Here is a 133,225-nt window from a genome sequence, read left to right on the forward strand (position 1 = left end):
CGGGTTCTTGTTTGCTATGTCGTACCCTTTTATATCGCCGTTAGATGACGGCTGCACCTTATTTGATGCGATTAGTTTGGGAAGTTAGCGGTGACTAATACTGGTGTCACTCGAATACTTTTGATTCATATCGACAGGTCTGTCGCTGCTGCGCCGGATCGAGTTTGGCGCAGAAAGTGCCCGTGTGACACCGGTATGATCGCACGTGCGATTGCTCAAACATGCTCGCTCTTGTGATTTCTAGCTTCTTGGCTGCTGGTTGCGTCAGTTGACGAGCATGCAAGAAAAACAGTTTACTACATCAACAAAGCTGATCTATCAAAATTATGCAGAACAGGTGCATCATACTTGGTAGCTAGGTCTGTAATAATTGGACGTCCGCAAATAAGCACATGTACACAGATGGACTGAAAGCTGAACCAGTTGGTGACAGTGCTTTAACATATTTTAAAGTTTTCCTGCGTGTTATTTTTTAATCAATACGATGTGATGTTTACTTCACTATCAGATTAGCACATTTGTCCCCGCTTAGTAGTCAGTGAACGATACAAGCTTTTGGTCATCGTTGGTGCGTGTGCGCAATATTAAATAGCATCAAGTTACATTTCTCGGCTCCTTTATAATATAGATACCTTCACTTCTTGGGATAGCCACAATGATAAAGTAATTTGGTTCTTGTATTGAATGAAATTTCTGATAATTTTGTTGAGCCTTGTAAAAGACAAGACCACTTGTCAAAACGTCGTCTCCAGCAACACCCCCCGTTTACAAAGTTTTCATGGCTACCCATTGTGTAATTTTTACTAATAAATACTAATAAAACTCTATCTAGCAAAACCATCTTACTAAGTTTCTAATGTAACGAAGAATTTCCATTCACTAGCGAAAATCTGTAGAATGTAACCTTGTCTTCAGACCAATTTTAAAGTTTTTTTAAAACGACTATGTAAAAAAGCAGTGATCTTTAAAATAATTTTGTTGCAACAGATTTGAGTATGCGCTCTGACACTACCACATTGAAGCATTTATGTGGCCTCGCTTTACTTTTATGGAGCTGCATGTCGTAAGCCTGTGCAGAAGAACAATGAATGCAGCCTTTGGTAGTGCTCTTACGTTCCAGATGGTGGCACAGGTGACGATGGTTGCTTTTGTTACTTCATGGCTTATGCGACAGAAGGCACTGGTCCCTCCTAGCCTTTTTTTAGCTTGGAATGCTCACACAATCACTGCATTCATTCTCCTTGTCATTGCATATCGGTAACTTGCATATCATAGTCTCATGTCTTCTAGTCTGCATCACCCACACAGGGTGTCCCTCTTCTATGTCAAATTTGCCTCTACGCATTTTTAAGACACAAAAGTCAGGCTAGAAGTGCTCTTTGCTATTCTAATCAGTCCATGTTCTTGTAGAAGCCACAAAGATATGGCTGTTTTAATGACAAAATAATGAGAAAGGGGGTCTAGGGGAGCTCAAAGTTTCGACAGTTTATTCATCATATCCTGCATCGAAAATTATAGGCACACATGTGTGGAGTAAGCTAGGCTCACATTTAGAGCATACGAACTAATCACAATCTGTGAACTTGATCTCTACATACCAGAAAGACAAAGTATGACTGATACCTAATGAACCTCGTGGTTTTATATAGAATGCATCCATGCATTCTCGGGTAGTTGTGTCACTGATTCTGCCAATAATCCAAACCTTAAACCTTATCCAAGTACGGCTCGATTGATTAGATTGATTGATTTGTGGGGTTTAACGTCCCAAAACCACTGTTTGATTATGAATCCAAGTACGGCTCGCATTTATGAGAATCGCAATGTGTTAGAAAATGTGCCCCATCTTTATCTTTTAACCAAAGTTCCTGTTTTTGTGCTTGCTCATTCGCGCATAATCTTGCCCGGGCAATGTTCATCTTTTGCCGTAGGATAGTGGAAATTCATAAACGACCACGTTGACACATTTTGTGTATGATTGGCGTGCCTCTTACCGTAACCACCTTTGTTGCTTCCATCAGATAGTATACATGAGAAAGCTGAGATTATTTTCGTGGCGCAGAAAAAAGAATCGGCATGCCATCTCTGTTTGCAACCATTTTTAGGTCATGTGCAGCTCGATGCATACACGGTACAACCTCAGGTCTCGCTGTTCTGCGCTCTTGCTCTACCCCAGTACCGTGGTGTTCTCTCTTGATAGTCTGGTGGAGCAACTCAGCTACAGCATTAAGGAGCATGCGAAGGAAACCAACCACAGACAGCCTGTCCAATTTATTTTGAAAAGTCTTCTGCATAACGTGGGAGCACGATCCCGCACATGCATACTCTGGGCATTGTTCAGCTATGGCCCTTTTTACAGTTTTGGATTGCGTTAACTCGTATGGAAGCTATTTTTCAGCACACCTAGACAAAAAAGCCAACAGCCGTGAATACTCTGCAAGGTAATGCGCTAAGCCAAAAACTGCAAAAAACCACAAGCCTTGAACTCATGTGTAAACGCCAATTCTTTTTCAGTCTGCGTAAGCCTGCTAGATCATTGTTAACAATGGGCTGATATGTGACGGTCGTTATTTGCTTTAAAATAATAAAAATTATCATCATACGCAAGAACTTCCAAAGCCTCCCACTAATTAAAATGTTGGTGGAACGTAATAAAAGCGGTTACGGTCAAACATAAGAAATTGCACAACACAGGAGCAACATATGAGCTACCTTTAACATAAAACTTGAGAAGGGCCATAAAAGCTTATACTGCCATGCCCGCGGCATTCCTGAAGGCAACCACACCACTCTCGTCTGTGCAACTTCTTATGTAGAAAAACGATTCACCGTGCAGGACAGAATAAAATGAGTCCTCGACATCTACCAAGAACAAGTGCCCATCGAAGAATTTTTTTTTGAAGAAAGGAGATGATGCATGGGAAATTCCGAGTTTAAAATGGGTCTCTCATGACATCCTAGTCTAGCCGCTTCATTAAAAACTGACTAATCATGTTCTGCTAGATACCTCAATAACTCACAATTGTCCTGAATGAAACACCCGGCTTATGCGCCTTGGCCGTAAAAAACACAGAAAGGGTGTTGTTTTTGCTAGCTGCAGTATGCAATAAACTCTGCTAGTTGTGCAAGTTCCAAATCCTTACTCAGAGCCACTGCCTTGCTTTTCAAAACTCTTGTTTTGATGACACTTAACTTGATGAAGTTCATGTAGGCTGCTTGTCTTGCCTTGAAGTTACACAAATCTACATGCATTACTACAAATGGTTGCACTTGAAGAATGACAACACGCACCAACGTATCCTCCTGATGAAGAGGGTTTTTCCCCTGTTCTTACTAGAGCTTAGACATTGTTTTGTAAGCAATAGTCTCTAACTGTGACATCGACTTTTGCCGCAACTCGTCGGTGCAATGCCAGTAATTCGTGAGCCAGCAACAGAGGTTCGTGGCTAAATTTTGGGCCTTTGTTGAGTACATAGCGTACACTTTCTGCAATGTGAGCATTTCCCAGTCCAGTGAGGCCTTCCCAGGTCGTGCGTGCAAGCTTCTTCTGTATGAAACAGCGGGCATGCTTCATCTTCAGGTTCCAGTTTGACTCAGTGATGTGCGCTGCTGAACGCTTGGCATTGCGAAACTTCTTCAGTACCAGCCACTCCAGGTCCAAACTGAAGCAAAGTGCACAAAGCAGGTAAAGAAAGTACAGCTGCTGCCACAAATTATGATTTCACATACTTTCGTAACATGACCAAATGTAGGTGTGATTTCCCCGAAAAGAGCACTCACTTCTTGTGGAACATGACTTTTTGGGGAAGTAATGCCTTCATTCGGTTGTGTTAGCAAGTACGTAAAATTTAAAAATCCGCATTGTGGTGGCAGGCGCGCTTTTTTTTACCTGCTTCATGCGATGTGCTTTAGTTTCTGGAGTGGTTGGGGCTAAAGAAGTTTTGCAATGTCAACCATATCATACATGACCAGGCACATTAACAAGTGCCTAGTCAGGCATGTGTTATCAGTCGAAACACATCATCTCTCAGAATGCACGTGCTGAAAGCGCCCTGTAGAATCATGCATCTACGGTTAAACCGGCACACCTTTCAACATGGCCACTCATGTGCAAAGCAGCCCAGCATGTCTGTTTGGTAACGCGTGCTCCTGGGCACACCGCGTCGGAGCCCACAACTTCCGCAAGGTACCACGGATTAAGCCTGGCTGCAGATGCACTATACAGACTCGGGGACATGGCTGTACATGGTTCTGCTAAATGTTCCAGATATGTTTCAATGTTGCTAGAAACCTGTCGAAAAGCAGTTGGTAGAACAACTACAATACGTAAGCAGTAGCACTGTGATGTGAGTTGAATAACTTGTTGGTACTGAAACCAACAAGTTATGCGCCTTGTTTAGTTGTTAGCGTGCATATATTTTTTACTTGCATATTTTTGTTATCGCAATAGAATTGCGATACTTTGGTGTGTTGTGTCTATTACTGTAAATTTCTACAGCATGCATATCTGCCATCTGCTGCTGACGTTTGAATTGGGCTGACGGGCCTGTCAAGCTGCTTGTGTGCAGCTTTTGTCGTCAGCCTTTCAATGTATTCACGATAAATAAATAAAGAATACCTCACCTAAAAAAAAACCTGCGATGTGCAACACCTCAATAACACATGCTCTTCTTGTATATCAGCCTTTTTTTATGTCCAATTCTGTACAAAGGCTTTAGCCCCAGTTACCTACATTTTTCCCAACCCTGTGCAAGCTTATTCGATCTTAAGCGTGCAAATGCCATCTAGCCTTCTGCCTTTCTCAGCTATTTTTCCCATCTTTTCGTAGCCACACAATCTCTCTAACTGGTCATTTGTCTCTCCCTCACATTGCTTGACCTGCCCAGGTCCACCTTTTTTTTCTCAATGTCATCTAGCCCTGTTTGTTCTCTATCGAGCTCTGCTTTTTTAATCTATATGTTATGCTAACCATTTACTGTTTCTATTTTGCATAGTTCTTGATCTGTTCTGGACTTCTTTTTCTTTTCTTCTTTTTTTTACTATCATTCCAGTTTTTTCACCATATGTTAGTACTCGCAGCATACAATAGTTGACCACTTTCTGCTTTAGGGACAGTTGTAAATTGCTTTTTATGATTTGGGAATGTCTGCCATTAAAGCTTTAGCCCGTCCATATTGTTTGGTGAATTTCCTTTTCATGAATTGTGGGTCCTGTGAATATCTGACTTAAGTACATATATATATCGTAAGGATTCTAGTGTGCCGTTGCGAACTCTTGCTCTTTTGTTTGGCCTCCGAACACTAGATCCTTGCCTTTTACTTATTTATCTGTAACCCTACTTGAACACTTTCTCGATTTAGACCCTCAGTTCATTGTAGTTCAACGGCACCACTGCTGAAAAGTAAAACGTCATTCGCAAAGCATAAGTACCGAGATATTCTTTGTAAATGTTTATTCGTGTTTCTTTTCAACATGGTGGCTCAAATACTTCTTGTAAGCATGCTGTAAATATTGCTCAGATTTCGTCTCGTTGCCAGATCCACTTCACGAATAAAATTTTTCTGCTCTGTGACAGCTCCTCCCACATAAAGGGACTTTTCTAGTCACCCCTCAAGACCTTAATAAAGTTCATTGTCTGTCTGTCTGTCTGTCTGCTGTGGACTCTTTGTAGATGTTGGCTAGGGTATTGATGCATGCATTATGCACTAGCTACTCTAAGACTGCTGGTATCATTACCGAGTCGAATGCCTTTATTAGTCTCTGCAAGCTAAGTAAATGGATCTGTTCTGTTTCGCGGATTTGTCAGTTTGACAGCACATGACTATGATCCACAGTGGCACATCTGTTGATCTGTGCATAATTCTTCAAATCTTTTATCTCTATTTTTCTTTATTTGTTTGGTATTCGCATTTTTACAGGTCGGTTGTACATTTGATTCGCCAGTACGTGAGGCATTGTGCAGAAAGTGTCACAAGCTTGTTAAACACGAGATCTCTATCTTTGATCGGGTCAACAATTTCGCTGCATGATTTTACATTGGTCATGTTTTGTAGGGCTCTACTCCATTCTCTCAGGGTAGGCTATCCAAGGAGATTCGTTCCAGGTTAAGCTTCTGATTTTATATTTCTTTCTAACTTTGTTTATATTTAATCATGATGTTTAAGTGTTTTGTTAAACTTTGGCTTTTTTCTCTGTTAGGTGGCTTATTCGTGAGCTGTAGTAAAAGTCTTCTGCCACCTTACTATAGATGTTGAGACTGCTGATTATGTTACTCTATCTGTTGGAGTGTGCATTCGTAGTTAGTTTCCTGTTGTCATGCTTGGTCCTTTCTTTGAATTCTTCATCTAATTCTTTGTTGCAATAAATCACCATGTCGGCAGTTTTCTTTTTGTTAATCAGCCCTTTTAGCTCAGTTATTTCAAGTTTAGATCTCGAGTGGGTAGTTTTTGTAGATTGTTCTCTTTTTCGTTTTTTTTTGTGATTTGGGAGAGTTTGCTTACTTCTTCCCCTAGTGCTTTGACCTAACTGCACTTGCGTTTTAGGAATCAATGTAATTATGGTTTTGTTCTATTCCTCTATATCATAGTTTTTTTTTGTTCTAAGGCCTCGTATACCAGTGTTCTAAGGCAGTGCTGAGAATGCGCGTGACTGTAGCTCTGCTCCATTTTCAGAGGAACCTTGCAATTTCTCTGCAAGTTATAATAATAATAATAATAATAATAATAATAATAATAATAATAATAATAATAATAATAATAATAATAATAATAATAATAATAATAATAATAATAATAATAATAATAATAATAATAATAATAATAATAATAATAATAATGGCATTTTTGGGTGCCTTGAAGTTCCGCATTCAATTTTGGCGGGCTTACTGATGATGATGACAACGGAATTCAAGCATGTGAAGAGATTGTTTTCGTCAAACATTTAAAATGAAAGATTAAAAACAAAAACGTATTAAGCACGAATCCTCGGTCATCGCTGCTGTATTTGAGGTGGTAACTGCGTTGAAGTTTGCTCGCAACAACTTAGGCTTACGTTGGGTCGTTGGCACTGTGTCTCTTTTCTGTGAGGAAAAGTGCCATGGTGGCTTCCGGTTTTGTCGTTGGACCAGCGCGAAGTTCAAGCTACGTGATTATTGGCGGCAAGCACTCTTCCTCGCGATAAATCTACTCTTGAGTGACGACAGTGATGAACACAAATGTTCACAGCTTCATAGTGCACCTCGTGTCAAGGACGGGTAAGCTGTCAACTTCTAACTAACCTCCGGGTGAACACGATTTCGCGCCATTAATTTCGTGGCAGTGATGGTAATACCGTTCTGTGTTAATGTACCACAATTCAAAAACGTTCTCGCTGCGCAAGTTGCTCGATTCGTACAGTAGCCTGATGAGATTATTGTAAAGGCTAATACAGATCTTGACAATAAAAACAAGACTTCATTGTTTACCGCACTTCCGCCGTACGCGTTGCGTACTTCTCTTGTTGCGATACGTGTACTCATAATGTCCATTTATTGTGTATGTAATTTAAACACGTTCCTGGTTTTAGGATCACGTGTCACTCTTCTGCTGTGCCCGATCTGCAGCGGGAGCGTTTCAACCAGGTAAAATCGGCTGCACTGACACTGAGTGACGGACGAGTCAGCTGCTCAGTGCTGCATAACAAATTACATTTTGTTATGCTATTTGAGTTAATGAACCACCGAAAAAAATTGCAGATGAGCGTCGGCGGGAGGGGGGCGGGGGTAAAATGTTTTTCACTTTCGCCCAAGAATGAACTCTTCATTGTTTAGCCAGCACTCATGCCTCCGGCACTTGACATGCTAGAAATAAAATAAAAAGACGCAATTACTAAATATCCTCACTTCGGTGCTACAGTGTAAAAACAGCACTCTTTTTTGTTTTTTTTTATTTTCAGTCTTAGTAAAGTACGCACTAGGCAAGTTGCATACGCACGATGGCAGGAAATAAGCGATGAAGAGCAATTGTTGGTTCATAACTCAGTCAAATGATTGCTCAAAAGAAACCAAGACAATGGGTGCATTGAAAATCTACCAAAATACAGACAAAACTGAGCTATTGTTACGAATAAATATAGCACCTGGCACTATATAAACTCTTTATTTAGGGCGAACTTGTGCCCGTAAACTCAAAACTAAAAATGGTCAGCCAAAATGCCTCTTGCTCGCTGACTCGAACTTCGTCGGTCTCTTCATCTGCCCCCCGAGTATCGTGCCGGTCCCGTGGTGTAGCATCGTGGCGCGTGCAGGACGGCGTTCCATGGCGCGGCTCTCTTGCTACTTGTGTGGCGGCTTTTACGAACGCGAATTGTGGCACGCGTCTTCTGCGATGGTCGATCTGTGGCATTAGTCCCCCTCCTAGCACGCATCGCCCAGATGCGTAGAGCCGGCTGACAGTTTCTAAACAATAGGACTTGTCCTTGTGTTAGACGACGTGAGTCAGTTCACTTGTTCAGTTCCTGTCGTAGCACGGTTTCATTCATACTACATGTACAACTTCCGGGAGATTCCGGCGTCGTATTGTGCATACTTGACCTTCAGGGATCACTTCGTAGTTTAATGGGCCTAGCTGACGAAGAAACTGGTAAGGGCCAAAATAGCGCCGCATAAGCTTTTCTGAAAGACCACGTGCACGTACAGGCGTCCAGCCTGCACTTGGTCTCCAGGAGAATACTGAACGTCCCTTCGTCTTAGATTGTAACGGTGCGCGTCGACGTCCTGCTGTTGAATGATGCGGTACCGTGCTAGTTGTCGCGCCTCTTCTGCCCTTTCTACATATTCGCTGATGTCAGGGTCCTCTTCATTCGTGCTGTTGACAGGCAGCATCGCGTCTAATGTCGTCATTCCTGTTCGACCGTAAACAAGTTTAAAAGGCGGGAAGTGGGTTGTCTCTTGTATTGCGGTATTGTATGCAAATGTAGCATACGGTAATATGGTGTCCCAAGTCCGATGCTCGACGTCCACATACATCGCGATCATGTCAGCAAGCGTCCTGTTCAGCCTTCCAGTTAACCCGTTAGTTTGCGGATTGTACGCGGTAGTTCTTCTGTGGTCGGTGTGCGTTAGTTTCATGACGGACTGTACTAGCCTGGCAGTGAACGCAGTTCCTTTGTCAGTTATAATGACTTTAGGTGCGCCATGTCGCAGCACTATTTGGGTCACAAAAAACTAAGCCACTTCAATTGCCGTTCCTTTTTTGAGAGATGACGTCTCGGCATACCGGGTCATGTAGTCGGTTGCTACAACTATCCAGCGCTTCCCGAACGATGACATAGGAAATGGTCCTAGCAAATTCATTCCGGCCTGCTCAAACGGTACTTTCAGTGGCTCTATCGGTTTAAAAAGACCTGCCGGCTTTAGAAATGGTACTTTGCGTCTTTGGCATTCTCGGCATGATCTTACATAATGCTGCACTGAATCCATCAATTTTGGCCAGTAATATCTCTGGCGAATTCTTGCCAAAGTCCTACTAATGCCCAAGTGACCTGCCGATGGGTCACCATGACAAGCTTCTAAAATTTCCGCTCGCAGTGATGATGGTATCAGCAGTAGGTACGTTTCACCGGTGTGTTGAAAGTTTCTCTTGTACAGAACGTTGTTGCGGAGGACGTAGGAACGTAGTCCACGGATGAAAACTCGCGGTACTTAGACTTGCTGCCCCTCTAAGTATTGAATGAGCAGAAGTAATTCTGGGTCCATTCGCTGATCATGAGCCATCTCCGACATATTCACAGCTCCAAGAAATGCGGCGTCTTGTTCATGCTCAGAAGACGAGGACTGGACTGGTTCCCGTGACAAGCAATCCGCGTCATTGTGCTTGTGGCCAGACTTGTAGACTACGGTGACGTCATATTCTTGTAGACGCAGGCTCCATCTAGCAAGTCTTCCAGAAGGATCCTTAAAGTTCGCAAGCCAGCACAATGAATGATGGTCACTGATGGCTCGGAATGGTCTACCGTATAAATATGGACGGAACTTACTGATGGCCCATATAACTGCGAGACATTCCTTTTCTGTAGCTGAAAAATTAGACTAAGCTTTCGACAGAGTGCGGCTTGCATAAGCAATAACTTTTTCTTCCCCGTTCTGCCACTGAACAAGAATAGCACCGAGGCCAACGTTGCTGGCGTCCGTATAAATGTCTGTTTTGGCATCTTCATCAAAATGAACGAGTATGGGAGGTGACTGCAAACGCCGTCGTAATTCAGAAAAGGCGTCTTCTTGCTCTTGGTGCCAGATGAATGGCACACCTTCCTTTGTAAGCCGTGTCAGTTGTTCCGCAATCTTGGAGAAGTTTTCAACGAAGCGCCTATAGTAGGCACAAAGCCCCAGAAAACGTCGCATAGCTTTTTTGTCTCTTGGCCTTGGGAAATTTTGAACCGCAGTGATCTTATCCGGGTCTGGGCGCACACCATGAGAACTGACAATGTGCCCGAGGAACCGGAGCTCCCGGAATCCAAAGTGGCACTTTTCGGGTTTGATCGTAAGTGCAGCCATGCGAATAGCGTCCAGTGCCGTTCTAAATCTCCGCCCGTGCTGCTCGAACGTAGTGGAAAAAATTACTACGTAATCAAGATAGACAAGGCATGACTGCCATTTGAGGCTGGAGAGCACAGTGTCCATCATCCTCTGGAAGGTAGCGGGAGCAGAACACAAACCAAATGGGAATACTTTGAACTCTTAGAGTCCGTCGGGTGTCACAAATGCCGTCTTCTCACGATCTCGTTCGTCGACTTCTATTTGCCAGTACCCACCTCTTTAGGTCCAACGATGCAAAAAAGTGAGCATTGCGCAGTTTATCCAACGTATCGTCGACTCGTGGGAGGGGGTACACGTCCCGCTTCGTGACGAGGTTGAGTTTTCTGTAATCAACACAGAACCGCATGGTGTTGTCCTTCTTTTTCACAAGTACTACCGGCGATGCCCATGGGCTCTTGGAGGGCTGTATGACATCGTCGTCGAGCATCTCCTGTACTTGCTTCTTTATCGCCTCCCTTTCTTTCGGAGCTACTCGGTATGGATGCTGACATACTGGTCTAACATGCCCTTCGATTACAATGCGGTGCTTTGCTACAGGAGTACGTCCGACTTTCGATGAAGAGGAAAAATATTCTGCGAATTCCTTGATCAACTCCACAATCTGGTCATTTTGCAGAGATAAAAGCTCTCGGTCAATATCTATTTTCTCGAGGACACTGTCCACTGTTGAGGGCGTTGTTGGTACTTTTTCTATAATGCAAACATCTGAGACTTGCACGTAGTCATGAAGTGATGCTATGGCTGCTCCCTTCGCCACATGCTGTACCTCGTCGATAAAGTTAGTCAATAGCACATCAGTATATCCGTTCCGCAGGTTCACTAGACCTCTTGCCACGCGTATCCCCTTTGTGAGTAGCAGTTCGATATTTCCATCAGATAGTCCGGCACATTCACGAAAAACGTCGCTTTTCACAGAAACTGTCACGCTACTACGTGGCGGTACTGTCACACCTTCATCCACAATACGAAGAGACAAAACAATTGGTTGCTCCGCATGACACACGGCAACAGCGTTCTCTGTAGAGAAAGAAACTTGGGATTTCTGCAAGTCGATGATGGCACTGTTTGCTTGCAGGAAGTTCATGCCCAGAATTGCCCCACGGGAACATTCGGGGAGAACAATAAAACTGCAGACGTACACATGGCCTCTTATTCCCACTCTCGCTGTGCACAATCCTACGGGTCTGACTAAGTGCCCTCCGGTGGTGCGTATCTGCGGTCCGGTCCAATGAGTGAGCGCTTGCTTCAGCTTCTTTGCGAGCATGCTACTTATCACTGAGTAGTCTGCACCTGTGTCTATTAACGCTATGGTTTTGACGTCGTCGATTCTGACTTGTAGCTCGGATGTCGCGTCACCATTACTGCACTTGTCCGTCATTGTGTCAGTGTCGTCGTCTGATCCGGTTAACGATGGAGGATTTTCAGTTTTCCGAAAATCAGTGGCCCTGCCTCCACAGGTCGCTAGTTCTAGTTTTCCCGTCGCGGGCTTGGTGAACGACGCCTCGGGAAAGTAGATGATGGGTGTGGACTCGGCGACCTATTGCGCATTGGTGCAATCGACCGCGATTCATGTCGCTGAGTGTTCGGAGAGGCGTAGCGCGAAGATAAATATTCTTCAATTTCATAAGGGCGCTCACCGTTACGAGGGCAGGGTGCATTCACTGGGAAGCCACGCAGCCCGACCCGATGGTAGTGGCATGTCCGATAAAGATGACCTGCCTCCCCACAGTGGTAGCAGAGGGGCCGCCGGTCTGCCATGCGCCATACATCACTTTTGCGGGGTCTCGCTTCTGGCATCGGCGGTGGCGTACTGCGAGAAAAGGTCGGTCGCATAACGGGAGCTTGTGCAAAGTTCGGGCGTCTGATGTCTTGCTGTACTTCTTGCGCGTACGGCAGCTGTGGCTGAGGTTCCGGTTGCGCGTGGTAGGGCACCTGAGGCTGTGGTTGAATAAGTGCTTGCCGCACTTCTTCACGTACAACGTCCGTGATTGAGGGCATCGCTGGAGGACTTTGGGGGAGTTGCAGTTTCTGGAGCTTCTCCTTAACGATAGCCCTCACCATTTCCCGAAGGACGTCAACGTTGTTGGGGAGGGCTGTTGACTCCGCCCTGACTGAAGAGATGCTGAAGTCTCTGTTGTACAGTCGCGCACGTTGTTGTAGTGTCCTTTCCATGGTCGTTGCCTCGGACCGGAACTCCGCCACTGTTCGCGGTGGATTACGCACCAGGCCTGCAAAAATTGCTTCTTTTACTCCGCGCATTAAGTGGCGCAACTTCTTCTCCTCGGCCATGTTTTAGTCGGCTAGGCGGAAAAGCCGCGACATGTCTTCTATGTACATGGCCACGCTCTCGTTGTTCCGTTGGTTCCACGCCTGAAGAGCAGCCTCTGCCTTCTCTTTGCGGTCCGTGTTCGGATAGGTTGCGATTAGCTCTCGTCGGAAGTCGTCCCATGACAGCAAGGACGCTTCGTGGTTCTCAAACCACGTACGTGCCGAATCTTGCAGGGCGACGTAAACGTAACGAAGTTTTCGGGCTTCGTCCCAACCATTCAAACGTGCAACACGCTCGAAGCCTTCAAACCAGTCCTCAGCGTCTTCAAAGGTCTCACCGTGGAAGACCTCTGGTGTACGTGGTGAATCCACAATGAGGTGAGATGGAGATGGCATCGACTGGGTGGCCATCGCAGTGACGCTTGTGCTTGAGGTCTCGACAGGTCTTGATGGGTCAATTAGGGGGCCAAACTCGGGCTGCTCACCACGTAGCCGGTGACTCGTGCGTTGGTGCACAGGTGTTAATTCTGCGGGCTCCAATCTTCTAGGATCTGGGCTTCTCTCCCTTGCCAGTGGTGGGCTTGGAATTATACCCAGCACCTCCACCAGATTGTAACGAATAAATATAGCAGCTGGCACTATATCAACTCTTTATTTAGGGCGAACTTGTGCCCGTAAACTCAAAACTAAAAATGGTCAGCCAAAATGTATCTTGCTCGTTGACTCGAACTTCGTCGGTCTCTTCATCTGCCCCCCGAGTCTCGTGCCGGTCCCGTGGCGTAGCATCGTGGCGCGTGCAGGACGGCGTTCGATGGCGCGGCTTTCTTGCTACTTGTGTGGCGGCTTTTACGAACGCGAATTATGGCACGCGTCTTTTGCGATGGTCTAGCTGTGGCACTATTATTAACACATTAACACAGATTATACAAGGCATTCCCATTTTTTTTAATCAGAAGTGTCATGTTATGAAACCAAAAAAAGAAACAGGAGTTGAGAGGAAGACATGCTTTAAGAGATGAAATATTTGTGAACACGGGTTGTCGCTAGAGCCATCATCTCAACATGCAGACTTCTTCAAGGCTGCAACTGCCGACCTATCTGAATTGTGTAGGGCAGATTTATCAAGACAAAGAGAACTCACATACACAGGTGCTAAAAATCAGCAAATGATCACAAAACATTTCACATATGTTGTACCAACAAGGCCAAAATTCATCCCTTGCCTAACTTAGTGCATTTTGTATATTCTTCATACCCTCTCCTCCAACCTAAATAAAGCAGGGAAGGTCACTTGCGAAAACGGGGAGGTGGAAACGAGGAGTTGGCATGCTGAATTGGGTGAGCTAAAAGCCGATCCACCATGATGGGTTGCGCCAGGGTAAAAGGGGCAATCGATCAAAAGCCCATGAAACAGAAAGAAATGAGGGGCAGGAGGGAACATTGGTTTCGCATGGATGTGTATAAACCCTTCGGATGGGTAGAAAAGGAGAAGACATTTTGCTGAATTATCTTTGCCTCGAGGAACCACCACCTGACAATCGGGATAATAAGCCAAAGAAATTTCGTGAAGAATGGCTTATTTTTTATAGGTTTTCTTTGTGTATGTGCCATGTCAAATTGGTTCAAGTGCCCCCTTTGAAACATTTATACTTGTTGGCTGGAATGTATTAAACTTGTGAATAAGGTGCGGCATTTTTTTCACGAAAAGCTGGTTATAGTATTTTTATTTATTTATTTCTAAATATATTTGGCTGTTATGGCCGTAACAGGGTGGGTAGAGTAAACATAAAACAAAAACAAGTACAATGTATTGTATAAAAGACAGAATTTTTTTAATACACAAAGGAAAAATATTTGAACACTGTCAATAAAAACGTACATACATATATTGTGATGGTGGTATAGTATGCAATATGAAGTAACGACGCGATGCATTTTTGAACAACATGGCCATATAGGTACAATAATGCCACGTTCCTGCTGCTGTAATTAGACTTTCCCTTTACCGGGCACAGGTTCGCCCAAATAAACAGTTAAATCCCAACACGAAGTTTTCTGTCTTTGGCCACGTCACGACCCCGTGACAATACTATAGCAACACTCACTGTTCACGACATATTTTTCTTCGAATTGAGTACCGGTACTGGCAACTGATTGCACTTTTTATCGTTCGTGAAAAAAGGGAATACGCATACTCATCAAGATTGCATTTAGGAACCGAATACACAAATTGATTGCATCATTTGACATTGCTGGAAGGCCTGGGAACAAGATAGGGTTCAGTTTCAATAATAAGGTGTCCTTTTGATAACAAAAAAAAAAAACAGAAATTTAGGTCGACCGACTTTCCGGCGATGAGCCAGCGTAGGCAATTCAAGCTACAGAAGCATTTCAGAAACGGAGTCACTTCCTAAATAACGCGATAAAATTAGCTTTGCGGCTTTTCACTGTATCTTTTCATTAGATTTATTAACCCCGACTGGAAGGGGTCCCACACTGCCCTGGCGTATTCTAGCGTTGGCCTTACGTAGGTCAAGTATGCAAGGAGCTCAACGGATGTGTTTAGTCTGCGACGGAGGAACCATAACTTTTTTCTGCAGCTGCAAAAATGCTGTTCACGTGAGATTTCCAACTTAAGTCATTTGAAATGATTAAGCCTAGGTATTTTATCGAGTCAGCTTCGTTTAGAGTTGTTGAATTTATCTCATATTGACATTTATTTGCATGTTTTTTTTTGTTCGTAACTCTGAGCATAACTGATTTGGATTCATTGATATTCATTTGCCATTTAGTGGCCCATCTTTTTACGGCTCTAAGAGCTTGCTTAAGTGACGCCTGATCATTCTTATTATTGATTTCACGGTAGATTAGGCAACCATCTGTGAACAATCTGACGGTTATGTCGTCACTTACGTCATTAGCAATATCATTTATGTAAATAAAAAAAGCAGGGGTCCCAAAACGGATCCCTGTGGTACGCCTGAAGTTATGTTTAGCAGATCCAATTTGTTGCCATTTATTTCGAAGTATTGCGTCCAACCTGTGAGGTATGAGCGGATTGACGCTACAACTTCATAATTTATATTCATTCCATTAGCTTATTTATTAAGTTGGTGTGCACAACGCGGTCAAAAGCCTTCGATAAATCTAAACATATAGCGTCGATCTGCTTTCTGTTATATAGTGCAGTCGAAAAGTCATTAATTGTTTCTACCAATTGTGTAACAGTGGATAGGTTCCATCGAAAGCCGTGCTGATTAGAAAAAAAAAACGTCTTCTTGTTTTCAAGATAACCGTAGATTGATTTTAATATTATGTGCTCCAGAAACTTGCAGCACACGCACGTCAATGAAATGGGCTGGTAGTTTCCTATGTCTTGATTTCCACCTGCTTTGTGTACTCGAACAACTTTTTCAACTAACCAATCATCTGGGATTCGTTTCTGTACTAGTGTTACAAGCTGCCACTCAAGCGTCGCCAGCGCGAAGTCGGCGACGGGAATGACAGCAGGTTGGTTCGTTCCGCACGCAAGCAGAGACAGTGAAGAGATCAGAGACGTGAGAAAACAAAACAACTTTACTCTAGTGATATTGCAGCACACGGGATCTAATACAACACTTCAATACAACTAACAAAATACATCGACACTTGATACAACTAAAGAAATATATAACAGAAACAATGAGTCAGCTTACGAGAGAGAACTATTACAAACTACACAAACTAACAAGAATAGAACGATGGAGGAGAAAGTTCGAAGATATAAACAGGTGAAGGCATACGTGTGATGACCGGCAGCGTTGTGTCCCCGACGATCGGATGCGAGAAGTCGAAGAGAGTTCTGGCACGACTGCGATGTCGGCGGTGTTGCAACGCTGGTGGCTCCGGGAGGCTAGTGCTTGCAGGTGACTTCGAGCAGGTTGAGCTAACTGGAGGCGAAGTCCCGATGTCTACGTTGCAGACGTTAATATCGCGTCACAACCAGACGAACGGCTAAGTTTAGGTGGCCAGCCGATACAGAGCCACACTAAAAACTTCTAGAAGAGATGCTTGTTGATCTGTTTCTACACCATGTTGGTCAGCGACTAGTCTGCCTAGCAGGGCAAAATCCTGCGCTTAAATCCCCCTCGTGTCTCCTCACTCTCTTCCTTGGGGACAAGAGACCTCTACATGGGTCCAATCATGTGCGTCTAATTGATGGAAACTCCGCCCAAAAAATATTTTGACCCCACCCCTTTTCAATTGGGAGAGGGCCCTCAACTAGCGAGAGTGACAACCTGTCGGGTTGTTGTCATACGGCTTGGCCACCAGAGCGTTTCCCATGCTTTTCCCCGTGGGAACGGTCAACCGTTTGGCTCTCAGCCGGTGCGTCTCGTAGTCTAATCCTTGTTCGGGGTATACTGCGGCCTTCGACGACCTTGAAGACGCCGCTGCAGTTACAAAAGGATCAAACGTCGGTGGCGACGTTCTAAGAAGAGCACCCCATTCTGCACTTCTTGGCTCCCTTTCATGCGGTCGCCGTTCTCACGGTCAGTGGGGGAGTACGGCGCCCGTTAATTGCCGTGACGCGGTGTCGCCAAAAATGGCCGTCCGTGACAACTAGCGATGCCTTAAATATAATCTTAAGATAGCGGCCTACCCATTCTGAATACCTGCGTAAAAACGCATTTGGTATACCATCGGGAGCTCTGGATTTCTTATCTTTAATGTTAAGCAAAAGTGCTACAATGCCTTCATATGACATCTCTATCTCAGACATTGTTGAAATGCATGGGGATTGTAGCGCAAAGGGTGAAAAATTATTTGCAGAACTATCAGTAAACACAGATTGGAAAAAGCCATTAAAACAAGTTTCAATACGAGCGAATTCCGTCACGAGCTCACCATTAACGACAATGTCTCTAGGACCCTCCTTATCGTGTGACAAATGGCGCCAAAAACAGTGTGGGTCATCCTACATAAAACCAGTCAATGTAACATCATAGAAGGTTTTCTTAGCAGCAGTCAGCTTCATGCGCAAGGCAGTGCTTAGTGCGGAAATTTTACTGTGATCTTTTTTTAACTTTTTTTTCGTTCACGGCTAATTTTTCGTTTTAAATGTATGATTTCACGTGTTATCAATGGGTTCTGTTTATTATTGTTTTTCTTTTTTATTGGCATAAACCTACCAATGCGGTGAAATACTATACTTCTAAATTCAGCCCACATGGCATTGACGTCATTCGTCTGGCTGAAGCTATCTAAATATAGCGAACGGTGATCAATAATGCTTGTTTCATCGGCTCTGAGAAAATTTGAAACATGCGTATTTGTGCTGTCAGTCCTTGAGCACAAGGTGGTATGCTTTATTTCCAGATAAACTAACTTAAGATCTGAAATGCCAGCTTCTATTAACACCTCAAGTTCTTCAAAACGCCCGTCCAGGAACACTAGATTCAAAATCGATCCCGATTTCCAAATTACGTGCGTGCACTCTTGAACTGCCTGTTGTAAATCATGACTGAAGGCTATCTCTACGAGCAGTTCACAATTATTTTTTTTTCGCGAGGCTCCGTGCCAAGCTCAGGCCAGTCGATGCCTGGCAAGTTGAAGTCGCCAGAAATAATTCGAGAGCTGCGGATCTTCAGGCCTTCTAAGTAAAGCTGCATATTTTCGAGATACGAAATAGGGGAGTTAGGTGGTCTATAAACTGCACCAAGAATATCGTTGTTTTATCTACTTTAATTTGGCACCAAACACATTCTTGTGTTGGGATGCCAGCCATTTGTAGACAGTATATATTAGCCATGATCACTACAGCAACTCCGCCCCCCCCCCGCGCATTGCGGTCCCTGCGAGTGATTTTATAGTTTGGTGGCACAAGCTCTTGGTCTTTTATTTCAGGCCGCAGCCACGTTTCGGTAATTGTGATGACGTGAGGATCATAGTTAGCCTGGATGTATTCCAGGTCACCAACCTTGTTAGCCAGACTTCTTGCAATCAAATTGATCAAGCGTAATGTGCTCGGATAACATTCTTTTTCCCGTCAGTCATAAATAACAGAAGCAGCATGTGTTTTCGGACGCTGAACATTCATGCGGCTGTTCTTTGACTTATCCAACGTGTACACGTCCGAGTCTACGTGCAGCTTGTCATAATTCAAGCGTACATAGCGCCCACTATCCCTTTCCTGTTTCACAGAATCCCGGAGCATTTTACGCCTTGCCGATGTTTCCTTCGAAAAGTTGTCCGATATAGAGATGCTGCTGCTTTTCAGCTTTCTACACTGCTTGTAAACTTCGGCATTTTCCCTGTAGTCATACAACTTGAGAATGACAGGTCAAGTCCTAGAGCTTTTCTTCCCTATCCTGTGTATTCGTTCCACGGTACTCAAGTTCTCACAAATCCATTTCTCGAATATGTTTACGAGCACCTTCGCTTCAAGGTCGGCAGCAGATTCCTTGTCGGTTTCCAGTACTCCGCACACCATTAGGTTATTCCTTCTACTTCTGTCCTCGAAGCTCTCTATTCTTTCCTGCTGCTTACGAAGAGTAGTCTCTAATTCCTTAACTGTTTTTGACAATTAAGCTATTGTACTCGCTTGTTCTTTAATCGCTTTAAGGCTGATTTCTACTACCTTCATTCGCTAGCTCAAGATTTCTACATCAGCTTGTTTCGCCTTTTGCCCATCAAAAAATTTTTTCAGCATTGTTTGCGTTTCTGGCCCAGGGTTCATTTTTACATTGCCGGAAAGCAATAGACACAATGATGCAAGGCCAAAAAAAATCACTTTGGGGCACGGCAGCACAACAATAAAGCGATCATCATTCTTGTAGCCATAATAACAGTAATAACTAACCAGTTCAAGGAACAGAAGGCGATTAGGCGACATTGCATAAGCTGTGGCTACTGAGGCCATAGGCTGAAGCTGGCTGATTTATAGGGTCATCCATGATCCGTGTTGCTTGCCGTTGATCACAGTGCCCGAGATATCAGTCGATAGCGTGGTCCCATTGAGCGCCGATCGTGTCCACACACGGCCAGATGGCGCACTGGTTGTTTTGTTTGCTTGTTTTGTTTGCTGCCAAGATGGTAGAGTTTGTTTACGTTTACGCTGGCTGTCCTGCGTTCGATTTTGCGACCTTCGGGCTGTCGCCAGGCGGACGCCTAGCCAGCTTACGTCTTTTCCTATCAGAACCAGATGCAGCGCTAGCTTTCGGGGAGCCCGCGGGCAGCCCGCGGGTCTCCAGAACCAACCCAGGAATCCGAAAATCGAAGAGCGCCACTAAATTGTCCTGGAAGCGTCCGGCGACCCTCGGGCTCCCCGCGGGTTGCCAGAGCGTCCAACCATGGAGGAAAAAAAGGTGGTCCAACCCGAGAAAAACGAACGCCAACCGGAAGTGCGTAGAGGGGGCGGGAAGGCGAGGGGAGACGGAGCAGCCCAAGAAAAACGAGCACGCTTTGGCTGGCTCTGGCAGCCCACGGGTAGACAGAAGTCGAAAATCAAAGAGCCCAACTGTGATTGGTGAAATTGTCCGCATTAAAAGGGGTATAGGCGTGCTTGCCGATAGGGGGGGGGGAGGAGGGGGCGAAGGTTTATTGCAGGGTGCCTCCTTCTTATTAAATCAGTGTATGAGGCAGATTTTACGACCTCTTTTAGATGACTAAGAGAGTGCCCCGCTGCCTAGTTAGTGCATAGAAGAGATTTAGCACCCCCCTCCCAGGTGGGCAGCCCCCTTTGCCCCCCTCGTGCGGACGTCTAGGGTACGCCTTTCGGAGAAGCTCTTCGCATTTGTAGACTTCCTTGATATCACCTCTTCAAAGTGTTTTAGCTACAACGAGCTTCACAGTGACAGCTTAGAAGAGCTTGCTTCCTGCTTAGTAAAAAAAGTCAAAGGTGACACTGGGCTGCATACAACATGGTCCGAGCCTCAGCAATCAAGTGACCAAGTTTTTTTCTGCTCACCCTGTTACATGTGTTTATAATGGATAGGCAGGCGGTAGGGACTACCGTGAACAGTAGGCCATCAGGTCCGCGAAGAACACGAGAACGTCTTGAGCCCTGTGCCCAGTACAAACCGTCTTTATTGTTTCCAAAACGGCCACACCTCCCCCCCCCCCCCCGCTGTGCCAGGCTTGCACAGCTCAACACAACTATTACCGCCGTGTGGGGACGCTGCATTTGAGCCAACATTGTAACACTTCTCCCCTCTTAGAAGGAAGACTACGGGGAGTACCCATTCACCGGTTTCCTAGTCCTCGTGCCACGTCGTAACTTCGGCGTGCTAGACGTAGGCATGACAGAGTCACTGTTCACATGCACACCACTGTTGAGCGCAGTCCCGTCACTCTTCGTGGCACAGCTACTCCCAGAGAAGCTAGTTCCAGGTAGCTGTTCCTGATGAGACACTTCTGGAACAGCTGGCGCATGAAGAAGCGGCGGCTCCAACTGCGGTGGAGCTGCAGCTATAGCAGTTTCAGGAGAGGCAAACGTTTCTGTCTGCACAAGGCGCAAGTGGTCGCTGTATCGGTTTTTCAAGGTGCCATCTTCAAAACGGACACTGGCTGATTCCGGAGTGACGTCCACAACACTGGCAGGCACCTGGGTATACCACTGCGAACGTTTCGTGCGTACACATCATCACCTGGCTGCAGTGATGGAGCCTGCCGGGACCCTCTGTCAGCATACAACTCCTGTTTGAGTTGTTTTAGCAATACAGATGCCTGCAGGTTTGACCTGAGGACATCCAACGGAGTCTTGAACAATCTTCCTGTCAAGAGTTCACATGGTGGCCGACCTGTCGCTTCATGTGGTGTGGTCCTATAGTGGAACAGAAACCTGGAGATCTGCGTTTAGAAGTTACCATAACCAGACTTCTTGAGTTTGTTCTTCACAGTTTGTACAACTCGTTCAGCTGCACCATTTGAGGCAAGATGATACGGCGGTACAAGCATGCGGCGTATTCCATTTCGAGTTAAGAACTCAAGTTATTGGGCACTTGTGAGGGCACGACCGTTGTCGGAAACTATGACATCAGGCAGGCCATGCTGAGCAAATGCAATTCTCAGTGCAGAAATGGTAGCTTCTGCAGATGTGGAAGACAAAGGGAAGGCTTCTATCCACTTTGAGAACGCATTCACAGTAACCAAGAATGTGTGACTTAGGAATGGTCCCCCAAAATCAATGTGAAGCCTTGACCAGGGTCGCTGTGGAAAAGGCCACGGCGTCTGCTGAACCGGCTGTGCAGGTCGATGTTGAGTCTGGCACGTAGTGCAGCTCTTCACGCTGTTGGCATTGTAATTGTCAATGCCTTACCACCAAACATGGCTCCTGGCAATCATCTTGCTCTTCTCGATACCCGGGTGGCTGGTATGAAGAACACCAAGACCTTGGGCCTGCAATGTTTTGGGGATCACTACTCTTGATCCCCAGAGTAGACAACCCTAATGGAGACTGAGTTCTGAGCTTCTGGTATCGAAAGGGTTCCACTCTGGTCCTACTGAGAGGCTTTCAGAACAGCAAGAACAACAAGGCCCAGAACTGGGTCATTTTTTGTGGCTTGGGCCACAACAACTGGTGAAAGGAGTCTCGAATATGCCTCCTCGAGCAAGAAGATTTCAGCAGGTCGTGGTAATGCAGTAGTGTCAGTTGGGAGAGGCAGTCTACTAAGAGCGTCAGCGTCGCCGAGCTCTTTGCCAGGCTTGTATACAAGTTCGTACTTGTAAGTAGACAGCTTCAGAGCCCGACTGACCACTCGAAGCGAAGCTTGCACGGAAACGGGCTCATTGGCACCTAGTAGTCCAAGAAGTGGCTTGTGGTCAGTGTGTGCTTCGAATGAGATGCCCCACAAGTACTGGTGGAACCGATCCACACCAAACACTAAAACCAGTGCCTCCTTGTCGAGTTGGCTGTAGTTTTGTTCTGCTTTTGACAAGCTCTTCAAGGCAAAGGCAATGTGATGTTTCCCGCCATCAGCATCTTTGTGTGCCAGAACTGCACCTATACCATAAGGCGATGCGGCAAAGCTGAGGCAAACAGGCCTGGCAGGGTTGAAATGCACAAGAACTGGAGCTTATGCCACCAAGTGCTTGCAGGCATTGAATGCATCTTGTTGTTCATGTATCTACTCCCACTTCTTCCCTTCACAAAGAAGCAAGTGCAGTGGACGAAGGAGTGACGAAAGATTGGGTAAGAAGCACCTGTAGAAGTTTACAAGTCCCAAGAAACTCCAAAGTTCCCTGACATCCTGAGGCACAGGTGCATGCACAATGGCTGCTACCTTGTCAACATTCGGGGAAAGGCCTTCCTTGCTGATGATGTGCCCGAGATACTCAACTTGTGGCGCGAAGAAACGGCATTTTTCAAGTTTCAGTTTGAGGCCAGATTCCTGAAGTTTGCTAAGTACAGCACGAAGGTTGCCAAGGTGCTCAGCATCATTTGCACCAGTCACAAGAACGTCGTCAAAATAGACTGCTACATGGAGCAGTCCCCTGAACAAGTTCTCCGTCGCGCGATGAAATATGGCAGGAGCAGATGAGACGCCAAAAGGCAACCGGGTGTACTGAAATAACCCTATATGCGTCGAAATAGTGACGTACTCCCTAGATGCCTCGTTAACGACAACTTGCTGGTATGCATCTCGCAAATCCGATTTTGTGAACTTCTCACCTCCAGCAAACACAGTCCACAGGTCCTCGATCCTTGGAATGGGGTACTGCTCCACTGTTCCCACTGGGTTTATGGCGACACCAAAGTCTCCACAGATTCTGATGCATCCATCCCTTTTCGTCACAGGAACAATAGGTGCAGCCCACTTTGCTGTCTTGATTGGAACAAGAATGGAATCTCTTCTTAGTCTATGGACTTCTTGAGTTACTCCATCTGTCAAGGCGTACGGCAGTGGACGTGGCTTGAAGAACCGAGGCGGAGCATCTGAAGAAACATGTTGAGAAGCTTTCTCACCCTTGAATGTACCCAGGCCTTTTTCAAACACTTCGGCGTAGTCTTGGACGAGGTGTTTGACGTCGGAAAGTGCGTGGGTGTTCACTTCAACGTCTGAGACGCCGATGCCCAGATCACGCATCCAGTTGCGTCCAAGAAGAGTGTGCGATCCGTCTCCGATCAGAAAAATAGGTAGGTCGGCCTCCCTGCCATTAATAGAATGGTAAGAGCGCACTGAATACGAATACACAAAAAAGACACACACACACACACACACACACACACACACACACACACACACACACACACACACACACACACAGCGCTACTTTCAACCATTTATTTTTGTGATCACAACACTACTTATAGGGCACAACGATGAGTACAACTCCTGCACAGAAGTAACCGCAACATTACTACGCATCATAACGGACACCTTGCTGCCATGAAGTTTCACGCTGACGTCAGCTTTGCCCTGAACCTTTTTTAGTTCCCCGGAATAGCTTCGCGGAAGCACTTGCGACGGCTGCACAGGAACCGGAGGCAAAAGCTGAAGAAGACGCGACTTAGCCATGACAGAGACACTTGCCCCCGTGTCCACTTCCAAGTGGAGCGGCTTGCCGCAAACGTCAACAGTGACGGTGAAAGGCGGAGGCGGCGTGGTGTAATCGACCAGCCACATGTCAAAAACTTCGTAAGATGAAGTGGTAGCGGCGTCCTGCTTGCGTACAGTATTAACACAATGACGGTTACTCGACGACGGTGAACTGCAAGCCGAGAACGAATGTGCCTTGGTTGGGCTGTTGCTTTGGGCTTGGCTGTCCCTTCGTCTCCATTGCACACCTTCGCCAAATGGCCTCGTTTGTGGCAGTAATTGCAGATTATCTTCACATGCTTGCATTTTGATGCAAGCTGTCCATCCCCGCAGTGGTAGCAGGTGACGCCCCCAGAACCTGACGAGACACGGTAAGTCGAGAAAGCGCTGCTTGTGTTCGCTTGCGCTATCTCACCTGCGTCCCTTTTTGCTGCTTTCATTGCCAGGGCGGTCTGCACGGCGTCGTCGAAGGTGAGGTCCGGTTTTTCCGGAAGTCTTGTCTGGACATTCACGTTGTTTATGCCACACACGACGTGTTCGCGGGGCATGTTTTCGAGTTCAGCCCCGAAGTTGCAGTGCTAGGACAGGCTTTTCAGTGCTGCGATAAAATTGCTGACGGATATCCCTTCTGCACGAACGTGCGAGTTGAAACGAAAATGCTGCACGACGGCAGAGGGCTTCGGACAATAATAGCTTCCAAGAACTTGAAGAATCTCGTCCAGCGTCTTGTCACTGGGCTTGGCGGGCTGGACTGAATTGCGGAGCAAAGCATACGTTTTCTGCCCGCAGCAGCTGATGAACACGGCAGTACGCTTGTCTGGGGCGACATCATTCGCCAGGAAAAATGCTTGCAGCCGGTCCACGTAACAGGGCCAGTCGTCTCCTCCCTTCTCGAACGGCTCAAGGTTGCTGAAACTTGGCTTGGTGAGCAGATGGCAGCGCGGTGCGGGAATGAAGACTTACATGAAACTTTCTTTCACCCTCGTCGCCAGTTGTTACATGTGTAGAATAACGGATGACCAGGCGGTAGTGACTGCCGTGAACAGTAGGCCATCAGGCCCGCGAAGAACATGAGAACATCTGGAGCCCTTTGCCACATAGAGTTTCCTACTATACACTAGAGGGAACACTGGCGCTAGTGTCTATGGGAGCTGCAACACACGGCGCTTCAGCGAGCATGGGAATGACGGGTAGTACCAAGGTTTTCTCTAACCTCCTTGGGTAGTACACACATTTGTCTCATTTTCGTACTTCTGGCCTGCTTCTGGCTCCGTGTGTGTTCGTGTGGCTTGGATTTGTTTTTTCACGAAAACACAAAGTAGCAAATGTTCATCGTTTGCGCTTCACAACCTTATTCTTTTAAACTTACCATTTTGAATCAGGTCACTACGTTCAAAAGGGTTCGTTCTTTCTTTCAGAACAAAACCGTAACCAGCAATAAACGAAGCCGCGAGTACGATTCGGCCCCCGCAAGTACGAAGACTTGGCAAGTGTGTACTTTCCATCATTCCCATGGTCGCTGAACGATCGCAGCGCCAGAGTGCCCTCTAGTTAATTTTGGGAAACTCTATGCTTTGCCCAGAACGAACTGTCTTTAAAACAGCCCCCCCCCCCCCCCGGCTTGCCAGGCTTGCACAGCTCAACACAACTATTAGCGCCGTGTGGGGGCGCTGCATTTGAGTCAACATTGTAACACACCCATTTGCCTTTTTACACAAAGGTACTCCACAAAGAGCGAGCATCTTCCCATGAAAAGAAGTACCTTAAGCTCAGGCGCATCACCAGGCTTGCAGCCCAATGTTCTGTAAGGCGCTTGTGAATTATAAAACTTTTTTCTTGGGAATAAAAAAAGGACTCGCGACCAATTATTAAGAATGCATTGTTGTAAACAGATAGCGAGTCACTACTCGGAAATGCGTTGTATGACCTGTGTGCAGAAAATAAAAGTTCTTCATCCAGATACCCCTCGTGATTCTCGTCTATGAGTATGACGTTATGAATGATGGGGCTTTATTTACAGATTAGTGCTTGAGGAAATGATGGTTTGCCGTGGAAGGTATGGCAAGCAATGGCTCACAGTTGAGTTTACTGTTACACTCTTCTACCATTCGACATCGATAAAATATTTCAGTGCCGTGACGCACTCACATTCGGCGTCCTATCGACCTGATGATATTTAAGTTCAGTCGCGCACCCGCATAGGCATCCTGTTTTCCAGAAGCTAATTAAAATATTTTCTCGGTTGCAATTTGAGGCCATGCACGAGCAAAAAAATACATTTTAAAAGTTTCACATTGCCCGCGCGCATTGTTGATTCCCGTCTCTGCGCAGTGCATCGCTGCCTTGGGTGACGTAAGGATGGATAGATGGATGAATGTGGCTGTACCCTTTAGATCGGGCGGCGGCTACCGCCACCTAGCCGTAATACTTAGTGAACTAACCATTATATTTATCTTTTTTTTCCTTTAAATAGTGAGGTTGAGGATTCGTACTTTGCAGTGAAGGGTTTAATTTTCACTCGTGCCTTGACTTTAGCCACCAATTAGATAACCTCCTTCTAGTTAGGTCTACCCGCTTAAAGTCTATTTTGCCCTCCCTGTCCCTAAACCCATGTGTTTTGAAAAGCTATGCGCCATCATCCTGAACTAGAGGGTGAAGCCCTTTACAGAACATTATCAAGTGTTCGGCAGTTTCTTCTTCCTCTCCACAGGCACTGCATACCGTGTCTACCCCTTCGTATTTGGCCAGATATGCCTTTGTTCGCAATACTACCGTCCTGGCCTCAAACAGTAGAGAACTACCCCGAATATTATCACAGATCTTTTCCCTGGCCATTTCCTGCTTAAAAGATCGATATATCTCTAGTGCGGACTTCTTAATCATGCCCATTCTCCACATATCGGTCTCAGCTTCCTTCACCTTCTTCTTAACCGATAATTCTTTTTGGTTTGGCCCCCTGCTGTTCTCAAGGTATTTACAAGTCAATTTTCTGGTTCGCTTCCGCCATTTTGTATCGACATTCTTCATGTACAAGTAGCTGAATACCTTCCTAGCCCAACGCTCCTACCCCATTTCTCTCAATCGCTTCTCAAATTTTATCTTGCTGCCAGCTGCCCTGCCCTCAAATGATGTCCATCCCATATCACCTCTTGTACTCCCTGATTTGGTGTATTCCCGTGAGCTCGTAAGGCAAGCCTACGTATTCCACGTTGCTTAATTTCTGACCTTGCTTGAACTTCTGATCTCACGCACAAGACCCCATTGCCGAACGTCAGACCATGAACCCTTTCCATATTCTTCTCACAACATCATACCTATTGTAATTCCACAGTGCCCTATTTTTCATCACCGCTGCATTCCTGTTACTTTTAGTCGTCACGTATATTTCGTGTTCCCTTAGGTACTTGGTTCCATTGCTTATCCATACGCCCAGATATTTGTATTTATCTGTTGTCTCTAGCGTGACTTTCTGTATTTTAAGCCCATTACCTTCGTTATCATTGAAAATCATGACTGCTGATTTTTCCTTACTTAATTTAAAATCTAACCTATATCCCTCATTACCGAAGATGTCTATCAATCTCTGCAAATCTTTCTTGTTGTCGGCCATTAGCACTATATCATCTGCGTACATTAATGCTGGTAGTGCCTGATCAATGAGTTTTCCTTGTTTGACAAAAGAGAGGTTGAAGCCAAGTCCACTTCCCTGTAGTTTTGCCTCTAATCCTTGTAGGTACATCATGATTAATAAGGGTGACAGGGGGCACCCCTGCCTAAGCCCCCGTTTTACCTCTGCAGGCTTGGATACCCGTTTTTCCCACTTTATAACTACCATGTTACCTTTATAGATATCCTTTAAAAGATTAGTGACTACATATACCACGCCTAGTGTGTCCCGTATTCCCCTCAATTCCTCTTGAACCACGCTATCGTACGCTCCATTGATATACAAGAATGCTAGCCACAGGGGCCTGTGTTCCTTTTCTGATATTTCGATGCACTGCGTCAGTGAGAACAGATTGTCCTCCAACCTCCTGTGTTTCCGAAACCCATTCTGCAGTTCCCCCGGCACCCCGTCATCCTCTATCCATGCCTGCACTCTTTCCTTTATAATCTGCATCGCCAGCCTGTAGACCACTGATGTCACTGTTATAGGGCGGTAGTTGTTTATCTCAGCTTTGTCCCCCTTTCCTTTACAGATCATGCTCATCCTGCTAAGTTCCCATCCATCGGGAACTTCACCATCGATTATTAGTTCGCTCACCGCCTCTCTCAAAGCCTGCTTAGATTTCGGACGTAATGTCTTCATCAGCATAACTGGAATGCCATCTGGGCATGTTGATGTACTACTAGGAACCCTTTTTTCAGCCCTTTCCCACTCTCATTGTGTAAATGGAGGCATTGCACCACTTGATGGATGGATGGATGGATGGATGGATGGATGGATGGATGGATGGATGGATGGATGGATGGACGGACGGACGGACGGACGGACGGACGGACGGACGGATGGATGGATGGATGGATGGATGGATGGATGGATGGATGGATGGATGGATGGATGGATGGATGGATGGATGGATGGATGGATAGATATGGCTGTACCCTTTAGATCGGGCGGTGGCTAGCGCTACCAAGCCGTAATGCTTAATGAACCAAAAACTAGATTTTTTTAAGTGAGTTTGAGGATTCGTGCTTTGCAGTGAAGAGTTTAATTTTCACTCGTTCCTTGACTTAAGCCCATATTGCATTGACGTCATTCGTCTGACCGAAGCTATCTAAATATAGCGAACGGTGATCAATAATGCTTGTGTTATCGGCTCTGACAAAATTTGGAACATGCGTATTTGTGCTGTCAGTCCTTGAGCACAAGGTGGTATGCTTTATTTCCAGATAAACTAACTTATGATTTGAAATGCCAGCTTCTATTAATACCTCAAGTTCTTCAAAACGCCCGTCCAGGAACACTAGATCCAAAATCGATCCCGATTTCCAAATTACGCGCGCGCACTCTTGAACTACCTGTTGTAAATCATGACTGAAGGCTATCTCTACGAGCAGTTCACAATGGTTTTTTTTTCGCGAAGCTCCGTGCCAAGCTGAGGCCAGTCGATGCCTGGCAAGTTGAAGTCACCAGAAATAATAATTCGAGAGCTGCGGATCTTCAGGCCTTCTAAGTAAAGCTGCATATTTTCGAGATACGAAATAGGGGAGTTAGGTGGTCTATATACTGCACCAAGAAATATCGTTATTTTATCTACTTTAATTTGGCACCAAACACATTCTTGTGTTGGAATGCCAGCCATTTGTAGACAGTATATATCAGCCATGATCACTACAGCAACTCCGCCCCCCTCCCACCCCCGCGCATCGCGGTCCCTGCGAGTGCTTTTATAGTTTGGTGGCACAAGCTCTTGGTCTTTTATTTCAGGCCGCAGCCACGTTTCGGTAATTGTGATGACGTGAGGATCATAGTTAGCCTGGATGCATTCCAGGTATCCAACCTTGTTAGCCAGACTTCTTGCAATCAAATTGATCAAGCGTAATGTGCTCGGATCACATTCTTTTTCCCGTCAGTCATAAATAACAGAAGCAGCATGTGTTTTCGGACGCTGAACAATCATGCGGCTGTTCTTTGACTGATCCAACGTGTACACGTCCGAGTTTACGTGCAGCTTGTCATATTTCAAGCGTACATGGCGCCCACTATCCCTTTCCTGTTTCACAGAATCCCGGAGCATTTTACGCCTTGCCGATGTTTCCTTCGAAAAGTTATCCGATATAGAGATGCTGCTGCATTTCAGCTTTCTACACTGCTTGTAAACTTCAGCTTTTTCCCTGTAGTCATACAACTTGAGAATGACAAGTTGAGTCCTAGAGCTTTTCTTCCCTATCCTGTGTATTCGTTCCACGGTACTCAAGTTGACACCAAGCCTTGTCTCAAATATGTTTACGAGCACCTTCGCTTCAAGGTCGGCAGCAGATTCCTTGTCGGTGTCCAGTACTCCGCATACCATTAGGTTATTCCTACTACTTCTGTCCTCGAAGCTCTCTATTCTTTCCTGCTGCTTACGAAGACTAGTCTCTAATTCCTTAACTGTTTTTGACAATTAGGCTATTGTACTCGCTTGTTCTTTAATCGCTTTAAGGCTGATTTCTACTACCTTCATTCGCTTGCTCAAGCTTTCTACATCAGCTTGTTTCGCCTTTTGCCCATCACAAAATTCTTTCAGCATTATTTGCGTTTCTGGCCCAGGGTTCATTTTTACATTGCCGGAAAGCAATAGACACAATGATGCAAGGCCAGAAAAAAAATCACTTTGGGGCACGGCAGCACAACAATAAAGCGATCATCATTCTTGTAGCCATAATAACAGTAATAACTAACCAGTTCAAGGAACAGAAGGCGATTAGGCGACATTGGATACGCTGTGCCTACTGAGGCCATAGGCTGAAACTGGCTTATTTATAGGGTCAGCCATGATCCGTGTTTCTTGCCGTTGATCACAGTGCCCGAGATATCAGTCGATAGCGTGGTCCCATTGAGTGCTGATCGTGTCCACACACGGCCAGATGGCACACTGGTTGTTTTGCTTGCTTGTTTTGTTTGCTGCCAAGATGGTAGAGTTTGTTTACATTTACGCTGGCTGTCCTGCGTTTATTTTGCGACCTTCGGGCTGTCGCCAGGCGGGCGCCTAGCCAGCTTACGTCTTTTCCTATCAGAACCGGATGCAGCGGTAGCTTTCGGGGAGCCCGCGGGCAGCCCGCGGGTCTCCAGAACCAACCCAGGAATCCGAAAATCGAAGAGCGCCACTAAATTGTCCTGCAAGCGTCAGGCGACCCTCGGGCTCCCCGCGGGTTGGCAGAGCGTCCAACCCATGGAAGAAGTAAAGGTGGTCGAACCCGAGAAAAACGAAAGCCAACCGGAAGTGCGCAGCGGGGGCGGGGGGTGTGGTGAGACGGAGCAGCCCGAGAAAAACGAGCACGCTTTGGCTGGCTCTGGCAGCCCACGGGTAGACAGAAGTCGAAAATCAAAGAGCCAAACTGTGATTGGCGAAATAATCCGCATTGAAAGGGGTATATGCGTGCTTGTCGATAGGGGGGGAGGAGGGGGCGAAGGTTTATTGCAGGGTGCCTCCTTCTTATTAAATCAGTGTATGCGGCAGATTTTACGACCTTTTTTAGATGACTAAAAGAGTGCCCCGCTGCCTAGTTAGTGTATAGAAGAGATTTAGCAACCCCCTTCCAGGTAGGCAGCCCCCTTTGCCCCCCTCGTGCGGACGTCTAGGATAGGTCTTTCGGAGAAGCTCTTCGCATTTGTAGACTCCCTTGAAATCACCTCTTCAAAGTGTTTTAGCTACAACGAGCTTCACAGTGACAGCTTAGAAGAGCTTGTTTCCTGCGTAGTAAAAAAAAGTCAAAGGTGACACTGGGCTGCATACAACATGGTCCGAGCCTCAGCAATCAAGTGACCAAGTTTTTTTCTGCTCACCCTGTTACATGTGTATATTGCCACGTTCCATTTCCCAAGCTTTTGTTATCGTCCCAAAACACCACACTATTCTCAGCGCAAACCGCGCCAGCAGTTTTCGAGAGGGTTCCGGACTGTAGTAGATCATTTCGATAAGATCACGCCCACTGTGCGAATGGTACAGATTGTTCTGGAACGTACGCCGCCGCCAGCGGTAGCGCTAGAACATTCGACGGCGGGAGTATAAATGCCGACGCGCTTCGCCGCTTGTCAGTTGTTGATCGAAGGCCGACGCTCCGTTCGCCGCTATCAGTCCGAGACTGCTATCTGTGCGAGACTGCTGCTGTAATTGGACTTTCCGTTTACCGGGCACAGGTTCGCCCAAATAAACAGTTAAATCCCAACACGAAGTCTCCTGTCTTCGGCCACGTCACGATCCCTTGACATCTGGTGGAGGCGCTGCTTCGTTCATGTACCGCACGCCCCCGTCAAGCCGTGAACCCAGCCCACGTCGCGGAGAAGACACCGACGCCAACCAGGAGCAGCGAACAAGCCGCCGACAGCAAGGGCTACCACCGGAGTACGGGATTCTAGACGACAAGGCGCGGAAGACCAAGGCCATGACCGCGACTGCAGCGACAATGACAACCGCCGCATCCCTGCCCACGATGGTCATGCGTCAACCCAGGGAACCACCAATTTTTCATGGGTCATCGTTCGAAGACCCGGAGTCCTGGTTAGAAACATACGACCGTGTGGCCGCCCTCAACCACTGGGACAACGAAGAAAAGCTCTGGCGTGTGTACTTCTACCTGGAAGACACCGCAAGGACCTGGCTAGAGAATCGTGAGTCCACGCTCCGAACGTGGGATGTCTTCTGCGGCGCATTTCTGCAAACCTTCGCGAGCGTCGCTCGCAAAGAAAGGGCCGCTGCTCAACTAGAGACCCGGGTTCAGCTACCGAATGAGAAGGTTGGAATTTTCACAGAGGAGATGACCCGCCTATTTCGTCACGCTGACCCAGACATGCCTGAGGAGAAGAAAGTTCGTTTCCTCATGCGAGGGGTCAAACAGGAGCTCTTCGCGGGACTAATGAGGAATCCACCGAACACCGTCCAAGAATTTGTATCCGAGGCGACCACCATCGAAAAAACCCTTGACATGCGCACCAGACAGTATAATCGTCGCCTGACTCCAGAATGCGCTGCTGCTCAAGCCAGTGACTCCGAAAACCTGCGTGAAACGATCCGAGCGATCGTGCGGGAAGAGCTGCGCAAACTGTTGCCTTCGGCGCAACCTCAAGTGGATTCAATCGCCGACATTGTGCGAGAAGAAGTTCGGCAATCACTTCGAATCCCCCATACACCGCTGCCCGAGCCAGAAACTATGAGCTACGCCACTGCAGTGCGCCACAACGCTCCTCCCCGTCCACGCCAAAACGCCGCCCCGTCGCACTTCCGTCGCCAGACACCACCGCCGCCACCACCCCCACCGACGACCTACCGTTCACCAGCGGGCCAGCGCAGTGCGCCGAGGAAAACCGACGTTTGGCGCACCCCTGACCACCGCCCACTGTGCTACCACTGCGGCGAGGCCGGGCACACTTACCGCCGTTGCCAGTACCGACAGATGGGACTGCGTGGCTTCGCCGCCGATGCACCACGTCCGCAGCCAGGAGAACGACCACGTGACATCGCCGACTACCTGACAGGAACTCGGTGGACACCACGAAGCCCTTCGCGTTACCCGTCGCCCAGCCGCCGCACGTCACCGCACCACCGAAAGTACTCTGGCCCAACGCGGGGCCGGTCTCCTAGCCCGTATCCGGGAAACTAAGGGCAGCAACCGGTGGAGGTGCGGTTGCTGTGCGACGAACTACCGAAGATCCTCCGACGACGACGACGCCGCGACGGAGCTTTCCGAACACAACGCCAACCAGGCAAAGCCCTGACGGCGAAAGCTCACTTACTGAAGGTGGCCTGACGACGCAACATGGAAGCAGCGGAACAAGCCGACGCAGCCGTGACCCGACGCCACGCCCTAACTGTAATGCGAGACGGCGAACTAGCGACCTCGACGTTCTTATCGACGGCCACAGTGTGACCGCTCTCGTCGATACTGGAGCCGACTATTCTGTCATCAGTGGGTCGTTCGCCGCGAAGTTAAAGAAAGTTAGGACAGCTTGGAAAGGCCCTGAAATCCGCACAGCCGGAGGTCATCTCGTAACGCCTGCAGGAATCTGCACAGCAAGAGTCACCATTAGCGGCCGTATTTATCCTACAGACTTCATAGTCCTACAGCGTTGCTCGAGAGATGTCATCCTTGGCATGGACTTCTTATGCCTCCATGGTGCTGTCATCAACCTAAAAACAAAGTCGATAACGTTATCCACAGAAGAAGCACTACCGCCGCGCACGCCGTCTGGACACCATGCCTTGAATGTGCTGGAAGAACAAGTCACCATTCCACCTCGCTCAAGCGTCATTATTTCAGTCGGCGCTCCTGAATCACCTGACTTCAAAGGCGTCGTTGAAGGCAGTCCGCATCTGTTGGTCACCCGAAATATTTGCGTCGCAAGAGGAATTGCAGAGCTGCGGGGAGGCAAAGCAACGGTTATGCTCACGAATTTCAGCAATGAGTACAAACATGTTAACAAAGGAACTACGGTCGCATACATCGAAGAAATTGTCGAAGCCACCAGTGCTTTCGCCCTCGCCGATTCTGCGGAACCTGCTCAGAGGAACCAAGCCCCTCCCACAGCTTTCGACGTCAATCCCAGACTTTCGAACGATAAGCAAGAACAGCTCAAGGCCCTGCTCCTGCAATACGAAGATTGCTTTTCGTCGTCATCGAAAATTCGGCAGACCCCAATCACGAAACATCGCATCATAACCGAAGAAAATGCGAGACCACTCCGTCAGAGTCCGTACAGGGTTTCGACGCGAGAACGTGAGGCCATGAAGAGACAGGTTGATGAAATGCTGCGGGATGACATTATCCAGCCGTCCAAGAGCCCATGGGCATCCCCCGTGGTGTTAGTGAAGAAAAAGGACGGGACCCTACGTTTCTGCGTCAATTATCGCCGCCTGAACAAAATCACAAGAAGGGACGTGTATCCTCTCCCACGAATAGACGACGCACTTGATCGGCTCCATAACGCCAAGTACTTTTCGTCAATGGACCTCAAGACTGGCTATTGGCAAATCGAAGTCGACGAAAGAGACCGAGAGAAGACGGCGTTTATAACACCGGACGGCCTCTTCGAGTTTAAGGTGATGCCCTTCGGCCTTTGCTCAGCACCTGCAACTTTTCAACGCGTTATGGATACAGTACTGGCAGGATTGAAGTGGCAGACTTGCCTTGTGTACTTGGACGACGTCGTCGTGTTTTCCTCGAGTTTCGACGAGCATCTTCGGCGCCTTGAAGCTGTACTTCAAGCCATCAAGACTTCCGGACTCACGCTGAAGCCAGAAAAGTGCAGATTTGCGTATGAAGAGCTCTTGTTTCTGGGGCACGTTATCAGCAAGTCTGGAGTTCGTCCTGATCCACGGAAAACAGCCGCCATCGCCGACTTCCCGCCGCCCACTGACAAGAAAGCCGTGCGCCGATTTCTGGGCCTGTGCGCCTATTATAGGCGGTTCGTAAAAAACTTCGCCCGCATCGCCGATCCTCTCACTAACCTTACCAAGGCCGACGTGGAGTTCAAGTGGGAAACGCCACAGGAACACGCTTTCCAGGAGCTTAAACATCGCCTCCAGACGCCTCCGTTACTTGCCCATTTCGACGAATTCGCCGAGACAGAAATACATACTGACGCAAGCAGCGTAGGTCTTGGCGCCGTTCTTGTGCAGAGGGCTGACGGACTTGAAAGGGTTATTAGTTACGCCAGCCGATCGCTATCCAAAGCAGAAGCAAATTATTCCACAACAGAAAAGGAGTGCCTCGCCATCATCTGGGCTACGTCGAAATTTCGCCCATACCTCTACGGCAGGCCCTTCAAAGTTGTGAGCGACCACCACGCCTTGTGTTGGCTAGCCACTTTGAAGGACCCTTCAGGTCGCCTCGCACGATGGAGCCTGAGACTTCAAGAATATGACATTACTGTCATTTACAAGTCCGGCAAAAAACACTCCGACGCCGACTGTCTCTCTCGTGCGCCTGTCGACCAACCGCTACCCGACGACCCGGATGACGACCTCTTCTTGGGAACGATCACTACCGACGACTTCGCTGAACGACAGCGGGCCGACCCGGAACTTAAGGCCCTAATAGAATACCTCGAAGGCAGGACCGCCGAAGTCCCGAAGGTATTCAAGCGCGCACTTGCGTCGTTTTTTCTACGAAAGGGTCTTCTACAAAAGAAAAACTTTTCACCGCTTCGGGCTAAGTACCTCCTTGTGGTGCCTTCAGCTCTGCGACCAGAACTCCTGTGGGCCCTGCACGACGATCCGACGGCAGGGCACCTCGGTGTTTCTCGCACGCTCGCGAGGATACAAGAAAGGTACTACTGGCCGCGTCTTACCACCGACGTCACTCGTTATGTGAGGACATGCCGGGACTGTCAGCGACGCAAGACACCGCCGACAAGGCCAGCGGGACTTCTGCAGCCAATAGATCCACCTTGCCGACCTTTCCAGCAGATTGGTATGGACCTACTGGGGCCGTTCCCGATGTCGGCTTTCGGAAACAAATGGATCGTGGTAGCTACCGACTACCTCACCCGCTACGCCGAGACAAAAGCCCTGCCAAAAGGCAGTGCATCCGAGGTAGCTAAGTTTTTCGTCGAAAATGTCGTCTTGCGTCACGGCGCCCCGGAGGTCCTTATCACCGACAGAGGAACGGCATTCACTGCCGACTTAACTCAAGCGATCTTGGCATACAGCCAAACAAACCACCGCCGGACGACAGCGTACCACCCACAGACCAACGGCCTCACCGAGCGGCTTAACAAGACGATCGCCGACATGCTGTCAATGTACGTCGATGTCGAACACAAGACGTGGGACGCCATTCTTCCGTATGTGACCTTCGCATACAACACGGCGGTGCAGGAGACGACGCAGATATCTCCATACAAATTGGTCTACGGAAGGAGTCCGACAACGACGCTCGATGCCATGTTACCCAACGTCACCGACGAAGAAAACATCGATGTGAGCGAGTATATTCATCGCGCCGAAGAAGCCCGACAACTTGCGCGGCTCCGTATCAAGAATCAACAGACGACCGACAGCCACCGTTACAACCTTCGACGACGCTTCGTGGAATACCAGCCCGGTGAACGTGTTTGGGTGTGGACGCCGATACGCCGGCGTGGACTAAGTGAAAAGCTTCTGCGACGGTACTTCGGACCGTACAAGGTGGTTCGACGTCTCGGCCCACTTGATTACGAGGTTGTCCTCGACGGCATCACGAACTCTCAACGACGCCGATCGCGACCTGAAGTCGTCCATGTCGCACGCCTAAAGCCGTTTCATGCGTGTTAACGAACTGAAACAGTGTTTTTTTGTATTATTGTTGTATTGTAATTTATTCATTGTACTTTCTTGCATTATTATTGTACCTTCACCTTTAGTTAAAGCATCGAGACGATGCCTTTTTCAGAGGAGGGCAATGCCACGTTCCATTTCCCAAGCTTTTGTTATCGTCCCAAAACACCGCACGATTCTCAGCGCAAACCGCGCCAGCAGTTTTCGAGAGGGTTCCGGACTGTAGTAGATCATTTCGATAAGATCACGCCCACTGTGCGAATGGTACAGATTGTTCTGGAACGTACGCCGCCGCCAGCGGTAGCGCTAGAACATTCGACGGCGGGAGTATAAATGCCAACGCGCTTCGCCGCTTGTCAGTTGTTGATCGAAGGCCGACGCTCCGTTCGCCGCTATCAGTCCGAGACTGCTATCTGTGCGAGACTGCTGCTGTAATTGGACTTTCCGTTTACCGGGCACAGGTTCGCCCAAATAAACAGTTAAATCCCAACACGAAGTCTCCTGTCTTCGGCCACGTCACGATCCCGTGACAATATAATGGATTGGCAGGCGGTAGGGACTACCGTGAACAGTAGGCCATCAGGTCCGCGAAGAACACGAGAACATCTTGAGCCCTGTGCCCAGCACAAACCGTCTTTATTGTTTCCAAAACGGCCACACCTCCCCCCCCCCCACTGTGCCAGGCTTGCACATCTCAACACAACTATTAGCGCCGTGTGGGGACGCTGCATTTGAGCCAACATTGTAACACTCCTCCCCTCTTAGGAGGAAGACTACGGGGAGTACCTATTCACCGGTTTCCTAGTCCTCGTGCCACGTCGTAACTTCGGCGTGCTAGGCGTAGGCATGACAGAGTCACTGTTCACATGCACACCACTGTTGAGCGCAGTCCCGTCACTCTTCGTGGCACAGCTACTCCCAGAGAAGCTAGTTCCAGGTAGCTGTTCCTGATGAGACACTTCTGGAACAGCTGGCGCATGAAGAAGCGGCGGCTCCAACTGCGGTGGAGCTGCAGCTATTGCAGTTTCAGGAGAGGCAAACGTTTCTGTCTGCACAAGGCGTAAGTGGTCGCTGTATCAGTTTTTCAAGGTGCCATCTTCAAAACGGACACTGGCTGATTCCAGAGTGACGTCCACAACACTGGCAGGCACCCTGGATATACCACTGCGAAAGTTTCGCGCGTACACATCATCACCTGGCTGCAGTGATGGAGCCTGCCGGGACCCTCTGTCAGCATACAACTCCTGTTTGAGTTGTTTTAGGAATACGGATGCTTGCAGGTTTGACCTGAGGACATCCAACGGAGTCTTGAACATTCTTCCTGTCAAGAGTTCACATGGTGGCCGACCTGTCGCTTCATGTGGTGTGGTCCTATAGTGGAACAGAAACCGGGAGATCTGCGTTTAGAAGTTACCAGAACCAGACTTCTTGAGTTTGTTCTTCACAGTTTGTACAACTCGTTCAGCTGCACCATTTGAGGCAAGATGATACGGCGGTACAAGCATGCGGCTTATTCCATTTCGAGTTAAGAACTCAAGGTATTGGGCACTTGTGAAGGCACGACCGTTTTCGGAAACTTTGACATCAGGCAGGCCATGCTGAGCAAATGCAATTCTCAATGCAGAAATGGTAGCTTCTGCAGATGTGGAAGACAAAGGGAAGGCTTCTATTCAGTTTGAGAACGCATCCACAGTAACCAAGAATGTGTGACTTAGGAATGGTCCCCCAAAATCAATGTGATGCCTTGACCAGGGTCACTGTGGAAAGGCCACGGCGTCTGCTGAACCGGCTGTGCAGCTTGATGTTGAGTCTGACACCTAGTGCAGCTCTTCACGCTGTTGACAATGTCATTGTCAATGCCTTACCACCAAACATGGCTTCTGGCAATCGATCATATTGCTCTTCTCGATACCCGGGTGGCTGGTATGAAGAACACCAAGACCTTGGGCCTGCAATGTTTTGGGGATCGCTACTCTTGATCCCCAGAGTAGACAACCCTAATTGAGACTGAGTTCTGAGCTTCTGGTATCGAAAGGGTTCCACTCTGGTCCTACTGAGAGGCTTTCAGAACAGCAAGAATAACGTGGCCCAGACTGGGTCATTTCGTGTGGCTTGGGCCACCACAACTGGTGAAAGGAGTCTCGGATATACCTCCTCGAGCAAGACGATTTCAGCAGGTCGTGGTAATGCAGTAGTGTCAGTTGGGAGAGGCAGTCTACTAAGAGCATCAGCGTCGCCGAGCTCTTTGCCAGGCTTGTATACAAGTTCGTACTTGTAAGTAGACAGCTTCAGAGCCCACCTGACCACTCGAGGCGAAGCTTGCACGGAAACAGGCTCGTTGGCACCTAGCAGTCCAAGAAGTGGCTTGTGGTCAGTGTGTGCTTCGAATGAGATGCCCCACAAGTACTGGTGGAACCGATTCACACCAAACACTAAAGCCAGTGCCTCCTTGTAGAGTTGACTGTAGTTTTGTTCTGCTTTTGACAAGCTCCTCGAGGCAAAGGCAATGCGATGTTCCCCGCCATCAGCATCTTTGTGTGCCAGAATTGCACCTATACCATAAGGCGATGCGTCAAAGCTGAGGCAAACAGGCCTGGCAGGGTTGAAATGCACAAGAACTGGAGCTTATGTCACCAAGTGCTTGCAGGCATTTAATGCATCTTGTTGTTTATGTATCTACTCCCACTTCTTCCCTTCACAAAGAAGCAAGTGCAGCGGACGAATGAGTGACGAAAGATTGGGTAAGAAGCGCCTGTAGAAGTTTACAAGTCCCAAGAAACTCTGAAGTTCTCTGACATCCTGAGGCACAGGTGCATGCACAATGGCTGCTACCTTGTCAACATTCGGGGAAAGGCCTTCCTTGCAGATGATGTGCCCGAGATACTCAACTTGTGGCGCGAAGAAACGGCATTTTTCAAGTTTCAATTTGAGGCCAGATTCCTGAAATTTGCTAAGTACAGCACGAAGGTTGCGAAGGTGCTCAGCATCATTTGCACCAGTCATAAGAATGTCGTCAAAATAGACTGCTACATGGAGAAATCCCCTGAACAAGTTCTCCATCACGCGCTGAAATATGGCAGGAGCAGATGAGACGCCAAAAGGCAACCGGGTGTACTGAAATAACCCCATATTCGTCGAAATAGTGACGTACTCCCCAGATGCCTCGTTAAGGACAACTTGCTGGTATGCATCTCGAAAATCCGATTTTGTGAACTTCTCACCTCCAGCAAGAACAGTCCACAGGCCCTCGATCCTTGGAATGGGGTACTGCTCCAATGTTTCCACTGGGTTTATGGCTACACCAAAGTCTCCACAGATACTGAGGCGTCCATCCCTTTTCGTCACAGGAACAATAGGTGCAGCCCACTTTGCTGTCTTGATTGGAACAAGAATAAAATCTCTTCTTAGTCTATGGACTTCTTGAGTTACACCATCTGTCAAGGTGTACGGCACTGGACGTGGCTTGAAGAACCGAGGCGGAACATCTGAAGAAACATGTAGAGAAGCTTTCTCACCCTTGAATGTAGCCAGGCCTTCTTCAAACACTTCGCCGTAGTCTGGGACGAGGTTTGACGATAGTTATAGCACGAGAACAAAACGACGACTGTATGGCATGACGCTATAACTATCGTCATGCCATACCAACTAGCACATGCTGCCACACTTGGACGAGGAATTTGACGTCGGAAAGTGCGTGGATGTTCACTTCAACGTCTGAGACGCCGATGCCCAGATCACGCATCCAGTTGCGTCCAAGAAGAGTGTGCGATCCGTCTCCGATCAGAAAAATAGGTAGGTCGGCCTCCCTGCTATGAATAGAAGGGTAAGAGCACACTGAATACGAATACACAAAGAAAAGACACACACGCACGCGCGCACACACACACACACACACACACACACACACACACACACACACACACACACACACACACACACACACACACACACACACACACACACACACACACACACACACACACACACACATACACACACATACACACACACACACACACATAGCGCTAGGGCTGCAGCGCGAGCACGAATGTGCTAGAAGAAACAGACAAAGTCGAGGTACGGAAGGCAAAAGAGGACAACACGAGCGCTGCAGCCCTCGTGTTGTCCTCTTTAGGTAGGCTAGCCTTAGGAGCTTACGGGAATACACCAAATCAGGGAGTACAAGGTGATGTGGGATGGACATCATTTGAGGGCAGGGCAGCTAGCAGCAAGATAAAATTTGAGAAGCGATTGAGAGAAATAGGGGAGGAGCGTTGGGCTAGGAAGGTATTCAGCTACTTGTACATGAAGAATGTCGATACAAAATGGCGGAAGCGAACCGGAAAATTGACTGGTAAATACCTTGAAAACAGCAGGGGGCCAAACCAAAAAGAATTATCGGTTAAGAAGAGAGTGAAGGAAGCTGAGACCGATATGTGGAGAATTGGCATGATTAAGAAGTTCGCACTCGAGATCTATCGAACATTTAAGCAGGAAATTGCCAAGGAAAGGATCTATGATAATACTCAGGGTAGTTCTCAATACTGTTTGAGGCCAGGACGGGAGTACTGCGAACCAAGACATATCGGGCCAAATACGAAGGGGTAGACACGGTATTCAATGCATGTGGAGAAGAAGAAGAAACTGCCGAACACTTGATAATGTTCTGTAAAGGGCTTCACCCTGTAGTTAAGGTTGATGGCGCAGAGTTTTTCAAAGCACTGGGATTTAGGGACAGTGAGGGCAAAAAAACTCTAAGCGGGTAGAATTAACTAGAAGTAGGTTATCTGATTGGTGGCTAAAGTCAAGGCACGAGCGAAAATTGAACCCTTCGCTGCAAAGTACGAATCCTCAACCTCACTATTTAAGGGAAAAAATATAATTCTAGTTTTTGGTTCATTAAGTATTACGGTTTGGTGGCGCTAGCCACCGCCTAATCTAATGAGTACAGCTATATCCATCCATCCACCCACCCATCCATCCATCCATCCATTCCTACTCTAGCCACTGTAGCCCTGTCATCACCTTTCCTTCCTCCGTGCCTGTCATCAATAAATGCTCTTTATTCGTCTCGTCCACCTTGCCCCTCATTCCGCCCTCGCCTCATTCCTCACAGTGTAGCCGTGCTGTTTACGCGTTTTCACGAATTTGTCGGATGAATTTTCCTGACATATGGCTTCCAAATGCCTTGTCGAGTTTCGTGACAAGAAAGTCGTTGTGAATTTCGACGGATCATTGACGCGGCAGCAGCTTTTCGACAACCTACGGGCATCCGGCGTTATAGTGAACGTCGATACAGCGCGGCTGAGACTTCGGGTAAGTGTATCGTGCAGTTGCACATTATTTGTTATATTGTATATTTATTCTTTTCGCCTTACGATTCGCATTCGTTGTGGATTCTCGTCCTTAGTTTATACCCCCTGCCGAGTCCCAAATGTATGTATGCTGTCCCAAGTAGCACAAATACGTTATAATAATGTTACTTTTACATTCAGCTTCAATGTTGAAACAATATTGTTAATGTCATCGAAACTAAATGTTCTGCTAACGTTCTGAATAAAAGTAGCGATAACGTTATCCTGAACATGAAGTAAACATTGATAAAACGTTATGATAATGTTTGCATAACGTTAAGCTAAACGCAAGAGTGACGTTACAAGTTATACTCCCGTAACATTTATAAAATATTAAAAATTATTGTAAATTATGCTCATGCAACGCCGAAAACATTCCCAATGACAAAAGTCTTTTTAACTGAAAAGACAAACTTGCGAATCATAGCTGGAGCATGTCTTCAACATGCAGTAGGGTATTATAAAGTACATTAAATTATTGATGGAACGCATGTGTGTTAGCAGCTTGTTTGTATATGCATGGACTGAACCAGATCGATTCTAAGCACTCTAATCAGCAGTTTTAAAGACTTTCTACATCTTGCAGCTGTTTGGCAGCATTACTCAGCTTAACTGCATGTCTTGATTGCAAATATACTTTATTGCATGATGCCCGTCTATAGTTTATTCCTCGATGCTCATCCGAGGCTTGGCTGTGATCAATAAGCAGGCCGCGGCACTTTGTTCTGCAAAAACAAGGAATATTCAGAAGTTACTGCATATAATAAACAAACGAAGTAGCTTCAGTAGTAGCATAAACATTGCAAATGCTTTTGATAAGACAATGAAAACCATTCACCACCACTGCACAATTAATGCACGTAGATAGATAGATAGATAGATAGATAGATAGATAGATAGATAGATAGATAGATAGATAGATAGATAGATAGATAGATAGATAAGTGGGGTTTAATGTCCCAAAACCACCATATGACTATGAGAGACGTCGTAGTGGAGGGCTCCGGAAATTTCGACCACCTGTGGTTCTTCAACATGCACCCAAATCTGAGCACACGGGCCTACAACATTTCCGCCTCCATCGGAAATGCAGCCGCTGCAGCCGGGATGCGAACCCGCGACCTGCGGGTCAGCAGCCGAGTACTTTAGCCACTAGACCGCCACGGCAGGGCAAAATTAATGCACGTAGCCTTGTAAGTGCTCTGTATAGTACTTGTTCGCAGCAGCTGTTTTTAAAAACACGAATTTCGTCCAACCACCAATAGTGATCACTGTCAGCACTGCCTTGCAATAGTGCTACCTGCCTGGTCCACATCACGTTTGATAGTGCCATTGTGGTCCCTCGATGGTATATGTTGTCACTTGCTGCCTGCTTGCTCATGATTGCACTTCAAAATTTAAAGCTTTTGACCCCAATATCACTGAACGGAATCGGATACCTTGCAGCGCTGCCGGAGCTGCGCGGAGTACACTGGCAGTAGACTCGTGCAATATATATAATGTAGTTCCGGGCATAACTGTTTCATTAAGCATATACAAGGGTTTTAGCTGTGCTTCTTCCATGGCACGCTACACCTATAAGGAGTACGTTTGGCATGTACTTCGCAAACTCTGAATTACTGTAGCCATTACCAGCTGGTAATCGCAATAGCCTCCCTAACAAAGATGACCCACAGCAGCATGGCAGCCCCCATACAACCGAGACCATCTGCTTTCATCCAAATTCGTGCTTTTTACTGGTGCTCTACCCAGACAGCAAGAAATAAATGATATAACCTGGCATCACTTAGTCACATCTAAACCTGAGATTTGAGTGCACGTTAAAGAACCCCAGGTGGTCAAAATTTCCAGAGTCCTCCACTACGGCGTTTCTCATAATCAAATGGTAGTTTTGGAACGTTAAACCCCACAAATCAATCAATCAAGATCTAAACCTGAAGACTGGCATCGAGTTTTTTTGGCGTGGGAAAAATACAGTTATCTAACAACCCAGGGATCCAGCTGTACATAATAAACAAAGCTGGTGTAGCCAACGTGCCTAGTAAGACCCCTATGTGCACATAACTACTGCACTGACCAAAACACATCTACCCACCTTTTACGTTTATTTAAAGCAAAAAAATGCAGCACAACCACTCGTAGACTGTTTCGCATAAAACTGATTACCACAAGCTGTTATGTACTGCATTTTTTTCCCTCTCTTGATTCAAAAATAAAACATAACGGAGCTTGTAAAATATATATATATATATATATATATATATATATATATATATATTGTGTGAATCTCCTTGGCATTACTGTCTGTTATATCTCATTAATATTGTGTTAAAACACGGAAATACGAGCCCTTAGGTATACACTTCTCTCCCTTATTTTATATATATATATATATATATTTATATATATATATACTTACATTCTAAGTAAGATTAACTATAAGAAAAGCGTAAGTACAAACATTACCACTTTCTCTATCTTACAAAAGAACACAGGAAGGCTTGTAAAAAAGTTATGCCATAAACCTAAAGGTGGCAAGGACAAAAAGAGTGATAGCTCGGCTGTATGATGGAAAATAATAAACATTAAGTTTTTGCTTGGACACAGTAAGCCTTGCATTGGCAAAGCGTAACCAATCGCCAATCATGTGGCTGATCTCAGCATCTGTTGCCTTGCGTGTTGTACGTGCAGCAGCTGGAAATAATATGCATAGCAACGAGGACCATTATCTTTTTTTTTTCACAAACGATAATAAGTACACCAGGACATGAAAAATTTGCGTCCCCTTACCAAATACAAGACAAACAATGTTGAGCTCCGCTGCCCGTCATTTGCCTTTTCTTCCAGTATAGCTGTACAGTACCACTACACTGTCATGAAGAAGCCTCTTCATTACTCTTTTCGTGGTCGTGCTTATGTCACAACCTCCAATTTGGCCCAGTTCTTTCATCTTGAATGAAAAGATGTTGAAAGAGATTTACACAATACTCTTGTGGTCCTGGAGAAATGTCAGTAATTTTGAGGCAACACATTATGTTATTGTTGAACCAGCTAGCAGCACCTGCAATGAACAGCAACACTTACCAGTACAGCAAAAATGACGCTGTTTTCGAGGCTAGCTTTAAATGCCCTCAATTCTTCTTCAGTTATAGCAGGGTAGAGGGGCATTTCATTTACATCCATGGCATTTTCAACTGTGGTGCCTTGATTTAGCTGATGCTCAATTTTTGTTAGAACTGCACTTTGTGCAACTAGCTACAATAATAAATGGTCAACATGCGTGAGCACTTTTGCAAAAACTGATATAAAGAAAAATGTACAATATTATTGCACTGTCATGTCATTTTTTTAACAAAAGAAAGGCACGGCATATTACCACAGAAAAAGAAGGAAAATAAACTTTGACAGATGGGCTGCTGATGTTTGCACTTGAATAAACGGTGAATGATATAATTGGCTCTTGATTAGACTAGATTAAAGTAAACTATTATACAAAACAAAAGAATAAGTGAAATTAACTGCTATACTAAGCAACAACTTTTCTTGGCACTGCACGGAAAGCTACGGACGTGGAGTGTCTGCACATGTAGCATTACGCGAAGCAGTCCGTTTTGGCATGCGTCTCTTAACGCTATTGAAAGTGTCGGGGGCGCACCATCAGCGATTCATGTATAGACGCAGACGTCGCTTAGCGTTTGAGGTGCACGTAAAGTGGTGGGATTTCTTTGCGCGCTCAGAAATGCGAAGTCACAATGAATAAATTAAATACAATGATCCTAATGGTGGGAACTATGACCAGTCTCAAATTGCTCCATGTAGAAAATAAAGGGGGAACTTGTATTGTGGTAAAGCCTTTGAACAGTGGGTCGTCCTCTGCAGCGCCTTCTAGTGGGTCGCCCTTTCCATAAGAAGAAGAGCAGCTCGCGCAGAGAGTCGATCCCCGCTTTGACTGTCGCTGTCGTGAATCATCGCTGAGTGTCGGCCAATAAACCACTTGTGGTAAAGCCTTTGAACAGTGGGTCGTCCTCTGCAGCGCCTTCTAGTGGGTCGCCCGTTCCATTGCGGTACAGCACGCGGATGTCATAGTCTTGCAGGCGAAGTGCCCACCGGGCGAGACGGCCTGAGGGATCTTTCAATGACGACAACCAGCATAGTGCGTGGTGGTCGGTGAAGACATCAAATGGGCGACCATACAAATAAGGTCGGAACTTTGCAAGGGCCCAGACGATTGCCAAACATTCTTTCTCGGTGACTGTGTAATTAGTCTCGGCTTTCGTAAGCGTACGGCTCACGTACGCCACGACATATTCCGGGAACCCTGGTTTGCGCTGCGCAAGGACAGCGCCGAGGCCGACACCACTGGCATCAGTGTGTACCTCTGTAGGGGCCGTAGGGTCGTAGTGGCGGAGGCGACGTCAACAAACGACGAAGTGTTCTGAAAGCGTCGTCGCACTGTGATGACCACGAATGGAGAGGCCCGTTACTTCCGAGAAGCTTCGTCAGCGGCGATATGATAGTCGCAAAGTTTCGAATGAAGCGCCGAAAGTAGGAACACAGTCCTACGAAACTGCGCAGTTCCTTGACGGATGTTGGCTTGGGGAACTCGGTCACGGCTCGAAGCTTGGCTGGATCAGGGAGAATTTCGTCCTTGGACACGACGTGGCCGAGTATTGTCAGCTGCCGAGCTGCAAATTGGCACTTCTTTAGGTTCAGTTGCAGACTGGCGTTGCTCAGATGCGTTAAAACATGCCGAAGGCGTTGAAGATGCGTTGAGAAGTCAGGAGCGAAAACAACGACGTCATCGAGGTAGCACAGGCACGTGTGCCATTTCAGGTCACGCAGAACTGTATCCATCATGCGCTTAAAGGTGGCGGGCGCATTGCACAGCCCAAACGGCATAACGTTGAACTCGTACAAGCCTTCGGGGGTGACAAAAGCGGTCTTCGGTCGAGCGTCCTCAGCCATAGGTACTTGCCAGTACCCTGAGCGCAAATCGAGGGATGAAAAGAATTCTGCTCCTTGCAGGCTGTCAATCGCGTCGTCTACCCGCGGTAGTGGATACACGTCCTTACGAGTGATCTTGTTGAGGCGTCGGTAGTCCACACAGAACCGCACAGAACCGTCCTTCTTCGTGACGAGAACGACAGGAGACGCCCAGGGGCTGCTAAAGGGGCGAATAACATCGCGGCGAAGCATGTCGTCGACTTGCTCATTGATTACACGGTGTTTTGTGGGAGATACGCGATATGGACGTTGCCGCAGCGGTGGCTGTGCGCCTGTGTCGATGCGATGCGTAACGGTGGATGTGCGGCCGAGAGAAGGTTGAGCGACATCGAAAGAAGAGCGGAATTCTTCCAACAGGCTCAAAAGCTGGGAACGCTGGCCCTGCGTAAGGTCGTCGGGTAAGCAGGGACCGAATATATCATCGGATGATGAAGCAGATGTGGAAACAGCACCAAGCGTACAGGAACTTGAGCAGTGCATGTCATCGGGTTGATCCATAACTTGCGCGTCTTCGATGGGTTCCACGATGCCGAGACATTCCCCTCGCACCAACGTAACGCTGTACGGAGTTGAGTTCACGACGAAAATAGTGGTGCTGCCGTGAGTGAGTTGCACGGTCGCGAAAGGAACCAGCAAGCTTTTTCTTATGAAAACACGATGAGATGGCGAGAGGAGTGCAGCGGTGTCAGAAAGGCTTGCGCAGTAGAGCGACACCGCAACGGACGAGTTTGCAGGCACTTGAGTGTCGTCTCTGACGAGTACCTTGCTTGCAGCGGATGGACTGTCGGCCGGCGTCAAAGAAGAGAATGGCGTGAGTTCTATTTCTGCTGGTGCGCAATGAATGACGGCGTCGTGGCGGGAGAGAAAATTCCATCCTAGGATGACGTCGTGAGAGCATGAAGAAATTATGATGAATTCGACCGCATACATCACGTCCTGAATCATAAGGCGGGCTGTGCACATCGCTGTAGGGTGAATACTTTGGGCGCTGGCTGTACGGAGGGAGAGCCCACGAAGCGGCGTGGTCACTTTGCGCAGTAATCGGCTAAGTTTTTCGTCCATCACGGATACGGCGGCTCCAGTATCTACAAGGGCAGATGCACGAACGCCATCCACAAGCACGTCTATCACGTTCGACGGGCTTTCCTGAGGGCTTCCGCAGTTCGACAGCGTCGCAGCCCTTGCTTCGTGGACTGCGACGACTAGTTTTCCTGGTCGCCCTCGAGTGGACGTGGCCGCATTGGCGACAGTGAGCGACGTCGTGGAGATGGTGAACGGCGGGTAGACGGAACGGGGCGGGACACGGTGACATAGGCGGCGGTTGGTCATAAGAGCGGCTTGACTGGCTGGGAAAGTTGGAGGCGACCTGCGGTTGCTGCACACGATTGCAATAGCGTGCTACATGACCGACGCAACCACAAGCAAAGCAGATGGGGCGATTGTCAGCAGTGCGCCATTGGTTTGCGGGTCGCATCCATGTCGCAGAACGCGATTGACGAGCCGGCTGCTGATATGAGTGCATGGTAGGCGGCACTCGGGGCACGTGGGTGACTCAGGCGTATGTAGGCGAGACAGTTTCTCCAAAGGCCTGGGGCCTCGCGACGGGTTCGGTGTAATTTAGGGGAACAGTCGCAGAAATCGGTGGGGGCGGCCTGGCAACAACTTGGGCGTAGCTGAGTGGCACAGATGCAGGAGGCGGCTGGTGGTATTCAGGGACGACCTCCGCGATTTCCTGCTGAATGGCTCGGCGGAGCGGAGGTAGAAGTGTACTTGATGGCTGTTGAGCATGTTGTGGGGAAGCAAAAGCCAGTAGAGGGACCTGGCGGGCAACTTCCTCACGCACGAACGACTTGATTTCGGCGAGCAAGGTTGCGTGGTCAGGAACTGCTGACAAGGCCGAGAGATCAGCATCACGTGGTGGCGGTCGACGGGTCATCAAGCGCTGCCGCCGCAGCTCGTCGTAACTTTGGCATAACATGATGACTTCTGCCACAGTGCGGGGGTTCTTCGCCAGGAGCATGGTGAAGGCATCGTCGGCGATGCCTTTTAGAACATGCGTGATTTTGTCAGCCTCTGACATGTTCTGGTCGACTTTCTTGCACAAGTCAAGGATGTCCTCGATATAACTTGTGAAGGTCTCTCCGGTCTGCTGGGCTCGTTCACGTAAACGCTGTTCAGCTTGCAGCTTACGAACGGCCGGGCGGCCGAACACGTCGACGACAGCGGTTTTAAAAGCGGACCATGTCGGGAAATCAGATGCGTGGTTGTTGTACCACATGCTGGCCACACCCGCGAGATAGAAAAACAGGTTGCCCAGTTTACCTGCCTCGTCCCAATGGTTTGGGACGCTCACGCGTTCGTACATGGCCAGCCAGTCCTCGACGTCGGTGCCATCCGCTCCGGTGAAGACAGGAGGGTCGCGGATGCACTACTGGCTTTTCACCTTTCTTTTTATTATATGGAAGGCACCCGTCACACACCATCGACACTATACTTCCGTACAAGCCAGATCCGTCCGAGTGGGCGCCTATTTCTGCTACAGCCAAGCTTGCTGAAGAGTGTCGAGAGCTTGCAAGGACATTTACAGCGCATGATCAAGAGCGGCAAAAAGCCATTCGCGCTGACGCCAGCACTACTGCGCCCACGTTCCTCCCTGGAGCGCTCGTCTGGCTCTCCATCCCTACTACTGCAACTGGCCTATCTTCAAAACTATTGCCCAAATACGAAGGCCCCTACCGTGTCGTCAAATGCACTTCCCCTGTCAACTACTTGATTGAACCCATCGAACCATCTTCGGACATGCGTCGTCGAGGACGCGACATTGTTAACGTGGAGCGCCTCAAGGCCTACCATGACCCGCTCATTGTAACCAGCTGTTAGGTCGCCAGGCGGCTCCCTTTTCGTACCCGGGGTAGTTGTGGTAAAGCCTTTGAACAGTGGGTCGTCCTCTGCAGCGCCTTCTAGTGGGTCGCCCTTTCCATAAGAAGAAGAGCAGCTCGCGCAGAGAGTCGATCCCCGCTTTGACTGTCGCTGTCGTGAATCATCGCTGAGTGTCGGCCAATAAACCACTTAACAGTATCTATATTTCACGATGAAAATACGGGCGCTATTGTGGAACTACATTCAACGGCGGTAGGATGCCTGTAATTTTGGCTCTGTAGCTTTTGCTCTAATGCCAAGACAAGTTGTCAATGAATATAGCACATCTATAAACTTTTTAACTTCAGTATTTTTAAAAAGACCGAGTATGATAGAAATAAGCTTATGCATGTGGCAGACAGCAGATGTGAAAATTCCAGAAACACCAGCTATGAAAATGGTTCTAACAAGGGCTGTTGCGTTTGGTTGTGTAGTTATTCCTTTGTGACCCGGACTATGATAGGCTGTCTATAATTGCGAGAAAATTATATAATTTGATGCCAATGTTCTGGAGACCAAATATAAGTAAGCACAAGTGTTAGAATAAGCTGACATATTTTACAAAAACTTCTTATAATTATAACTAATCATGTAATTATACATGAGTCAGTTATGCTATGTTTTTTCATAAAACGTATTGAACGACCCACTCAAATCACATGCAATGGTCATCTGGTGAGAGTGACCAGTCTAAAAATGTAAAAGTATTTTGAATTCCTGCTGGGACACACTCTGCCTGTCTCCAACACAGTAGTGCCGTCACAAACCAATCGTGTGCAGCAAAATATTTCAACAAGAGGTGGTATGAATAAACTTTAAACAACAAGAATATTTCATTTACCATCATTTCAGTGTTTGTGGTCTATTTTTTCTAACAGTCCACAGAAATGGCACAAGAAAGTCACGTGTCTAAAGAGGGCACTGTGTTACAAATGGTTATACATGCAGACATGACAAAAAGAGAAGAGAAAATCAACAACACAAACGTAAAATGGTAACTACCAAATAGTTAATTTGATTGATATGTGGGGTTTAACGTCCCAAAACCACCATATGATTATGAGAGATGTCGTAGTGGAGGGCTCCGGAAATTTTGACCACCTGGGGTTTTTAACGTGTGCCCAAATCTGAGCACACGGGCCTACAACGCTTCCGCCTCCATCGGAAACGCAGCCGCCGCAGCCGGGATTTGATCCCGCGAATTGCGGGTCAGCAGCCGAGTACCTTAGCCACTAGACCACCGTGGCGGGGCAACTACCAAATAGTTGGCTTTTGTGTTGTTTTTTCGACTTCTTTATTTAATTGAACAGATGCCTAACTTCTATGAAGAACCCATACAAACCAGCTCAACTTGCACTTATTCTCACAATATGTCCTTGCGGTTTATAATCAATAGATTACATTTCACTCATTCGTTTATGTCAAACTTTACTCGCCATTTCCACAGTGATGTCACTGAGAAGCTCCTGTATTTGCCTTTTTTTGTAAATTCTTCAATGATGGGAGGTCACGACCTGCACAATAGGATCTAAAAAATCCATAGGTTCAGTTTGAAAACTTTAAATCAGTCGAGCTTATCAAGAAATACACATTAGAAACAGCTCGCACAACAAGCCCTTGCTCTTTCAGAGTATTTGTTTTAGAGTTACCGCCAGCCTGAGAGCAGGGTGTCGGAGCTGGGTCTTCGTAACTTGGAGCTGGTGAGACTTCAACCCCACAACTCTGTTGCGTTAACATGAAAGAGTCCTGTCTTCGTCCTGAAGTTGTACGTCTTGGTGTGCCACTAATGAACTCATTTCATTCATCTATGGGCCTTGGAGGACGTCGAATTCACTTCTTAGGCCGCCCCTCATCTTCCGTTGTCAGTCCGTATAGCTGGTTCTCAGCCTTGGCTTCCCGCCTCCTCGCAGCCTCGTAACTTTCTGAGAAAGAATATAAACTATGTGCAGCTGCTCTACATCCCATCTTTCCTTCATAACTCGTGCACAACACCCAGAAAAGGGCAAAAGATCAAGGATGCGGAGAAGGATATATTCACATCATGTTGGCACACAGCAGAAGGGACCAGCTTATGTTAAATGAAGAGGAACTTTAACATGTAAGAGAATGACAAAAACATGAACGGCGATAATAGATGGTTGCGCAGGCTAAAGGCATGGACAAAAGAAGGCACATTCAAAACACCACAGTGCTTATAGGGCTGTGGTGTCTTGAATGTACCTTCTTTTGTCCATGTCTTTAGCCTGCACTCAATCATCATGCTATAATACCAACAAGCCTAAATCGCCACCCCCGTGAAGGGCAATGATGAAGGCAATAAATTTGTGACACCGGTAACCTAATAGCAGCTATTTACAACAATGGCTTATAGAGGCAACCATTTATATGGTCAATAAAAATTTTCAACTGGCATTGCTATCTAAATTTATTGCACAAAACTCATGCTTTCTGAGCTATAGCACTGACCACCTCCCAACAGTGCCAATGTACCAGCCAGTATAGCGGAACAAAATTTACCTGTTGTTGACAAAACAGCACCGGAATACTGAGTCCAGTAGGCTTCCGGTTCAACTTTGTTTTTGATAGCCGACGTCACTTTTGTTGCATTTTTGTACGGAGGCCAAAATACCTTGTTGCCCTGAACCCAACATGATGGCACTGCAGCAACGTCTCCACTTTCTTTGAAGTGAATGACTGAATATATCTGGGAACATTAAGTAACATAAGGTCAGTAAGCCCACATGAACTTGCCCTAAAGTAACAATAACTCAAGAAGCCTAATGAGATTAGGTTGCAGTCTTATAAGTAGCACCGAGCCCTGTGTAAACACTGCAAAAAAAAAATTGGCCCCGTATCTGCATGCTACACTACAAATGTTGTCAAAAAACAATAGTCTTGCATCTGGAGAGAGTGAACGAAATGTTTATTTTATGTTCAGCGCAAGAAAATTGGTGAATGGCATTCTGGAGGCGCTGTGTTGAAGTGCCTCGAGCGTGCAGCGGAGGTGAACGAGCGCATAAAGTCATGTCACACGTCAGACATGAGCGCTATCTGGCAGTTATCTCGGAAAATGAAGTGCACGGTGTGCGCGCTCGTCTCGCAGGTGATAAAGTGTAGAACGCAAGACGACGGGTAGGTGCCACCACCGTGTCGTCTTAGCAAAGCGTTGGAAACACTTGCCTTTTCGTGCAAGCGTTGCATGGTCAGTGCAATGTGATAAATGCTACAGTCCTTACAATTACTTATGTATGCCTTTTCTAGTAAAAGACACATACAGAATATTGACGTGTTGTTATGGTGCCTGAGATGTGCACAATAATTTCTTTTTAATTGACAACTGCACAAGTATGAACGCCGAATCTTGAGCAGTATTGGTGGGTGCTGCGGATAGGGTTGGCCGTTTGGGATATCGTCTGGTGCCTTTTAGGGTCCTGTTAAAAGCGGGCAGACAAATGTAGAGACAGACAGACCAAAATTTTTTTTCGTCGAAGGTCCCCAAGAAAGTCCATCATCTTTAAAAGTTGCTACTACCATCTGCTCAAGCTAACTCAGCATTTGGCAGCTTTATATCAGATACTAATTCGCTCCATATCAATAAAACCAGCGCAGGATTGCGCTTCTGTGGATGATGAGCTTTTTACAGCTATAAATATATTAAACTTAAAGGGTTGATTTTTCAGGTGAGCTTATGGTTTATTTTAACATGAATGCATTAAAAAAAAAAGCAACTAGCTCGAAGGGAGAATTAGGCGCAGACAGAGCACAGACTGAGAATTTACTGAAAGACAGTCATATATGTAAGGTACGATCATCTCCTGCAGGAAAAAAAAAAAAAAACATGGAGAGAGGTATACAAAAAATCAAATGGGCTCTTTAAAACCAAGCTTTATGCAATGGTGTTCTTCCATGTAATCTGATTCCATAGCATGACACGCGACAAAAGTTTCACAAGGCCTGCTGAACTCAGTTCATTAAATAAAAAGACCCCTCTGACCTTGGGCCCCACCTTGTTTTCGTATCAGGAGAGCACTCTTGTTGGATCCAGCAAACATTGGTGTACAAGTTGATTGGTTGGTTTATTGGGTTCAACATCCCATAGTGACCAGGTTTACGCCATAGTGAAGGGCTTAATTTCGTCCCCTTGGAAGTCCTCAAAGGGATCATGAATTACCTCTTGTGCTAGTAAAAGAAAACATGCAGACAAAAGCAGCCACTCTATGCTGTGGACAGCTCTGCCAAATCTTGCCGTCATGTTTGGCAAGCAGAGTTAATAAGTAGAATGCAATGTTTCCACTTTCTTAAGCACCCTCTTATCACAGAGGACTGCACTCAGCTCTTCGTAGGGCTGTCATAAAACAGATCTTTCCTCACACAACAGACTGCTGCTATTGGTCGATAGCTGGCATAAACCATAAGTGGAGTTTGAATCAGATGCGCCTCTTGCCACAGTCTGCTAAAGCAAATTATATAGTTCATGGCCGTTTGTTGTCGTGTGGTCCAAAAAAGAGATGCTTGTAGGTGGCGGGGCAAGCTGGAAAGCATTAATAAGGCGTTGATGACTGCTGTCAGGGTGTATCTCCTGCTCATGGGTCAGTCACCCAGCCGGAGTACAAGAACGGTAGAATGCCTTGAGGTCGTTGCCTAGTTTGCCGGACCTGACGTCCTGCCGAGAACCGTCTGTCATTTACCTCTGCGCTACCTCGAACCATCGCATGCACACCGCGGCACGCGTCGCACACTTCGTTGTTCATGGCCCCCACACGGCAACCACTTAATTGTTTTTCGCACCTGTATCATGACAGTGGCACAAATCAGAAAAATAACCTCCACGTTGGTAGCCACTATTTTAGAGCCCGATGGACTCTCCACTCACATGAAAACTCATCGCATTCTTTTGCCAACTTCTCCTCCCATCTGTCGCTCACTGTGATTGCACATTCAGAGAAATACCGAGGGGCCTTGGTGGCTGCTTTATATGGCGGCTAGAGTGGAGGAGGGCAAGGATTGTTACTGGCGATCCCAACAAGTCGCAACACTGATGTGCTCTGAAACCACATCTTGAAAGAGCATGTTAGCTTCGGTCGCGGGACCGAATCCCGGCTGCGGCGGCTGCATTTTCGATGGAGGCATAAAAGTTGTAGGCCCGTGTGCTCAGATTTGGGTGCACGTTAAAGAACACCAGGTGGTCAAAATTGCCGGAGCCCTCCACTACAACGTCACTCATAATCATATAGTAGTTTTGGGATGTTAAACCCCACAAATCAATAAATCAATCATGTTAGCTTCGCCGGCATCCTTGAAGCACCCGAGACGTTGCATAAAGGGAAGAATTTACTTAACTTTCAAGAAAACACAAGCCACACAGGCTACTAACGCCACGCAGGCGAAACAGCACAAGCGTCACTCAGTCACGTCGATGTCTTCTTTCACTATGAAAAGGGGCATGTGCATTTCTAACAAGCAATTGTACTTCGTGACGTGCACTCAATGTCATGCAAATGACCTAGCTTCTTTTTCACAAGTCATCCCTTCCTGTGTAGCTTCCAGTGCGCTCGTCAGGACAAAACAAGAGAGAAATAACAGCACACAATAAATTCCCGCAACTCAACTCAATCTTGACAGATATGAAAAATTGCTGCGGCAATCGTGAATGACAATGAACTTTGATACTAAGGCCAATAGATGATTGCTTGGAAAAGTAGTTCAGGATTTCTTTCGCACGCACTGACATCGCACAGAGCACCTGTAGTGATGCACAGCTACATTGCCAAAAGAGTAAACTGGTTGCAAACAGCCATGTTTTCCATTAAAATCTTCTTCATCCATGAAATATTATAAGCAGCATGAAACTTTTCAAACGAGGCTGTGGTGACATCAGCCACTGTGTAAAAGTGGCAGTACAACAAAACCTTTTTTACCAGGTAAGCAGCAGCACCTTGACTTGATCTCCTTAATTGACCATACTTCATTGACTGCTGAAAGGCCCGAAGCCTGGTAAGCATGGAGCTCAGTTATCCCCACAATACCAGCATGAAAGTTAGTCAGTTGCTTGAAAAATCTAGCAGATATCTTTACATCAACACTATCTGATAAAATATTTGTTGCAATCACAAAGTTCCAAGCTTTCATAAGAAGACATGAGTCACTAGTGTTGGTTTCAATAACTACATCTGAAAAAGCTATGCAGTGAAACTCTTGTCCCTGAAAACCTGGAAGAGTAGGCCCAGAATCATGTGGCTTCTTCAAAGTTACTTGCTTTTCTGGGAGTGCTGTTTTGAACACGTCGCTCTGACTGCCCTCACACAAGCGCTTCACGACTTTGAGACGTCCCCACTACGCCACCGATCGCCAAAGAGAGGGAAGACCCCTCATCCCCCTTTTTATCTGGTTCCCTCTTGGCTACGTGTCTCAATCACTTTCCACATACAGGGATTCGTGCTGGGGCCGGGAAGTAAGAGACGTCACGATCTTTTCTTAATCATTGACGCATTTAATTCAATAGCAAGTGCAAATGGCGTACACACATACTGTCCGTGAACGGCATCTCTGTTACACGAAATTGTAACACATCAGCAAATACTCGCGACACGCGAAACAGGATACATAAGCACAGTAACGTTGACAATACAAGGCTGCCTCAATACAGAGTAAACACACGACGACACAAATGATAAAGTCATTAATTAATAAAATCGCACAATGTCTCAATATGCCGCATCCCTTCCCGCAAAGCTCGTTTAAGTAAGGGAGGTGAAGTTCGTCTCACAGAATGTCCATGTAGTCGGGGCCTCGGAGTTGGCTGCTCGAGTCGGGGCCGAAGGTTGGTCCTTGGCGTCGAGGTCTGATCTGTCCCCTTCCGTCGCTGTGTACTTCTTTTTCTCCCCTCGGAATGACTTTCCTCGCCTCTCCCCTTCCTTGACCCGTGGCCGCTTTTCTCGGGTTCCGACTCCGCCCTACCGGGGCACCAAACCAATCGCCACTATCGACGCGGCATGTTATCTTGTCAGTCTGAGTGTATCATCTTCGACGGTCGCCCCCGCGTGCCACACCAGTAGAAAACCCTCTCCCAAACAAAGCCAAGCAAGTAACAATGTACAAACTCAAGCCTCAGAGAGAGAGATGGGCGAGCTGTCCCAAGATGTTTAATTATGGGCGAACAATGGTCTCGATGCTTCCGACAAAGTCCGGAGTTTGCAGTGTTGTGCCGAAATGTTTTCGGTCGAACCAATTGCCCCGGTTTCTGGTACTTGATGAGCCGATGTCCAAACCGAGGCTCAACGTCTCCATGCAGCTCAGCGTCTCCCGCGAAATTCTCCGTAGCCGCCGCTTCTTCGTCATTCAACGCCGCGGGTGGCCATTTGCGCAGAACGTAGTAATGAGCCCTGGAGCCACGGAGGCTGACGGAAAGTCAGGCCGGACCCGGCACAGGTGCTGCAGCAGGGTCGCATTCCCCGAACCAACAAAAGGTGCTCTGCTGCTCCCTCATGCCACAAATCTGAAGGGTGCGCGCGGATTATTGCCACTGTACACTGTCACACTGTCTGTAGACAACAAGGCGCCACACGGTCCTTGTGTTTGTACAGGGGGGGGGGGGGGGGGCGCGAGAACTGTAGAAATAATCCTTCCAGGTACTCCACTCCGGAATGCCCATTCGTTACACCGAAAGTTTTCTTTTCCTTTTTTTTTAATGCATGGGTTTAAGAAACGAGCGTAAACATCTTGAAAGGACCGGGGTTCAGTCCGTGTTTGCGGGGACGTCACAATCTCTTCATCTTGCAGAAGAATTTTCCCAGCGGGGAAACTCAAACACGAGAAATACGGGCGCATAGCGCCTTCGGGTTGCACAGCGAAATTGAGACATTGCGGCAATCTTAGGAATACGGTATGCGAACACAGCACACTTGTGATTCAGCCCTGACGGCAGCGCGTCACTGAGAGGAACCAATCTGTGATTGTCGCTGAATCATCACCCACCACGAAGCATTTTGATTCCGTGTTTCTACCACGCACAACACACTTGAAACCTTGAGTATCTCCGCAGAAACTCGTGGATGACGCGTGGTCAAAGCGCACACTGGTCACAGCTGCTCGTCGGATGGTTTGGTACGCAACGTTCAGTCATGTGTGCGGAAGGTTCACTACCACGCGAGCACATCACACACTTCGCCTGCAGTGTCCACTCTCGGCACAACCGAACACAGGATACACGCATTTCAATATGCTTTCATTCCACACATGCACAAAATTTTAAGATTTTATCGAACATCTCAACCCAAACGAAAATCGGGACGGCGGGAGAACATAGGTCATACAGGCAGCAATACTTAATTACCCTCGTGTACCATCTCCTGCCCGGCCTCTGCTGCACCTGTCGGTGAGGGAAAGCGACCTCTAACGCGAATTGCGTGTTCGGATTAGCTGAGAAAGGAGCGTATATGCTGTCCTATGCAACTGTGACATTGGACGTTGTACATCAATACAGATCACAACCCCCCCTGCCTTCTAACGAGGCGCGACACTTCCGTGCGGGGAGACGCCGTGAAACCATTTCAATTTGAACTTTCACCTCGCCTCGTCGATACCCGGGCTGCTTCATCTCTTCCCACAAGCCAGCCCTCCCCGCCTCCTAACGAGGCACGACACTATTGTGTAGGAAAAACGCTGTAGCTTGTCTGTTATCTTTACTTGTCTCATCTCATCACCTGTTGTGCAGTGTCTATTTAGGTATCTCGACCAACCACCTCGCATAATCTGCCTAGCTTGGGCCACAGAGGCCAGTCACATATCTTGTCTATCTAAACCTCACCGTTTCCCAGACCAGTCCCCCTCGCACCCTCTCTCCGACCCGCGGCGAGGTCTAGGTAACCTCACATTCACTAACTCTATGTTCCTCCCCTATGCCATAGGTGAAATCGATTCCAGGCACATCATTCGCTCAGAGGCCAACATCAGATATTGCGAGCAACACAAAGCCACAATAATCAAATGAACTACATGCCCTCTTCAAAATCCAATCTTTGAAACGAAACAGGTCTATAAGCAAAAAAAAATCCACGAGGGGCGAAAAACTTCAACACAGTGCTCACACAAAAGTAATGAAAGTAGGACATGGGTGAAAACATAGGGATCAAAATAACAAGCACCATGAACATTTATGACCCCAACACGGCAGGTGGCCCAAGATCCTGGCTCGCCTCTTGCCTACCTGTTCGTCCGCTGTATGGGTGGGCCATACAGTTGTCTCTTAAACTAAGGTGGATCGGGGACAGGACCATGGCTTCTAAGGGCGTATCTAGGACTCGTGTCCACTGCTGGACATACGGGTCGCTGCGGCTGCTCTTGTAGTATTAACGTATTAACTCCAGCAGCAGTTCCGGAGGTATGTTAGGCATGTTCGCGTTACCCGCCCCGACGGCTAGACTGCCGAGTGACCATGCCGAGGACTCTGGTCGGCTACTTTGCTCAAGTTCGGCACGTCCCGAGGGATCTGCTCGTCGCAGCCTGTTTGGGTTGATGACCTTGCTTTCGCGCGTTTTGATGTTACGCACGCGCATGGTGACGAACGAAAGACGCTCAATGATGCGATACGGTCCAACCCATTTGGCGGCTAGCTTCCTGGCCAGTCCTCGCACGACCGCGCTGACCCTGGTATAAACACTCTCTCCAACTTTAAATTTCGGGTCCCTGCGGGAAGGTCCAAGCCTCTTTTCACGCAACTCTGCCGCAGAATGGAGCGTGGACGAAGCCATGTTGTGAGCTCGCTGAAGCCTCTGTGTTAGCTCCGCGCGGTAGTCATCGAGTGTGCCGTAGTGCCCCTTTGGTTCACAGAAAGCCACCCCGGGCACGACGGGGTCCCTGCCAAAGAGAAGGTAGTAAGGGCTGTCTTTTGTGCCTTCGTGGACGGCGGTATTATAGGCGAAAGTCGCGAACGGGAGCCACTTATCCCAATCCCGCTGGGCCTCGCTCACGTAGTGGGACATGATCCTAACGAGTGTTTGGTTTAGGCATTCGACAGCTCCGTTACACTGCGGGTGGTAGGCAGTCATTCGTAACCTCTTCACACCAAGCACGTCGCATACCTCCCTCATGAGTTTACCACTGAAGTTGGTGCCCTGGTCTGTGAGGAGTTGCAACGGGGCGCCATAACGCAACACTACGCCCTCGACGATTGCCTTAGCGATCGTGTCCGCCTTCTGGTCTGGGAGTGTGAATGTTTCCGCAAATCGAGTCAGGTGATCAACAAAGACCAAGATGTACCCATTTCCGGATGTCGTACATGACAGCGGTCCCACAATATCCATTGCAGTTCTCTGAAACGGCTCGTGTACATCAGAGAATATTTGAAGTGGAGCCTGTTTTCGACCCTTCGGTACCTTCCGGAGAATACACGACTTGCATCTGCTACAGTATTTGACCACGTCTGCTTTCATCCCTAACCAAAAAAATACCTTCTTCAATCGCAACAGGGTTTTCCTTATTTCCAGGTGTCCGGCTCAAGGTAAATCATGGTGTACTCTCATCAGTTGCCGACCATCGATCTCGGTACGACAATTTTTCCGACGTCTGCGGTACTTCCTTCCTTTAGTTTCAATAGTCCGGCGCTGTCTAGCCGATACCTCTCACAGGTGTTGTCTGTGGAGTTTTTGCATTGCTGGATCACCTGTTGAAGTGCCTGATCCCTACCCTGTTCCTCACGGAAATGAGCCTCATCAGACGATGGCGTGAAATCGACCACACCTGCCACACCCACACGGCTTAGCGCATCGGCGTTTTGGTTCCGCTTTCCTGGGCGATCTACGATGTCGAAGCGGTACTCCTGAAGGAGTAAGTTCCAGCGCACCAGTCTCGAGCTAGGGTCCCTCACGTTCATGAGCCACCTGAGAGGCTGACAGTCATTAACAATTCGGAAACTCCTACCGTACAAGTAACACCTAAAGTGACGCACTGCCCTAACGATGGCCAAACACTCTTGTTCAGTCGCGCCATACTTCTGCTCCGCCGAATTAAGCTGGCGGCTTGCGTAGGCCACTGTGTGTTCAAGTTCGTCATGGACTTGAGATAGCACCACTCCGACAGCGTATTTTGACACATCCGTCGTCAAAATAAATGGTTTTGAGAAGTCTGGAAACCGCAGGATAGGTGCCATTACAAGCAGCGTTTTCAGTTGCTCGAATGCCGCCTGGGTGCCTGCATTCCATTCGAATGGGCTCTTGCTGGTGAGGTGGGTAACTGGTTTCGCTACTTCCACAAATGAAGGAACGTGCCTCTTGTAATAGGACAAGATTCCCAAGAAGTGTCTCACCTCGGTCTTGTTTTCAGGTGGTGGGAAATCTCTTACGCACTGTACCTTCAACGGGTCCGGACGAACGCCCTCTGCGGACACGATGTGTCCCAAGTATTTAACCTCCGGCTTTAGAAACTGGCACTTAGCTTGTTTCATTTTCAAGCCAGCCGTTCGCCCTCTCGAAAACACCTCTCCGAGGTCCCGCAGATGGTCCTCGAACGTCTCGCTGTATACTATGATGTCGTCTAAATAGACGTTGCAAGGTTTGCCGAGTAGGCCTGCGAGGATCACATCTGCGGTTCTCTGCCAGATGGCCGCACTGTTTACAAGCCCCATGGGCATTCGGTTCCACTCGTAATGACCGGAGGGGCTGTTGAAGGCTGTTTGTTCTCTATCACCAGGCTCCATCTCAATTTGCCAGTACCCGCTGGCCATATTCAGGACCGTGAAATATTTCGCCGTCCCTAGTTGGGCGAGTGTTTCGTGGACATTGGGATATGGGTCAATGCGGGTAACTTTGTTGAGGTCCCTGTAATCGTCGACAAATCGGTATGACCCGTCCAGCTTCTCGACCAGCAGTACGGGTGCTCCCCAGGGGGAGGTTGAGTGCTAAATTATTTCGGCTCCCAGTAAGGAGTCTATCTGTCTTTCCATTTCTTCCCTGCGCGCGAAAGGGATCCTGTATGCCCGACGATATACAGGTGCCGTCCCTCCGGTGTGAATGCTATGCTTGATAGCTTCGCATCGCCCCAAGTCTGTTGTTCCTGTTGAGAATATTGACTGATTCTGCACTATCATGCTCTCCATCATTTGTCTCTCCTTTCCGTCGACGTGCGACAGATCGAACATCTTCAAGAGATCTCCTTCATCAACGGGGCCTCCCCCTGCTCCCTCAATCATCGCGGCCGCGTGGTAGGCTTCCTTGTCAACTAAGAAGCCGACCACTTTATTCTTAGGGAGGTGGATCTCCTTCAATGTTAGGTTTGCCACCCTTACTGGCAATACGCCGTCTTCCCGTGTGGTGGTCAAGGTAGGTACTGCAGTTAATCCGTTTGTTTCTAGGCCACTAACTTCGACAACCTTGGTTTCGCCTGGGGGCACCGGGGTGCGAGCTCGACCTGCCAGCACGCACTCGCATAGTGGTGGGAGAGTAGCCTTTTCGATCAGGGAGACAAGATTAACATTACGCGACCTCAGTGTACTGTGGTTCATTTCGCCGGAACTAGATTTTTCGGCTGGCCTGGGCTTTTCAACCCAATTGGTAAATGGGACAGGTTCGTTGCCTATTCTCAGGCACCCCTCACTCAGCAGGAGGTCGGCATCTTGTTCTACTAGAATGTATTTGCCAATTATACTATCTGCCCGTAATGACAGTCCGTCTCCACAAATGAAAAATTTTGCCTCAAACGTGTTTTTTTTTCCATTTTTACGGGTACTCTAAAACGGCCGAAGGTGTGTATAGGGTCACCAGTTATGCCAACGAGGGACATTTCACTATCCTCTTTCTGCAATGTCTCCTGCCACCTCTCATCTATTTCTCCCAGTGCGCAGCTCTTCACAAGGCTTACCTTTGATCCCGTATCTACCGGCAGCCTCAGCGTACCCTTCCCCACAGCACACTCAACGACCGGATTCGTCTCCCTGCAAAAGTTTACCACTGCTATTGACCTCCGCCTGTCGTGGTTACCAGAAGAGGCCGCACCTAGTTTTCCTGAGCCGTCGACTTCGGCAGCGTCTCCTTGCTGCCACGGTTTTTCGACGTACGGCGATCACCATGCGTGTTCCACGGTCGGCGTCGGCGGTACCGGTCGAATCTCGCCAGAAATGGCCAAAGCCATCGCAGTTAAAACATCGACCGGAAAAAGGGGGCCGCCTTGCGTTTCTTTGCCCATCCTCTCCGACGGGGTCGCGTGACCTCAAACTCTCCTCTAAGAGTTTTTCCAGGCGGTCGAGGCGGCTGGGCATTTCGTGCGCATTCGCGTTTTCGTCGACATGCCGAACGGGTACCGAGGAGCTCTGTGAAAGTTTTTCGTTACGTTCTTCCTTAGCTGCTACGTCGATGGCCTCATCGAACGATTTGCGGTCGCGAGACAAAACAAATCTGCGGATCGGATCCCTTAGGCCAGTTAGGAACTGCGATAGCATTTGCTCGGCCAGAATTTCGCAGCGCAGCTGAGTTTTCACCGGCTCTTCGCCAGGGTGGCACTCCCGAGCAATCGTACGCAATTTGCGAATGAGCGCGCTTCTTCTCTGGCATTTTGTCTCGCGTTCCTAAACCTCTCCACCTTGCTGCTAAGGGGTTCCGTGTCGAACCGCTCGAGAGCCAAAGCTCTGAACTCAGAAAAGGTTGACGCTGCGGTGACACTATCGTCTCTCTACGCAAAATCATGTGCGGCGTAGAACATCTTACATTGCGCAATGCCAATGAGTTGGCTGTCTTGCCATCCCCCCATTCTACCAACCTGTTCTAAAATTTGCAGGAAGTCCCTAATGTTCGGACGTGCAGTGTCTCCCGTGAACGAGGGCACCATGTTTCCTAACATCAAAGCGCTCGTTCCTAGCGCACTCCCCTGAACCACCTGCGTAGCCTGTTCATTCATCGTGCCTTCTCTCCTTCCCTAATACGAGGGTGAAATCTCGCGCCGTTACCCCAGCAGTAATCCCACCGCTGCCACCACTTCAGACGTCCCCACTACGCCACCGATCGCCAATGAGAGGGAAGACCCCTAAACCCCCTTTTTATCCGGTTCCCTCTTGCCTAAGTGTCTCAATCACTTTCCACATACAGGGATTCGTGCTGGGGCCGGGAAGTAAGAGACGTCACGATCTTTTCTTAATCATGGACGCATTTAATTCAATAGCAAGTGCAAATGGCGTACACACATACTGTCCGTGAACGACATCTCTGTTACACGAAATTGTAAGACATCAGCAAATACTCGCAACACACGAAACAGGATATATAAGCAAAGTAACGTTGACAATACAAGGGTGCCTCAATACAGAGTAAACACACGACGACACAAATGATAAAGTCATTAATTAATAAAACCGCGCAATGTCTCAATATGCCGCATCCGTTCCCGCAAAGCTCGTTTAAGTAAGGGAGGTGAAGTTCGTCTCACAGAATGTCCATGTAGTCGGGGCCTCGGAGTTGGCTGCTCGAGTCGGGACCGAAGGTTGGTCCTTGGCGTCGAGGTCTGATCTGTCCCCTTCCGTCGCCGTGTACTTCTTTTTCTCCCCTCGGAATGACTTTCCTCGCCTCTCCCCTTCCTTGACCTGTGGCCGCTTTTCTCTGGTTCAGACTCCGCCCTACCGGGGCACCAAACCAATCGCCACTATCGACGCGGCATGTTTTCTTGTCAGTCGGAGTGTATCATTTTCGACGGCCGCCCCCGGGGCCCACACCAGTAGAAAAACCCTCTCCCAAACAAAACCGAGCAAGTAACAATGTACAAACTCAAGCCTCAGAGAGAGAGATGGGCGAGCTGTCCCAAGACACTTTAATTACGAGGGAACAATGGTTTCGATGCTTCCGACAAAGTCCGGAGTTTGCAGTGTTGTGCCGAAATGTTTTCGGCCGAACCAAATGCCCCGGTTGGTAATACTTGATGAGCCGATGTCCAGACAGAGTCTCAACGTTTCCATGCAGCTCGGCGTCTCCCGCGAAATTCTCCGTAGCCGCCGCTTCTTCGTCATTCAACGCCGCGGATGGCCATTCGCGCAGAACGCAGTAATGAACCCTGGGGCCACGGAGGCTGACGGAAAGTCAGGCCGGACCCGGCACATGCGCTGCAGCAGGGTCGCATTTCCCGAACCAACAAAAGGTGCTCTGCTGCTCCCCCATGCCACAAATCTGAAAGGTGCGCGCGGATGATTGCCACCGTACACTGTCACGCTGTCTGTAGACAACAAGGCGCCGCCCGGTCCTCGTGTTTGCGCGGGGGGGGGGGGGGGGGGCCTGCGAGAACAGTAGAAATAATCCTTCCAGGTACTCCACTCTGGAACGCCCATTCGTTACACCGAAGGTTTCCTTTTCCTTTTTTTTTAATGCGTTGGTTTAAGAAAAGAGCGTAAACATTTTGAAAGGACCGCGGTTCAGTCCGTGTTTGCGGGGACGTCACAACTTGCTAAAGCGGTCGATTTGGAGATTTCGAGTTACGCTTCAATTGACCCAAAAAGTTCTCACACGGGAATGCTGAAAATGAGTCAAGAAATGGCCAAACTTCTGCACATCATCAGGAAGGTGCACAAGTGCATGTACATTGCACACGTAAACACCCTCCCCATAAAGACGTCCAGCATCAGTGACAAACCCTCGGAGAAGATTTTTGGCATAGTTTAAGTGCAGGTGGCAAAGCTCAGGGCTTGCGAGGATAGACAATGCCACACTCAGCTTCATGAAATGCTGGTAATAACACTTTTCAATTCGCCCTGATATCACCACAGGTCCAAAGTAGAATAAAAAGCTTCGAAACTCTGTGGCCTTCCATCTTTCCAGTTCGCAAAGACTTCGGGGCTTATGGGCCATTTCCCAAGGTGTGTGCTTCTGCAAATCTGTTAGCATCTCTGATATTTCATTCTGCACACGTACTAGAACCTTTGACCTATGAGGTACTCCACGGACCCAGTAGTCAAGCAGTTTCCTCACAACACCTAGGCACACAAGGTGCATGTAATCCAGTGGAAAATCGCTAACCATGCCAATTTTTAACTCGGTCAATAATGAGTGTCCACGATGGCGCTCTTCCTGATCTTGGTTCAGAAATGCTTCATCAGTTCGCAGTGGATTATTGAGCTCTGGAAGGATTACTTTCCGAGAGCTTTTAGAATAGACTCCTTCTTGAGTGCATCTCTTGCAACTGTAATAGCCCCTATGGCTCTTGATGCACTTCAAGAATGCCCCTGCAGGTGCATCACAGACAAATGCACGTACTTAAACTGTAAACTTTTTGTCACCTTGAGTGAAGCCTTCCATTTCCAGCATGCTCACTTCTGCAATAAAATCACTCAAGTAGTCCTGGAGGTTGTCAGGTTTTGTGTTTCTAACAAACAAGGCAATGACAAATGGCTTGACAACACTGGACTCTTCAACAGATGCCAATATTGGCCAGAACTGTTTGCTTGAACTCTTTGCAATGGGAAGCCCATCAATATTTATCAGAAGTGCAATGGTATCACTTGTGATGCTGCCTGCTTGTATCATTTGTTCTAGTGTTGATTTAATACCAAAGTAGTGGTATGAACCAGATGTCCCCATTTTTCTTAACGCGCAAGACCTCGGTGTCCCCATTAGGGTTTGTGAGTCACTGGGTAACTTCAGGTGGTGCTTCTTCAATATTTTCAGCAGCAGCGTTAGATGAGATGCACAAGCTTTAGTTTCACAGGCCCAAGCTGCCAGCTCGCTGGCCAAGCTCGGCTGTTCATCATAAGTTCTTTCAAACTCAATTTCTGCCACATTGCTGGCCAATCTTGGCTATTCTACAGCTGACCTGCTTGCAAAAGCATTTGTAGGGTTGACATGCTCTTGATTTGAAGCCTCCGTGACATCACTGCTTCTGTTGTCTACTTCATCATTTGCGAAATTCTTATCCTGTTCAGAAAAAGATGAAGTTGCAATGTCTGCAAAGTGTTCGTGCATACATTCAGCAACTCTTCTTTTTCTCTACCAGTCGCCGACATCTTGTAAATGTCTCCGGTACCGTTTCATATCTGCATATGATATAGCGAGTGTTTTCAATTTAAGTTGACACACAAAGAAAGCTAATAACTACTGCAGTAACACGAGCTAAAAAGGTGATAATATGGCATGCCATAGAGAAGGGGGTGCTCAGGATTAATTTTGGCCAGCTGGGAATCTTTTATGTGGATTGAAATGTATAGCTTTGCTTGTACTTAGCCTCTTTGCGATGCGGCGGCCGTGGCCTCGACTTTAGCAGCATGACAGCTGATATACAGCCATGGAGGGTAAAGGGAGAAGTTCAGGGGAAAATGGAAGCTTGAAGACATGAAAAATTTGCGAGCACGGGGTGTCGTTGGAGCGAGCGTTTCGAGAAGCGACTTTGTTTCAGCCTGGCAAAACCTTTCAAAATGTTGGCTCCAACAACACCCCGTGTGCAATTATTTCTGCTCTTCACAAACTTAAAGGTTATGCAAATGTCACAAAAGTACTTCTGGTCACAATCGAGCCCGATCATTTCTCGATCGCAAAAACGGTAACACAAGAGCGCTTTTGATCGCAAACAATTGGCCAATGCATCGCATTACAGCCTGATCCGAATCGAGTTTGGCGCAGGCATCGCACAAATAGCGATTGGACCTGATCGCGATTAAAACTGACTGTACCCGTGTCGCACGAGCAGTTACTATCGCAAAAAGGGCCGATCTGGATGAGGCTTAAGCCGGATTAGGTGCTGCTACTTTGACACCTCCAATTGTGATCAGCCCCTATCGCAACGCGATCCAACTTTCAGATTGTGCTGTGCCAAACTCGATCCGCGGATTGGTTTTTGTATCATCATGGTTTCGACGTACAGGGTTGGTCAAAAGTTCTTAGTCCACTATCCCATGTATTCCTATGGCAGCGTGGCCTGGGAACTGTTCACCCCTCCTGTACTTTTGTGTCAGCCACGGCGTGGTACCGCGTGACGTTGGTATTACATGCATGCAGTAGTTTCACTTCATCGAGAGTAGCAGCTTTAAAGTGGAATGAACTCATTTATGCTTACCTTCATATACTATCTTCACAAGCATGAACGAAAAGTGCGCCGGTCTCGTCGTCATGATCGTCTACGCTCGCCAAGGAAACAGGAGGAAACACGAGCCAAAAAGAAAGACGCTTTCATGGTTGCCAACTCGAGCCAACACATAGAAAAATTAAGTGCTGCATCTGATTAAGACTGCTAGTGCTGCAGCAAAAAAAAAAGCATTTACAAAACAAAACAGATCATTGTTCAATATAGGAAGCTTTTGTTATCTAAATAAGATATGTTTATTTTTGTAAAATATTAGTAAATTTTCACTAGCACCACCATCTCAGTTGAGCAAAAACAGAGGTAAAAACGGGGCTGCACCTGTGAAGTGGCTTAAATTGTAAAAAACTAGGTTACAATCAATGTCTTGTTACAGTAGGTAGAACCGTAAAGCAAGATGTGCTAGAGCTGCAATGACCCATTGGCGAAATTAGCATCGTAAAAGATCGTAATGATAACAAATTTCGATTTCGATGTGGGGCATCGTCTCGAATCGTATGGAGTGTGTGTGCATCATCTGCAAAACTGTAGGGTTCGTGTTGCGACATGTATATACACCGGACGCTGACATTCGTCGCACAGTTTGCCTTCACAGATCTTGAGACTCTCAGCGCTCGCCTACTGTGCTTTTGATTTGATCGCGGAAGGTGGTTGGTGCGTTGATCGATGCCAACCTGTCCCACCTTACGGCATGTTGCCTGGAATGTGCTAGCTGTGTTCAGCGTGTTACCAATTAGGTTCAGTTCGTGGTGCGGCCCAGCAAGGGTAGGTAGCCCAGCTGCACACTGCCTTTGCGCGCTGTCTTCATGCCTTGCATTCATGATTCACTGAAGCGGCGAAGACAAGAATGTGCCCGTTGACCATATTTTGTTGGTTGCGATTTCATGTCCGTGCACGGATTGACTTTCGGCAGGACATTTCATGAATAGTGTTCAGCTATTTTTTTGACCAAGTGGCCGACTGCATGCAGTAGTACAGCCTACGAGGTGTGTTACTCGCACACTTGTGTTACGTCTCACATATGTAGCTTCCCTGTTGCTGTTCTGGCTAAGGAGTTACATTAGCGTAATGCTTTTCACGGGACGTCTCATTTTTGGCCAAATTCATTCGGGCTGTGCTCCAGATGAAATGTAGAAACTAACCTCATCCTATTAACGCAGTGCCTACAATCCTGACCAAGTTGCTATATCTTCATTAATTTGACACAATTTCAAGGTGCACATGACAGAGACGGTGTGAAATCTGGTATTGGCTCTTACAAGAGCAGACTGCAAACAGAGAACGTACATGACTGCTCATGTTGAATGTTCTTACTGCTCTGTTTTCTTTTATGCACTGAAATTTGAACAGCCAGACTACTTTCACTGTCATGTCCTTATGTTTGGCTTTGTACCAGACTACTTTCACTGTCATGTCCTTATGTTTGGCTTTGTATAGTTTTAATAATAATATTATCGGGGCATTTACATGCAAAAACCGCAGTATGAATATGAATGCACGGTGGCAGGGAGCTTTAGGAATTTTTAGGAACTATCTGGTGTTCTTAAACGACATTGCACTACAATTGTTGGAAAGCTTAGCTCGAACGCTCCGCAGCGTATCTTGGACTGGTTTGACTGAGGCCAGCCGCGAAACACTGGGCACTGTTGCCAAGATAATAGCTCGGTAAGCTTGGATTGTATGTCGGCATGCATGCATAACACCTCGGCAACAAAACTCAAAGCTGCGTGGTGCTGGTGTCAACCAAACTGCTTCAGGACATGTTGTGGAGCATTCGAGCTAAGCTTACTGACGACTGTACGTGGGCCTCTGGCATTCTGCTTCTGTCAAAATGAGCTGTAGCTTTGGCTGCTGATGTTGAGACGGTGAATAAAAACAAGCCAGAATGAGGAGCATTCTTTACATTCTCACGCTACCATACTTGTTAGGAACAGTAATTCTTACTCAGATCAGAAATGTTTTGACATGTTAATTATAAAAGCTCCATAAATTACCTCAGATTCTGGTGGCTGCGGAAACTATAAACAATATTTATATTGCTTCTAATGCAGTGACATACAAGAATTGGCAAAGCTTGTACTAAGCCCCTTAAGGCTTGAAACAGCAAAACTGGACGATTGTGAAAACTTATCTGGTTGCTTCTAGGCTTTAGCTAGGTGATGCTAGGTTGTTTTTACGTTGATTCTTAGATCAGAGAAGCCCATAGACAGTCACAGGCACGACACGGTTATTCAAATTCCAGAGACAAAAACTCGCCCTGAAACTGAGCGTCCACACCTCTTATAGATCGACAGGCACGTCTTTAGCACAGGCCTTCCGTTGCTTCGGGGGTCTTCTCGCCGCTGCTGTTGCCTTTCTCATTTTCTAGTATTTTCTCATAGGGGCTCAGGGGTCTTCGGTTTGCTGTGCTTTGAAGCAATTTGTTGGGCTAACTGTTGCCTTCATCATTATTAGTGGACCAGAGGCGAGTAGTGAGATTTTCCCAATTTCTGTCACACATACCCGTTTATGATGATGACAGTTTTCTGGTAGGCTGCACAGAGGCACATACCTGTTACAATAATAGTTTTCTGCCACCGACTCGCAATTTCCTAAACAGCTTCGATGATAGGAGTCTAAAGGATCGCAAAAGCCTGGTGAGGTCATGCTACGATGTAGTCTCTCAATTATGTTAAGTGTCTTGTTTTTTTTTAAATTACCAGAATCTAAACGTCTTCTGAAGTAAAATAGCTAACAATACCCACAAAGCTTCTGGCTATTTTCATTATAACTTGCATTTTGCCCCTCCATGAGTCAAATTTTTTAGATTACAAAATATGAATTGGCTCAAAATTATAGTAATTATCTGCAGTTTGAACACAGCCCAAATGAAGTCTATGGAGCTTGACCTAAACCGTGAAGTTATATTAATCTGTTCCAATTACTCTACTGTTACTCGTACTGTAGCAGCTAGTGTTGCTTAGATAAGGATTAACCCAGGCATGCATAATGTATACCTGCAATGCACAATCACTAGAATGTACTTGTAGTACCGAATGCATACATTTCAATATAACTTCCAAACTGCTCATCATACTTCAGCCCACACACATTACCAGAAGGCTGTCGACCTACCTCTTGTTTGCACCACGACCCACTGTTGCTCCTTTGCTAGACCACCCAGGACTGGAACGGTCTTTCCAAGAGCATCAGCATCATTCAAACTTAGATAGCTTTAGCAAAGTCTTAGAATCTTTGTTTTATTTACAATAATTGTTTGACTCACTCCCGCATGTAAAGCATTGGGACCTCAATAAAGAAATTGCATTACTGTTTTGACAACCTTTTGTGAGTCACCAGTGTTTTTGAAAATCAGTAGGGCCATGCAAATTTAAAGCATCATTTGCCCAAGTCACACCAGCACTCCCCCACCGCAATGCACCCCCCCCCCCCCCCCCACTAAGACTTTACTCATTCATGCCGACGTCAATGGTAGTTTGGCTATTAAAGTACATACCACAGTGATGTGTGAAAAACTTGAAAGCTACTACAAATACATGACCATAAGACAGCTGTGCATGACATTTCAAGCAGTAAAACCAGTTCGTAAGCATGCATAGAATAGTTGCAATATCAATTGAAGAATAGCCACAGATTCACTGTACTATATGTTATTCTAACTATCATTATCTGGTGTCACTTAGCAAAAACCAATTTTATTTCTTAAATGAAGTAGTGTTTTCTCAGTATGTTTTCTCTGTACATCATGAAATATTTCTCTGCAGCTAAATTTCTTGGTTAATGGGCATTTTTGGTTAATAATGATGGTAAAATATTACATGAACATTAATGGAATGTTTACCTGTTATGTTGATTTTTTGTGCAATTTTAACATTTCTTTAATGTTTGAAATATAACATTCAATGTTCAATGTTTTGTTTGAATGTGGCACTAATGTTCCATATTCAACGTTATTTTAACAGTGTATTTCTAATATATATTTAACGTTTTACATACAACAAAGAATGTTATACGTTTCATGTAAAACGTTCAGACAATGTTGTTTAAAACATAAAACGTTTCTTCATTCGCAACAAAAATACAATGTTACTTTAATGTATTGTGCTACCTGGGGTATAAAAAGCTACTCCAAAATAAGTGTCTTTGTTCAGTAACTGTCAGTTAAAACAATTAGAACAATATCTTTCACATGTCACAATGATTATGACAATCAGCTTGAGACGTGTGATAGAAGTTTAAAGCAATTATACAGCTTGAAGACATTATATAGTAACGGTAAATTGACCTGACTACTTGTTATGAGTGGACAAAATTGGCGCGCGAAATTTTTTATAGTGAAGTTTTCATTTTCTTGGCATTTCTACCTTGCTACAGTCCGTATGATATGTGGTCTAGTGCTAAAAGTAAGGTACGTAGCACAGTATCGGCTCGCTTTGCATAGCATTTAGTTTTTTGTTTTGTTTTTTCGCACTGAAATGCCGCTCTTCCAACATATAGTATCGAGATCTCGCATTTTCTTGTTTTTTTTTCGCTAAGTAGATATTCAGTTTTCTTCTGTCGTTTATATGTTTTTTTAGTATTTTATGTAATGAACTTATGAGAGCGATTCTACGAGTACCTGAACGAACGCACTGCCAGCACGAATATGTATTTCAGGTGGTGCAGTGGCCTTTTGTGTTATTTATTTGTCATTATTTACTTATTCTTCAAAGGTGGTTGTTTTGTTTTTCTCGGTCAGATCACTGTACACAACATTTGTTCTCGGTGGCCTTATTCTGAATATCGTGTGTCAATATTCACAAAATCGGAAAACATACGTGACGGTTTAAACCGCGTCGTTTTTATATTACACCTTATATATTATACAGACGCGTCAGTGTGTCTACGTTTTGTGAGTGCCTCGTATTGCGGCGATACGACGTCTAATAATAAACATGCGATCACCGGTGTCCTCTGCGATTCCAGGAGGCGTCATTTCCAGTCTGGCAAAATAAAATTGTAACAAAAGCGCAAATCTGCCGTGGACTTGGATTTTATATAGCCGAGGTGGCAAATACAGCCATGCAGTCTTTCATTCATAGCAGAAAGGTTGTTGATTCACCGCGGTAGCTCGGCCAACTTCGCTATCAGCTCTAGCAAACTTTATTCTAGGCACGAAAAAAAGAGAAAATTGCGCCACTCAACTGAAGCCACGCCTCCATGCGCCATTGCACCTGCGCAGGCATGCGCCGATGGTGGCTCACGCTACGCTTCGCCACCTCCCCCCCTTTCCCCTATTCTCGTGCCTTCTGTTCACCATCCTACCCTGTCTAACTTCTTGTATGCCTTTGAATGCAATATACGCTGCATTTTAACCAGTTTTTGGCAGTTATTTAATAACAGTAATTGAATTACATTTTTCGTTTTGAGGATCAGAAATGAATTACTTCAATTGAGTGATCTAAACAAGCTCATTACTTTCTCATAAACTTCTTTTTAAATGTGATGACCAATTATCTTTGAACAAATTGCACCAGGAAAGAAAAGAAAATAACAAGGACAGGTATGATAACCCTTTATAACTGCCTATCTCAAGCAGTACTTGTCACACGTGTTTGTACCAATATCACCAATGCTAAGTGACACTTGTTAGGCCTGATATTTTGCTCCTTCTATCACTAAATTGTTGTTAATTGCCTTGCTTGCAATTTTCCACTCTAGATGATGTTAGTTGTCTCTCAAGTATCGCATTTCATGCCTTTAGGGACTGTTTCAAGTATAGCAACAGTCACTTCATAATCCTGCTTCGCAAGAAGAATATTGTTGGTGGCAGTGACGCTCCAAGAAAAAGAGGTGCTTCTTGAAGCAGCACAGTAACCAGCCTTAGTGACGACATGGAATTGGTGTCTTGAACGTTGTCTTTACCCCAGATATTGCTTCAAGTGACAATAGAGTTTTTGTGTGACACCATATGCATATACGCTTCGAAATCTATCGCACAAACAGCGACATTTAATCATGAAAGCATTTATTACGACAAAGCAACGTCTAGTTGTGCTCTTTTCAGTGTGTCACCATGCACTTAATCAAACAATTACTTAGGTTTTCAAAGCATTTTGACTTTTTGTTACCATAATACATATTGAAGGAAAACCACCTTTATTGTGGCAGTCCTTTTCTGCTTTAAAATGATCTGTCAATAGTAAAAAGAAATAATGATGTAATATATTTTCAGAAACAGAATTGCATGAGAAAGATTGACTGCCTAAAGAAATTGGAAATATTAATACGTTTTTCGGAAGTTAACTTGGCGCTAAAGAGTTAACGTAAGTGGCTCAGGCATTGCATCGAACGAGGCCATGCCACAGAGAACAGGAATAGCATCTGAACCCAAATTTAAGCCTTGAAATTTGTTGAAAGACGACAGCCTTCGAAGCTCCAGACGAACTATTGTCAATGCGATTTCATTACTTTTCGGAATTGATGTGACATGCCTAGTTCATAGGTGTAACAGTTCAATCATAACAAGGCACAAGACAGAGTGCGGACTTTAACTAACTGGTTAATTGAAGTCAGCATTGCCATTTGTCTTGTACTCGGGTCATTACACATACGAACTAAACATCACCAACTAGTATTGCTGTAGATGTTACAAAAATGACATATCATTATTTCATTCAGCTTTGATATAGCAATTTAAATTAATTTTAATAATTTCAGCATCATAACTTGTAATGTCATTGAATTACTCATTAGGATTAAATCTGTCATGTCTAGTTGAAACAGTTACTGCTGCTTTTTTCATTGTGCAATCCTAAGTAAAAGTTGTACACATGCTTCATATGTAACACTTACAATGCTTATATTTTTACAGGTGTATGATGAGGACTTCAGTACATTTGTTGATGTCACAGACGACTTTGTGATTAAAGACAAGTTTAAGGTACAGCTAGATGAAGTGAGTGAATACTGGTGAGTCCATCATCAATAAATTACAGCATGATATATTCAACGAATTTTTGCCAGCTATTGTGCCAGTTTTGCTACTAAGATTTCATGCATTAGTAAGCTTGAGGACATGAGCTTAATTTCTTATCATGATAGCTGCATTTAAGAAGAAGTAAAATGCATAAACGACCATGTCGGAATAGACGCTGTATTTTTTTCGTTCAATTAAACTATAGCGGCCAGAGCTTTTTAGGACTTCTTTGTATCTTCTTTTTTAAAAAAACCCGAAGAGTGGGTTTTTCTCTCTGTCTATCACGCTTTTCATGTGCTTGGTTATTTGCTCTAGTGTCATGAGTGTTTTTCTGTATGCAGTGTAGGCGGTTGCTCGTTTTCTGGCTTATATACACACTTTCTTTATGTGCCATTGCTTAGATCTGCTACAACGTGGCATCATTATTCTTGAAGGCACATATCGAGTGCATAATTTGAGAAGTTTTACTTTAAATATGTTTCATAATTCATGTGCATTTTTTGTTTCCACTAATTTTCTAAAAGATCATAACCAGAGGTTAACCAAAGATTTGAGATGCAAAATGAGCAAGGTAGAGCTGTCTTCTTTATATATTTACTCATTATTTTTCTTTGAACCATGTGTATTTGCTAAGTTATATTTGCGTTTGAGCAAGTGCTCCCAGAGATTGTCATTTTTGTGGATTCTATAGGCACAGTAATAAAATGCATTGGTAACGGAATAGTACTGTGGCATTAGTAACTATACAAAACATCTTGTAAGTATACACATTTCTGACATATGTTCTGTTGTAAAATATTCACCATATTTAATTGGGTGCCATAAGACAGCCGATCTGTGTTCTAGTTTTAAAGTGGAGGATGCAAACAGCTTTATTTCTGAAGCATAACCTGCATTGCCAAGTTTATGGCTCTGCAGGTCAACTTTAGAGCATTTGGCAGTCCTCTGTATCAATATGTTTCATCCTCACACGAAAAATCAGTGTTGCTGGGTCTGATGAATTAATATGAATGAAGGAGATTGTGTTGTGAGCACCTTTTTTCCCTTTCATGTTTTAGCAATGCTCTGCAGCATAGTATGAAACCAAACACTTGATCAGTCAAATCTTGCTAATGTTTTCTTGCTTTCAGCATATCATTTATAAAACATGCCCTCAGCCCCCCAAGAAAAATAATGGGCTGTTCTTGATTCTTGTATGTAAACCCTCTTCTGAAAAGTTAATATTACTGTTAATTTCTCCCCGTCTTATTAAACTCAGAAAATTTTTAACTATGATTTTGCTGTTTTACCATTGTTATACAACCTACTTTTTTAGGGTTGCTGATGTTCTGGACATGGTAGAAGTGGCACGACTGCCACCACAAATAGGCCCTGTATCTGTTATGTACACACTCCCACCTGTGCCACTGGACATTCAAATGGCAGTAGAGACACACCAACGAGGAATGCACCTTGAAAAGAGAAGGCGGGTGATTGAGTGGCTGTTTCGTGACCTCTGCTCTTATGGAATGTGAGACACAATTTCATGTGTACTTGTGTGCATGTTTTTCACACTAGCATTGTTATATTATAATGCAAAGTGGACTGTGGCACTGAATAACAAGGCCAGTGTCCTGTTGGGCAGTCTTTAGTCTGAATGCTGTGTGCTTTTATCATGCATATATGTGTGGAAAGTTCTGCACCTGTAAGCCTGCGGTGGTGTTCATTCAGCTGTGGCCAGAGTGGATCGTTATAGCTCTGGTGGCTTTCTCTAAAACCTAAATTAAGGTTAATCAATTCTGGAAAATTAGTTTTGCTGTTGGATGGTGACTGCTATGATATACAAGCTAAAAAGTTGGTTAAGAAAGTCAACAGTAGACTTAATTGAGATAAGGCACATTTTGCTGCATTTGGATTTTTGTAGCCATGAGGAAGCCTCGAGGTACTCATCCTTGAGTTTTACTATAAAAAGCATGAGCACTCAGCGCAATACTACTGAGAAATGCTACTCTATTGGGTGCAGTGCTTCAGCATATCAACAAGGTCACAAGGTTCATTCAGTGGTCACTTTTTCCTTTTGTAAGAAGACAAGGCACTCAAAACAAGAGCGGCTGGTTTTAGGTTTGTGAGCTCAAATCAGAAAGCGATAATTGTACAGTTTTACGGGTAATAGCAATTTTTCATATTTGTAAGCTGGCATGTGGCTTTAATAAAGGCCACTTCAACTTTTTTTTATTATTTAAGTCAACCTGCTAGACTTACTATTTTAGATTTAAACTAAATATTTTTAATGAATCTGCTGTTTCTAAACATATTTACATCATTACCTCCACCAATGTGTTATTCGTTACCATCAGCACCTCCACCACTTTGTTAAGGCATTTATTAGCCGGCAACCAGCGATCATACGCTACGGTGACAGTCACAGCCAAGCACGGACTCCCAGCGTGAGCGGCGTCCTTGTTGGGTAGCCCTACTAAAAGGTACTCAAAAGTTCGACCCATTTCAGAGTTCGAAGGCTTCGCTACAGCATTTTCAATATGTACAACTAACTCATTGAAAGAGCAATAAAGCAGCTGGGTTATGTAAAACAAAACAGAAAAAATTAGGTTACTTTTAAGGTTGTAACGTGGTTTCACAAAACAATAAACTAATAATTGCTTCATTTGTACCCCACTCTCTCCCTCCATTGCTATCAATTTTGATAGTACGCCTTTGGAATAACAGTTAATCGAAGCCCTCATGCAGGGTATGATATCATGGTGCTTTTATGTACTTATGTTATTTATGCACTTGCTGTTTAACCCTCTCAGACGCCACATATGAAGAACCGTCTCTAAATGTGTCAAATCACTACATTACTTCAAGGCACTCAATATTGCATTGAAACAAGAATAATGAGCTAATTGAATCTATGTTACTATATATACTTGGCTTAATTAATTTGTAAATTCATATGTTTACTCTGAAGTAATTAATAAATACTTTTGTCATAAACAAAACCGAATCTCAGCCTAGGAATATTACATAGTTCAAATTAATTTTTGGTCATGGCCATTTGGAGCAAAAAAAATTCTGCTTTCATATTGGGCTTGCAGAAAGTGGCATGTTGCACAACTTGTTGAATGTTCTTGCCTTCACAAAAGTGATCTTGTGCTACAGTACACTGCAAAATGATATTTAATGATGACAAATTTATTATGCGGGAGGTTTAATTCATCTGAAGTACTATATATATCTTGCTCTTTCTTAGCCTCTACTTGATGCAAGTAGCAAAAACTAGTGGTTTACACAATTGTGTACATAGCGTCTCATAGGGTTAAGCACTCTCTTGATAAAAAAGTAGGACGTCCTAAGAGAGCACTGATATAAGGTTTTGCATCTCATTTTTTTTTTTGTCTAACAAATAGCTAACGACCTACTTATCACGGCTGTAAATGGTGTTTGCTTGAACTTGCAATGCCTATTTATTAAAAGAACGTTTTATAGTGCCGAGTTTTTACTTCAGTTTCAGAGAATGCCGAGTGAGGAGGAACCCAGAGTGGTTTTCATGTAAACATAGCTGTCTATGTAAGCACACAAAACTGTGCTCATATGAGCACTGCATCGATAACACTTTTTAACGAAGGCTTCCTGTATGCTGCTATAATCTTCAAGATAAATAAGTGTCACTACCCCCCCACCCCAAAAAATAAATATGCATCACTACCCCCCCCCCCTAAAAAAAAATAATAAATGCACTGCCGTGGCAGCCTTTGTATGCCTGTGCAAGTCTACCCTTTCTTTCTGTTGTAGAGGTCTGCTTGGAAAGACTGCTCACAAGGATTGTGGCGACAACACAAATGCTGTCATGACTTGGCGTAACGCAGGCAACAACACATAAGAAATAAAAAAAAAGAGAGCAAATGAGAAACACAAAAGGAGAAAGGAAGAAAATCTAAAATAAAGAGAAAGAAAAAATGAAATAAGAAATTAAAAAGAAAACTGAAAAGAAATAAAATAGGCTGCCCAGCTTCGCACTTTTGTCAGGCTTGGTACCACTAATGGGAAGCTTTAATTTTTAGAAAGTAAATTGAGTCCATGGAAAACTTAGACAGCTTGGCATCAGGAAAAGCCGGTCATTTACAAATACCAAGTGAGTTCCTGAAAGTGCTAAGTGGCTTGGGCTGACTGGACTTAAACTTGGGGATGACTGCAGAGATATAGAGCAGGGACCTAATTTCATGTTCGGGAGTACTACATGTGAACATGCATGCGTGCATAAAGGAATTTCGTTTGACGTGTGTTGCAGCTTCTATGGCTTTGAGTCAAATATTTGCATATGAAGATCTAAGGCAAGTAACTGCTCCAAATGGTTGTTATGCACTGCTCCAAAGATTCTAGTTAATCCAGGAGCTATGGCAAAATGGCTCTGGCCAATCCCACCACTGATTAGGTGAAAAATGCAATCAAAATTTTTCTTATGAAATCGCTTTATAGTGCTGGTAAACAAAGTAGTGTATTATATTGGTGTTGTTTTCCGCTATCTCAAATAACCGAAACATTTGTGCGACTTTCTGCATGTGCATGTGAAGGCCACTTGCTGTATCTGTACAGTACACTGGATTTCAAGTCTAGTTATATTCTGAGTGCCTTCCTTGTAATTTGCAGTAATGCTATATTTAGAGCATCTACAGAATACAATGTGAAAAAAAAAAAAGGTGAATTGTTTCAGGCACATGTTCATTTTTCTAGACACAACCTAATGAGTACAACAGACAAGTAAACCAAGGAAAGCACAGGGGACATCATTTGTTTCTTTTGTAGCAGTAGTGTATTGATTATATGAGAAATTGAAGCTAATAGATGTGGTAAAAAAAAAAAACATCTTTGTCCTTTGTGGGACCCTAAGCCACAACCTCTGAATAATGGGTCTAATGTTCTGCCAATTGATAGATCTTCGAGCCCATAATTAAAAGGTTATGGATTTTAGTCCTAATAACGTCAAAGACGTTTTTCTGTTCACTTTAAGTGATTAGAATGGCACTATATTTATATACTGCTGGTTTCAAAACAACAGTAATATTTCTTGCCTTACTTGTCTGTTGTATTTGTGAGGTTGTGTCCAACTGTACAACAAAGTGCCATTTCCTTTTTTTTTTCTTATTGTTCTGTATTTGAGCTCTTGTTTCTTTCTAGCTGCTGAGCATTCCTCCAAAATGTTCTTTTTTAGGCATCCTGGGAAGCTGTATGAAGAAGCAGCCAAAGCACTCGTGCGAAAATTCCCAAACTTGGCTGACTGCACCGGAACAGGATATGTAAGTTAAAGGAATTTATTCCTATTCGTTCATTGTAATATTTTCTTGTTTATATCAGAGGAATGACTATTTATATAAACTATTGCACTCTTAGTAGAACTTGGCATGGATATACGAAGAGTCATTATTACATTGCTTCACTGTTTCAGTTAGTGATGAAAAACTAAATTTATTTCAAAATTTACGGCTTAGTGATTGCTCTGTACGAGCATTTTGTTGCATAGATTTGTACCCTGGCCATAAAAATTACAACATTGGAAATTCCAATTCCATAAGGACTAAAATTTTTTTTTTCTAATATATATATGAAACTAGGGAGAACGCCCTTGTTTGAACAAAGCAGCCATAGACCTAGCTATTGTGGTACATCACACTAGTGCAGGCAATGCCATGTTAGAAAGAGCATAGTTTAATATATGTCAGTACAGTATGGTAAATGAGGGCATGCATTGTAGCAGAAGGAAATTGAAAATGGCTGGGGGCATATAGGGGAGTAAGCCCTGTGTGGTGGCAGTTGTAATGGGTTAGCGTGCAGGCTTTCATGAACATGCAGCTAGTCATCAGCACATGTAAATTCTGGCCAACTCAAGATGGTCGGTCAGCTTTTTGTATGCGAAAATTCTCAGTTGCTTAGTGTTTGGCAATCATAATAATGTTCTGAAGGCATTGAAGACAGAGGCACTGCGATCAATGCAACATTTTTAAAGGATGTCTGTATGAACGACATACAGCATTATGAACAACTGCTCTCAGAGCTAATCTTTCTGGCAGTTCTTTCCTACTAGTACATACTATGCCAGAGCCAGGACTTTGATATTTCAAAATAATCAATGTCCTGTTGTACTGCATTTAGAAGAGTGTGAATCCTCTGCAATAACTGTGTGGTTGCTGGTGCTGCAAGCACATGCATTTTTAGATTAGCTAGCAAATATACAGGTGCCTAACTTTGGTTGTAGTGATGTTGGTGATGCATGTCAAGGGATAACTTGAGTTCATGTATTTGAATGTGATGGTTCTGTAGCATATTGTGCTTGTGCACTAGCTTTGGTTTTGTTTCACAAAAAATGAAACATATTTATAATTAAGGTGCAGAAAGCAGTGCAGTGCATGTCTCTAAATATTTATACATTTAGTCTTATTGATCTAAAATGTTTAAACTTGAGGCTATTCAAAGTGTCAGATTTATCAGCTTCTAGCTTTCATGAAATTTAAAATCAGCATGGCATTCTTATTTTGTGGTATAATAAACTGTCAAATTTTTAAACAATTCCAGGATTCTTGGAGAGAGGCCTTGCGCTTCAAAGGAAAATATGAGCGAAGAAAGATGAGGATCCACCGCGGGGAAATAGTGCCTACCAAAAAGCATCGCTCAGATGGCACGATGACAATTCATGAGCCAGTTCTAAAAAGGGTGACAAGACCAACCACTGTAAGCTCTAAATGCCTGACTTTGTCGTGTATCAAGTTATTTTACTGAAAAAAATGATTGGCTAAATGATTTATTCCTCTTATAGGTTACTGAAGTGTGGGGCGGTGAAGATGAAAGCGGTGTTGAGAGCCACATTGCATCGATGAAAACAGAACTTGCAAAAACTAAGCCGGACCTTTCTTATGTCACTGACCGCATGTTACGGACATTTGTTGCTAGAAGAAACTGGATAGAAAATGGGTGCCCATCCATACAGGCTATCACGGATGAATATCCAGCTCTGAAATTGAGCTCCATGGTAATTATTAGTGACATCTTTCTTTATTGGGGTTTTGGGGTATTCTTGCTTAGCATATACATTTTCCTCCTCATAGCATAATGCTGAATTGTTCTGATAGTGGGCCCTATTAATGCTCAGTACATGTTACCTTTCCATCTGTTGTTGAAGTTTTGATAGGGTGCAGCATTGTTTGAAATGCACTCAGTTGTCAACCAGGGAAGGCTAAAACCTGAATTTGCATGTACACTAGAAAGAAAATTTAGAAGTTCAAAGTTCTTAGGATCTGAAGACTACAGTATTAGCTAATGCTGTTTTAAAAGTTTGCCCTCTTCAATTACAGCGATAGTTCAGGGAGGGCAGCTCTAGTCCTGGGATGTGCACAGAATAAAACTATTGGAACAGTAATTGGTACGACAAGAAATCATTCCAAATTTGTGCTAGTGGCCTTGAAGTGACCTTGATGCACACATGTGCATCAAGGTCACAGTGTGCTTTGATAGCTTCAATGGTATTTAGACTGAAATCTTAGCATTCATTATGCTTTCAGCAGTATGTGCATTTGTGCAGTTCGTGGTGTTTCCTTAAGCTGTCGTTCCTTTTGCATTTCTTGTCAACAAACCAGCCAAAATAGTGATACAGTTGGCTGGAAGGTGAGTGAATGCAAGGGAGACCTTCTCGACTAATAATGGTGTGCCCTTCAAATAATGCTGCGGTTGCTTTGGAATGGGCCTAACAAGGTTTTTCGTGGCACTTTCATAACAAGGGGAAAAAGTAATAAAGCGCTGTGCCTGCTAGAAAAAAAAAAGAGGACACAATTGACACCTATTGAATATTTCAATTATTCTCCATCATACTCAAATATTGTGATGTGCTCTCCTTCTGGTCTAAATTGAAAGATATGAGATGTCCATTTTGGATGCTCTCTGTTGGCTTAGATGCTTTCGAAAGTGCTCATTCAGTCACCTGTGGATATACTTATCTGCCAACTCAGGAGCAGTGGGAAACGCATCTTGAGCAGTGGCTATTTAGTTTTCTTGTAGCCTTGTCCAGTTAGTCCACTATTGCCATGTAACATGCTGATGTAAGCACATGTAATGCCAGACAGTATAATGACGTTTAACTCTTTGAGGGTAGATTTCTTTTGTGTAATGCCTCTTGAGAATGTGTATTTTTAATTGCTGAATTAAATTCTTCAGACGAAATTATTGGGCAAAAAATTGTATATAATATTTTTGGGTGATCGATGGGGCATAAGAAATCATTTGTGTTATTACATATCTATGCTAGTTCATTTGTTACAGCAAGATTGATTCCTATAAAAGACTTCTGATAAAAAAAAACATTGTGCTGTTCGCAGACATAAAAATAAGTGGACGAAGTGGCAAGAAGTGGAAATATGTGGGGCAGGGGAAGCCGCTGTGGTCCAGTCAGCATTGCCAAAGCGTGAATGCTTTTGAGATGTTGTTCATTCATCAACATACGATTCTTAATTCATAAGTAACTCCTTTATGATGAGCTAATATTTACTGAATCATATTATGATTCAGCAGTCCAGCGTTGATTTGTAGGAATCGCCACTAGACTCGCTGAAGGCAGAGCAACCAGCGTGCATTTCTGTAGCAAAAGCAAACTGCACAGCTGAGTGCACAGAAAAAAATCTGTGTGATTGTATGTGGATTAGGAGAACAGAAACAAGTCTAAAGCCTACAGTAAATCTTCATCTTATCACCATTGAGATGAAAGCAGTTTTTTGTGAGTGCCTGAAGCAGGAAACAACCACAGCAGTGTCGCTTGTGTCAATCAGCGCCTGCACGGAAAGAAGTGTAATCGTGTACTGGGGTGCAATAAACGTGAAAATAATAAACCTTTCGAAAAATTCTAAACTAAAATTCTGACGGTTTTCTGGACCCAACAAGCTAGGGCCGACCAAAGATATAAACTAAAACTAGCTGGCACTCCGCTGTAGTAAAGCATAAAAATGGAGTGACGTCGATGGGAGTGATAAACTTCATGCAGTCCTGCAGTGCAGCAGTGCATGCAAAGCAAGAGAAATGAATGAAAAAGGCGTGCATTTTAAGCATACAGACAATGACATACATGTTCTTTTTTGACCCTCAAAGAGTTAAAAATTAAGTGCCTTGTTCTTGATTCAGGGTGCTAAACAACGACAGAAAGAAGAAGCATGAGCTCTCCTCTCGTCTGTTCACAATATTTTTCATTGTTAATCGTGAATATCATCCAGCTCACTCATTTTTTTTTTCTTATCACTACCTTGTCTTCTTCATAAGTTTCAAGTACGTTCAAGGGCACCTATGCATTATTTTTGCACATGTGCCTAAATCCTGGCAGCCATTAGGTGTAGCTAAATAATAAGAGCATGGTGTGCCTTAATAAATGTGTGTTAGAAAATTCTAGGTAGGCAAACTTTGTCAGTTGCTTAGAAGGGTAAGCCTGCCATCAGAAGGAGACCAGTTGTTATTAAACCAGGGGCTAAATATAACAATCTTGTGTAATTTGCCCATCATTAAAGGGGTTCTGTACCACTTTGTGAAAATAGCTTTGAGTTACCCGAGGACCAAGCCTTAATGCTTTATGTATTAATTGCCCCGAAATTTCTTTAAGTGTTCAAGAACAAAGAAAGGAATACAATCAATCGATTACTTTTAGCTTTTTCGGTGCTCTCTTCTTTCAAAGAGCACTGTTCAAGCTACATAGGGAGGGTTATCATTAGAGAAAAAAGTTATGTCAATGCACGTTATGACTTTGAGTGCATGACGATACGCAATCATTCTCTGCTGTAGTGATTTCTGTGGGGCTAGTGTGGCTACTACGCAATGTTAGCAGACTGTGGTGCCGACAGACAGTGGCACCCTGTGGCACTTGTTCCGCTTGTTAACTATTCTTGCAATGCACGACCGCAAAAAGTGGCTGAGCTGTACATAGTAGTGTATGCTTTCTGCAGGATGTTTTAGATGCGGAGCATCTAATACTCGAGGCTTGTAGTGCGGCGCCGTCCGCAAGCTTCCTCCTCCTTCTTCCACCATCTGTGCATCCCTTCCTCCTCTACACACCGCGCGCGCTTCACTCCTCCACCATCTGTGCACACTTCCTCCTCTACACACCGCGTGCGCTTCTCCTCTTCACGAACATTCGCTAGCTGTATAATGTTGCGCGCATGCGCCGTCACGCTTCGAGAACATCGGCAGCTGACGCGCGCGCATGCGCCGTCGCGCTTCGAGAACATCGGCAGCTGACGCGCGCGCATGCGCCGTTGCGCTTCTTCCCCTTCTCGAACATTCGACAGCTGACAGTGCATGCGCCGTCGCGCTGTATATATACTCAAGGTCGGTGCTCGCTCGCTCAGTTGCTGCTCGTCGGTTGGTTTGTACAGCGCGTCGACGTCCGAGGTCGCAATGATCGACGTCCCTTCGACCAGCGCCGGCCAAAGTGGCATCTAAAAGCCATCGTGCTCAAAGTTCGTCGCAATAAATAAACACCGCCCTTTCGCATACGTGTCGTACGTGTTCACTCATTTAACACCCCTCCTACAACCACGTTAACCAATTTAGCCAGCGACCCAAGTAAGTCGCAATTTAACACCCCATTTCACAACCACGTTAACCAATTTAGCCATCGACCCAAGTAAGTCGCACTTTAACACCCCGTTAACCAATTATATGCTCCGCATCCTCCTCAGTGTTCCCCCGAGGGAAGCTGCGGGCAATTTTTTTTATTCACTAAGCACGAGGGGTGGTTTGTGACCCCTTTTGCACCCTATAATTGAAATTTTAGAAGTACAGAGAGAATGTTGTTCTTGTAGTGCATAACACACATTGCAATATTGAATGAATAGCTCTGTATGATGCATTTTGATGTATTGTCTACAACGTATATATATAGATAATTCATGGTCTCAAAGGTCAGCTGGACTTGCAAACCTCCAGAAAGGTAGACAATATGCAAATTGTGCACTCTGTCGTGTTGCTGCACACTTTAAATAGTCTAGCTGATCTAGGAGACAGACATGAAATAAAATGAAAACAGCTAAGTGCCACTTCCAGCTGTTAAATACTAGGAATGGTTCCACATACGTATACAATTTGTCATTCATGCACAAAAGATGGTTCGGATTCGAAGATAATGTAAACACTGTGACAGGATGATTCATGTACATCACAGACAACAAGCATTCAAGAATACATTTCTTCAGGTGTGCAGTGCAATGATAACGCACTTGCAAAAAAGGCTTTAGTTCTTTTCAATAAAAACAAATGTACAGAACTAATTAATATAGACCTAGGTTTACCAGTTCTGCCTAGAATGTTAGTTCCTGTCTGTCCAATAACCTTATAAGCCCAAACAGTGATGTATATGCTACCAAATGTGCGCAGTTTCCCTCTTTATTCCGGACACAGTGACTCATGCATTGTTCAGTTGGACCGACATGGCACAAGACATGAGAAGCCTTTCAGATTGCGTTCAAGTGTGGTGGATTAATTCATCTTCCTAACTTGTGGTAATATTGCCACAGGCATGGAACGAGGTTTAGCCACGCCAATGCGAGTATGTGCCATGGTGTCAAAGAAGAAGAGGACGGTTGGTGTGTGCTCGTGCTCTAACGTTCGGTTCGGCTCGACGTCCAGTGCTGCTCCTGTGAACAGACGTTGTGGTCGTTCTGTGATCACGTGACATTTTCTGGTGGAGGTGCTGGGTAGTGTTGTATGCACTGCAATCAGCAGCAAGGTCCCGACACTAGCCGCGACTTGGAAGAACCAGCTGACCTACGGCGTAGCAGGCGACAACTAGGCCTACCTCCTGAATTCGGACCATTTCCTCAACTCGGCAGTACTATGGCTAGTGCGGGAACGCAAACCCAAGAAACATCAACGCTGCCTCCTCCATGGTTCTTCAACGTCCCGCGTACTCCGAAGCCGTTCCACGGTGACCCTTATGAGGACGTCGACGACTGGCTTGACGACTACAACCGTTGCGGCAGCGTCAACGAGTGGAACGAGCAGCGAAAGCTTCGGTACGTCTACTTTTATCTCGAGGACTCTGCGCGCACTTGGTTCGAAAACCATGAAGCCACTATGACAACCTGGCCAGAGTTTTGCAACCAGTTGCGAAATACTTTCCGAAGCTCTGACCGAAAGGAGCAAGCGGAACGGCTCCTCAATTCCCGAAACCAGCGTCCGAACGAGAGTGTTGCCATGTTCGTTGAGGACATGACGCGGCTGTTCAGGCGAGCCGACTCTTCAATGACGGAAGAAAAGAAGGTGCGCCTCCTAATGCGGGGAGTGAAGGAGCAGCTGTTCGCGGGACTAGTGCGGAACCCTCCCGGCACTGTAGAGGATTTCCTTCGCGAAGCCACGACAATGGAGAGAATGCTAAGGCAGCGTTCGTACCAGTATGAACGTCCTGGCAGTCTTTCGTCAGTGTCGTCGGTCCTACAAACACCTGACGTCACGACTGTAAAAGACCTGACGGAGCTCGTGCGCAGTATTGTGCGCGAGGAGCTTCAAAAGCTGCACGTGGTGTCTTCTCCGCCCCATGTTGCTGCTTTAACGGATGTCGTTCGCGAAGAGGTACGGCAGCTGGTGCACCCCATGACGACTCTGCGTGCAGCCGAAGTCCAACCCATGATGGCCCCGCGTCCAGCCGAAGCTCCGCTATTAACGTACGCGGAAGCACTGCGTACTCCTGCACCGGCTGTTGGCTATCCGTCCCGTCCGTCCACCCTGCAGACGGCACCGTCGTTCTACTCGGGACCACCGCAGTACGGCAACCCACCCCTTACACGGAAATCCAGTGTATGGCGTGCTCCCGACAACCGGCCTCTATGTTATCACTGTGGTGAACCAGGTCACATCTACCGTGAGTGCGCCTACAGGCACATGGGTCTTCCCGGCTTTCGTCGGGATGCTCGTCGACCCAGAGATGGTGAGCGGCCCCGTGCTATCGCCGAATACTTGGCAAGCCAACGATCCTCAACCCTTCCGCGTCGCCAATCCCGCTCACCATCTCCACGGCGTTCCACGTCACCTGGCCAACAATCAACCTTTGCGGACGTCCTTGCAGGAAGATCACCTAGATCCACAAGCCCGCGCCGGGGAAACTAAGAACAGCGACCTCTGGGGGTGAGGCCGCTGTTGATCGACCGTTACAAGACCCTCCCCCGATTTGCCTGCCGACATCCGACGACATTCTTTCACCGACGTGCGCCATCGACGACAAACAGGTCTCTGCTCATATCTCTGTTATTGTCGACAACCACCCGCTGACCGCTCTGGTAGATACGGGTGCCGATTATTCTGTTATAAGCGCTGACCTCGCTGCACAGCTAAGAAAGGTAACGACACCTTGGGGACATGGAACCAACCTCCGGACTGCGGGAGGTCACCTATTGACACCGCTAGGAATGTGCACTGCCCGCCTCCGAATTCGTGAGTCGACGTACATTGTTTCCTTCGTTGTATTGCCCGAATGCTCCCAAAACCTGATTCTCGGAATGGATTTTCTCCGCGAGCATGGAGCCATTATTAACCTTCGCGACCTGCTCATAACGTTATCTAACGACCATACAGCCCTACGAAAGGATGCAGTTGCGCCGACCACAACACTTCGAATTGCTGACGACACCATCGCACTGCCGCCGCGAGCCAGTATGTTCGTAACGGTGGAGAGCGACTGTGACAACAAGAGTAGTGGCATCGCGGAAACTAACCTCTCGATGCTCTTGGCTCGGCAGATTTGTGTCGCGCGTGCTGTCGTCAAACTGAAACATCGGAGGACTCAGCTTCTGATCACGAATTTCGGCGGCCAGTACCAACACTTAGCAAAGCGAACAGCAATCACGAACTTTGAAGCCATCGATGACGCAGAATGTTCCACTATCGCTCCGATTGCCACTGCTGCCAAAGGTAACACTGATATAGCCAGCACGGTTGACGTGAATTGCCAGCTATCCTGTGCGCAGCAACAGCAGATACGCATGATTTTACGTACGTATAGTGATTGCTTTGCGTCCACCTCCAAAATCAAGCAGACCCCAACCGTGAAGCACCGCATTATAACGGACCCTACCGAACGGCCTGTATGACAGCACGCCTACCGCGTGTCGCAGAAAGAACAAGAGGCAATACGTTTTCAAGTGAAACAGATGCTCGACGACGACGTCATCCAACCCTCGAACAGTCCATGGGCGTCACCCGTCGTACTTGTTAAAAAGAAAGACGGCACTCTTCGATTTTGCGTCGATTACCGGAAGCTCAACAGAGTGACGAAGAGAGACGTCTACCCTCTCCCACGCATAGATGACTCACTGGATCGACTTCGACATGCCCGATATTTTTCCTCAATGGATTTACGCAGCGGCTACTGGCAGATCGAGGTCGATGAACGTGACAGGGAAAAAACAGCATTCATAACTCCCGATGGCCTCTATGAATTCAAAGTGTTACCATTTGGATTGTGCTCTGCACCGGCAACGTTACAAAGGATGATGGACACCGTCCTGTCCGGTCTGAAGTGGGAATCCTGCCTCGTGTATTTAGACGACGTCGTTGTTTTTTCCAAAACATTTGAGCAACATTTACAACGACTTCAGTCCGTCTTCGTCGCTATTCGATCTGCAGGCCTATCTCTAAAACCGGAGAAGTGTCATTTCGGCTACGAAGAACTAAAGTTCCTCGGCCACCTTATCAGTCACGATGGCATTAGACCAGACCCAGAAAAGACCATGGCTGTTGCTGCATTTCCTCCACCTTCGAACAAACGGGATTTGCGCCGGTTTTTGGGTCTCTGCGCCTACTACAGGCGCTTTGTCCAGAGCTTTGCCAACATCGCTGAACCCCTTACCCGTTTAACGAAGGAGGATACTCCTTTCGTGTGGGGTCCAGAGCAGAGAGCCGCTTTTTCCCAGCTTCAGCAGTGCCTTCAGAGTGAACCCTTACTAGGGCACTTTGATGAAGATGCCATCACCGAACTTCACACTGACGCAAGCAACATCGGTCTTGGTGCAGTACTCGTCCAGTGGCAAGACGGCGCTGAACGTCCCATCGCTTATGCTAGCCGCATTTTGTCATCTGCGGAAACTAACTACTCGACCACGGAGAAGGAATGTCTTGCTGTTATTTGGGCGATAACAAAGTTCCGACCGTATCTGTATGGCCGTCCATTCAGAGTAGTTACGGACCATCATGCCCTCTGTTGGCTGGCCAATCTCAAGGACCCTTCAGGGCGCCTCGCGAGATGGAGCTTACGCCTTCAAGAATTTGAGGTTACAGTCGTCTACAAGTCGGGCCGCAAGCACACTGATGCTGATTGCCTTTCGCGCGCACCCCTCGCGACGACATCGAGGAACGATGATACCGATGGCCATTTTCTTTGTGCAGTCAGTGAATCTGACTTGGCCCAACAACAGTGGAATGATTCAGAGATCCAACAACTTATCAAATACCTTCAAGGTCGCAGCTCGAATCCACCATCGGCATTTGCACGTTCAGGGTCATTTTGTCTCCGCAACGACATCGTCTACAAAAAGAACTTCGAACCTTATGCGACTGAGTACCTCCTCGTCGTTCCACCAGGGCTACGTGCTGACATTTTATCTGCCTGCCACGACGAGCCTTCCTCCGGCCACCTAGGATTCGCACGTACCCTTGCCCGGATTCGGACTCGCTACTACTGGCCAAAGCTCACCCAGGATGTCAAGCATTACGTTAAAACATGCAATCATTGCCAGCGCCGTAAAGCCCCACCTGTGCGCCCTGCTGGTTTATTACATCCTATTGCACCCCCGTCACAACCGTTTGAACGAATCGGCATGGACTTGCTTGGGCCCTTCCCGAAGTCACATGATGGCAACCGCTGGATCGTAGTCGCTACTGACTATTTAACGAGGTACTGCGAAACGAAAGCCCTACAACGAGGCACCGCCAATGAGGTTGCGTATTTTTTTATCAACAACATCGTCCTCCGCCATGGAGCGCCAACAGTTCTTATCACTGACCGTGGAACAGCCTTTACAGCCCAATTGATGCAAGACGTTACGAGACTTAGTGGAACAGCTCATCGCAAAACAACCGCATACCATCCACAATCCAACGGTCTGACGGAGAGATTAAACAAGACGCTCGCTGACATGCTATCTATGTACGTCGACCTTAATCACAAGGACTGGGATGCAATTTTGCCATACGTAACGTTCGCTTACAACACTGCGGTTCAAGAGACTACGGGTTTCACTCCATTCCGGTTGCTTCACGGCCGAGAAGCAATTACGATGCTTGATGCCATGCTGTTGCCTGACACGACCGATATTACTACTGATGCGAACGACTTTCTCCGGCTCGCCGACGCGGCCCGCCAGCTTGCACTCAAGCGGATCCGAAAACAACAACGAATCGACTCGCAGAGGTACAACTCACGTCATCGCCATGTCATTTACCAACCCGGTGATCTGGTCTGGCTGTGGATCTCCGTTCGCAAAAGGGGCCACTCGGAAAAGTTACTTCACCGCTACTTCGGTCCCTATAGAGTACTACGGCGCCTCACAGATGTCAACTACGAAATTCTGCTTGAAGACACAGCTCAGCGATCTCGATGTTCCCAGCAGCCCGACATTGTTCATGTGTCACGGATGAAGCCACACTACCCCCGAGCCACCTGACACTGCTTCTTCACGCGTCTTTGTGCGTGTACGCGACTACTTTAACTTTTAATCGGCATTGGTCATCGGGGTGGTACTTTTTTTCGAAGGGGGGGTGATGCCACAGGCATGGAACGAGGTTTAGCCACGCCAATGCGAGTATGTGCCATGGTGTCAAAGAAGAAGAGGACGGTTGGTGTGTGCTCGTGCTCTAACCTTCGGTTCGGCTCGACGTCCAGTGCTGCTCCTGTGAACAGACGTTGTGGTCGTTCTGTGATCACGTGACAATATGTATGTTGGTCAAGCTAATTTTATACGAGTCATATTGTCTGAGAGCATGTGCGAAATGTAACTAAGAAAGAAGACAATTGTATGCATTTGATAACATACATTACTGTTCGTGCTTGTCAGGTTGGATTAGACAGCAACTTACCGTATTTACTCGATTCTACCGCGCCCTCGATTGCAACGCGCACCCGATTTCCACCGCGAAAAAAAAAAAAAATGTAAGACATCGATTGCAACGCGCACCCATTTTTCTCGCTGGCCCGCATGATCACACCACTCGAAAAAACGACTCCTTTCGGGAGCGTCTTCCATACAAATATGAGGTACGGGCGAAGCTTGTGCCCATCTGACGTGTAACAGAGCATTGCCGTCACTGTAGTTTTACCGTGGACTGATGTCAGCACTCGAACTTGCTTCACCCCCTTCTTCTCGACGGTTGTGGTGCCAGGCATGTTGAAATAAAGAGGCGTCTGATCGGCATTCCCGATTTGCCCAAGCAGGTAGCCGTTGTTGCGCCGCAAGTTTAGGACGAACCTCTGAAAACTGTGAAGCTTTTCATCGTACTCCTCCGCAAAACTTTTCGCATATGCATGTTGCCCTTCGGAGGGAAAAGCCTTTCCTCTTCATAAAGTTAGTTAGCCAGCACCTGCTCGCTTAAAACTGGCTCCGCATTAGACCTTTTTCTAAGACTAATTGCATAGCCCGCACTTGGAGCAGTTCTGTCGTCACGGGCCGCTGTGCCGCTCGCTGCTCAAGCACATACTCGCCGAGCAGCTCTTTAATTTGCGGAAACCGACCCTGTTGTGGTCCACTGAAGCCTTTGCGAGAAGCTTTGCTGTCGACAATCTTCTGCTTTTGTTTCCGCCGGTCCCGCACGCACGTTTCGGGAACTCCGAACGACCGCGATGCGGCCCGATTTCCGTCCGCTTCTGCACACGCGATGACTTTTCTTTTAAAAGCGGCATCGTGGAGCACTCGAGTTTTTGGAGTCGGCCTTTCCACGCCGTCGATGCTAATGCACTACTAGATGACGAACTCCTCAGCACACGTACGAAGTGCCGTACATGGGAAACACATAGGCAGAAATAGCCGTCGCGCCATGCCGACGCACGTAGGGGGCGGCCATTTTAGATTTGCCGATGGCAATAGATTGACCGAAATTTTTTTGTTCGTGCTCGATTCTAACGCGCATGCGATTTATGAACTCGCTAAACCGGAAAAAAGGTGCGCGTTAGATTCGAGTAATTACGGTAACTTCTCAGCAGAAGTGGTAACCTTAGGCCTCACTACACTGACAGCACATATTTTATTGAAAAGAATAAAAATCTGTGTACGAGCCATTATTTGCACTGCACACTTTTGGACAGGAGTTCTTGAGTTCTCGTCCCAGATGTACATGCATCATTTTGTGGTTAGCGCCTGTATATTTTTCTGTGCATGATAGTTAAGACGTACACTTCCCCATACTAAGCGCAGCTGAAAGCAGCACATGTCTTCATTTTCCTCTTTAAGCCTGGATGTGTCCTTGTTTCCTTTTTATATTTCTTCACAAAAAAAAAGCTCTAAATATGATAAGCCAGTTCAACAGTCTGTCCTTGTTTGCATGACCTAAGGTTGACAGATACTAGGGTGATTCTTAGTATATTGTTTTCATTTTAGTAATCCAGCTGACATTAATTTTCTTATCTGTAGGTTTATTCAGTTCACAGATTACGTAAAATGGTTTGTTTACTGCAATCGAAATTACATGATAATTCATATTGAAGTAGTTCCTCATTTCTGCCATGACTAGCAGGTAGCTCTTTATTTTGTACAATTCAGTTGTATGTTTGATATGCAGCATCAATTATATTGACTGCTTTGAGTTAATAGCCACCACCAAACACAGAACGATTCACAGACCACTATGAGTGAGGGGCAACCTTAGAATTGACCCTGCTTCTTTAGAACAATGTACAGCTGTAACTAACAAGGTTTATGTGTTACGTTTCCTCCACAAAGCTTCACAACGAGTTCAAGCTGCAGACAGGAGTTGACTTGCGTGCAACCCTACAACCTCTTCTGCGTGCTATTGAAAAGAAAGTACTCGACATTGCTCAGAAGAAACGCCATCTTGAGGCATTCCTTGCGGATCTGGACAAACGCTTGAAGGATGCCACTGAGGATGACAAAGTTGGTAAAGAGCTTTTTCTGTTTACATATTTCACTCAAGTAGGCGTTCATCTCAGTCAAGTGGATTCTGCTGAGAAAATGACACAATAGACTGAACTTAGTTTTCTAAAAAATGTTTTAATGTGCAAATGTAAGCAAGATTGTGTAGGCGTAAGCTTTGGTCCAATCGCATTAGTGATCAATGCTTAGTACTATATGTGAAGCCAGAGAAACTTTAGAAAGTTAATTGTATTTTTAAAGTGAGGTGTGACAGTTGTAAAGTGAAGTATTGTAAGAGTTTTAAAAAAACTAACAGGGTCCCCTATGCATTCACTTGAAATGACTGGAAGGTGAAAGTCATTTTCTCTGTCTTCTCAGTCAATGTATTGATCATCCCCCATCACCGTTCAAAAACTTTCTACATTTAAACTGGTGCTCCACTGCCTTAAGGATTGGAGGTGCCTTACTTGGTTTTGCACTGCCTCTGATTAGCCCACATTTGACTAAGGTACAATGATGTCATAAGTTTTGGGAGCCTGTGATGTCATTTGTTTATGTTATCTGGTGATCATGATTGTTTGCATCAACCGTGGTATACCAATAAATTTTCATGCTTGATGAAGCATCTAAGGCATTCGCCTTGCAAATATTTGCTGCCAAATGGAGCCAGCCCCACATCCAGTGCATTGCACATGCCATGCTCTATTTGTTGTGTTATGGCTATGGCTGCGTCCACATTGCTAATAGTCATGGTGTATCTCAAAAACAGAGAAACACAACACGGGCACTACTTGCAACTTTAGTGGATAATTAAATCAATATGTATTGTTTCGAACATGCAGGTGTGTGAGTGATATTTACCATGTGACAGGGAGCATTAAACAAATAACAGTTTGATTGAATTACCAAAGAAGCATGCTCAGCATCTAGCAAGACTGCAAATGTCTGGCTTGTGCAGTACTGTTTTCTTTGATAACAAACACCAGCCCTCACCACTCCTTCGGCCAGCGCAAAGTGGGCCCTCGGCTGTGGGCACCTGCCTCCAAGGCGGCAGTAGTTCAGTCTACTCCGCCTCCTAGGGAATCGAGACCGAAGACTCCAGGGTCCTCTGGTCTCAAGGCTTCACCTCACAAGGCGAGGCGTAAAATCTGAACCACTATCTCGCACGTGCGGGCATCCAGTGCCTCCGAGTAGGCAATGGATACAACAGTACCCTTGGTGCCGAAAGAGCGGCACGGCTCCTTGGAGCGTGCCAAGAAAAATAAAACTGTTCTGCCACCTGAATTAACAAGTTCACTTCGACACAGGATACTTTCTGTACACACAGCAGCATCTTTTTTCATATGCAGACAGAAATATTACAGTGGAACATCCGAGGCCTTTTTCGAAACCTTGATGGCTTACAAGAACTCCTCCGTGAACGCAATCCTAGAGTTCTGTGTGTACAAGAGATGCACTTAAAAGGAACAAACACAAACTTTTTATGTAACTACGTAATCTTCCGAAAAAATAAAAATGATGCCATGCCATTATTCGGTGGTGTAGCTGTTATAGTTAGTCAAGGGATAGCATGTACACAATTACCTCTTTAAACTTCCCTCGAGGCCATGGCTGTCCAAGCAGTTATTCTAAACAAACTCGTCACTGTCTCCTCTCTGTACACACCTCCGCACCACCGTCTTGAAAAATGTGCATTCCATTATTTAATAGACGAATTACCTGAACCTTATCTGGTCCTTGGGGACCTGAACGCACATAGCGATCTGTGGGGTGATTCTCGCTGTGATGCACGAGGTCGTCTCATTGAACAGTTCCTTTTTTCATCAAGTGCTTCTCTGTTGAATAGGAAAAAGGAACATATTATAACCTTGCCAACAAAACTTACTCCTCCATAGACCTCAGTTATCGCATCTCTTTCACTTGTACCATTACTCCAATGGAAAGTCATAAATAATCTATATGGAAGTAACTATTTTCTTTTAGTTTTGAGTACACCAACATTATATAAATGTCCTCCACATGTTCCCAAATGGCTGGTAAACAAAGCCGACTGGGAACAATTTCATAACATTACTCACTTAAGCTAGGCTGACATATGCGGGTTAGGCATAGATGAACCTGTGCAGTACTTCACAGCTTTTCTTACTGACGCAGCATCCAAGTGAATCCCACAAACATCTGGACTGCCCGGCCAGCAACGCGTGCCATGGTGGAACATTGAATGTCAAAATGCGCGAAAGGAGCAGAACAGGGCATGGAGGTTGCTGTGGAACTCGTCAACAGCAGAAAACCTTGACAGCTTTAACAAAATACAATCTCAAGACTGGAGAACGCGTCGGCAGGCTAGAAGGGAAAGTTGGCACAAGTTTTCAACAGGGATCAACTCATATACACAGGAGGCTAAAGTCTGGAACATGGTTTATGGGGTAGCAGGACGACAAGTACACTCACTTGCACTCGTAAACACACATGGCGACAGCTTGGAAGATCAGGCGAACTTCCTTGGCGCACAGTTCGAACGGGTGTCCAGCTGGTCAAACTATACTGACGCTTTCCAAAAACATAAAACAAGAATTGAGAAGCAGAGACTAGAACACAAATGTACAAAACACGAAGCATACAACCAGGCTTTCGGCTTGGCTGAGCTCTGGACATCACTAAACTCCAGCAGTGTTTCCGCCCCAGATTCTGATCGAGTGGTTTACGATATGTTGAAAAACCTGCCAATCGAAACGCAAACAACCTTACTTTCTTTGTACAATTTTATCTGGTTTCCTGGCGCTATCCCTACTTCCTGAAAAGAGGTTATTATTATTCCCATTTTGAAAGAGGGCAAGGACCCTTCTTCAGTTTCGAGTTATAGGCCTATTGCACTTACAAGCTGCTTGTGAAAACTTTTCGAAAAAATGTTGAACTGCCGACTTGTACATTTCCTTGAACCAAACAATTTGCTTGACCCGTTTTAGTGCGGGTTTCGAGAGGGTAGGTCCGCCACTGACCACCTTGTTCGTATTGTCACGAGGTTGTGATACACGCAGCACTTGAGAGGAAGCACGCAGGAGTCAGGGCGGTGTCAGGCGAACTGTTTATTGGGCGAACTTGTGCCCAGCAAAACAGGGCCAAACACAACTCACAGCAACAGCGGCGTGAACAGTCGTCGGCCGACGGAAAAAAAAAAGACCCCCAGTGGCGCACTGCGCCGGCTTTTTATACACGCGTCGTAACGCGTTCCAAAGTGGCATACAAGATAAACGCGGCCTGCGTTGCGCTTAACAGAAAGTGATAGCGTCTTCCTTCGCAAACGAAAAGAACCGCACGTGTCAGTTTTTTTTATACACGCGTCGTAACGCGTTCCAGAGTGGCATACAAGATAAACGCGGCCTGCGTTGCGCTCAACAGAAAGTGATAGCGTCTTCCTTCGTAAACCAAAAGAACCGCACGTGTCAGTATTGAGGCACAGATCAGAGATGCTTTCGTCCACAAGCAATACTTCCTCTCTGTGTTTCTTGACATCGAAAAGGCGTATGATACAACATGGCGCTTTGGAATATTAAAAGACCTGTCCCACCTTGGCGTGCGTGGCAGAAAGTTTACTATAATCGAAAGTTACTTGTCAAACCGGACATTCCGCGTGCGAGTAGGCAGCATTCTTTCCCAAATATTTGTCCAAGAAACAGGCGTGCCACAAGGTAGTATACTTAGTTGCACACTTTTTATTATTAAAATGAATTCGTTTTGCTTGTCCATTCCTCGCAATATGTTTTATTGTACATATGTCGATGATGTCCAGCTTGGTTTCAAATCTTGCAATCTGGCCATGTGTGAGCAGCAGGTTCAGCTTGGTTTGAATAAAGTCTCCAATTGGGCAGAAGAAAACCGCTTCCGACTGAATGCACAGAAAAGCACTTGTGTTTTGTTCTCCAGAAAGAGAGGCATTCATTCGGAACCCGATATTCAACTGCATGGGCAACGTCTTTCTGTTAATACTGAACACAAATTCTTAGACCTAATCTTGGACACCAAGTTAACCTTCATACCACACATCAAACATTTAAAAAACAAGTGTATAAAAGCTATGAACATTCTAAAAGTATTGTCACGCACTATGTGGGGAAGTCACAAGAAGTGTTTAATGAATTTGTATGAAAGCCTCGTACGTACCCGCCTAGACTACGGGGCAACAGCATATCAGTCTGCGACACCTACTGCCCTTAAAATGCTTGACCCTGTTCATCACCTAGGCATCCGTCTCTCCACGGGTGCTTTTCGCACTAGCCCCGTGGAAAGCCTGCGTAGCTTATGCGATACTTGCAGCCGTTAAACACATTAAACAAATAAAACTACAGAAGGCAATACTATATACAGATTTTTTCAGCATAGTAAAAGCTCTGAAAACTTAGAAGCACAAAAACCCTGTCTTTGTCTCGCTTTATTCGCTCTTATGCACAGTCTACTCATCTAAGCAGCATGTTGTAGTCTGCTGGGTAACAGGACACCGCAAAATTCAAGGCAACGTTCTGGTGGACCAGCTAGCTGGATCCGCCGACAAAACCGCTTCCAATACATCGATACCAGTTCCTGCACTCCACTTGAAAACTTTTCTATAACGAAAGCTCAGAGGCTGTTGGCAGAGCACATGGCACACACACACCGATAATAAAATGCATGTCATCAAGCCGCAACTTGGTCATTGGCCGCCAGTATCAAAATCACGCCACACAGAAGTAATCCTTACAAGGTTTAAGAACAGGACATACATACACAACACATTCATTTCTTTTGTCTGGGGGCAATCCACCTTTGTGTGATAGATGTGGAGAAGCACTCACCATACTTCACATTCTAATCCAGTATAAAGAATTAGACACGCTCAGAAGACAACACTTCCCGTTACCCTATCGACAACAGATACCACTTCATCCTGCAATGTTCGTCGGTAGGGAACCACGTTTCACACATAAATCGTTGTCAGCTTTTTTAAGAGAAGTTCGTACTTTTCATATCATATACCCGGGCATATCGTAGCACGACCTCTCCAGAGAGGTTTCCGCTGTGGTGGCTGCTACACTGAGGAAAGCACTTGCCTGACGGCCCTTGGACGCAAGGGTGTGATCGATGGAGGCACTTGTGCTTATGCCATAGATGTCCACCATCGTTTTTATTATCACAGACTTTTGTCATCTATTAACACCGCACACTTTTCACGGCATAGTAATGATTTTATTACTTCTATGTTTTTACCCGCCTTAGGGCAAGGAATTTTAAGGCCCTTATACAGCCGCTTATGACAGTCATTGTCCATATCTCTAATAAGATGAAATGGTGCTCTTTGGCCATGAAATGGCCCTTGCGCCACAAAACATAAAACATCATCTTGATGCACTAGCCAGTTTGCCCCTACATAGCTGGACAGGGTGATTTCATACACCTCCCTAGTGGCTCAATGCACATTCAGCTTAGCATTTTGGAGGTGGCAGCTTTTGAAATGGTTGTTCACAGTGACGTAGTGTCAGTTTTGGGCCCAGGACCACTCAGCAAGGAACTGAATCGAACCATGATCGCACAGACCCACACACGAGAATATATTTACAGTGAACGTAACTATGAACGAGTAACACTTAAAGTAGTAGAAACACGCAGTCTATAGCTGTACTCAATGTCTCTCTAAATTAGAAAAGTCTCGCTGTGTTTTGATGTGGCTTGCGGGTCGCCAGCGCTGATCGCTCGTGAGCTGTGCGCCATCTGGCTCGTTGCCGTCCTCAACGTGCGTCGGACCACGCCGTGACACGGCCTTCTGCCGCAGTAGCAGCAGTCGGTAGCTGATTGGTAGCTCCGCAGCAGCTCTCCGCCACCACGCTCGTCTCAGCAGCGCACCGTGGTCGCGCCAGCCACCCGGAACGACAGCAGGAACATCAGGCCTGCAGCAACCAAAAGCCACAGCCACTCTGGACGGCAGCCAGCACCCCAGAACCTCGCCTGGTCCCTAGAACAGTCGCCCAGCCGGAGTACAGGCCTCGTTCACAGGATGTCCAGCTGTCCGGAACGGCAGCCAGAACAGCAGTGGATCGCCTGGTCCCTGGGCCAGTCGCCCAGCCGGAGGCCAGGAACAGTAGAGCGCCTAGATGCCGTTATCTAGTTCCCCAGACCGAACGTCCAGCCGAGAGCTGACTCCTTGCACGCGCTGTCTCGAACCACCGCACGCACCACGCGCACGCTTCGTTTTTCTCTTTGTCCCCACGCAACGAACACGGAGTTCTTTTTTTTTTTTTTTTCGCGCCTCTGTATTGTGACATTCACGACGCAGAGGCACTATTGGGCAAGCCTGTAGGGAGCAGAAAACATGATAAGTACTCTGCACTTACTACCCCCCCCCCCCTCTTTTTTTTAAATTGTGGCTCATTTGCTGCACAATATACACAATTTCATGCCTTGGACCACTAAGCTCACCGGCTCTAGCACCATTCACTGGTGTGCCTACGTTAACCTCCTATAGTAAACCTTCTGTAGTAGCTTTTTAGCCACAGACATAGGACGGAACAAGGGTACCCAAAACCTAATCACCTGCCTTTCAAAAGTGGCCTGCAAGTTGGGCTCAAAAAGTTACTTTACTGCTAACTCCAGGCAGAGAGCAACAATAGCCCTCTTTACTATTCCTGAAAGAGTGGAGTCATATTGTAAAAGTTCCTTTTCAGCTCAAGCACTTTTTTGCCACAGCAAAAAATGAAGTTGAACCAGAAATTAATAAACAATCATAGTCATGAAAGAGTATTGCTCAAACTAGTAATATTTTATACATTATCTAGCACGACACAATCTCTGAGGTGCCCAAAGTGTGAAGCATCCTTTTAGCAAGAAAAATTTTCTGCGAAATATAACGCCTCAACAGCTACTTTTCGCAGTCACATATACCTGCACGAGTTCTTTCAGCATGATGGGAGATCTTTAAAAATTGTCCGAGCACACTTAATGTGGAATACATATATGTAAACTTGTAATTGTGTAGAGTGTTTTTTTAAACTTGTTTAGTTTTTTGGGGGGTGTTGCAGACTAAATTCCAGTGTAAATATCTTTTGTAGTTTTTCAATTGAACACTTCAAGTATGAACTTTTTAAAATTTACGAAAGTAAGAAACAGGAATCATCGGTCCATTATTCCAAACTTCACGTCTTTCCATAAGTGTCCCAGATAGATGCTGTTTGAATTTGAACGTGATATTTGTTAACTGTCATGCTACCCAATTTAAATACTTTTTCGGCCTGATGCAGTGCTGCTCTCATGCAACACTGTCGAGCCTACTCACATACTTTTATTCCATTTTGCTTTTACAGATTTGATGCAGAATGCTGTAATCTGTCTGCTGCCCTGCCTCGTGAAGGAGCGCAAGGAAGCATTTGTGAATTCTGTAAGTGTATTCATCTTGTGAAATGCTGCAGTTGAGATCTTTAGGATTAATTAAGCCATTATATTACTGTTGGGACTCTATGGCGAACAGGCCTCCTTAGGGTATGGGGGAGCAGTTTTAGACAAATAATAAAACGTCAGCACTTTTATACCCTAAGTATATCTAGTCACAAAAACTTCTTATAAGAAATGTGTTCACTTGTCTCAGCAATTCATTCATTTATGTGGGAACTTTGGTTAATGCCTTATATCTAAAATAAATGAAAACTAAATCAGGATGCAAACAAACAGCGCTGGGCACATGTTGGAGAAAGAACGGCAGATAATGGCACTGAACTAACAACCAGAAGCTGGTTTATTGCTGAGGAATGCAATATATATACAGAAGCTTTGCACATAAGACCAAGCCAATTACATGTATCTGCGCAGAAATAGACAAGATGTCACATCACATGCTGTAGCAAAAACAGGCTGTCACATTTTCAAGTTACTGGTTTCGCCTTTGTTTCTTATCAATGAAAGTAACTCACTGATAAGAAACATTAAATATACAAATGCTTTACTACATTTTGCATGTGTTTGAATAAAATGGTGTGAGTCCCAAGCATAAGATGCATAAAATGTTTTGTTTAAAAATCAGAATATTATATGTAGTTGCAGAGATTCATCATCGCCTTTGCACACCGTGATGCCTGACAAACAGAAACTGAATGCACTGGGTGTGCCTGAAGGGCAGTCTCTGTTTTGCATAATGGATGAACATCTCTTTGCGTAACTTGAAGGATGGCGCATTGTGCAAGAAACCTTGTGTCATCTTAGCAGAACATGCCAACTTCGTGATGTGTGGTGGTTATCTGATTCCTTGTGATTATAACTTCTGAAAGGTGCAAGACTCGAACATAAAGGCCTTTAATGCATCATACCCGTAATGGCTGGTGTCCGGTCCCATGGCATGTTGCCAGCTTCGATTTTTTCCCCCCATGAGGGAGGATAAATGAGTCATATGAGCACTGGAATCAATGTGCATGGTGTTTGCATGATGCACCAAATGACAGAAAGTGATCGCATGTGAAACGAAGGCAGATTATCCTCGCGTCTCACTGCGATTATGTAAGGGGAAGTTAGTGCATGATGCAGCACATGGACCGCCCTTCTGGTGTACCTCGTGCCTTCAGTTTCGGTTTCTTCAGCATCGCAGTTTGGAAATGCGACAATGCATATTTGAAACTACACGCGACATTTTCAATTTTTAGGAACTAGGCTCGCCATAATTCGCGAAGTAGAACAATTTTGCCATGCAAACGAGCTCCCACAAATGGAATGGAATGAAAAAACTTTATTTACGTCCCTGAACTAGACAATAAAATTGTTAATAGATGTAATTCTTATAAATTAGTCATTTCTGAGTGATTAATTAATGGCAAAATTTTTCTGTCTTGATCTGGAAATTGTCTGCGAAAAGAGCAAGTACCTAATATAATTTGTTTTAAGGAAAAATGTGTATTGCTTAAAAAAACACTTCGTGTACATATTTTAAAATTTTCTTTCAGAACTATCTCAAGGGGTTTCAAATGACTTATTGTGTAATACTGAGTAACCATTGTGATTACAGTGACAAGAATTATTTCGCTTGTGAACTTTTTTTCACCTTGCACATGTGATTACACCATCAGTTAAAGCCTGTTTCTCCTAGAATCTCTATATATAACATGATCTGTCTCTAACTATATTCAAATGATTTCTTTATAGGTGGAAAACATCGTGTATGCCGTGCCGAGCATTGTCTGCTTGGGCAATGTTTTGGACTGCACTTACTTTAAAGTTTGTGTGGAAAACTACGAAGTGGTCGAAACAACACTAACAAATGCACTGGCAACTTTGCTGGCACTCTACTGGGCGTTCGACATTGTTTTCGCAAAAGGTGCACAGAAAACATTTGAAGTTTTGGGAAAGCTGCTCGGGATTCCAGGCAGTGGTCGCATTTCGCCGTTGGCCAGAGTGGCTCACACCATGCTCCAGGCATGCCTGGAGTAATGTTTTCAACATATTTTTTATTTATTTTACCGAGGCTGAAATTCTTTCACATACATATTTATAAATAAAACCTTTTGTCTCATTTGCATTCATTTTATTTATTTTCGGTGTAGCCTTTGCACTGCAAATTTTATCTAGAGTCCTACTACAAACGTAATTTCATCGTTCCCCAGAAGTGAGTTGCGAACAATTTTTTTTGTGCCCTTGTGTGGCCTCGTTTAAAAACAATTGTGGCGACTAACTGTTGGTCTACGAGATGAATTTGTGGTTCATTTATGGGGATCACCTGCTGGTCCATGCAGTGCATTTGTGGGGACCAACTGTTTGTCCGTAAGGTGCATTTGTATAGACTAACTGTTGGTCTATAAAGTGCATTTGTGGGGACTAACTGTTCATCTACAAAGTGTATCTGCAGGGACTAACTGTTAATGTATAAGGTGTACCTGTAAGGACAAAGTGTTAATCTATAAGGTGTATCCGTGGGAAGTAACTGTTGGTCAATAAAGTGTTTTGTCGGGACTGACTGTTAATCCATAAGGAGTATTCATGGGGAATAAGTGTTAGTCCACAAGGTGCATCTGTGGAGACTAACTGTTGGTCCATAAAGTGTATTTGTGGGGACTAACTGTTAGCTCATAAGGAGTGTCTGTGGGGACTAAGTGTTAGTCCATAAGGTGCTTCTCTGGGGACTAATTGTTAGCCTGATAAGGTGCAAATATATTGGGACTAATTGTTGAACCAGATGTTGTTAGTCCAAAAAGGGGTCAATATTGTGGCAGCCCCATAAGTCCCCAAAAGGACGAACGACGCAGCTTTTTACCACGTTTTTGCCTTAAAGTGTAGGCACTGCCTCAATTCATTTGGAATGGGAATGCACTGCCAATAATATTACGACACCATTCACTGTACTGGCAAAATCGAGGTGAATGCGGGATCAGTTTTCTTGAGTTGGTGGCCATGGAGTTCATCAGTGTCTTCGCCCGATGCAATGGCCTTGCTTGCACGCATATATCGCAATTCTTACTCATATAAATGTTCGATTTCTTAGTCTAGTTCTCGCCACCTCACATTGTCTGCCTTCATAGCCAAATTCGTGCAGAATTCGAAGTATCCTCTTGCGTGCAGCCTCGGGAACAGCTATTTTATATGGCCCCAGAAGATGAGGTCGTGTGTAACCGTCAAATCAAGCTTCCTTGCCATGTACACTTTCAAGCCAGCTTCCACGTGTTTTCCTTGTGGCCATCCATTCAGTATAAACAACTTGGCCATTCGCAATACCTGGTCAGCTTCCGTCAATCAGCGAAGCTCGTATGAAGTCACACTTCTGTCATGAAGTTGCTGCAATGAGTGTACGTATTCTGGTATTTCTTCGGCGACATCGTCAGGAGTCGCGAGAGGCAGCCTGCTGACTGCGTCGGCGTTTTGGTTTTCTCCTTCAGGCTTGTACTCTATCCGGTATTCGTAGGCTCCCAAAAGCAAAGACCAGCGCTGGATGCGAGCAGCTGCCATGACAGGTGTTGGGCAATCGTCACGGAGCAAGCCAACTAATGTTTTATGATCAGTGACAAGAATAAAAGGCCACCCCAGCAGGTAATCACGGAACTTGGTTACGCTGAAAACCAATGCCAAGCCCTCCCGCTCGAGCTGTGAATACCGTTCCGCCGGGGTCAGTGTTCTTGAACGGAACGCTACGGGTTTGTCGACCTCGTTGACATGGTGGGAAAGAACCGTCTTTATACCATGCGGAGAGGTGTCGCACTCGAGCTGCAACGGCTTGGTTTGGTCAAAGTGCGTAGCATTTTGGCATGTCAGAGGGCTTCCTTAGACTGGTCAAATGCTTGTTCCCGACTTGAAGTCAACTACCACCGGCAGTCCTTCTTCAGGAGGCCATACAATGAAGCAAGTGTGGTTTCCATACGCGGGAGAAACTTGCTGTAATAAGTGAGCAGACAAATGTAAGAACGTAGCTCGCTCACGTTCCTTGGACTTGGTGTTTTGATCACAGCTTCCAGGTTCTTCTCTAATGGCTGAAGTCCATCACTCCATCACTGGTTATTTTGTGTTCAGATAAGACACTTCCGTCTCCCTGAAGGAACATTTATCTTTCCATACTTTTAAGCCACATTCAAATAACCACCGAAGCACAGCTTTGAGATGGCTACCGCTGTCTGCTTTCCTTCTATTACAGGGACGTCGTCTAAATACGCTTGTACGCAACTTAGACCACCAAGAACATTTTCTATAGTGCGTTTGAGACAGCCGGTGCAGATGACACCCCAAAAGGTAAACGGTTGTAGCAAAGGAACCCTTTGTGGGTACAGATGGTGGTTAACTTCCTTGACTCGTCATACATTGGAATCTGGTTGTAGGTGTCCCACAAATATAAGGTGCTATAGATGTCTCCATTGCGCAGTGCTACGTTTACGGTTACCTTGTAGTTGCTGCAGATCTTTACTGACCCGTCTTTCTTCAACATCGGCACAATTAGCGTAACCCATTCAGAGTGAGCGACAGGGGAAAGAACGCCAGTCTTCACTAGCCTTTCCAACTCTTCTGTGACATTGGCCCGTTATGCAATCAACAGAGGTCTCGCCTTGAAAAATGTTTGAACAGCGTTCCCTTTCACATAGAGGTAAACAGGCGAAACCTTGAAGAGACTTAAAGGACAAGTCCGGCGATTTCTTGACCATGTAAGGACAACGGAGCTTTTATATTCCTGAGACACTCCTGTCTCGCGCAGGAAAGCTTAAATGCTCAACAAATACGAAAATCACTTTTAATTACCGCAAAACCATAATGGCAAAACCGAAACGCAACCGAGCACGTGTCCACGTGTGACAATCATTTTTTGCTCAAACCTGCCTAATTGCCCATAATGCTCGCCAGATGGCACCATCTGTCCATGCCGTTAAAAAGGCTGTAAAGTGTTCAGGATGCGGAGTGAGTTTGAAAATGAACCAAAGTGCAGAAGCAAATGGAGAGGAGGCTGACGCGAAGTGTAAGCAATGTGACGTCGAGGAAAAAATTGAGAAAGCGATAGTTGCCCAGAGTGAACTGCTGTTGAGAATCACTGAGCTGGAGACTGCGTTGGCAACAGAGCAAGAAAAAACGTGGGCATTGGGAGAAAGGCTGAAGTCCGCCGAGAAAGCACTAGCCAAGGTGAACAAAGGAGCGGCCGACGGAAAGAACAGTAGGGCACCGGCAACCAGAACGGCGGAAAAGAAAGAGCTAGCAAGTTTGGAAAAAAACAGGTTCAGCCGGTTCAATTGTCGCAAGGCCCAGCTTCAGCGAAGTAGTGGTGGGGCTGGGAGGGGACAAAGCAGCCGGCATCACAGGTGCAGGTAACCCCCAGGTCCAGGACGCTCCAGCTGAAAAGTCACAACATGTGATAATCGCTAGGGACTCGAATTTAAATCGATGCGCAGAAGCAATCAAAGAAAGAGTTAGAGGTGACAAAAGGGTTGCAGTAGGGGCGTTCCTGGGACGCAAGCCGAAAGCAGCGGTGAGGCAAGCGAGCGCAAAACTCAAAACTACAGCTGATAGACGAAACCTCGTGATAATTTCAGGTGGTTTAAACGATGTCTTAAATGAAGATACGGCAGGACTAGTGACCACACTGGCAAAAGGAGTCGAATGCATGCGCGCCACTTCTCCTCAGGTACAGGTAGTGATATGCACGATACCGGAGGTACCGGTGCGTGACAACAACCTGCGAAGAGCGGTTGTCAACGCAAACCAAGAGATATGGCGGATGAGTCGAGAGAAAGGCTTTGAGGTGGTGGAAATAAACAGAGAGGTGCATAGATGGGGTGGTTTTTAACGAGAGAGAATTCACTTCGATGAGCGGCTAGGTCATGAGGTGGGTTGGCGACTTGCAGGACCCGCAGTAGCTTTTTTGTGGGGCACGCGGGCCCTTCGGGGTGCAGGATAGCTAGTAACGAGGAAAACAACCAGGGAGACTCTTTGACAGGTGGTATGGACAGATACGATTCCAAAGTAGCAGCAGTATCTAAGATAGGTAGAGTCCGGGGCAGAAATAGACGTAGCAGCGAGCGCCGAGCTAATCCAGACATAGGGTGTAATAACATGCAGGGTGGCAGGAACAGGCTGAAGTGGGAAGAGATAGAAGAACAGCTAAGAGAGAAGAGGCCGACGGTACACGGTTTTGTAGAAACACATCTTAGGGACATGGAACAACCTCCTAACAATCCGGACTATGCGTGGGAATATTGTAATAGAACAGAAGGCAGCAGAAAGTGGGGTGGTATTGGGGCATTCATTCATAAAAGTCATCATCATCATCAGCCTGACTACGTCCACTGCAGGACAAAGGCCTCTCCCATGTTCCGTCAGTTAACCCAGTCCTGTGCTTGCTGCTGTCAATTTATAACCGCAAACTTCTTAATCTCATCTGCCCACCTAACCTTCTGTCTCCCCCTAGCCCGCTTGCCTTCTCTGGGAATCTAGTTAGTTACCCTTAATGACCAGCGGTTATCCTGTCTACGCGCTACATGCCCGGCCCATGTCCATTTCTTCTTCTTGATTTCAGCTATGATATCCTTAACCCCCGTTTGTTCCCTAATCCATTCTGCTCTCTTCTTGTCTTTTAAGGTTACACCTACCATTTTTCTTTCCATTGCTCGCTGCGTCGTCCTCAATTTAAGCTGAACACTCTTTGTAAGTCTCCAGTTTCCTGCTCCGTAGCTAAGTACCGGCAAGATACAGCTGTTATATACCTTCCTCTTGAGGGATAGTGGCAATCTACCTGTCATAATTTGAGAGTGCTTGCATTCATAAAAGTACAGACTGGCGATTGGTAAAGCAGGAGTGCAAGGAACATTTATGGCTAAAAGGGAAAGTGGCAGGGCAAATGACACTCCTTGGTTTGGTGTACTTGTGGACGGGAGCAAAGGCCAGAGAGGAAAACCAAGCAATGGCAGAGTGTATATCAAAGGACATTTAGGAATTAGGAGGAGAGTGCGAGATAATTAAACTAGGAGATATGAATGTGCACATAGAAGATATAGATGGGTATACCGACCCAACAGGCAAAATTATCGTAGATATGTGTGAAAGGCATGACTTAATCATTTGCAACAGTACTGAAAAGTGTGAAGGGCAAATAACATGGGAAGTAGGAAGGCTGCAGTCGACGATAGATTATGCACTGACGTCCATAGGATGCATGATAGGCTCAGGGGAATGCACATAGATGAATGTGGCTCTAGACGTCTGGGTAGTGATCACAAACGTATCAAGCTAAGTTTTGAAAGAGCAGTGAAAGTGAGAAAGAGACTAGATGAGCAAATACACAAAATTTTTATTCAGAAAGGCAAATATAAATAGCTACTAAACACATTAAGAAAGTAATAATTGAGGATAATAAAACAGTGTGGACATACACGAATCTAATTAGACTGTTTGAGCTAGAGCTTGCTAAGGCACGTGAAAAGAAGACACAAACCCAAGAGTTGGTGGAATGAGGAAGTTAAGAGAGGCGTAGCAAAACGTCAGGAAGCCTCTAGGGAACACAAACATGCTAAGCAGTGGGGTGAACCGACAGAACCAACGTAGGGCTGGTCTTGGGGATTGGCATTGGCCTCACACAACAAACGCAACGTAGGCCCGACCACGTTGGCGGACGAGCCGAAGTGCATGCCGCACACTGGTTAATCATAGCCTGACCTTATAATACATAAGCGTCGATTTACCGATGGCTGCAGGTCGGTTGCCAACGTTCCTAGCTCTCCTTCTAGTTTTTTTGTATTTTGTGCACATGACATTGGCTCAGTGCAAATGTAAGACAAAATTAAACGCCCCTAAAGTATGCACTTGATAGCGTGTAAGTACGTAACACGCAATAAAATAAAGACGAACGCAAGCTTCCTCACTTAGTGCATTTATACTACTGCAGAAAAATTGGCCGAAAGAGAGACCTGATCTAGCAGGAATGCCGCTCCATCGACTGTATCGTTGGGTTGCACAAGGCCTGCTGCAAATCGTTCCATGCAAACGATGTTGCATGAAAACAAAGTGCATTTATACAACTGCAGAATAAATATACTATGTTTTCATGCAACATTGTTGGCGAGGAACGATTTACAGCAGGCCTTGTGCAACCCAACGATACAGTCAATGGAGCGGTATTCCTGCTAAATCAGTTCTCTCTTTCTGTCAATTTTCGTGCTGTTGGCCGTCAATACATATTCGGTGTGCGACGTTTTACCACCGAGATGCGAGGTTTGTATCGTTCTGTTACTTGCTGGCAAAATCTGAAAAGAACAAACAGAATGAATAATACTTGGAGAAAGGCAGACTATTTACAAGACTAGTTTTTTTTTTAATGGCGCCAGTATGCCCTACGCCACCAGTTAAATAAAAAGGTAAAGTTCTGTTTCCTGTAAAAGGACCAGAGTGGTCGATGCAGTGAACCAAGCGTCTAGCGCGTCAAGTCAGGTGGTCAGCCGGGGTGCATGGTGGTGAAGCCCACGTAGGTGGCGAGTGCGAGCCTGGTGAAGGCCCGAACAGGTACGCCAGTGTTGCGTGCAACGTTGAGCTGCCTAAAAAAAAAAAAGCGCACGCATAAGTGCCGATGCAGTGTTTTGTATTGTCGCTCCCAGATGGAGCGACGATCGGCTTACTCCCGCTAGGTTGGCCAATGGCGTGTCCGGGTTTCGGAACGCAGTTTCGCAACTTATGATTGAATAACTAAGGGTACAGCCACGGAGAAAGGAAAGGTAGGAGACGCCCTGACGCACGGAGGAAAGAAAGGTTCACCTTTTCTTCGTGCCCTGACGTCACTCGTTGTGAAGCCGCAATGAAGCCGGAAGTCGGCCATATTGACTGGGCATTTTCTCCTCTCGTGTTTACATCCGAATGTTAAGCAGAAGGCACGTCTTTCTTTCCGGCTCGGAAAGCACTTGAGCTGCGCAGCACGCGTGTCGTGACGATACGAAACTAATAGAACGGGTCTCAACACTCTAGACCAGCGCGACACCTTCGGCGAAATCATTTCACCCAAGTATTAACAGCGAGTAACAGTTCACCGACAATGAAGCAAGTACAAGAGAAGGCGCGTTAGATGCACTGACAACGGCGAGTGTTTTCACGTCATTCATTATGCAACTGTACAGACAACACGATCCGTCGTGCACCTTCTACGGTTGCATTCCGCCACGCTGCCGACGCAGCGTCCGGCCACTTTTCGGCCGTGTTGAACACGGTTGCTGTTACGTTGAGATTACATGCAATGCTGGGGGAGAGTATACGAAGCGGAACAGAAAAGGTGTTTTAATACGCACATGCAAGTTGTTACTGTACACACACAACACGAAGCTGCGTATGTGCACATGGTCCCTACAGCGTCTTGCTGGGCTCAACAGCGTAGTCCGTTGTCACAAGCAGGAGCACTGCCCAACCGTCACTGACCTGCAAGGCGTTCGTCGTCGTTCCGGTTCGTCATGGTGCCCAACGCAATTTCACTGAACACTGCTCCATCCGCGTCATCTGCCGCACGACACATGGATATGCGCTCGTTCTACGCACTGTTCAGGCCCCGTAGTGGACGAAAGGCTTTGTAAACGTTGCTAAGAGTACAATAACTGCCAGGAGAACACTGCGTAACCAATAACGCGGTGCAGAGCACGATATTGTCCGCCACGGCACAGCACGAAACCACTGAACACGACACCTGGGAAGGCACACATGCCGCCGCCAGCCGCGGCCGCTCACTGCTAGACAGGTCCACTGCGCAGCACGTAACTATGGTGGCTAGAAGGAGAGGTGTCAGCATCGTCCCGGCCGCTCCACAGAACACCTACCACCACAGTACACCTTGAAGAGAGGCGTGCTGGTGCCATGGAGCGACGCGCAAGTCGCCACCGTGATAGGTCGAGAGCGCTTGCCAGCCGCTCGCGCGGCACTTTTGGTCGCTTGCTCGTGTGCTCGCAAGTCGCAACGTCTGCGCTTTGCCTATTTGAACTTGTTCATGATCAATACGTGCCAATGTGATCATGCTACAGTGATGGGTAAACAGCAAAGACACTGCTTTGCACCTGGATGCAATGCGGGATATGTTTCGGCCCGCAAACAAGGGAAGCAAGCGTCTCTCTTCTCTGCTCCCGCCAACGATGAACGGCGCGAGGCCTGGGAGCGTGTGATTCCTCGCGCTTAGAAACCACTGGAAAATAAGTACATTGTGTGCGAAGCTGATTTTGATGAAAGATTAATCGTCCGTAGCTACATGTATGTCATCAACGGGTTCTTAGCAACTTGAGAAATAGCTGTACCTAAGGAGGGTGGGTTCCTGAGTGAATCAACTGCCGAAGGACTCCGCGTCACTCTAACCAGCACCCTTTCCATCCGGCACTATATGTCACGAAAACATTGGGCTATAAATACTTGATGACGTCTCGCCTCTGCCAAGACGTGCTTAAAATCTTTTTTTGGAATTCTGAAGCAAATGTCTGGCTCAAATGATCACCCTTCGCCGACACAATTTTTGATCTCTGTGAATTGCCTCAAATTTTACAGCTTGGCACAGTCACCCTCCAGTGGAAACATACCTTCTGGATTCCTGAGCAGCCTTACATGTCCGCGCATTCACACTACTTCAATAACATTGCAGAATAAGCTGGATGAGCTTCTAGATGTGGGGCACCTCAATGAAGTTCATAAAATGTTTGTTGCTTGTGAAGCCCTCCCTGACCACACTGATCTCATTGGACGCAAAAGTGACTCCCGGATCACTTATTACGTCAGTGGCTATGTGGCCCGGAAGATGGTGAAAAAGACAAAGTGCAAAGAATGTAGCAGGTTGTTGCTTCACTCTGAGAATTCCTGCTTGCTTCCAGCAGAATCATGCCTTCTGTACCCATTTGAGTCCTTAGCAGACCAGGTCAAAACTATGGAAAATGCATTCACATATTGCTTCAGTTTTAACAAGTTGAAAAGTGACAGCGTAACAGAGCTTATCTCTTGCCTGTCTGTGAAGAGGTTAAAAATGGTCGTCTCTGAACACCACAAACTGGAAGTGACAAATCAGATTAGATTCTTTACACTGACCAGAATGCATTTTCTCGTTACTTGAGAAAATGCGTCCAATCAAAAAAAAGAGAAAAAATGAAGTTCTTGAAGTTGAGATGTATATGACTTAATTGTCATAGTGCTAACTCAGCGTGCAAGGTTTTATTATATGTAATTGTGCAGCACTCACACTCTCTTGTTTCTTGTGATTTTACTATTGTCTTGTTCACATTGTTATAAATTTCCCATTAACAACGGTGATGCCCCTGTCTGGCTGTGTTTCACATATGCAGAAATCAATTTTTTCGTGAACTGGTTTGTGACTGTATCAATGTTTGCCAATTAAATCTCAATATTATGTGTGTATGTATGCCCATTGTATCATCGTATATTTCCTGTTCTTTTTGGTTGCTTTATTCACTTGCTTTAGCTGAGTTTCGTATAATTGCAGTTCTCCCCAACCTTAATGCATATGCTGTGTTTATTTTTCATGTTGTTTTTTGATTTCATGAAAATAAATGTTTTGCTTGTAAAATTGGACCTTGATTGCTCAAGTCATAAAAATAACGGCTGCTGATACCTTTACGTGCATTGATACTTCACGAAGAACACCACGGCATCAAAGTGAAAACTGCACGGACTTTGTTTTGGTGTCAAGCTCACGGCAAGTCACTTGATTCTCTATCTTTTAAGCTTCGTAGCTCATATACAATGAAGTCAATTGAAAACACTAGTTTTCAGTGCCAATACACGCTTTACAGCGCGCCGCCAGAATTGTGACAGGTAGACTTGGTTATAATCTGCAGAATGACGTAAAATATTTGCAACGAAATAGGACTGATACGTGCGCGTGTGCGCGAGGAGGGGCATCTCGAAAGCGACAGCAGCGCAGCCGCATCCGGATGAATTCTCGCTCGCTCTCCGGCGCGCCGATGCTGACGCCTGTCCTTTTAGCCACCATAACGTAACCATAACACGACCTACTGTACTCCTGACCTGCCCAGCTGGCAGCGGTCTACGGAGCTGCCTGCGCCGGCTCGGATTCCAAACTTCGCCGCCTAGGGCGAAGTTTGAAACTTTACCCCAGCTGAGTGCCGGTGAATACATAGGTTGCCGCCGGTTAGAGAAGAGTTTCATCAGCCCCGCCGCGGTGGTCTAGTGGCTAAGGTACTCGGCTGCTGACCCGCAGGTCGCGGGTTCAAATCCCGGCTGCGGCGGCTGCATTTCCGATGGAGGCGGAAATGTTGTAGGCCCGTGTACTCAGATTTGGGTGCACGTTAAAGAACCCCAGGTGGTCAAAATTTCCGGAGCCCTCCACTACGGCGTCTCTCATAATCATATGGTGGTTTTGGGACGTTAAACCCCACAAATCAATCAATCAAGAGTTTCATCACGCATTGATTAAATGTGGCGGCTATGTTGAACCATTTTATTTCATATGACTTTGAGAATCTTCTTTTGCATTTTAGTCGACATTTCCGTGTATTATTTTTCAAATAGAATCGCAAATCAGGTACAAACACATGTATCAGCGTGCAAAACAAGAAACAATGACGACGTAGACAGAATGTAAAAAACGCTGGCCACCAAATGTTTATTAAACTCATAATACCAGCTTTATGTGTATACAATGGTAAACTTCTTTCCGTTGGATTACACTCAGCTGGCTTGCATTTACTGTCTGGGCAACAAAGGGCAAAGACTATGACACTTGACAGTGTCCGCGGCATCCGGCGCGCATAGAAAGCAACCCAATACAGATAATTTTGCGCATAATTACCTTCGTCTCAAATGGCAAATGTAGATCGCAGGTACATGAATAATCAATGAAAGACACTCTGCAACTGTTTTGAAACGAAACAGCACTTAATATCACTTATTCAACGCTAATTCTTCACACAATGGGTGTGTTTCAAAACATAGTTGCATAACCACATGTAGTGACATGGTTTCCTTATGTGCACTCTTGTCATCTTTCCTTTTTTTGCTAATAAACAGTTGTGAGTATAGCGCGTCGTCGTTTACTTTCTTGATGTTCTCGGTTTATTATTTTTTTGCGCTAATATGCGTTTTAGTCTGTCATGCACCAGCAATTCACTCCTTTAGAGACACGTAGTCCTTTAAAACACAGAAATCACCTTGACCCATTTTTCATGGACCTCGGTCACTGGAAACTCATGAAAAGTCACATCAGGAGTCTTCCCTTGCCTTGATTCGCAGAAAGGCACGCAGCACACCACCATCGTGATGGTTAATTTGCACCAAGAAACCTCGCTTGGCTGGTGACAAACTGCACCACCCTGCACGCTTCTGTCGCAGCTCGGCACAAGCAGACCGTAGCGAAAGATCGTCATTATACTTTTAAGCTTATTCAAAAAGAGATTTTTATTCATTTTAATTGTCCAGAGTGCATGCACGCGTAAACAATGCTGCTTTTCTGCCAGCGTCACGCGAGCAGACGAAAAAAAAAAAAAAGCGCGACGACCCATGTTTGACCGCCAGAAACCGGTGTGGATGGATGGATGTGGTTGTACCCTTTAGATCGGGTGGCGGCCAGCGCCACCTAGCCATACGACTTGGTGAACTAATCATTAGATTTATCTCTTTTTTTCTTTAAATAGGGAGGTTGAGGATTCGTACTTTGCATTAAAGGGTTTAATTTTCACTCGTGCCTTGACTTTAGCCACCAATCAGATAACCTCTTTCTAGTTAATTGCCCTCCCTGTCCCTAAACCCCAGTGCTTTGAAAACTCTGCGCTATCATCCTGAACTATAGGATGAAGCCCTTTACAGAACATTATCAAGTGTTCGGCAGTTTCTTCTTCCTCTCCACACGCACTGCATACTGCGTCTACCCCTTCGTATTTGGCCCGATATGTCTTGGTTCGCAGTACTCCCGTCCTGGCCTCAAACAGTATTGAGAACTACCCTGAGTATTATCATAGATCCTTTCCTTGGCAATTTCCTGCCTAAATGATCGATAGATCTCGAGTGCGAACTTTTTAATCATGCCCATTCTCCACATGTCAGTCTCCGTTTCCTTCACTTTCTTCTTAACTGATAGTTCTTTTTGGTTTGGCCACCTGCTGTTTTCTAAGTATTTACCAGTCAATTTCCTGGTTCGCTTCCGCCATTTTGTATCGACATTCTTCGTATACAAGTAGCTGAAAACCTTCCTAGCCCAACGCTCTTCCCCCATTTCTCTCAACCGCTTCTCAAACTTTATCTTGCTGCTAGCTTCCCTGCCCTCAAATGATGTCCATCCCATATCACCTTGTACTCTCTGATTCGGCGTATTCCCGTGAGCTCCTAAAGCAAGCCTACCTATTCCACGTTGCTTAATTTCTAATCTTGCTTGAACTAATTCTGATCTCATGCACAAGACCGCATTGCCGAACGTTCCCTTAGGTACTCGGTCCCATTGCTTATCCATACGCCCAGATATTTGTATTTATCTGTTATCTCCAGCGTGACTTCCTGTATTTTAAGCTCACTACCTTTGTTATCATTGAAAATCATGACTGCTGATTTTTCCTTACTGAATCTAAAATAGTGTTGGTCGCGAGCGCCACCGCGCGGCCCTTGCTCAAAACTGCAGGCAGGCCAACTCCGCTGGGAGCGCGAGCCATTCCTCAAGCATCTTTCTAGAGGAGGCGTTGGTTCAGTACACTTTCACATCACGTTGCTTAATTAGAAAAATAAGCAACGTGGAATAGGTAGGCTTGCCTTAGGAGCTCACGGGAATACACCAAATCAGGGAGTACAAGGTGATGTGGGATGGACATCATTTGAGGGCAGGGCAGCTAGCAGCAAGATAAAATTTGAGAAGCGATTGAGAGAAATGGGGGAGGAGCGTTGGGCTAGGAAGGTATTCAGCTACTTGTACATGAAGAATGTCGATACAAAATGGCGGAAGCGAACCAGGAAGTTGACTGGTAAATACTTAGAAAACAGCAGGTGGTCAAACCAAAAAGAACTATCGGTTAAGAAGAAAGTGAAGGAAACGGAGACTGACATGTGGAAAATGGGCATGATTAAGAAGTCCGCACTAGAGATCTATCGAACTTTTAAGCAGGAAATTGCCAAGGAAAGGATATATGATAATACTCGGGGTACTTCTCTACTGTTTGAGGCCAGGACGGGAGTATTGCGAACAAAGACATATCGGGCCAAATACGAAGAGGTAGACACGGTATTCAATGCATGTGGAGAGGAAGAAGAAACTGCTGAACACTTGAAAATGTTCTGTAAAGGGCTTCACCCTGTAGTTCAGGTTGATGGCGCAGAGTTTTTCAAAGCACTGGGGTTTAGGGACAGTGAGGGCAAAATAGACTTTAAGCGGGTAGAATTAACTAGAAGTAGGTTATCTGATTGGTGGCTAAAGTCAAGGCACGAGCGAAAATTGAACCCTTCGCTGCAAAGTACGAATCCTCAACCTCACTATTTAAGGAAAAAAAAATAAATCTAGTTTTTGGTTCATTAAGTATTACGGTTTGGTGGCGCTAGCCACCGCCCGATCTAAAGGGTACAGCCATATCCATCCATCCATCCATCCATCCATCCATCCATCCATCCATCCATCCATCCATCCATCCATCCATCCATCCATCCATCCATCCATCCATCCATCCATCCATCCATCCATCCGTCCATCCATCCATCCATCCATCCATCCATCCATCCATCCATCCATCCATCCATCCATCCATCCATCCATCCATCCATCCATCCATCCATCCATCCATTCCTACTCTAGCCACTGTAGCCCTGTCATCACCTTTCCTTCCTCCGTGCCTGTCATCAATAAATGCTCTTTATTCGTCTCGTCCACCTTGCCCCTCATTCCGCCCTCGCTTCATTCCTCACAGTGTAGCCATGCTGTTTACGCGTTTTCACGAATTTGTCGGATGAATTTTCCTGACATATGGCTTCCAAATGCCTTGTCGAGTTTCGTGACAAGAAAATCGTTGTGAATTTCGACGAATCATTGACGCGGCAGCAGCTTTTCGACAACCTACAGGCATCCGGCTTTATAGTGAACGTCGATACAGCGCGGCTGAGACTTCGGCTAAGTGTTTCGTGCAGTTGCACATTATTTGTTATATTGTATATTTATTCTTTTCGCCTTACGATTAGCATTCGTTGTGGATTCTCGTCCTTAGTTTATACCCCCTGCCGAGTCCCAAATGTATGTATGCTGTCCCAAGTAGCACAAATACGTTATAATAATGTTACTTTTACGTTCAGCTTCAATGTTGAAACAATATTGTTAATGTCATCGAAACTAAATGTTCTGCTAACGTTCTGAATAAACGTAGCGATTACGTTATCTTGAACATGAAGTAAACATTGATAAAACGTTATGATAATGTTTGCGTAACGTTAAGTTAAACGCAAGAGTGACGTTACAAGTTATACTCCCGTAACATTTATAAATTATTAAAAATTATTGTAAATTATGCTCATGCAACGCCGAAAACATGCCCAATGACAAAAGTCTTTTTAACTGAAAAGACAAACTTGCGAATCATAGCTGGAGCATGTCTTCAACATGCAGTAGGGTATTCTAAAGTACATTAAATTATTGATGGAACGCATGTGTGTTAGCAGCTTGTTTGTATATGCATGGACTGAACCAGATCAATTCGAAGCACTCTAATCAGCAGTTTTAAAGACTTTCTACATCTTGCAGCTGTTTGGCAGCATTACTCAGCTCAACTGCATGTCTTGATTGCAAATATACTTTATTGCATGATGCCCGTCTATACTTTATTCCTCGATGCTCATCCGAGGCTTGGCTGTGATCAATAAGCAGGCCGCGGCACTTTGTTCTGCAAAAACAAGGAATATTCAGAAGTTACTGCATATAATAAACAAACGAAGTAGCTTCAGTAGTAGCATAAACATTGCAAATGCTTTTGATAAGACAATGAAAACCATTCACCACCACTGCACAATTAATGCACGTAGATAGATAGATAGATAGATAGATAGATAGATAGATAAGTGGGGTTTAACGTCCCAAAACCACCATATGACTATGAGAGACGCCGTAGTGGAGGGCTCCGGAAATTTCGACCACCTGTGAATCTTCAACATGCACCCAAATCTGAGCACACGGACCTACAACATTTCCGCCTCCATCGGAAATGCAGCCGCCGCAGCCGGGATGCGAACCCGCGACCTGCGGGTCAGCAGCCGAGTACCTTAGCCACTAGACCACCACGGCAGGGCAAAATTAATGCTCGTAGCCTTGTAAGTGCTCTGTATAGTACTTGTTCGCAGCAGCTGTTTTTAAAAACACGAATTTCGTCCAACCACCAATAGTGATCACTGTCAGCACTGCCTTGCAATAGTGCTACCTGCCTGGTCCACATCACGTTTGATAGTGCCATTGTGGTCCCTCGATGGTATATGTTGTCACTTGCTGCCTGCTTGCTCATGATTGCACTTCAAAATTTAAAGCTTTTGACCCCAATATCACTGAACGGAAGCAGATACCTTGCAGCGCTGCCGGAGCTGCGCGGAGTACACTGGCAGTAGACTCGTGCAATATATATAATGTAGTTCCGGGCATAACTGTTTCATTAAGCATATACAAGGGTTTTAGCTGTGCTTCTTCCATGGAACGCTACACCTATAAGGAGTACGTTTGGCATGTACTTCGCAAACTCTGAATTACTGTAGCCATTACCAGCTGGTAATCGCAATAGCCTCCCTAACAAAGATGACCCACAGCAGCATGGCAGCCCCCATACAACCCAGACCATCTGCTTTCATCCAAATTCGTGCTTTTTACTGGTGCTCTACCCAGACAGCAAGAAATAAATGATATAACCTGGCATCACTTAGTCACATCTAAACCTGAGATTTGAGTGAACGTTAAAGAACCCCAGGTGGTCAAAATTTCCAGAGTCCTCCACTACGGCGTCTCTCATAATCAAATGGTAGTTTTGGAACGTTAAACCCCACAAATCAATCAATCAACATCTAAACCTGAAGACTGGCATCGAGTTTTTTTGGCGTGGGAAAAATACAGTTATCTAACAACCCAGGGATCCAGCTGTACATAATAAACAAAGCTGGTGTAGCCAACGAGCCTAGTAAGACCCCTATGTGCACATAACTACTGCACTGACCAAAACACATCTACCCACCTTTTACGTTTATTTAAAGCAAAAAAATGCAGCACAACCACTCGTAGACTGCTTCGCATAAAACTGATTACCACAAGCTGTTGTTATGTACTGCATTTTTTTCCCTCTCTTGATTCAAAAATAAAACATAACGGAGCTTATGTATATATATATATATATATATATATATATATATATATATATATATATATATATATATATATATATATATATATATATATATATATATATATATATATATATATATATATATATATATGTATTGTCGCGAGCAAAAACAAGACCTGCAGCCAGGAGCTGACCCGAACCAGAGCAACGAAAATGTTCTCTTCTTCTTCGTAGCCCAAAACGGGTATGAGCCACAGCGGCTCGTTCATCAATGGTGGCATTACCCCCTCTCCCAAGAAGCATCCTCTCGATGCTGTACATGAAGGCAAAAAAAAAAGAAAATGAGATGAAAATACCATGCAAGCAAAATGAATGACGTAAGGTGGAATAAGATGGTTGTGGAGCCAAGAGTTAAATGAGAAATAAAAAAAGGAAAGAATGTAAAGGAGAGACGAATAAAGTCAGTCACTCACTGGCGATTCACAGCGCGAAAAGTATGTTCACAGCCATGAAACGTGAACGACTTCAATTCGCGGGGTGAAACGGGAACGTCTCGAACTGCCTTCTGGGATAACCTCGTATGTGACGTCGCTGAGACGTCGTACGACCTTGTAAAGGCCGAAGTAGCGGCGAAGAAGCTTTTCTGAACGGCCACGTTGTCGGTTAGGGGTCCACACCCAGACGTCATCACCGGGCTTGAAAATAACTTCACGGTGACGAAGATTGTAGCGGCGTGCGTCTGCGCTTTGGTCATGTTGAATACGGTGACGAGCAATTCGACGGGCCTCTTCTGCACACTGCGCGAATTTGGCGGCATCGGTGCGGTATGTTCCTAAGTTGTCGGGCAGGAGCATGGCGTCGAGCATCGTCGTGACCTCGCGACCGTGGACTAAGCGAAAAGGTGTGAAACCGGTACTTTCTTGAACAGCAGTATTATACGCAAAAGTTACGTAGGGAAGTATGGCGTCCCAGTTCTTGTGATTGATGTCCACATACATTGACAGCATGTCTGCAATTGTCTTATTGAGTCGTTCAGTCAGCCCGTTTGCTTGCGGGTGGTAAGCCGTGGTTTTGCGATGTTCCGTGCCACTTAATCGCAAGACTTCCTGCAGCATCTCTGCGGTGAAAGCTGTCCCACGATCAGTTATGACGACAGCTGGAGCACCGTGACGTAAGACGATGCTGTTCACGAAAAATTGGGCGACATCTGCTGCGGTTGCTTTTGGAAGCGCCTTCGTTTCACAGTAGCGTGTTAAGTAGTCGGTAGCGACCACAATCCACCGGTTTCCAGACGAAGACGTGAGGAATGACCCCAGCAAGTCCATGCCAATCTGATGAAAGGGCGCCTTTGGTGGGCCTATTGGTTGCAGTAGTCCCGCTGGTCGTAAAGGTGGAACCTTACGTCGCTGACAGTCGCGACATGTGCGAACGCAATGCTTCACAGTCTTTGCGAGACGTGGCCAGTAGTAGGAGCGTTGAATCCGTTGCAGCGTGCGCGTATAGCCGAGGTGTCCGGACGATGGCTCATCATGACACGCACGTAAAATGTCACCACGAAGCGTAGTTGGCGCAACAAGCAGATACATAGCTTGTGTAGGATGAAAGTTCTTTTTGTAAAGCACTCCATCGCGGAAACAAAAGGAGGATAGTGAGCGTGCAAAGCTTCGAGGAGGGTGGGAATTGCGTCCTTCCAGGTAGTCAATGAGCGGAATGAGCTCCGAGTCGTGACGCTGTTGCTCAGCTAAGCGGGTTGCTGATACGACAGAAAGAAAAGTGTCGTCGTCTTCAAGGTCAGTGTTGGCATTTTCGACCGGTGCACGGGAGAGACAGTCGGCGTCGGTGTGTTTCCGCCCAGATTTGTGGACGATGGTGACATCGAAATCTTGTAGCCGAAGGCTCCATCGTGCTAGACGACCTGAGGGATCTTTGAGATTTGCGAGCCAACAAAGGGAATGGTGGTCGCTAACTACCCTGAATGAGCGGCCATACAAGTATGGGCGGAACTTTGTTATGGCCCAGACAACAGCGAGGCATTCCTTCTCGGTTGCAGAATAGTTTTTCTCCGCTGGGGATAACGTTCTGCTCGCATAAGCGATCACGCGCTCTACGCCATTATGGCACTGAACTAATACCGCTCCTAGTCCAACGTTGCTGGCGTCAGTGTGTAATTCCGTGTCAGCGCTTTCGTCAAAATGACCCAGTACAGGCGGAGCCTGGAGGAGGTTTCGGAGCGTGTCGAACGGATGACACTGATCGGGACCCCATACAAACGAGACACCATCTTTTGTAAGTTTGTTGAGGGGTTCAGCAATCTTCGAAAAGTTTTTGACAAAGCGCCTGTAATACGCACAGAGCCCCAGAAATCGGCGTAGGTCGCGCTTATTTGTGGGCACGGGAAAGGCGGCAACAGCACGGGTTTTCTCCGGGTCTTGGCGGATGCCGGCATGGCTCACAACGTGACCAAGGAACTTCAGTTCTTCATATCCAAAATGACATTTCTCGGGTTTGAGAGAAAGCCCCGCTGTTCTGATTGCCTGAAGTACTGCCTGAAGGCGTTGGACGTGTTGTTCAAACGTGTCTGCAAAGACCACGACGTCATCAAGGTAAACAAGACATGATTGACATTTGAGCCCTGTGAGAACCGTATCCATCATTCTTTGGAAAGTAGCTGGCGCTGAGCATAGACCGAAAGGCAACACTTTAAACTCGTACAGGCCGTCGGCAGTAATAAACGCCGTCTTTTCGCGGTCGCGCTCATCCACTGCTATTTGCCAGTAGCCGCTACGTAAATCCATGGAAGAAAAATATTTAGCGTTGCGTATACGGTCCAACGAGTCATCTGTCCGGAGTAGAGGATAAACGTCCTTTTTGGTGACCTTGTTCAGTTTACGGTAATCAACGCAAAAACGCAACGTAGCGTCCCTCTTCTTTCCTAGCACAACTGGCGAAGCCCAGGGACTGGTTGATGTCTGGATGACGTTGCCCTGAAGCATCTGCTGGACTTGGTCACGTATAGCGTCTTGCTCTTTTTGCGACACCCTATAGGCGTGTTGTCGGATGGGTCTCTCGGTGGGTTCCGTGATGATACGGTGCTGAGCAAGTGGTGTCTGTTTAACCCTTGACGTAGTGGCAAAGCAGTCTTGAAATGAGCCGAGTAAACGCAAAATGCTTTCTCGTTGAGACGAAGGTAGTCTCTCGTTTACGTCGAGAGTGCTCGTGAACGCCTCGTCAGGGTGGCCATTCGATTAAAATAAAGCTAACGTGGGCGAACCATCGGCATCGGCAAGTTCTTCACAATATGCAATGGCAGTGCGTCTCGTTAGGTGGTGATATTCGTCGCTGAAGTTCGTGACCAGCAGGTGAACATGCCTATTGCTAGGCTGAATGATTCCTCGGGCAACACAGATTTGTCGTGAAATAAGGAGAGACAAATTGGCCTCTGCAATTACCGCGTCAGACATGTCCTGTCCCAATTCTACTTCGACAAAGAGGCTGCTTCGAGGTGGGAGAGTCAGAGAATCGTCGGTAACACGAAGTGCTCTTTTCCGGAATTGTGTACTGTCAGTTGCAGCGCAAAAAGGATCCTCGAACGACACAAGTAATTCACGGAGGTCGATGACGGCGCCGTATTCACAAAGGAAGTCCATTCCTAGAATGACTGGCCGAGAGCACACGCGCAATACGAGGAAAGAGCCTGCAAATGTCGACGTACGTATACGAATGCGTGCCGTGCACATACCGGTAGGCATCACCAGATGGCCCCCTGCCGTGCGCAACTGCGGTCCTTGCCATGGTGTGGTAACCTTCCTCAGTTCAGATGCCAGTGCAGTGCTCATTACGGAATAGTCGGCCCCGGTGTCGACGAGGGCGTTGACAGCATGATTGTCGACGAAGACGGCGATTTCGGCAGAAACGATCTTTCTGCTGTCAGAGAACACTGCAGAACCGGAATGGTCCTTGTCTGGTCGTTGCGTCGAATGAGGGTCTTTTACAGTTCGCCGGGCCGCGACTTCACCCCCAGAAGTCGCCGTTCCTAGTTTCCCCTGCGGGGACTCTGTGACCGGCTCCTGAAAGGAGCGGAAGACGATGTGGGCAAACTGGGTGACGTAGACCGGCGAGGCGACGGTGATCTCGACTGGTGGTGCTGAACAGTCGAAGGTGTTCGCTGGCCCGTGAGATAGGCTTCGATTTCGCGGGGGCGCCCACCGTAGCGCGGGCATCGAACTTCAGGATGGAAGCCACGGAGACCTAGTTGCCGGTATTGACAGTTCCTGTATACGTGACCCGCTTCGCCGCAGTGATAGCAGAGCGGACGGTTATTCGAGGTGCGCCACGTGCTTGCCTTGCTACCACTTTGTCTTGAGGTAGACTGCAGATAGGTGGGTGTGCTCGGGAACCTTGAGCCGTGAGGCGGGCTCGAAGCAGTGGTGTGGAATGACTGCATAGCCTGGTACCTGGGCCGCATAGCAGGATCTGTAGCCGGTGGCGCAGGAGATCGCAATGCCGCTGCGTATGTCAGGACTGGCGCCTCGGGAATCGGTGGTGTGATTGGGGTCAGGGGTGTGACGGCCTGCCGGACTTCTTGTCTGATTGCATCCGCGAGGGCAGACACAGGTTGATGGGATCCCACCGCCTGAAGCTGTCGCAGTTCGTCCCGAACAATACTTCGAATGAAGTCTGCGAGGGCCTGTCTCTCGCTGTCAGAGCCGATAGAGCATGCGGTGGCCGGGATCTGGCGTTCGTATTGTGATGACCGCTGCTGCAGCGTACGTTCCATTGTGTTCGCCTCACTGATGAACTGGGCGACTGTCGTTGGTGGATTGCGCACGAACCCAGCGAAAAGCTGTTCTTTTACTCCACGCATCAAATGCCTCACCTTCTTTTCCTCGGGCATGGCGGGGTCCGCGCGCTTGAAGAGCCGAAGCATGTCCTCGACAAACATGGATACTCAATCGTTCGGCCGCTGGTTTCTGCAGGATATGGCTTGTTCGGCCCTCTCCTTCCTCTCGGTGTTCCGAAAGGCGTCACGGAGCTGACGGCTAAACTCTTGCTAGGTTGCAAAGGAGCCCTCGTGGTTCTCATACCATGTCTTCGCAGAATCCTCCAAGTAAAAGTAAACTCTGCGCAGCTTGCGAACATCGTCGCATTCGTTGATACAGGCAACCCGATCAAAGTGGTCGAGCCAGTCATCAACATCCTCGAAGATATCTCCATGGAACGGCTTTGGTGTCTGTGGCGCATGAAAAACATGGGCGAGAAGAGAACCATGGGCATCGCTGGTTTGGACCGCCTGGCTTGTCATCGAAGTTGCCATCTTTCTGGGTGTCGATGCCAAGGGACCAAATTCAGGGGGTAACCCACGCAGGCGGTGGCTGCTTCTTGCTCTGGGAGATGTAGCTGTCTCCACGATGGCCGACACAGCCGAAGTACACGTACCCAGCACCTCCACCAGTAATGTCGCGAGCAAAAACAAGATCTGCAGCCAGGAGTTCACCCGAACCGGAGCAACCAAAACGTTCTCTTCTTCTTCGTAGCCCAAAACGGGTATGAGCCACAGCGGCTCGTTCATCGATGGTGGCAATATATATATATATATATATATATATATATATATATATATATATATATATATATATATATATATATATATATATATATATATATATATATATACTTACATTCTAAGTAAGATTAACTATAAGAAAAGCGTAAGTATAAACATTACCACTTTCTCTATCTTACAAAAGAACACAGGAAGGCTTGTAAAAAAGTTATACCATAAACCTAAACGTGGCAAGGACAAAAAGAGTGATAGCTCGGCTGTATGATGAAAAATAATAAACATTAAGTTTTTGCTTGGACACAGTAAGCCTTGCATTGGCAAAGCGTAACCAATAGCCAATCACATGGCTGATCTCAGCATCTGTTGCCTTGCGTGTTGTACGTGCAGCAGCCGGAAATAATATGCATAGCAACGAGGACCATTATTTTTTTTTCACAAACAGTAATAGGTACACCAGGACATGAAAAATTTGCGTCCCCTTACGAAATACAAGACAAACAATGTTTAGCTCCGCTGCCCGTTATTTGCCTTTTCTTCCAGTATAGCTGTACAGTACAGTCACGAAGAAGCCTCTTCATTACTCTTTTCGTGGTCGTGCTTATGTCACAACGTCCAATTTGGCCCAGTTCTTTCATCTTGAATGAAAAGATGTTGAAAGAGATTCACACAATACTCTTGTGGTCCTGGAGAAATGTCAGTAATTTTGAAGCAACACATTATGTTATTGTTGAACCAGCTTGCAGCACCTGCAGTGAACAGCAACACTTACCAGTGCAGCAAAAATGACGCTGTTTTCGAGGCTAGCTTTAAGTGCCCTCAATTCTTCCTCAGTTATAGCAGGGTAGAGGGGCATTTCATTTACATCCATGGCATTTTCAAGTGTGGTGCCTTGATTTAGGTGACGCTCAATTTTTGTTAGAACTGCACTTTGTGCAACTAGCTACATTAATAAATGGTCAGCGTGCGTGAGCAAGAACTGATGGTAAGAAAAAATGTACAATATTATTGCACTGTCATGTCAATTTTTTAACAAAAGAAAGGCACGGCATATTACCACAGAAAAAGAAGGAAAATAAACTTTGACAGGTGGGCTGCTGATGTTTGCACTTGAATAAACGGTGAATGATACAATTGGCTCTTGATTAGACTAGATTAAAGTAAACTATTATACTAAACAAAAGAATAAGTGAAATTAACTGCTATACTGAGCAACAACTTTTCTTGGCACTGCACGGAAAGCTAGGGACGTGGAGTGTCTGCACATGTAGCATTACGCGAAGCAGTCCGTTTTGGAGTGCGTCTCTTAACGCTATTGAAAGTGTCGGGGGCGCACCATCAGCGATTCATGTATAGACGCAGACGTCGCTTAGCGTTTGAGGTGCACGTAAAGAGGTGGGATTTCTTTGCGCGCTCAGAAATGCGAAGTCACAATGAATAAATTAAATACAATTTTCCTAATGGTGGGAACTATGACCAGTCTCAAATTGCTCCATGTAGAAAATAAAGGAGAACTTGTATCTATATTTCACGATGAAAATACGGGCGCTATTGTGTAACTACATTCAACGGCGGTAGAATGCCCGTAATTTGGGCTCTGTCGCTTTCGCTCTAATGCCAAGACAAGTTGTCACTGAATATAGCACATGCATAAACTTTTTAACTTCAGTATTTTTAAAAAGACCGAGTATGATAGAAATAAGCTTATGCATGTGGCAGACAGCAGATGTGAAAATTCCAGAAGCACCAGCTATGAAAATGGTTCTTACAACGGCTGTTGCGTTTGGTTGTGTAGTTATTCCTTTGTGACCCGCACTATGATAGGCTGTCTATAATTGCGAGAAAATTATATAATTTGATGCCAATGTTCTGGAGACCAAATATAAGTAAGCACAAGTGTTAGAATAAGCTGACATATTTCACAAAAACTTCTTATAATTATAACTAACCATGTAATTATACATGAGTCAGTTATGCTATCTTTTTTCATAAAACGTATTGAACGACCCACTCAAATCACATGCAATGGTCATCTGGTGAGAGTGACCAGTCTAAAAAAGTAAAAGTATTTTGAATTCCTGCTGGGACACACCCTGCCTGTCTCCGACACAGTACTGCCGTCACAAACCAATCGTGTGCAGCAAAATATTTCAACAAGAGGTGGTATAAATAAACTTTAAACAACAAGAATGTTTCATTTACCATCATTTCAGTGTTTGTGGTCTATTTTTTCTAACAGTCCACAGAAATGGCACAAGAAAGTCACGTGTCTAAAGAGGGCACTGTGTTACAAATTGTTATGCATGCAGACATGACAAAAAGAGAAGAGAAAATCAACAACACAAACGTAAAATGGTAACTACCAAATAGTTGATTTTTTGATATGTGGGGTTTAACGTCCCAAAACCACCATATGATTATGAGAGATGTCGTAGTGGAGGGCTCCGGAAATTTTGACCACCTGGGGTTCTTTAACGTGTGCCCAAATCTGAGCACACGGGCCTACAACGTTTCCGCCTCCATCGGAAACGCAGCCGCCGCAGCCGGGATTTGATCCCGCGAATTGTGGGTCAGCAGCCGAGTACCTTAGCCACTAGACCACCGCGGCGGGGCAACTACCAAATAGTTGGCTTTTGTGTTGTTTTTTCGACTTCTTTATTTAATTGAACAGATGCCTAACTTCTATGAAGAAGCTATACAAACCAGCTCAACTTGCACTTATTCTCACAATATGTCCTTGCCGTTTATAATCAATAGATTACATTTCACTCATTCGTTTATGTCAAACTTTATTCGCCATTTCCACAGTGATGTTACTGAGGAGCTCCTGTATTTGCCTTTTTTGTAAATTCTTCAATGATGGGAGGTCACGACCTGCAAAATAGGATCTAAAAAATCCATAGGCTCAGTTTGAAAACTTTAAATCAGTCGAGCTTATCAAGAAATACACATTAGAAACAGCTCGCACAACAAGCCCTTGCTCTTTCAGAGTATTCGTTTTAGAGTTACCGCCAGCCTGAGAGCAGGGTGCCGGAGCTGGGTCTTCGTAACTTGGAGCTGGTGAGACTTCAACCCCACAACTCTGTTGCGTTAACATGAAAGAGTCCTGTCTTCGTCCTGAAGTTGTACGTCTTGGTATGCCACTAATGAACTCATTTCATTCATCTATGGGCCTTGGAGGACGTCGAATTCACTTCTTAGGCCGCCCCTCATCTTCCGTTGTCAGTCCGTATAGCTGGTTCTCAGCCTTGGCTTCCCGCCTCCTCGCAGCCTCGTAACTTTCTGAGGAAGAATATAAACTATGTGCAGCTGCTCTACATCCCATCTTTCCTTCATAACTCGTGGACAACACCCAGAAAAGGGCAAAAGATCAAGGATGCGGAGAAGGATATATTCACATCATGTTGGCACACAGCAGAAGGGACCAGCTTATGTTAAATGAAGAGGAACTTTAACATGTAAGAGAATGACAAAAACATGAACAGCGATAATAGATGGTTGCGCAGGCTAAAGGCATGGACAAAAGAAGGCACATTCAAAACACCACAGGGCTTATAGGGCTGTGGTGTCTTGAATGTACCTTCTTTTGTCCATGTCTTTAGCCTGCACTCAATCATCATGCTATAATACCAAAAAGCCTAAATCGCCACCCCCGTGAAGGGCAATGATGAAGGCAATAAATTTGTGACACTGGTAACCTAATAGCAGCTATTTACAACAATGGCTTATAGAGGCAACCATTTATATGGTCAATAAAAATTTTCAACTGGCATTGCTATCTAAATTTATTGCACAAAACTCATGCTTTCTGAGCTATAGCACTGACCACCTCCCAACAGTGCCAATGTACCAGCCAGTATAGCGGAACAAAATTTACCTGTTGTTGACAAAACAGCACCGGAATACTGAGTCCAGTAGGCTTCCGGTTCAATTTTGTTTTTGATAGCCGACGTCACTTTTGTTGCATTTTTGTACGGAGGCCAAAATACCTTGTTGCCCTGAACCCAACATGATGGCACTGCAGCAACGTCTCCACTTTCTTTGAAGTGAATGACTGAATACATCTGGGAACATTAAGTAACATAAAGTCAGTAAGCCCACATGAACTTGCCCTAAAGTAACAATAACTCAAGAAGCCTAATGAGATTAGGTTGCAGTCTTATAAGTAGCACCGAGCCCTGTGTAAACACTGCGAAAAAATTGGCCCCGTATCTGCATGCTACATTACAAATGTTGTCGAAAAACAATAGTCTTGCATCTGGAGAGAGTAAACGAAATGTTTATTTTATGTTCAGCGCAAGAAAATCGGTGAATGGCATTCTGGAGGCGCTGTGTTGAAGTGCCTCGAGCGTGCAGCGGAGGTGAACGAGCGCATAAAGTCACGTCACACGTCAGACATGAGCGCTATCTGGCAGTTATCTCGGAAAATGAAGTGCACGGTGTGCGCGCTCGTCTCGCAGGTGATAGAGTGTAGAACGCAAGACGACGGGTAGGTGCCACCACCGTGTCATCTTAGCAAAGCGTTGGAAACACTTGCCTTTTCGTGCAAGCGTTGCATGGTCAGTGCAATGTGATAAATGCTACGGTCCTTAGAATTACTTATGTATGCCTTTTCTAGTAAAAGACACACAGAATATTGACGTGTTGTTATGGTGCCTCAGATATGCACAATAATTGCTTTTTAATTGACAACTGCACAAGTATGAACGCCGAATCTTGAGCAGTATTGGTGGGCGCTGCGGATAGGGTTGGCCGTTTGGGATATCGTCTGGTGCCTTTTAGGGTCCCGTTAAAAGCGGGCAGACAAATGCAGAGACAGACAGCCCAAAATTTTTTTTGTCGAAGATCCCCAAGAAAGTCCATCATCTTTAAAAGTTGCTACTACCATCTGCTCAAGCTAACTCAGCATTTGGCAGCCTTATATCAGATACAAATTCGCTCCATATCAATAAAACCAGTGCAGAATTGCCAACTGTGGATGATGAGCTTTCTACAGCTATAAATATATTAAACATAAAGGGTTGATTTTTCAGGTGAGCTTATGGTTTATTTTAACATGAATGTATTAAAAAAAAGCAACTAGCTCGAAGGGAGAATTAGGCGCAGACAGAGCACAGACTGAGAATTTACTGAAAAACAGTCATATATGCAAGGTACGATCATCTCCTGCAGGAAAAAAAAAACATGGAGAGAGGTATACAAAAAATCAAATGGGCTCTTTAAAACTAAGCTTTATGCAATGGTGTTCTTCCATGTAATCTGATTCCATAGCATGACACGCGACAAAAGTTTCACAAGGCCTGCTTAACTCAGTTCATTAAATAAAAAGACCCCTCTGACCTTGGGACCCACCTTGTTTTCGTATCAGGAGAGCACTCTTGTTGGATCGAGCAAACATTGGTGTACAAGTTGATTGGTTGATTAATTGGGTTCAACATCCCATAGTGACCAGGTTTACGCCATAGTGAAGGGCTTAATTTCGTCCCCTTGGAAGTCCTCAAAGGGATCATGAATTACCTCTTGTGCTAGTAAAAGAAAACATGCAGACAAAAGCAGCCACTCTATGCTGTGGACAGCTCTGCCGAATCTTGCCGTCATGTTTGGCAAGCAGAGTTATTAAGTAGAATGCAATGTTTCCACTTTCTTAAGCACCCTCTCATCACAGAGGACTGCACTCAGCTCTTCGTAGGGCTGTCATAAAACAGACCTTTTCTCACACAACAGATTGCTGCTATTGGTCGATAGCTGGCATAAACCATGGGTGGAGTTTGAATCAGATGCGCCTCTTGCCACAGTCTGCTAAAGCAAATTATATAGTTCATGGCCGTTTGTTGTCGTGTGGTCCAAAAAAGAGATGCTTGTAGGTGGCGGGGCAAGCTGGAAAGCATTAATAAGGCGTTGATGACTGCTGTCAGGGTGTATCTCCTGCTCATGGGCCAGTCACCCAGCCGGAGTACAAAAACGGTAGAATGCCTAGAGATCGTTGCCTAGTTTGCCGGACCTGACGTCCTGCCGAGAACCGTCTGTCATTTACCTCTGCCCTACCTCGAACCATCGCATGCACACCGCGGCACGCGTCGCACACTTCGTTGTTGTTCATGGCCCCCACACGGCTACCACTTAATTGTTTTTCGCCCCTGTATCATGACAGTGGCAGAAATCAGAAGAATAACCTCCACGTTGGTAGCCACTATTTTAGAGCCCGATGGACTCTCCACGCACATGAAAACTCGTCGCATACTTTTGCCAACTTCTCCTCCCATCTGTGGCTCGCTGTGATTGAACATTCAGAGAAATACCGAGGGGCCTTGGTGGCTGCTTTATATGGCGGCTAGAGTGGAGGAGGGCAAGGATGGTTACTGGTGATCCCAACAAGTCGCAACACTGATGTGCTCTGAAACCACATCTTGAAAGAGCATGTTAGCTTCGGTCACGGGACCGAATCCCGGCTGTGGCGGCTGCATTTTCGATGTAGGCATAAATGTTGTAGGCCCATGTGCTCAGATTTGGGTGCACGTTAAAGAACACCAGGTGGTCAAAATTTCCGGAGCCCTCCACTACAACGTCACTCATAATCATATAGTAGTTTTGGGATGTTAAACCCCACAAATCAATAAATCAATCATGTTAGCTTCGCCGGCATCCTTGAAGCAGCCGAGACGTTGCATAAAGGGAAGAATTTACTTAACTTTCAAGAAAACACAAGCCACACAGGCTACTAACGCCGCGCAGGCGAAACGGCACAAGCGTCACTCAGTCACGTCGATGCCTTCTTTCACTATGAAAAGGGGCATGTGCATTTCTAACAAGCAATTGTACTTTGTGACGTGCACTCAATGTCATGCAAATGACCTAGCTTCTTTTTCACAAGTCATCCCTTCCTGTGTAGCTTCCAGTGCGCTCGTCAGGACAAAACAAGAGAGAAATAACAGCACACAATAAATTCCCGCAACTCGACTCAATCTTGACAGATATGAAAAATTGCTGCGGCAATCGTGAATGACAATGAACTTTGATACTAAGGCCAATAGATGATTGCTTGGAAAAGTAGTTCAGGATTTCTTTCGCACGCACTGACATCGCACAGAGGACCTGTAGTGATGCACAGCTACATTGCCAAAAGAGTTAACTGGTTGCAAACAGCCGTGTTTTCCATTAAAATCTTCTTCATCCATGAAATATTATAAGCAGCATGAAACTTTTCAAACGAGGCTGTGGTGACATCAGCCACTGTGTAAAAGTGGCAGTACAACAAAACCTTTTCTACCAGGTAAGCAGCAG

The 133,225-nt window shown here is 46.0% G+C and overlaps 1 protein-coding gene and 1 pseudogene across 2 annotated transcripts; one reads left to right on the forward strand and one right to left on the reverse strand.

Annotated features, from left to right (window-relative positions):
• Positions 1-42,344: 42,344 nt before the first annotated feature.
• Positions 42,345-104,183, forward strand: LOC119178784 (sterile alpha motif domain-containing protein 3). Of its 2 annotated transcripts, none has more exons than XM_075871792.1 (9): positions 42,345-42,632; positions 75,483-75,580; positions 76,903-77,097; positions 80,779-80,863; positions 82,137-82,292; positions 82,378-82,590; positions 94,511-94,685; positions 101,989-102,062; positions 103,811-104,183. In XM_075871792.1, exons 1-9 carry the CDS (start codon positions 42,489-42,491, stop codon positions 104,093-104,095), a joined length of 1,425 nt encoding a protein of 474 aa, XP_075727907.1. In that variant the 5' UTR covers positions 42,345-42,488; the 3' UTR covers positions 104,096-104,183. The 2 variants fall into 2 exon arrangements, with proteins under 2 accessions (XP_075727907.1, XP_075727965.1); XM_075871850.1 differs by having other exon boundaries at positions 42,618-42,632; positions 75,483-75,566.
• LOC142768986 (uncharacterized) lies at positions 65,859-67,217 on the reverse strand (annotated as a pseudogene).
• Positions 104,184-133,225: the final 29,042 nt, after the last annotated feature.

This window comes from Rhipicephalus microplus, chromosome 1 (assembly GCF_043290135.1).
Source record: "Rhipicephalus microplus isolate Deutch F79 chromosome 1, USDA_Rmic, whole genome shotgun sequence".
Lineage (NCBI taxonomy): Eukaryota > Metazoa > Arthropoda > Arachnida > Ixodida > Ixodidae > Rhipicephalus > Rhipicephalus microplus.

Coding starts and splice junctions, on each gene's coding strand:
- LOC119178784 (XM_075871792.1), top strand. CDS start 42,489: ATGGCTTCCAAATGCCTTGTCGAGTTTCGTGACAAGAAAGTCGTTGTG. Junction 82,293..82,377: donor GGGTGACAAGACCAACCACT/GTAAGCTCTAAA, acceptor TTCCTCTTATAG/GTTACTGAAGTGTGGGGCGG. Junction 94,686..101,988: donor CACTGAGGATGACAAAGTTG/GTAAAGAGCTTT, acceptor TTGCTTTTACAG/ATTTGATGCAGAATGCTGTA.